This window comes from Atractosteus spatula, chromosome 1, assembly GCF_055471065.1.
Source record: "Atractosteus spatula isolate fAtrSpa1 chromosome 1, fAtrSpa1.hap1, whole genome shotgun sequence".
In the NCBI taxonomy this organism is placed as follows: Eukaryota; Metazoa; Chordata; class Actinopteri; order Semionotiformes; family Lepisosteidae; genus Atractosteus; species Atractosteus spatula.
In genome coordinates this window covers 13,171,758-13,315,936 of record NC_142706.1, presented here as the reverse complement: position 1 = coordinate 13,315,936, position 144,179 = coordinate 13,171,758, and the positions used below count along the sequence as shown (strand labels likewise).

Below are 144,179 nucleotides of genomic sequence, written 5' to 3'. Positions count from 1 at the left end.
GTGGAACAGCCACATAAAAACTTTAATTTTAAAATGTGTTCTGTTACGTTTACATTATTTCCATTGTTTAGAGAAGCTTATATCTGTACTTGTTATCTGTACCTGAGAACTGCTTTAACTTTTAATTTGGAAAGTAATTATATTTCTTACATTTTTGCAAACCAAAATGTGTAAACAGAGGACTAGACGTCTAAAAAACATTTAACACCACAACCAGATGGGGGATCTTGGAATGACTGACCTACTGATGGAATTCTGTGCAAGCAAGCTTACTGGCATGAAGCAAAAATTGATTTTGAAGTTTTATACTAGCTGTAGCCCATTCCTAACAAAAATGAAGTGAAATTAACTTTATACCTGTTTCTTAGAGCAGCATTTCCCTGAACTGACATGTTTACTTTACAATTCATATCCTTTAATAATACTGAATGAATAATGAATAGTTTTTGAATACATAAACACACCAAGACAAAAACATCCTTAAATATTAGTTCTTTGTTTATAGTTTTGGTTTTATTTATTACCAGTTTTTTACATCCAATATGGTTTGTTTTCTGAAACACATACTCATTCACATACCACTTCATACTTTTGTGATATTCATTACCATTTATTAATTTTATACATTAAGTGTTTCTTTTGAAATATACAGAGCGTAGCAAGATAGAAAAAAAAGCCTTAGTATTAATTTGGCACAATTAACAAGTTGTACAAGTTTGATTCACTCTTTCTTCACCACTTCTCATACATTTCGGTCTGAAAATACTTTCTTCCTAAAGCACAGTTTCAGAATACTTGTGCAAACGTGTTTTTAGAAAACTGTCGCTCTTTCTGTGTTATTGAAATCTGTTGTGGTTTCAATGCTGTTCGCTTGAGTTTATCTTTTCACTTTGGCTGAACTAGTTAATATCAAGCTGCAGGTTTCCCATGAGCAGGGCTGTGTTCATGATAAACCCTTACCAGTGCCTCATCTGTCACCTACCAGTACACAGTAAATGACCAAGTAAAAATAAAAAGGCAAATGGCACTGTAGAGCTTTCTTTAAAACAAAATCAGTGAAGGAGCTTATTGCGCTTGTCAATTTTCTTAATGTTGCCATTCCAAATTAAAAAATTTAAAAGATAACACCGGTTTCTTTAGCCACTGCAACGGTTTGACAGACAAGCTAAATGCCCTACTCTTATATGTTTTCTGAAACAAAATTGTCAATGTTATTATTTGTATTCCCACAAAGTTGATGTACTGTACAATAGCTGCCAATAGCGATGAAGATTGCCATTGTTATCAGTAGTATTTGTGCAGTGCACACCAAACGAATGAAAACGGTTATTTTTCATTCTAAATTTAAGCAATTTAGAGTGACAAATAACACCATGAGATTATTTTACATTATATACATTTTATTTTGGGGTAATTCCATGTACTGTATACCATTGATCATAATAGAACAAAACCATTCCTTTTATTCAACCCAGTGATTTCAAGTGACCACAATTCTGGGGCACATTGACTTTAAAGTTCAGAGTATACAGTATTTCATTGCATATCCCTTTGGCCTATTAATTGAATGAAGATTGCCACACATTAAGCTCACCAAACCTTGAGATGCTTTGCTGGAGCCACTAGTTTCTGCCTGTTCTTGACGTGTTTGCACTTCAATTTGTCTTCATCATGTAAAAAGCATTTCTCGATTAGATTTAGACCTGGAGACTGAGATTTGCCAGTCTAAATCTTTTTTTTTCTCTTGATGAGCTTGTTTGTTGCGTTGGCCATATTTTAGTCTCTGTCATTCTCATGCTGCATGGTGGATCACCATCCTCTAAGTATGGAGGCTTTATATTCTACATAAGCAGAGAGAATGTTTCTGTAAACTCCAGAATTCTTTCTTTCCATCATTAGCTGCACCACCAGTAAAGATAAGCGAGCCTGTTCGGCAGGAGGCCAGGTCCAGGTAAACGAATGATTTTAAAAGTGTTGAGCATTAATACTGGGGCAAATCACATTGATAAGAGATATACGGTCTAAACTGAAGAAGATTCTAATCACTCAGAGCATTAAATCAGAGGAGCTCTAGAAGCAAGGGATGATTGAAATCAGCAATTGCCTATGTATTCCACATCCTCCACATTGATTTCTGATACTTTAAGTAATGAATGATTTGACTAGTAAATGTGCACTTTCTGTAAATTATGAACTTGCTGTTCATTGACATGCTCAATAAGGGGTTCTACCATTGACAATATATTTAAGGTTCAGAGAGTTAAGGGCTAACACAGATCAGGCTTTTTCTGTGCATGAATATTTCCTGGAGGTATAAAACACATGATGCTGAAATATCTGATTTTATTATAAAAGTGATCATGTTTTTTGCTGCAAGTAACAAGATCTGATACTTTACATCTGGATGCAGTATGTTTTAAATGACTGTGTTTTAGGTGGCATGATAAATAGCTGTGTTTATGTCTTAAGAAGTTCATCCTTTTATATGCAATTTCTTAAAAATGATTTTTGTTTCTTGTAAAACACATTGTGGAAACCTCTTCCCATGAATGAAAGTTATAGAGACTTTGGACAGCAGTGACTGAGAAGAGAACTTTTAAATATTTCCCTTATTCATTACCTATGTATTCCATCCATCACTAAAAAAGACAATAAACTGACAAGTTCCCCTTTACAATGCCAGAATAAGATCACATATTGCTTTTTCATTCCTTTCTTCCCACTGTAACATACTGTATGATCCTTACACTATTTGTCAGAGAGCTGTTCTGACACAGATAAAACCATTAATTTAGTGCCAAAAATAATTATTTCTGGGCTACGTCTATTCCTAAATGACATTTTGTGACCATACCCACCACTCAGTGAAAACAGATTGAAACTTTACATTTTCCCTTTTGTATGGCTTCATGCTGTGTGCTCCATAAAAATCCCCTTTTGAAATACATACTATTTGGCACAACTTGTAAATATAAGTGAAAAAGTGCTTGAAAGCCCACACAAACATTTTAGATGCTTAGGTCAAACAATAGCTGTCAATCTTAAAATATCCACTTAGTCACTTAGTAAGTAACTACTTAGTTATCTTGAACTCATTTGTCCATGCAGTATGTCACAGGAAATGTACAAAACACAGTTCAGCGGTCTGGTTCATATGACCTTTTTAGCACACAACATACAGATTGCAAATTTATCCCACAATCACGTGGCAAGGAGCTGGTAATGCTGGCTGTTATGGAAACATCTGATGGCTGCAAGGCACAATGAATTATGTGTTAAGTCTTTCTTGTCATGTCTGGCTGAGACTTTGTCGCAATTACAGTGTCGTGTAAACAACAAAAAAATTCCATTATAATTTAACCAGTTTGCCAGAAAGAAAATTAAATCTTAATGCAATCACATTTCAAAACAAGAGCCTACAAGATCTAGTAGTATTATAACCTGAATTCCCATTGCTTTTTGGCACTAATGTACAGTGCATTGAATGTTAAGGACAGCCTTTAAGAAAATGCCAGACAATAACAGTAACACCTATTGCTGAAATCTGGAACTTTTTTCTTTACATTCATACAGTACTATACAGTACAAATGTATAGCAGCATATTAGCGGTTCTATAGTGTTATACTGACCTTTCCCACCTGCCTTTCACTAAAACTGAGATGTCTGTGTGTACGAAATGGAGTCACTTTTATCAATGGTGAAGCCGCCGTTAACATAGGACTTTTTCTCGCACTCTTCTTCATCCATTGTGGTTTCCAAGGCGAAGGGGTTAACCATATCCACGTCTGATGTCAGGTCCATCCTTTCCAGCTCCTTCTTGGAGAGTTTCTGAACTATGCCAGCCCCGAAGGCGTCCCCGAGCACATTGATCATAGTGCGGAAGCGATCTCTGGTCGAATGAAACAGAGCAAAAAGGATCACTGTCAATTTATTCTCTGTGTGCCAAATGCAGAATCTGCAACAGGCGATATTTTGAGGCAGCTCAAATACCTCACAAATGGCCCCAGGTTTTTTATTGTGGATCGATGCCTTTTGTTGTTTTAATTTTATCAAAGCAGCTGTCAATTTTACTTTAAATGTATTCCCTAAAAGTTGCGTAACCAAAAAAATGTTCCATTTAAATTTAGGATCTTGAAATAGTAAAAAAATGAATTATATTTTTGAAATGGTTTAGCCAATCAACACTCTTCAGTTTTATGGTCGCATAGTGGAGGAAAAAACAGTTTATTCCATTTCATTTGGTGTTTTGCTATTTATCGTGAGACTCATGCATATCTGGAACAGCTCAGTGACTTCAGTGAAAAATACTTAATCACTTCACAGCCTGCTGTTTGAAAGGGCTGGACAGACCACCCTGTCTAATCTCACTTCAGACCTCCATAAGCAGACCCCTATTCGACCTCTGAGGGGTTTGACACATATAATGCACTCCGACATCAAAGTACCAGAAACTGCTGGTCCTCTGTGAGTTTTATATCATACAAGGAACTGAGCTGCCCCTTAGTTTCTGCCCTAAATAACAAGACACATGTAAGAGGAGTGTTTTTTTCTCCGATTACATAACTAAAGTACACCTTTACAAGAACAACTCACACAGAGGCCCAGGCTGACAACATCAGGATCACTAGCACTGGTTACATTTTTTAATTCTCTCTGTATATTTCACCCTGTTATGGATGGACATTTTGCCAGGCTAAGTGTAAATTCAGAGCTCCAGTCATTCTTCTCAAAACAGTGTAATCCAGTACGTGTTGAGAGGCTTTCTTGTTTGAGGAGTTCTTGGGCTGCTTTTTCTTTTTCTCACAAGGGCATCATAAATTATTATGGTGCATAGATGTATCATAAAAATTGCAATGGCAGGAAAAAAAAAAAGAACTTACAGCAGCCAGTCTACAGCTATAATAAGTGTGACATCATTCGCCGGCAATCCCACTGCAGTCAGGACGATCACCATGGTAACCAGGCCTGCCTGCGGAACTCCAGCTGCCCCAATGCTGGCTGCTGTAGCAGTTATACTGTAACCAAAACAAAAATGAGAGGATCTCCATATGATAAAACATAGTGTATATTTCGAGGCAAATCATCTCACAGTTGAGAGAGCTAAAAAGTGGAGCGACTCTAGACTAATTATAGTATCCAGTAAAAAAAATCATTCCATTTATCAGAGATTATACAAATCCCAGAAACAACTCCAATGACCTAATTTCTGATGTGTAATTAACTCAGCTTATTCACCCTCACTAAGATCATATCATTTCCCTTAAAGAATCTATGGACCTCCTTCCACACGGTAATTGTTACTAACTCAACGCTGGAAAACACTCTCTGAAATATTTAACACTTTATTCCTAAAATAGTCTGAAGACAGCTGCTGTTGCATGCTGTTCCCTGTCTATTTAGACGTAGGTTTTGAAAGGCCATGCCTCTTAACAAGCTCAGATTGTGTATAACTGCATTTTGTAAACAGTTTGCAGCAATCCCTTCCATGTTTCATGTGAATTAAAACACTGAGCCAAGCTAAATCTCCATTGTGTCAGCAGATTGAGCTACGTCTTGGAATACCTTCAACAAATAAAAAAAAAACTTTCTGGCAAGTCGACAGGTTTCTTGAATGCACCCCTTAATCCAGAAAAGCTGCATCCCAATCATGCAGGGTTTATTCGTACACATCGTATTTAAGAGGGCCCCACAACTCCTGAGCTCCGTCTGGAGACGTTTGTGCAGAGGTTCTACACAAACCATTCCAGTGCCCAATACCAGCTGCTCAAAGACTTTGGTCCCTTACCTGATGGTAACAATCTGACCAACATCCAGTGCGTAATTGTTCAGCTGAGCAATGAATATGGCGGCCACAGCTTCGTAGAGAGCAGTCCCGTCCATGTTGATGGTGGCACCAACTGGCAACACAAATCGTGTGATCCTCTTGTCGATCCCATTGTTTTCTTCCGCGCATCGAAAGGTCACGGGCAGTGTTGCAGAGCTGGGGATGAAACATCACATACTGTAATTTGAGCCAGCCCAAAATTCGCATTTTCCAGCTTTGGAGAGTAGTATTCATTAAAAGTTAATTCTGAAGGGTTTAAGGAGACCATCCACCCAGTGTCAGAGAGGTGTAAATCCTCAAGGATTGAGTCAATCAAATCTCGTCAGCTCATATCTAGGGTGCAGGATGAAACCAGACCACCTTGGTGAGAAGCCATGTCCACATGGGCAGAAAATCAAACTCCACACAGATAGATAGCTGAGCCTAGAATTGAACCCAGAGTCCTGCAGCTGTGAGGCAGGTTTGAGGTTTGCAATTCATTACAATGAAAGCCTAAACATCTTAGTAGGGAAAAGTGACATTTAAAGGGATGGCAAGGTGCACAAAATAGCTAACTGTGCAGCTATCAATCTTCTAATCAATGTTTGTATAGAATGTTTTTTCTTGTTTGACTACATTTGCCGTGGACACTCTTTAATGAATCCTTTCAACTCATTCAGATAACAGCAGAGATGTTTTCCTCATCACTTGTGTGTATTATTTGATTCACAAACTGTTCTTTATTATTCAAGCAGAATTTCACCCAAACGAAGACCCAACTCAGAAGCTTCATAGATTTCTTAAGCTTGCACAAGGATGGAAAGTTAGTCAAGTTTATCATTTAATAACAGTTGGTTTATTCTTCATTTCAGTTATCACTACAGAGTTATGAATTTGAGTTATAAAGTTTTCCCGGCATTACCTGGAGGAGATCATAAGTGCAGTCACCAGAGCCTGGGCCATCCCCAGCGCGAATGTGAATGGGTTTTTCCTCACGATAATGAAATACAGCAGTGGGAGGCACACAATAGCATGAATGGCAAGTCTGAAGAGGACAAAACAGAAACGTCATCCATGTTATAGTCAATGAAACTCCTTAACTTCACAAAATCCACCCTGATAAGTCTGTATTGGAAACAGGTCTTCACTAGTTAGAGAAAGATTAAAAGTCAAGTTTTGTTAGAAAAGGCCTTTGTAAGCCCTAGGGCTTTAGTGGAAGCTGGTTGGAGGTTTACCAGTGGACTACAGTAACCTATTATAACTCAGCATAGTTGGATGTGGGATACGTTATTGAACACAACTGTTGGAGAGTACTGGGAAGAAACTAGTACCATGCAAGGAAATTGGACATGATTAAAAACCATCCAAAACTGAACTTCAGAGTGCTAGAATCCATATCTTCCATATCCATATCAAAATCCATATCTTCTTCAACTAAGACACTTGATACATTAAGAATGTTTAAATGCTTCCTGAGAACGTGGCCACACTGTATGACCTAAAAGTTAAAGAGAGCCCCATCATGGTTCTGAAGTGGCATGTTTCATCTGCTGTCCTGTCAACAGATGAAGATAACAAAAGAATCAATGCAGCAAGCTAACCCTACATCAGTGTTTGTGTGAAAGACATAATGAAAATGCATATCCTAAACTTTTGCCCAGGTAATTAATTTCTAACAAATGCAAGCCAGAAAAACAGTCCAAAATTTGGAGGTGGGGGTAATAAAAAGAACAAGTGAGGCAGATGAAAAGCATTCCAGGCAAACTTTTTTTGTGGGTGCTTTTTAGTAAAAGTAATGACCAGCCAGGCCTGTTGTGCTCTTTGAATTTGATTGGCTGCAGTTCACCAGATCACCTGAGAGCTTCACATGCAAGCGTACATCCTCTCCTGTAAAAAGCTATGATAATGTTTTTAAATTATTTTGTGTTTATTGGCTCTTCCTTTTTTTCCTACAGTATTTAATGCTTTTCAAAATACCCCAGAGTTTCTTTGGAAGTAATTGCACTTTTCCAAGGACCATTTGACCTCATATCACTTGAAAAAGCAATAAAAGCAGTGCACTCCCCAATTCAGAGCTGTTAGGAGACACAGTAAATAGCTGATTTCTTTACAGTTTAGCAGATCAGCGAGTTTGAGGGTCAATTTTGACGCACTCCTTAAGGCGAGGGCAAGCATATGCAGCCCCAGTTTTGATTAATGCTTTCAAGGGCAATATAGTGTTAAAGCAAAATACAGTATCTGTTGTGAATTTCACAAGCACCAAACCATCACCACCACCACCAGGAGGTTTGATCTGATGACAGTGTTAAAAAGGAAAGGCTACAAACGAGAGGAGTCCATTAGCTAATCTTGTTTTTTTGGTTGCTAGTAGATAATTGATCCAAATATTACATCCAGCCATTTTGTGAAGGAAGCCAGGATATCAGCTTCAACCATATGACTATGTAGCTTTATTAAGTCTCTCACCCTTTATTTTATTATATCTAGTGTTATATTGTGTTATTAAGTCTTTGGCTTCACCCTTCAATGTTTGCCCTGTCTCAGATAAGCTCATCAATGCCCACTGTGTTTGCCTGGTAATACATAGGCAGATGCAAAGTGTAGGTGCCACTGAAACTGAGATTCACTGTACAGTACAGTATTCATGGTACTCAACAGATCATGTCTTCAAGTATGTGGTAAGTAGCCTGGAACTCAAATGCCTTTAATATGCTTGATGTCATTCACTTAGCTCCCTTCGTAAACCACCGATTTGCTTAATCGTTCTGTGATTTATATTTTCAGTTTGCATGGACAAACGTTTTGGCATGCCTCAAACGGTGTTACAAAGTACAAGATCTTTACAATATTGTTAATGTGGCTTTTAAAAGAGACAGAACCATTCTATCAGTTAGGATTCATTTCCATTGCTAAATTCTACAACCAAATTGTAGTAAACTAGACAAGGATAGAGATAAAACAGGAAATGTGGCATTCTAATATCATAACAGCGTCTATGACAAATTTATTTTACACTGAACAAAAGCCAGCAACATCCTCCATAATAATCACAACTAGGTAAGTGCCTGAGACCAGGTAGAGATCTGTGAGTTGTGGTTACTGTTGGACAGCACAAATTGGAAAACCAAATTCAAAATGGTTCAAGAAGTGTAGGAGTTTATGTGAAAGACAGAGAATATGGTAAATAGTTCACTAAATATTGGAACACCAAGTTCAATTTGATCATCTACTAGTTTACATGGGTCTGAAATGCTTCTTTTGGTTTTCTCTAGAACTCTGAAGCAATTTTTACTGAATAAACTGTCAAAGTGGATTCAGGCACTTGTAAATTCTCACAAATATAAATATGTAACAACATAATAAGCAGTAACTCACCCACTCAGCACAGTCACCATGTAGAGTCCAAGCTTTCTGAAGATATCCCAGTCATCAACTTCAATGATCTTGGCAGCAATTAAGAACATTATTCCAATGGGCATATAACTACAAACACAAAATCAGTCAAAATAAAACCAAGTTAAAACGCTGTTCCTTGAAAATTAAAGCATTCTTAACACAAAGAGGCTGGTGTGAGGGGCTTTGCAAAATACTATGATTGCTGAAAGGTACAATTGGACAGTTGTACCCACCTCTGTTTTACACCTATTATTTGAGTCAATCATACTAACTGGCATTTAAGTGGGAAAAAAAAATCTGCACAGTTGCAAGTTTATGAATTTAGATTCAACAATATTTTGGGACTTTTGTTTGACACAAATGTCTGGAAGGAATATACAGTATACACATAAGGTTATTGGTGTGCACTCATAGTACTGGACATTTGGAATCTTGGATATCTGAGACAAGAAAGACCATACCACATCACGACCTGAACTATTTTCATGGTAGCTTCATTCAGTGCATCAAAAAACTCCACTAGGATACGTCCTCTCTCTCCCATCTGTCCGATGACAAGTCCAAATACCAGGCAGAAGACAATGAGACCCAGTACGTTAATCCCATCAGAGTACAGACCCACTATTGTGTAGTCCTTGGTTATGTTCTGAAAAGCAGGGAAATGGAAAACAAGAAGTTTGACAATGTTTTGGGGGAAGGAGGGGGGGGGGGGGATTTGTGGGAGATATTGTACACAAAAAAGAATTATTTCAATTTTTTCATTATCAATTTTTGATAAAAAATTCAATTTTTTTCCACTGTACATCCACTACTTGTGATCCAGATGAATCGGTATGCAATTAAAGGGAAACTGCAGTCCCAATTTCTCAAACCCCTTATTAAACCTCGGTGACGGAATACATTGACAACATAGAAAAAAAATTACAAATTTCAGATTAAGCACAAAATCATGAAATTTGTGAAAGTATTGTAAGTCGCCACATTGTCACAAACACATATTCGAGTTCCCATGAATTACGACGAGATGCGGTCCTTCCTACTCACTAGTCTCCGTAATGACTAATGAAATGTGTTGAACAGTACAAGCGAATAAATACAGGTTGTGGAGCAGGCATTTCACATGTTCCAACATGCATGCAAAATTAACGAGTAAGTAGTATTTGTCGGTAAAACTGTCTCAAAATCGAAAGCAATATGTCTATTGACTTAAAAGAGACGTATTCACAAGCCTGCTTCTTTACAATGTTATAGGGCTGCATCACGTCACCGGAGGCTCTGTTGCCTCATTCTGAATTGCAGAACACGGTGCTGTACACACCAGGAAATCTTGTCTATTTTGTGATGTAAATTGAAGGTTTTTACAAGTTACTGTGTTCGTTTTACTTTTATTGTAGTTTGAAATGCACTCATCAATTAAGAATCTTTCGAACCCTGAAATATGAAAATAGCATTGCAGTTCCCCTTTAAAAAACTGCTGTGCGTGAATTAAGCATATATACTGTACATATGAATGGTAAAAACAAAATTGTGTCCTCTCTTTGTTTTTCTAAATCTGCGCTCTTCCTGAAGAACACTTGGGTACTTTTGAAGTCTCCGGGCCGTGATGTTAAAAAGCCTTGAAAGATACTCACCTCTTGTAATGTGGTTGCCATGACAGTTGTTACAGGAGGAACAGCAGTGGTGTTTTGTTCAGGTTTATTTGAAGGCTTTAACTCAGAGCGTTTTGTTTTATACTGCAATAACAAAGCTCAGAGGTTAGATATCTGTAGCAAAGCATCACCGCCTGTTGCTTGAGATTTGGTGCACTGCAGTGCATGAATACTGTACAATGATAAGAAAGAAAGAAAACGAAAATATACTGTACATAATCTCCACGTTTCATGTTAGTTAGTACACTAAAAGGGCCTCATTCACCAAATGTTCCAAAAAAGGTAACACAAGACATGTGAACACTGTCCAGTAAGATGTATCTGAATGTCAAAAAAGGCATTTAAAAATGTATGTGAACTACTATAAGCCTTCTTATAACACCTGAGAGTAGTGCATTGTGTGGAAGTGAGGGGTTTCACATTTCAACCAGTTCATTAATTTTCTTTTATCACCAAACATAATCATGGCATTTCATTGCAAAAACAAGAAAAACAATTATTTATAACATTTATATATTATTATTATAATTGTATATTGATATGTACAAATAAGTGCAATACAGTGGAATACTCAACCACAAAGTCTTCTGGTTGCCTCATTTTATTTTTCTCTGTTTTAGGCAGGTGTACAATTTGACCCAGTTGCTACTTACTGTACTAACCAAGTGTTCAGAAAATTCCTTAATTTTCCCTTTTTCAAGTGCCTATAGCTCTAATCGGTTTAAAAAGCTGTATTGATTAAAATATAATTCTAGTCTCTTGACTTTTACCCTGTTCCATGTTGGAAGAGATATATTTAAAATGTAATTCTCAGAATTTTATGTCTATAAAATAATTTTCTGGCTATGGCCATACTTCAGCCCCTGGACTTTTGAATTTTCCCTGTTTCTTCATAAGAGCATTTTTCTCTCTTGGCAAGGAGTTAGACCAGGCTGCATGGAAACTTTTCATAAGAAGGATCATGAAGCACACAGGTTAAGGCACAGCTTATAATTAGTAAAGCCTACTATGTTCATTAGTGCCATCTTTCCTCATCCTGGGAGATCATTTAGCAAGTTCAGCCACAGATGTAAATGGGCATGACTCATTTTCTTTGTACAGTACATACACACACTATATTATACTTTCAGGTGTTTCTTGTCATGGTGTGTTTGTCAATGTTTTCTATCGTCTTTACCTTGGATGTTTTTTTTTTTAATCACATTAGAATGTTTTATGAATGAGGCCCGTAGTATGTACAGTAATTTAACCTTCAACGTATACTGGGTCAAAATAAACTGTCAGTGCCTTGTGTCTGAACTGGCATCCAACTACAATTTCGTTCATCCATTTTCTAGCCACTTTTTCCAATACATGGTTGTGGAGAGCAGGAGCCTATCCCAACAAGAAACAGGCACAAGGCAGGGTACACCCTGGGCAGGATACCAGTCCATCGCAGGGCACGTAAACACGGGTACATGCACACAATCACGCAAACCAGGGACAGATTTTCTCAGAAGCTAACTAATCTACCAGAATGTTTTTAAACTGTGGGAGGAAACCACAGCACCTGCAGGAAATCCATGTGAACACAGGAACAACATACAAACTTCATACAGACAGTACCCCGGGAATTGATCACAGGGCCCTAGTTCTACAAGGCAGCAACGCTAATTACTGCACCACTGTGCCGTCCACAATTTGGGTGATATAACTTAGAAACAAGAAAACCAATAGTTTAAAACATCTTACCTGTTGAAAACAGGCCTGGACTAGGTTTTCTGGAAACATATTCCTATTTAAAAAGTAACATAGCAAATGTAAAAATGTAGGACTATTAAACAGTATTTATTTACAATTTTATAGAAAATAGAACTTTTGATTAAAAAAAAACATTCATCCAAATGTAATTTTTCGCATATAAAACAGAAATATGAATAAAAACACATTTTTGCTTAATAGTCACCACTTGTATATCACTAAGAGAATGAATGATTTTGCTAATTGATTATACAATGAGAAGAATTAAAAGCACAATAAATGAGTATTGGAACCAAATATCTCTCAATATATATCTTAAAACACAACTTTCATTTAAAACTTCACAATGTTACTACTAGTAATGATAATAATGAAATTTTCCATTTAGATATCTAACGAGATCAACACAGTCTATAAGAAGATAAAAAATACTTTGGTTCCAGATGGAACAGTGCTTAATCTTTTCTAAGATTTTCCTAATTGCCATATGTCAGGCTGTAACCATCATAAAACAGTTCAACTTAAGTGTTTAACGCTGAGTGTTAAACAGTTTCTAAATATTGAGTAAATATTGCCTTTGCTTTTCAGAGAGAGAAGACACCTTCTATGGAAATACCTCCCAGTTTCCCAGTCTGGAACTACTGTAGAAAGCTATCTGACATTAGAATGTGTGCACATTATCCTCTTATGGGTAACTTTTAGCTGACCTCTTACATTGGACAGAGAGTTTCATCACATCCAGTTTTCCAGTTTTTCACAATCACTTCCTCAAAGCCACCTGGCAAAGTGTTTTAAATAACTTCTGCAGTTTGTTTTAAGGCTCTTTTATGCTACTAATGTTTTGAAATTATGTTTTTTTTCTGGGAATAAAGTATCAGCTGTAAAGGTACAGTACATCCATCCCACTAACATATGTGCTCAGATCTTCTATTTGATTAGTCTATTGCATAACAAAAACAAATCACAGTTCTGTTGATTGCTCTGTGATGAAGTGGAATGTGGGATGTGAATGATTATGAAATTCATTGATTCTTGTCTCTGAGCCTTTTGGCCCCACTTCAATTAGAGCAATGCTTGGCACGCTGTGATTCACAGACCCAGACAGTATCACCTAGGCAATGGCAAAGATAAAAAAATGGTTAATTTGTTAAAACTAAGAGGTTTCCAAAGCAGTTCACTGAAAAGGAAGAAAAAGAGGAGCTGGCCCCTGATTGTCAGGGGAAGAAAAACAGCCTTTTTTTTGCCTAACTTTAAAACACCCCCTAACCTTATATCACCAAACAGGTTTGTTCCACATCACGACCTGGTAACAGATGGTCAAGAATTAGATATTAAAGGCAACATCTCTCAGAGTACCCTGATCACAGACTGTGAAATCCTGAAAGCAGTCTTTACGCCTTAATCAGTGCCAGTAACACCAAAACAGGGATGCTGTGGCTGTTGGTGACTCAGTTCTTAGAAACACTGCAACTGAGTTACGTATCAAAGACCTTAAACCAAAGACAGTATGCTGTCTCTCTGGAGCCAAGGTGTCCGTGTAGAACAGACAAGAGTGGACAAACGTATTGCAAAGGCAGATGAAGAGGCAATTGTTTTTGTTCGGACTGGGAGAATAGACATCGGTATAAACAACAACCTTTCCATTTGAAACAAAAACAAAGACTTTGGAGACATGTTGAAGAATACGACAAAATCAGTGGTCTTTTCAGGGATCGCACCTGTCTCATGCAAATTCTAATAGTATTAACAACTACAGGCTTGATTATCATAATGCAGTCATGCTGGTGTACCCAAACCGTCTTAAGTTACAGGCTGTAGCATTACAGCTGCTTTGATTTTAACCCAATCTAAAAAATCACTATTATATATCACTTGCTTAAGCTTCATTCCACTGCTTTAATGATTAATTCAAAATAAAACTCAAAATATTACTGCTCACGTTTGAGGGCTCAAATGGCTTGACTACATCAGTGAACTATTAAGCTTCTATACACTCAAGTGTTGCTTGTGCTTTTCAAACTCTGGCCTTCTTCTTGCTGTGAAAAAATATAAGAGTTATAAAACTCTAAACTCAGAAAGACTATGGTTTCTGTTCTGTTTCTTCAAGGCTGTGGAATGATCTCTCAGTCAGTCAATACATTCAAAACTTGTCTTTACAGCTCACTTTTGTACATTATTATTTCACTCTGTTTAATTTTCTGGATTGATTTGTATATGCTAGTCTCTTGTATTTGGTTTTATTATACAACACTTTGACAATCATTATGTACCATGAAAGGTACTGTGTAATGTAAAGGATATTATTTTTGTTTTTATCAAGCTAAGAGGAATGTCCTACACTGATGGGCTGAAGGAATTGAATGTTTTTGGTTTTTAACAGAGAAGACTGCTCAGGGAAGTAATTCAAATCAATGCCTTAGTCCAACAGGTTGAGTTAGTCAATGCCTTTGAGAACTCTGACTTCTTCATAATCCACACTGAAGCAGGAAATAGAGAATGAGTATGAGGAAGTACTTTAAAAAATCAGAATTAAAACCAAATAGGGCCAAACTGGACCCTCTATTTTGTAAACGAGAGGCTCACACTCACATTAGAGTCTATTTTCCTAGAAGCCAATTAACTTACCAGTATGTTTTTGGGTTGTGGAAAAAGACCAGAGCACCTGGAGGAAACGCAAGCGATCACAGGAAGAAAATAAAGTACAAACTCCAAGCAGATAGCACCCCAGGTCCAGAATTGAACCCAAGGTCTCAACACTGCCACAGAGCAACCCAATTTTAGTTACACAGATTAAAATATGTCTTACAGCAGGCATAGTTGGCCTGCATTATCACTTCATGATTTTGTGCTCTGCACTTTTTCCATGTGTATTTTTTTCTTAAGACAAAAAACAGGGATGCAATTGCCAGTTTACCAGTCCTAAAAGAGAAGGTTCACTACCTTAGAAGATCCAGCATGGCATCCACTGTAGTCACCTCAGGAGTTGAGCCAGTCCTGTCAATGTCTTCAGCACTCTGAGATACACCAGGTTTGATAGTCATCACCAACACAATTCCTGAAAAAAATGAGGTGAATTAATCACTAAAATCACCTGACTGGTTCATTGTTCATAAGCCTCTTCACAAATGCTTCCTGATACAACTGGTTGCAATATGTATCTAGGAATTTGTTTCAGTAATTGCTTTTTCGTGTGCAGTGTAGGCTCACATACCAAGCAGTTTACATTTTAAGGTGTAAGTTTTTACATTTTAAGGTGTAAATACAACTTGACAATATTCTATCCCTAAGGAGAGTGAAAACTCTATAAGTAAAAATAACCATATGAATACTTTACGTACCTAGTATTAAATTTGGAAGGATGCCTAGATATATCTCTTCTTTTGGTAAAGCTGATATTAAACACTGTTAGAAATGGCTGTCTAGAATATATACTCTAGTCTACATAGTATTTAGTGCCCTCCAAAAGTATTGGGACAGCAAATTTAAAACATATTTTTGCATTTCAGTTAAGCAATTTATATTTTTGATAATGAAATTTATATGAAGTAAGCATGATTCTTTCATTAGAAATATTAAAATATAAATTAAATAGATTTATGAAGCAACATATACATGATCTGGGGGATTTTACATCCATACATTTGATTATATTAGAACAAAAACAACTTTGTGTTCTAAATAGTAACTTTAATGGAACGTAAATTAGGACACATTAACTTTAAGTAAATGTTAGAGCATGAAACCCAGTTGAGGCGATAACTGCGTGAAGTCTGCATCCCATTGAGCTCATCAACTCTGTGTAACATCTGAGATGCTTTGCCAAAAGTCTTCTCAGCCACTGTGAGTTCTTGTCTGTTCTTGGTGTGTTCTGTCTTTAATTTGTTCTTCAGAACGTAACATTCTTGCTCAATTGGTTTCAGACCTGGAAATTGTCTTCTTCTAGGTACATTTGGCCATACACTGTGTTTTGAGGCATTGCCATGCTGTGTGGACATGGAAATAAATCACTTACAGTATATGTGTTAACACAGCTTTTCTTCTACAAAGCCAGTCAAAAGCTTCTGTAAACTGTAATGTTTGCAGAGTTGCCTTGAAAAGTCTGCTTTTTCGGTAGCCTCAGCAAACTGTGGATTTCAATACCTTCTCCACACTTTGCTGTATAATGTATTTTGGTGTCCTCCAAAGGATTCTCTCATTATTTTTTGGAGGTCGCTGTATATTATTGCAAGAAGTAATGATTAGCTTTACCCATTCTGGAGCAGAATTGCCGAACAAAATTCTTCTGCTTTTTGAAAACACACATCATAACCCTGAAATTTGTTCCTTGTAAGACATAAAAATTAATAGGCAATAAATGAAATATTTGGGGGCCACAGAGTTCTACCAAAGCAAATAATTTAGAAACAGTCTGTATTTGCTAAATATCTTGCCTACTATTTTCACTGACTATCTTTAGAGAGAAAAAATAAAGGGAACACTTCTGTGATTTCAATTTTGATGAAGCACTCAGGAAAACAATGCTTGACATATTGAGTCTGCGATAGCTGCACAGGCAAGTTCCTCATGATTGCTCCATACAGTGATTTGTGAGTTTCCTCTTCTGATAGTGGTTGTTAATGAACATACTGTACAGTATATCTAACCAGCAGTGAACATCAAGATAACTTCCCTGAAATGGGAATAAAACATCATTCACTTCCAGGCAGTTTTTGTTATTAATATTTAAAGTGAATAACATGTTGCCACAGCCAGTAACCATGGTGTAAGTAGTGGGATTAATTCTCTGTCTATTTCAGTGACAGACCATTAAATATATATCAACTTTCAGCAAGCCAATGCATACTTTTGGTACCAAATCAAAACAACCAAACAAAAACCTTAATCCTTATCATAATTCTAACTATACTTTTCATAAACTAATCCTTAACTAGAAATGAGGCAGGCCATTCCAAATAACTGTTTAACTATAACTTTTTAACACACATCCATCTTTCTCCAGATCTATCTACACTGGTCCATGTGCTATAAAAGACCCTCCTAATCTGTTCCACTGGGATTATAAAGTAACTGGTGCTAATTATGCCTGCCTACAGCCTTAATCACAGTGGGCTATCCGTGACCAGTTTGGCTCAGTATTGTTTCCTGGACAAACCATAATGGCTACTTTCTACAACGCGCACGTCAGCTGCAAATACCGCTCAAGAATAGAGACTTCCACACAATCATACTTGTATGTCAATTAGTGCAGAATTCCAAGAGCTCCAGAACCCCAACTCAGAATGAGCTGCCATTGATGTGGTTCTTGGGAAGAAGGCTCTGGTTAGTTGATCACAGTGATGACAGCGACCACAATAAGGTAATTAAGGTAAGGCTGTGTTACAGTACTTACCTAGAATGACAGCAATAATTGTTGTTGAAAAATAGTATATGACAGCACGTAAACCAATCCTGCCAGAAACCTCTGAATCCAGAGCTGCCACTCCTGTAAAAATGGACATTGTGGCATACTGTAGTATGAATGTTCACAGAAAATGCCATTTAATTCCAAACGAACATATAATTTTTTTCCACTGATAAAACATTCCTCGAATCGTCCATCTCTTAACATCAGGCTTATCGTTTTTTACATTTGAAAGTTGTTTAAAATACCTATCTACTTTCTGAAAATTTGGGCTAGGGTCAGTGAGTAGAGGTTACAGTTAGGATCTTATACAGTGATTAATATTTATTACATAGTTTCATATTATTACACATACAGTATATTTTCAATTATACTGTTGATGCTTCTTGCCAACAACATTTTTTGTCTGTTTAGAAATGTGACCATTAGCCTTTTCTGCTTTAAAAGGAACGAACAATGAGGCATTGTTCGGGACATTTGATAAAGTGTTCCAAGGGCAGAAAGAACAAAGCACACAATGTGAAAGAAGAAACAGCGGACTGTTATATGGATACGAATCCACAATATTATGAAAAGGCTTCACTTTAACAATGACTCCTTTAAAGTAAAAGTAAAAAAGTATAGATATAATTCATAATTTATACTGTGCTTTGCCATTTTTTTCAACATTATTGACTAAGGCCTTAGACTGTATGCCTGTGTGCCGTTACTTTTAAGGCAAAATTAGGAATGATTGATTGTTTTCCTATAATAGTTTACAATAAAGCATGCTTATGTAACTGGGTAGGAGTTAAACCATTAAAACCAAAAATAGCCCATGTCCCCTCAGCTCATCTCCCCGGTATATCCAGTCTGCTGTGATTACAATACCTGTTATCATGCTGGAAATGATGAGTGGTAGGATGACTAATTTGAGCATTCGCATCAGGATCTCTCCCGGGAAGCCGAAGTAGATCTTGTTTAGGTGAGAGAGAGAAGCATATTCGCGTACCAAGACCCCCAGTCCAATACCTGCGAAAGGAATGACAAATACTGAGCAGTCCATTCAGAGAAACAGCTTATCTGAGGAGAACATGCAGTACCTCTCTCTCTCTGGAATTCTGTTTCTACTGTTTATTGCATAATATCTGCTTCATTAGTCATACTAATGATCTTTAATAATGGTGAAACAGAGTGAGATAGGCAAAGTGAAATTCAAATTGTCTGCTATAGCATGCAACCAAGGCAACCCACCCAAGAAACCACATTTCAGAGGTGGGTGAAATGGGTCACATTTTAGCTGTGTAGTGCTTTGGGATCCTTTCAGATATGAATCGCTACATAATTGTAATGAATTATTATTTTCTATTTTCATTACCCAAATACAAATTTTTCATTTTTGTGGCGAGTTCCTTCGCAAACCAATCAGTTTCTCTGCTGACATAATTGTAAACAAGGGAAGCACTTGAGTTAAACAAATCTTCATGGGCTTTATCTCAAAAAGAACACAGCAAGGTTTTAATAATGATAACGAAGTGTCATCAAGGAACCACGTTCTCAGCGGCAAGTTGGAAAATTGTGGTTTTGAATACTTAGAAAAGGAAATAGTATGATCTCTCTGGAAAATAAAAACAGAGGGGCCGAATTCATTTACAACTAGTAAAATAATCGTTCATCAAAAAAACCCACAACTGGGGTATCTTCTGGGTCACATCAAGTTAAAAATCTTAATGTACTTACATGAAGATCGTACAAAGACACTACATAACATCATTAAAGATCCAAGTGATACCCAACAGTATCTACAAAACAGACTTACTTTCCTACTATGAAAAGGCAAAGGATACAAAAGGCAAAGGACCCCAAGAACTGTTATCCAATTACTGTACTTGCCAGCCTGCTGCTAAGAAGATACTCACTGTCACAGTAACTAATGAGGGCAATCACTTACATATCAATAAAATACATCCTGACCAACAAAATGGATGCCAACAAAATGGATGAGCTTCTAGAGGCTGTAAAAGTCAGCTTTTAAAAAGTAAGATGATTGTAGCAATGACCAGCTCAAATCATCCCACATCCCACATACTGTACATGGGTACTGATAATCATGAACATCAACATAATTAACCCCACTTTGGTTTGTACAGACATCAATTGAAGAATGGAAGATAGAATACACTCATTCTCTCAAAGAGGTAGCATCAAAACAAGAAACATTGCCACCATACAACAGTATATTACAAGGTGCCCTTTTATCTCCCTTGTCTTTTCATTAGCATTATTATTAGTCAACATACTAAACAAGCAAGATCTCAAATTTGCAGTAAATAATGATCACTGAGTTAGCCACCTCCTTTATATGGATGATGTCAAGCTGTTCTGTTAAGATTAGTATCAGAAAGCTAAGGTTCTGCTTGCTGTAAAAACCTTCAGTGATAACATCAAAATGGACTTTGGCCCTGATAAGTGCACTTCTTTTAGAGATGACACATTTATCAAATGCTAAAGTATCCAGAAGGATGATGAAACAGTTATTATTAGTTTATAATACCTATAGAGGTATCTTGGTGTTGACAACAATGATGGTATTCAACATTCTAGGATGAAGCACCCTATAATGACCTTCATATCTAAAGAGTACACAGTCTGTCTTGCAGTCAAGTCTGAGCTGAACTCAAAGAACAAAATAGCAGCAAAAGACAGCTTAATCGGGTGAACAAAAAACACAAGAGACTGAAAAGTTTTGGTTCTTCTAACCTGTCAGTACAGGACATATCTTTAAGCTTGAATCACCTCGTTTCTCCTCTCTGGACTGATTTCAGAGCAACAAGGTCTTTTTATACAATAGAGACCTGTCACGATTATAGTTCCCCCTCCTTAAGGGTGCTCCAGCCCTTTCACTAGACTTTATTCTCTGCACCTGTTCCCTATTCCCAGCCCACCTTAAAAGCCAGGCGCTGACGCTCATCCGGGCTCTGCATCTGATTTCCATATCGTGCGAGTCCGGGACCAGGAGGCGCCTGGTCCCGTTAAGGTTTTAACCTCGGTTCCCGTTCCTGTTCCCCGTCCGCCGGTTCCGACCCGGCCTTCGTGGTTTTTAACTTGTTCTGATGGATCTCCTGGTTTTGGACTTACCCTTGCGTTTTGGATTATCCCTAAGGACTACTCTCTCGGATTGTTCGCCTCGGCCACACCTTCCCCGTGCACCAGCGCACCTTGGACACGCCCCCCTGTCTTCAGCCCCGTATTCCTGCATGTCGTTTCCCTAGTGTTCCCCCCACTCCGTCGGACTGTGTCGTCCGCATAGGGTCCGGAAAGAACTGTTCGTTACAAGACCAAACTGAACACAGCATTCTAAATTAATTGTTACTATTGCATTTGAGATGATTTAAACTACACAACTTCGTTCGACAATACAATCTGTTATACCTTACCATTTTATTTGCCTAACACATTCCATGGCAGCAATATTTTTCTTATATTATGGTAACTAAACCTTTACACAAAGAGAATTGGTAGAATTATACTGTCCAGTTTAAGAATATAGTATATCTAACACCCTTTGATGTTAATATAGTTTGAGTAACTACAAAAGGTTCACCAATCTCATGGTTCTAGTCAAGAGATCTGGTAAAAATACAGTAGGTGTTGACTAATGATTACATATTTGTACATTGCATTATTGTGGGTCCTAATGCTCCAGTATAGTGACAGGGACACTATACTATAAACAGGTGCCGTCCTTCGGATGAGACGTAAAACGGAGGTCTGACTCTCTGTGGTCATTAAAAATCCCAGGTTGTTTCTCGAAAAGGGTAGGGGTGTAACACTGGCGTCCTGGCCAAATTTTCCATTGGCCCTTACCAATCGTGGCCTCCTAATAATCTCCATCTATGAATTGGCTACATTACTCTGCTCTCCTCGTCACTGATAGCTGGTGTGTGGTGAGCGTTCTGGCGCACTATGGCTGCCATCGCATCATCCAGGTGGATGCTGCACATTGGTGGTGGTGGAGGGGAGTCCCAATTACCTGTAAAGTGCTTTGAGTGGAGTGTCCAGAAAAGTGCTATATAAGTGTAAGCAATTATTTTTATTATTATTACTACCTTAGACTCATCTTTAGAGGGAACCTTTCCCTCTGAGCATTTGATGTTTAGCACGCCTGACCATTAGCAATAACTGGGCACAGCACACAGACAGTCAAGAGAAAGAAATCAGGTGAAGGATTAGGAGAAGGTGTCAAATTCAAGCAGTCAGTACCATTGATTGGTAGAGATGCCTCTAACAATTCCCTTTTTACCATTCATTGTGTGATTCTATTAGTTAACTAATGAGTGAGTACTAGTTACTTATCTGCGTGATGACTAATACAGTATGTGGTTAGGGGCATAGAACTGGCACATACATGCTTTAGAGTTCTGTGTTGGGCGTAGGAGGGAAAATATGACAATTTGAGTTTCCTGCTTGAACAATCACTTTGCTTGTTAGAGGAAAACAAGCATAGAATTTTAGCTGTAAATGTCCAGAGCCAAGACGGGCCTTATAAACAGTGAGTGAAATTCAAGCACCAGACTGAATATACTGTATATCTCTGACTGTGAGCCAGCGTATTACTTGAACAGGGCTTTCTGTTCTAGTCAACAAACTGCAAGCTGCAGTTTCAGTCATCTGAAGCTAAAATAATTTTGAACCACGCAAGACAGCAAATAAAACATTGTAGCCAGGAAATAAGAAGAGCATTAAGTAATCTTGCAGGATTATGAACAGATTTAGCTTCTTTTAAGAGCAGACATTTGTTTTTCAACATCTATGGGCTGAGTGAAAAATAGGATTTATGGTAAATCACTTCTGTAACAACTAAGCAACTTAAAAGTGAATTCCCTGTGTGGACTGAACAGCCCTTACAATGTTAGAGGACAAGCCTGTGAGAATCCACATGGAATTTGGATTGGAATTTATTGTTTGGAATTTATTGTTTATGCTACTTATTAGCCAATATGTTTTTCATTTTGTTACACTATTGTACTGTATTACAGAGCTTTGTTTTTGCAAGAACTTGGTTGCTGTTGACTCATATCTTGGCTTGAAGTCTGCTCTACGCTACTGGGTGCAGATATTTTCTGTCACAGAAAAATAGTCTTCCATTCTGAAACAGCTGGGTTATGCAGAAGGTGACAAAATGAATTAATAGTTGGACAGACTTCACAGTAGAAGGATTTTCATCTTAAAAAAGCGCTGGTATACAAAAGATTGCTGTCATGATACTGAACAAGAAGCGGTTATACTGTATTGAAACGAAGACCGAAAGCTATGTCAGCTTGCCACTCTTCCCCCAGGACTGTGACCTCAAGGTTTTTACTGATAGTGATACCCCTGATTCTTGAGATCCCCAGTCATAGCCATTAATCATAAACAATGTCATATACTGTAGATCACCCTGAATCACCTGATTTTTAAAGATTAGGAACACATGCCAGTTATTGTTCAACTGAGGGAACTCTAGATCTTAAAAGGAACGGAATTTGGATTTCTTTATTGTTAATGAACAATTTTGATTAAATTGATGATTTAAAGGCTACCTCTAAAATTGGCCTGGGGATCTACAGTGTAGGACCGGGATTGGAGACCTCCGCTCTACTATTCTGTAAAGCTATCATTATTCTTGAAGTGACCAACAGCACAGGTTCTAAAACAATAAGGTGTTTAGTCCTTTTGTTGGTTTTTGCTCTACATCTTTATGAATGTTGTGGTGGTATACCGCAGGATTCTCTTTGGAATGCCTGGTGACCTGGAACAAAGAGGGCATTAAAAGAGGGCATACGATACATATTGTGGTGGATCAAATTTATAATACTATAAAAGTTATTAGTTTGCGATGGTTCTGTGATCTCTGTCACATCACATCGAACAGAACAAGAGCTGACTGTCCACTAGCAGAGTTATTGTACTGTATGTCCCATCTAAGCAATAAGAAGTCAGGAGAACGACTGAGGAGTACAGGTTTTCCTTTTCACTGCAATTTTTTTCAGTGACAAACTCCATATGTACAGTAGCAGGACAGCAGGAGTTATGTTGGCCCAACAGAGTTTTTACAAGAATTAACAAAACTGTTAACTTTCCCAGCACTTTAGATATGAACAGTGTGAACCGTACAACAATGAGAAACGTCTTTAAAACAAAACTTCTTTTAATATTGCTATGAGTCAGGGATATACTTGTTTGTAGCAATTTTGATAATGACAACACTTCAACACTCCGACACCATTTAGCGAACACAGGACAATGATTAACCTGGGCTAAAAGCCAGGGAGACCCAGAAGCTCAGTGCCATGGAAGGCACAGACAGTAAATATGGAGAACAAAGCAGGTTGGAAAACTCCGGGTCAGGTCAGGAATTGTGGGTGTGTCCTTGAAAAAAAATCAGCAATCACAAGTCCTCTAAGGAAGAAATGACAGCCTAAGAGATCCGATTATCAAAGGGGGTCCCTTCCAGTCTCCTCTTAACTCCAAAACTAAAGAAGCAAGAGTGCAGTAAATGAGCTCTACCTTTCTACAGACCAAAACTCCAGAAATATGAGCCTGCTCATTGGGGACTGAATCTTGCCATGTATTTTTGCATACTGAAATTTAACGAAAAAAAAAATATTTTATATTTCAGCAATTGTCTATTTCCTTTTATCACCTACCAGGCAGAGCCTGTATTTCCAGGTTGCTGTATCAGCTATAGGAAAATAGTTTGGCGAATTTAGAATTAGCTCTACAGAGCAGAGTGTCCCATCGAAGAGTGTCTACATTACCTCCCTAAACAAGAAAAGGTTGGTCCATGTTTGAGGGGATGACTGAGGACAGTTTGTACTGTCGAATGCCTTAACTCAGTAACCTGCTCTCTTTGTAAACACTATTCAAATAATAGTTGTATTTCATTATTTGTGTTACCCTTGTGTTTTAAGTTTTTCTTCTGTTAATCACACTAACATTAAACTGCTCACCGGAAGAAGGCTCCACAGCCAAAATGTCTTTTCTTTACCCCTCAGCATGCAATGAGCTTCACTGTTTCCTTTGCGACATTAAACTGTGCTGGAAACAAATGAACCATGTCACCACACTCTGAATCATTCCTGAGTTAAGGGGGTGTTTTTTATTAACTATAATTATTTGTTATTCATATACAGTATTTAAACTTGTGTTAGGATTATACATTTAACAGCCAATGGCAAAACATTTGGTGTCATCTAGGTACAGTATATATCATAATAGTTATTTTCCAGACTCACCACCATACAAATTTCAAACAATTTATTAATGTGGGAGCTGGAAAGCAGATCATCTCCTCTGACAGAAATAGCAGAAATTGTTGAGAAAAGCTGAGATCTTTCTATATATTTTGTATTTATAAGTACAAATATATTCCTACTGATCTTTTTTGGCTGATCTATTTTTATTAAAAGGAGAGATCCATCAGTGGAAGAAATAATAAATAATAAATAATCAGCCATACTTTTAATTTACTTTGAAATGTTTAATAAACACAGTATGGTTTCAGTGATGCCAGGCGAATCAACTGGTTTCAAACATGGTGCAGATTCTTATAGCCAATACAGCACAAGGGTCTTTAGTTCACATTCCCTAAAAGAGTACATTCACATGAAAAACTAAGAAAGGTAGAATAAGAATGAGTAAAAACATGAGGAAGACATTTATGCCATCTAAACTGTTCAAAGCTCAGCAGCTATTTGATCCAAAAATCTCAACCTGCCACTTCTTGAAAGAGGCCAGGATATTGGCTTCAACAACATGGCTGTGCAGCCTGTTCCACACTCCCACACCTCTTTGATTAAAGAAGTGCCTCCTGTCTTTAGTACTGAAGTGCACTCCCACATCTTTCTTTCTATTTGTGTCCTCCTATTTGTTTCCTTTTTTGCCAGTTTGTCATGGTTTTTTAGCAATCGATCACCCTGTAGTAACATGATTTATTTCAGTAGGCAATCTCACTGTAAAATGCACATTTCACGCAATAGCCTCAGTGCATGCCACTTACAGTGTGTCTAGCTCACAAATTGTCATCTGAAAGGAGCAATATACTTCCACATATCACCCACAGAAATCTATTAGTGCCGTATTACCCTTGCAATATTCATGATTGATTCTGTCCTGTAGGTAACAGTACTATCTATCATACTCCTACACTACGACTGGAAGGTTAACACCTTCTTGATGTCATTACTTGCTTTTGAAACATTAAGTAGGAAATCTATTAACAATTAACAAGGAATGTTGATTGAGGAAGAAGAACCAGCAATTGTGGTATTTTTCCTTCATTCCTGTAAAACTGGGAGATTTTATAATCATAGAAGGTACAAACAGAAACGAATCACCTTTCTAGACCAGCTATTATAATTCTTAAAAGAATATTTTGGAATAAAGACTAAATTAGAAAGATGAAAAGATGTGGTCATTTTTTGTAGCAAACATAAAGTGAAGAAGAAAGGGGTTCAGACATTTGAAAACATATCTAAAACACAATTTCCCAAAATAGATCTTTCATGTGCTGTAAGTAAAGTGTCTGTTCAGTAGTACAAACATGAAATGGAGTCTCCCAAATCAATGCAATCAATCAAATGCAAATCAATGGCTCTAGGGTATAAAAATGGGGCCGTACTGTACATAGTATTTCCCAGGGTTCATCACACGAACTCTTTCGTCTCCCAGCTCCGCTGTTAATGGAGCAACATCCTAGTTTGTCTGGGATGTCTTGCCTGGTCTCCAGGCACAATGGTTAAGGACAAAAGACTCTCCACAATCTTCTTTTGGCTAAATTGTTAAGCCACAGAAAATGTCATAAAACCAGCCATAATGTTAAAGCAACCCTGATTTTTATAGCACACCTTTAATTACAGAAAAATCTTCCTGATTTGTCAGGAGGTCAGGTTATATTGGTTGGTATAAATTATGTCCACATAAAGATAAAGAAAATCTTTAAAAGTACAACTAGCAAGAATAATTGTTAAACAATCACACAAGCACACAATTTGTTTTAACCTGTTTAATGGATTTAACAGGTAACTTACATTCTGTTGATTTTTTAGACTTTGTGTAATATTACATTCCAGTGATACTACTGTAATCTATGCAAAATTCACAACATACTGGATATACCTCATAATGTTTTTTAATTTACTAAGCTAGAGAAATAAATTTGAGGAATATTACAATAGTTCTGACTTTGTTTGATGTTTAGGTGTTAAACTTTGTTTGTATTAAATATCAAGTTGAAATTCTAAGCCCTTGAGCACCCCACTTCCCCCATACTTTAATCTTTCAAAATAAAAATCGAAATATGCAAACTCTCCACATTCGTGACTTGCCATAAATTACCTGTCCTAATAAAGCTGTTTGTCTCATAATAAATAATCCCTGCCATGCTGTATCTATTGCAGCCTCACTGCGAATATCAATAACCCGAATTTAAGGCAATTAATCAACAGATGAATTGTTACATTCTGTTGAATATGCATGAAGAAAATCTACAAAAAGTATAGAGAGGCAGATAGATATATGAGGATTAAAATAGGTGTTTTAAATGTAACCTCCAAATTATAGTCATTTTGTTACTCTTTTACTGTGTTAGACCTAGCAGAAGGATTTAGTCCCAAACGAGACAGTGTGACACAGTTCTTGCAATGGGTAAATGCCTGGCTTCCTGGTAGTCTGATCAGTTAACCAAAGCTGTGCATGTGTGCTGAGACTCACATGTATGATGGGATGCTGGGCTTCTGCCCTGACAGCTTCAGGAAGAACGGATGCTAATGGACTGCTGATCCGCACTCCGGTCAGCTCGATATAGTTCCTTATCTATATGGAACTATATCTATATCTTTATAAAGAGTAACAAGCATTATGCCTCTGCATCGTCGTCATGCTGGCGATCCCAGATCAGACAGGAGAGTGTTTGGGAAGATGTCATGGGCTGTTCTTAACAAAGCAGACTCCCTGCCTCACTGCAGTCCTGAATAGCGCCAGGCGCAGTGAAATGGAGTGAGGCAGATGAAGAGACTGCAAGAGAGAGACAGCTGGTAGGGATTTGTCTGACAATAGCCCTTTTTCATGCGCCGCATGCTGAAAACAAAAGGCTTACCTAGGATCACGGCAGCCACTGTGGTGATCAGAAGCCAGTTTTTCTTGAAAAAGCTCTTAAAATCACAGCCTCTCTTGGCTTTCTTCCCCATCCTCAACCCCAGTGGTCTTCCTTGCTCCCCACAGGAAGGAAAAAATAAAACAGAAAGCACGCACACAATGCGTTTGAAGAAGCAAGAGGTGGGACAGCTCTATTAGCTGCGCTTGTTCTGCTGATTCCAGGTCTTGTTGTGAGTCGCAGCGTTCAGACTGCCTCCGTGCTACACGGCCCTGGGAGACTGATTTGTAGTGAGAACGTGGGAGGGATCAAGTCTTCTCTCTCATTACCTGAACGGCACTAGAGTTAACCGCATGTGAGCAATACCTCACCCCTCACCATCCCTCTGCTTGCACTTTGTCCTGCTGGGAGGCTCGTACTGTTTGCCTTCCACTCATTTCTCAACCGCCTGTTACATCCTTAATCATAGAAAGAGAGAGAGAAAATTCTGCGCAACAAAAACAATACCGTTTATGTTCTACATGGTTTGAGTTCAATATCCACATTATAATCAGCATCATAACTGTGTAGATTACAACACATCATAAAGGGCATTTTATAGCATACAATGCTAGAAATTCTGAAAAATTGTATTTTACGAAAAGACTACAAGGTCACTTAAAATGGTTACAACTTGAAAACTAAAGTGCAATATAACTGAAATGTAAAATATAACAAGAGTAATATATTTTGTTACAGTATATGCTGTACAGAACCCAAGGTTGGACTGTTGAACGTCAGAAAACAACATGGTCAATCAGTGGTCACTAAGCTAACATAATTACAATTTAAACTTAACATATTTTGTGGATCCCAACACCTCTGCAGTACTGTATAACTCTGTATAACTGTGGAGTCATGGAGCCATCTCTGCCAGCTTTCTGTCAGATTTCTACTTCCCTTCCAATCAGCAAGAGCTTGTCCACCATTTGATTACTTTTGATGCTGTGTTATTGTTCTGATATGGTTCTGAAGAGCCATCTTTTCACCATCCTTCCCTTACATTACTTAAGGGCACTGCTGACTTGCCCTAAATTTCAAGTCAAGCTAAAAAAGACTATGTTACCACAGGATTTTGCAGGTAATGTCAACATGCATTATATAATAAATAAAGGTCACAATAAAGGTCCTGTCCGAGCTGCAATAGGTGGAATCAATTGATCGATAGTGTTCACTTAACTCTCTTAATCATTATCATCATCATTATTATTATTATTATCATCATTATTATTATTATTATTATTATTATTATTATTATTGCATATTTTCACATACTGTACATGCACAGAAAAACACATGCATAAACAATGTCATTAGTCAATCATATACAGTACTAGTTATACCAATTTGGATTATGACAGCGAGACTGACATCATTTAGCCAATCAGGACAGTTATTAACCAGAGTCAAACAATGGAAGCACAGTTCAGAAGCCAAGGAATACAAAGGCAGACCCATCTACCGAGTGGCTCCAGTAAGTCTGGAGAGTTGTACATGTTCAAAAGCCCCCAGATCAGGTCAGCAGGTGTTGGATTGTCCATAAAAAACTACCCACTTATCACATGTCCTTCATTAAAGCAGAATTTATGCCTCTCAGTCTCCCGTTACTTACAAAACTGACGAAGCCAGCAAGGTCCACTTTTCAACAGGTGAGATCTCCAGAAATTTGAGTCTAATTCTTGAGTACTGAAACCTAACAGGTATTTTCTGGCACTGAAGAGCAGCAATAAATTAAAGGAAAAAGGATTGTGTGTTCAAATTTAAGGAAATGTGTATTTCATAGAGCTCCTCTGGGAAGGCAGGCATATAAAGTAGTATAAAACTGGGATGCATCATCTGCTTTGGAGTCACAGTTCTCTCAGTTTAGCATTAGTTTTGAAAAGCTGTGGTGGATCTTTTGTCTTACCTCTCTAAACCAATTTGCTTTGTCTAAAACTACCCTCTCTTGTTTGAGGGGATGAAAGAGCGTAGTTTCAGACCGTAAAAAATCTGGACTTGTAGTCTTTTTGACAAATTTGTAGATAATGGTTTGCTTGTCTTGTATCATGTGTTTAGTTTGTAATTATTGTAAAGAAATTGTTGTTGTTTATTGCTCAGTCACTAAACTGGGAAAGAAATAAATGAACCGCATGGCAGTGCTCTGAAACATTCCTCAGCGATGTGTACGGAGTCTTTTATTCATTTTAATTATTTGTTACATTACTAAAACTGGAGTCAGGGTGTCTTTTTTATTACCCACCCCTATTTCTAACATCTCTCTATTTCGGCTTGAGATATTTCCAAGGCAGTATTTCCCAGAGACCGGTGGATTGAGGAGTAAGGGTACATGAGTCAAGTGGGAGTGGAGATTAGCGGCAGGAGTGGTGAATGTTGGGTAAGACCTGAGGGGAGAGGAATGATGTGCGTCTGGGGGGCAGGTGGTGAGTCTGCCAAGGAGAAGGGAGACGTGACTTTAAGAGGAGTGATTCCTGACGCACGACTACAAGATAAGGGATGTGTGGGGATGTACAGTAGTTAAATGAACACTGAAGTAATGTGCCTATGATAGATTCAATGGTGCAGATCCCCCAGATGCTAAACAAGGTCACAGAGGTCAGCAATGTGATGAAGCTGCTCATACTGTCAGTTTACAGAGGGCCAGTATGCACATCAGCAAAAAGTGTGAAGATTAGTTTATACAGTTAAGTGAAACTGTGGCTAGAAAACAGCTGGGACTGTTGTACACAACATGACTATCATTAGAAATACAAAAAAAAACAATGAATGCACACATGGGAATCTTTTGTCTTTCAGTCTTCACGTTTTCATACTACTACTGCTTTCATAACATTTCACAGGCCTTTTCTGTGTCTTAATCACTCCTTTAATGGTTTAATAACTAACAACGAATTTAGATTCACTTTCTGTTCACTGTATTTCTAATGTTTTAAATTTAAACATTCATTCTTTATCTTGCCTTTTTTCTGTTTGTAGACAGTCTTCTTAAAGCAAATTCCAGGGATGCCCTACATGTAGTATTATCTTTGCGTCATGTCTTGGGTGGGCATTAAATTAAATAACTTCACACAAGCTCTCATGGAATTCATAGAATCTTTTTTTTTATTAACAGTTGTTTTCTAAGATTCCCAAGTAATCTGTATGTGTGTACAGTAATTGTTGCTTGAGCAAGAACTTGCTGGGTTGAAACGTGTTGCCTTTTTTTCCCATGTAACATACTCTGTGATACCGTATGTGGCTGAATGAGTACTGTATTTTCTGAATGAGTTCTTTGTCTGCTTTTCTTTTGGGATTTCAGAGTCACCTCTTGCTTTTTCCAACCAAGAGGTGATCCCGAAAGAAGTGTCCCCTTTTGTATGCCCTTTCTGTCACAATTACAAATTTAATAGGAATATTACTTCTGAAGTCCTTTGGAATTTTGTGTTGTAAAATGTATTTAGTCCGAACAATATAAAATCACATGGGATTGGATGCAGTGTTCTAAGTGTGCTTCTCGTCTTACCTTTGTATCCGAGACTCAGTGTTAGAAATAAAGGACTATAGGCCTATATAGGTGGCAGAGTCACAAAGGAGGTCTAATAGACTACTTCATGACAACTTTTTTTGTTGACCCTATTCTTTCACACATATTTGCATGTTTAAAGTATGCAGGTGTAGCCTGCTAAGGTCACCATATCAACATATTTAAATAGCTTTTAAAAAAGAGCCGTACAGCAATGGTATGAGGAGTGAATCCAGAGCACGCACTGTTTTTTCCAAGCATTGCTCAATTTTTTTATAAATACATTAGAATGTGTGGAATTTTTAAAGCCCTGTTGTTGGAAACCTACAGGAAAATCTTGGCCAATTTTTGGAATGTCAAGATTGTACAGTAAGACATGCCCATGGGTTTCCCAAAGTTATTAAATACTTAAGTAAAAGTGAAATCCCTGGTTTAATATCTAAATGTAATCCTTGATTTAACTTAATTATTTAAGTAAATGAGAAATCTGTTGTTAAATATTTAAATGTAATCTCCAGTTTAGCCATCAAATGTCAATTAAGAACAAATTGTCATAGAAATAATGACATGGCAAGTAACCATTTATCTAGCACTGTATTTAGTGGAGCAATTTAATTCAGGTACCTTGCTGGGGATACTACATCAGTGTACTGCCTAAGAATTTGTACCCATGGCCTTCCAGTCAGGAATCCAGAACCCTAACCACATCTCGATGCCACTGACACTAGCAGTAAAATCCCTGATTTCTCATTGTTCCTGTAACATGAATAATGTTTATCCCTTCCATTATGATCTTCATTTGATCAAAACTTGGATTTTGAATTGATACAAACTATTCCCATTGGAACTGTTAATCCATTTTGACTCTGTTTCCACAAGGATTTAATAGAGTATGTAAATGCTTGACACCTGATTGCACAGGAGTCATTATTGTATCATTTCGCATCAGTACAGTTTGATGCACATCAAAAGATCTATTTGAAGGCTGAGGAGGCTATATTGACGGTATGCCTTTGTGCGGGTGTTCTGTAACAGACAATGAGTACACAATGAGCAAACAGACTATACACCAATGTAGGGAACTGTACATCCACTGTACATGTATTTTAATATATTTTCAGTCCCTATAGTCTTTAAGGGATATTAATTAAACACTTTCAACAGAAGAAAACTTAGGAATTAGCTAAAAGCAACAACACACCTACGACAACAATGTGCGCATCTTTGTTGTTTTAATAAATGTCACTCTTATATAAAATGATATATAAATTTTGGGGTGGAAAAATCCAATGTGAAGGCCTTCCTCCAGAAATCAGTCAAGTTCCTGGCTTTACACTGCCACCCTCTGGCTACAGTTGTTCATTTCAAATCCACAAATCTGGACAGGGCGTTTTCTTTTACTATTGCTGAATCTCAATTCTGACACTTGTCAGATTTGATACTGTAGTATGCCTTTTCTCTCTTTACGTGGCTCATTAGATTTTGTTTCTCAGAACAAATAAGTAATATTTTCAGAAATGTGGTGTGGTGAAGTGGCTCTGTGGCTAAGGATCTGCGCCTGTGGCTGGAAGGTTGCCGGTTTGTAACCCCCGGCCGGCAGAGGAATCCTACTCCACTGGGTCCCTGATCAAGGCCCTTAACCCCAACTGCTCCAGGGGTGCCGTATAAAAATGGCTGATCCTGCGCTCTGACCCCACGCTTCTCTCCCTGTCTGTGTGTCTCATGGAGAGCAAGTTGGGGTATGTGAAAAGACAAATTCCTAATACAAGAAATTGTATATGGCCAATAAAGTGCTCTTATCTCTCTTAATAGCTTTTGCTTATTATACTTAGCTTAACTGAATGTTACTTAAGTCCCAGCTATAAAATATGAGACTAAATTTCTGAAAAGAACATTTCAGATACATTCCCATGAAGAAGACATCAGGTTATCCGTAACATAAGGTTATCAAAATAGAAAGGGCACACTAGGTCAATCCATGAGGAAAAACCATGAGTGATTGTGACTGTCACTGGTTCAAGCAAGTCGTGGATATGCAAATCCAAGACATACTCTTCCTTAAAAATGACTTCTCACCCTCTCAAAACTCTACAATAGTATGTGCGAGTGTTCGATTATGGAACTTCCATCTTCCATCCATTTTCTAATCTTTTTGTGCAACATAGGGTCACTGGGGAGCTGGAGCCTATCCCAGAAATAAAAGGGCAAGGATACTCCAGGTGGATCATCCAGGTGGATGCTGCACATTGGTGGTGGTGGAGGGGAGTCCCCATTACCTGTAAAGCGCTTTGAGTGGAGTGTCCAGGAAAGCGCCATATAAGTGTAAGCAATTATTATTATTATTATTATTATTATTATTATTATTATTATGATTATTATTATTATTATTATTATTACTCCGTGGCTGGGACGCCACTCCACTGCAGAGCACATACACCCACAGACTCTCATACTGTGGCTAGTTTTCTCAAAATCCAATTAATCCCCCAGTATGTCTATGAGGAAAGAGGAAACCAGAGCACCCAGTGGAAACCAGAGCATGTACTGGGAGAGCTTAGAAATTCCATACAAACAGCACTCCCGGAATTGAGCATGGGTGCATTGCTCACCACTGCACTGTTACCCATGAAATATGGCGTTTTGTAAGTAAATTCTATTTCCTGAGCAATATATTTACAAATTCATTATTTTCTACTTAGTGTTCAGTAGATGTATGAAAGCTGGTTTTTTCTTTCTTTGGTTCAGCTCTGTGGTGATGAAGCACTAACCCGCTTGTTATTGACCTAGAGTCAATTTCGAAAGTGTTCCAGTCCGTCACCATTTTAAAAACCTACCCCAGATAAAGTCAATCACCTATTTCCCTTTTCCTTTGCAGATGAGGCTTTTAACATTTGGCACAGAAGTAGGACATGCAGTCTTAATGGCCTGTACAGTATATGGAAGGTCTTTTTCTTTATTTGAACAGTTCTGCCAAAAAAGTAATTTAATCAAATGTAATTTATCCCAAAACACATTTTTTTCCTTACAATGTCCGTAACTTTGCACAAAATAAGACCTCTGCTTTCTACCATGTCGGGATGTTGTTTCATCTTTTTTCTCTCTATGCCAAATTCCCTTACATATTCGCAGAACTCTGAAAACTGTAATTGCAGTCAAATTGTGAAATTATCATGCAGGACAAGCCAAATTTTTAATACAAAATTTTCCATTTTTCTTTATGGAGTGGAGCACTATTGTAGTAAAATTAAAGTCCATTTCACTATTAAACATTTGATCACGGTATACAGTAACTGCTGCTTTAATAACTCTGAAGTTGTAAAATCTTCTGAAGTAAATTACAGTGAAGTAATGAAGTCAGAATCCCATCACACTTTTATTATCTACTGTATACATTGATGGAAAATTAATATATGCTGTGTACAGCTAAATTGGAAGAAAATGTATGTAGGCAGAAATGTGGGTAATCTAATTACAGTAGGTTGGTTTCCTGGGGTACAATTAACAACTTATTAAACACAATTGATTAAGTGATATACTATATGAGTTTATGCTACTGTACTGTACTGTATGTCAAATCTAGAGAGTCCTGAGGGAATCAACATAAATCTCTGAATGACACAGGCTACATGGAGACCCAAAATGCCACTGTTTTGCTCCTCAGTCAATATTATAGTGCATCTCATGAGCCTGACCTTGTTGAACCGACATTTGGCTGAAGCCGGGCTCAGCTGTTCAGGGAAAGCCGTACAGAAACCTATGCCCTCAGGTAGCGGACGTGGGGCGACCTGATGCTAGGCGGGTTTCAGGACATCCGAACGTCAATGCTGAGCGAAGGCAGACTGAAAGACCCGGAAATATACTGTATAGCTCCAGAGAGAGAGAGAAACACCGGAAGGACAGCAGAGAACCGGAAACGATAGACAGGACAGAGAAGGAGTGCCCTCTGGCTACAGAGGGCGTGACAAATAGTAGTGCAGATCATGACACCTACATGTGAAACTTGTGAAATAGTTCACATGGAACGATATATGATTGGAATCAGAAGACAATACAGAAAACTAAATAAAAGGAGAATCAGTGAATAAGCAAAGAAAGCTTGTTAAAAGAGTGAGAAAAGATAAAAGAACATCAGGCTGGACAAACTGAGAGAGTTACTGTATGTAGTCAACAAGAGACTGAAGAATTTCAATGTATTGGAAACAGACAATGTCATTGTGCTTTTGGATAGTTTGCCACTTTGTGCAAGGATGGGTATCACACTGGCTTGGTACCTTCTGGGCTGAATGTTATCTGTAACAGATAAATCTGATTTTTGCTTGAAACCAAAGCCCTTACTGTTAATATTCCTGATGGTCAGAAAATTGCAGCAATGAAATTTCCTATCTAAAAGATATATGATGAGAATGTATCTTCTTGTTTAGCAAGTGCTGCACAACACAGAAAAAAAATATTAGAAAACCTATTAATATTCAGTGAGATGTAGACAGAATATACATAATACACAGAGAAGTGGACAAAGGAAAAAGGAATGTTTTTGTGATCAATTTTATTTTGGGGAAAAGAAACAGTACAAAAATAATTTTTAAACAATCCATTTTTTCCCAGAAAAAAACTCCCTCCCTCACTGTATTTCAAATCTTTACAGAGACAAAGGAACTTAATTTGATTGGCCTTGATTTCCTTCTCATTAGTTTTTGAACTGTTACAACAATTTCTGTGTCCTTCAAATTCTTTTCAATGTACGCCTTTGACCTACAGTACAAGAAAGGGAATAAATTAAAGTTATGAAACTGCTGAGGATAAGAAAAGGCCTACAATAATAAATTGTGTTTCTAAAAGCCTCAAAAAGCAGTCGTGCCTTGATTGCCAACAGCTTCCTGTCAGAATCCTGGCTCAGAAGCAAGAAAGATGGCATTTCTCTCTTCAGCTCACTTTCATCTTTAAACCCAGTTCTGTGAACACCTACTGCCAGCCTCAATTACATTGTGTAATTTAGATCCAACTTACAGTAGTTTCTTAAGCGAAAAATTCAAAGGTAAATTAAAGCATTAAAATAAGAATTCCGGCTAGTTATGCATTTTTTTTTCTAAATCCAATATTCCAGGTCTAATAATCATAATTAATTTATAGAGTTAATTCATAGTTACTCTCCGATGTAACACAAGTTACAAGTAATAGGCCGAAACGTTGTGTTCTCTTTCTTCTTTTTTTCAGCATGGAATAAACCTATTACTTGTTCCTTTGCAGCCTACGCATGCTGACGCAGCTACCCACCTGAAACACAAGTTAGTTGTGTTGTGTAAAGTTATAGAACACAAATGATTCTTCAGGCAATGTTCGCAAGTTAAGCAGAAGTCCTATCCTGGTATACACTCAGTACGGGCTCAAAAAAGTGAGTTCTTCTGACATTTTTCTGTACAGTAAGTGGGAAATCCTGAGACAGAAGAAGCTACTTATGACTTCGGTGTCTTCAAGACAATGTGATGAATCAATTAAAAAGGCAAGCAAAACATAGACAATATAATAAGAAGAATAAAATTTAAATCTAGGGATGTTATGTTGAAATCGCATTATGCACTAGTAAGGTCTCATTTAGACTACTGTGTTCAATTTTGATCACTACTTTTAAGAAAAGGCATTCCTGCATTGAATAGCTACCATACAGTATATTTGAGGATAAATAGAAATGTCCCACACTGGTCTAAGGAACTGAATCTAGTTTTAGACACAGAAAACTAAGAGGGGACCTGATTCAAGTATTCAAAATTCTCAAAGGCAATGACAAAGTGGACACATCAGATATCTTAAGAATGCAGAGTGGAAAACAAACATGTGATAACAAGTGAGCACTATATGTAAGTGCATTTTAAACTGGACACAGCTTTACCCAAAAGGTTGTAAGAGCAGAAGCCATATCTTTGAAGCCGATAAAATGATTGGATAAGATCCTGGGATCAATTAGTTACTAACAACCAAACAGGTTAGATGAGATGAACAGCCTCCTCATATTTACAGCCATTCTGCCCTTATGTACTGAAACACCTAAATTGTCGAGCTTGAGTCAGACACAGTTGCATATTAAAACCTTCCAAAATACTTCCCAGGGATAGCATTCATGTTAACAACTTGGGTTAAAAGAACACATGGTAAACAATTTAGTAATACCTTCATTCTTATATGATCGAATACAGAATTAGACATTTAATGGCAATAACGTTGTCCTAATTGTGCTCTCTGCTTTCCCTAAACCCGAGAGGTCTCTGAGTGCAAGAGGGAGTCATCTTTATCAGCAGAGAAGCCCTCATTAATGCAATACTTTTTCTCACACTCATTTGCATCTGTCATCGGTTCCGTGTCTAAAGGGCTGACAGTTTCCCTGTCAGAAGTAAGGTCATTGCTTTCCAGCTCCTTCACAGAGAGTTCATGAACTATGCCGGCTCCGAAGGCATCCCCCAGCACATTGATCATTGTCCGGAAGCGATCTCTGTTTGTAACAGACAGACAGCATGTGAGAGCAGCACAAAAGAGAACGTTCAGCTGTCAGATAGCTCTTTTCTACTGTATGTCCCACATCCACAACTTCAAACACTCTAGAGAAACTTTACAGATATTTCAGATTCCTCCATTATGGGAAATATGTAAATATGACTAGTGTATGTATACAGTATATACTGTAATAGCACCTTTGACTTTTATTATAGTAACTATCCCTAGTTACCCCACATGAAAAGTGTTAGTGATCTTCAATAGTTACACAACTAGAGTTGCCCAAAGGTGGTTTATTAACCTGCTATTATTAAGTAGGTTCTGCTTTAAATTTGCTTTTTATCTGGTCAGATGACATGCAGTCATTATTCTGGGAAAGTTTGAATCACTGTCTTCTTTGCTTTGGACAGTGACAGTTATTTTCATTATTACCTACAGGGCATGAAAAAGTTTGAATGTTGTGTAACAAGAAGAATAACAAGTACTATATACAGAAAACTAAATGTTGAAAATTCATTATATAAACCTACATTTTTTTTTTGCTTTATTCATTACACCATTCTATTCTGATATCTGAGAAAAATGTTCCAGGGCACATTTTTATCCACAATACACACAATATGGTTCTGCATCATACTCAGATCTGTATCCACTATATTTAAGATAAAAAAGCACGTAATAGAAAATAATACAAATGTTTTCTTGATGTTCTAAACTAGATGTTTTTACACCTGTTCTAGCTTACTCAAACTTTTGGGATGTTTTTCCACTGAATGTTATTGTTGCAGTGTAACATGTCACTAAGTTAGCACTTACTGTAGAAGGATGTCATTAACATTGCTTTCTTCCTGAATTTGAATTGTAAACATGCCTCGTTGTAAACTAAATCCATCTGCAGTAATGTTCCAATGTTTGAAACAATGCAATGTGCATTTACCTTTGACCAATGTCCAACATCTATATCTCCTGGGCATTGACAAGATTTGGTCATTTTTACTGTAAGCAACTGCATCTTCTGTACATAAAAGACAATACATGTGGCCAAAATTGTATTAAAAATGAATTTAAAAAATGAAAAAAGAACTTACACCAGCCAGTCTATGGTATAAATAATCATAACATCTTCAGCTGGCAAGCCCACAGCAGAAAGGACGATCAAAATGGTAACAGGGCCTGCAGAAGGAATTCCTGCAGCGCCAATGCTGGCTAATGTTGATGTTATACTAAACATAAACACAAGTAAGAGATTCTCCATCAACTTGATGACAGAAACAGACTGTGAGGAATCAGCTTACAACAAGAAAGGCTAAAAAAATAAAGCTAACATTTATTACATCAATCATAAATGTCTCCAATGATCATCAGAAGTTCAGATAAAACTGTTCCTGGAAACCACCTGATATCTATGATATTATGTAACATTCATATCTATGAGTTGGGTAACTCAGGAAACATTTTATTTTCAGCGTCATGTCAGGTTTTGCCAGTAAATGTAGAATGTGGACATACAGTACAGTACTCCTCACATGATTAATGGTTAATCTTTTGTTCCTTGTTTCAATTCATGACTCCTTTTCCCAGCTACATTCCAATTATTCTGACACAAGAGGAGTCCTGGTAATACTTCAGTATCCCAACAGGCCAAACCTGTTAAGGTTCTTGATCAGATTCAAGCCATTGTCCATGCATTGGTGTTCTGAGGTTTTGAATCTGGGCTATGTCATTAGCTGGCTGTGAATGGAATCCTCAAAGCAATTAAGCCCCTGTGAGTTTGCCTGGCACCTGTGAGCTCGCACTGCTCTCAGGGAGAGTTCAGTTCTAACTCCACTGGAGGCATTACGGTATTCACAATGTGAAAAGGCTGCACAGTGCACATTTTGGATGACGTATGCTGGTAGTCCGTCTTGTGTTGGTAAGAGGATTGCAGTGATACGTTTGCAAGCTTAAAAAAGGCATTCCAAACCCCCTGAACAACAGTGTCTACATTGCCAAAGACTTAACATATTACAAACATAATACATACTGTACAGCAGCCATATCACCCTGCAACTCACAACTGGCAACCCACTGAAGCTAAGCAGGTGTGAGTCTGGTCAGTACCTGGATGGGAGACCTCCTGGGAAAAACTAAGGTTGCTGCTGGAAGAGGTGTAAGTGGGGCCAGCAGGGGGCGCTCACCCTGCAGCCTGTGTGGGTCCTAATGCCCCAGTATAGTGACGGGGACACTATACTGTAAACAGGCGCCATCCTTCGGATGAGACGTAAAACCGAGGTCCTGACTATCTGTGGTCATTAAAAATCCCAGGGCATTTCTTGAAAAGAGTAGGGGCGTAACCCCGGCGTCCTGGCCAAATTTCCCATTGGCCTTTACCAATAATGGCCTCCTAATAATCCCCATCTATGAATTGGCTTCATTACTCTGCTCTCCTCCCCACTGATAGCTGATGTGTGGTGAGCGTTCTGGCGCACTATGGCTGCCGTCGCATCATCCAGGTGGATGCTGCACATTGGTGGTGGTGGAGGGGAGTCCCCATTACCTGTAAAGTGCTTTGAGTGGAGTGTCCAGAAAAGCGCTATATAAGTGTAAGCAATTATTATTATTGCCAAAACCCATTTTGTGTAGAAAGTAAGCAGCCTATACAGTACTGAAGAATCTGAAGTCGATATATAATAACTGAAAATGTCATTGACTCACCTGATAGTTATGATTTTACCAACATCCAGTGTGTAGTCATTCATTTGTGCAACAAATATAGCGGCCACAGCTTCGTAGAGAGCACTCCCATCCATGTTGACAGTGGCTCCTATTGGCAGCATAAACTGTGTGATTCTCTTGTCGATTTTGTTGTTTTCTTCTGCACACCGAATAGTCACAGGCAAAGTTGCAGAGCTGGAGATGAAACATCATGCCCCGTGAAAATGAAGAACATTTCTTTGAAAAAATGGGGAACAGTTTCTTTGAAACACAGGCTTAAGGCCATATCAAGGTTAGTATTTTTTATTTTATTGAATTTATAGTGTATAAATTGTCATATGACAATGACAATTAAAGGTTAAAACATTTCAGAGTTAATGTAGTTGAAAAAGGCCAAAGGAAAATACAAGCTAAGTTAAAGGAGAATTTGGGGCAACGTTGTTAGCCATATGGCAAGTATAGCATGTGAGACAGCTTGATAATTGTTAGGAACTATAGCTCTCAAGTTAAAGTGTCACAGACAAAACTGAGGTGAAAATTGTAGGTAGACAAGGTGACAGCATTTAAGCAGCTGTAGAGAAAAAGATTATCTTTTTCTCATCAGCAAAATGGTGCAAGAATTTCACTAGATGAGTGTGGAAAAGAAAATTAAACCTGTTAAACATACACTTTAAATATGGTCTTTAAACCTGTGATGCGTGGCAGCAGACGGCTGTACCCACCAACTGTAAAACTGTTAATGCAGCACCTTTTTGTAGACCAATACGTCTTACTTCTATTGAATGCAAAATTATGTACACAACAATTAGAACTAAACTAGAGGACCATCTGTGTGGCAGTAAGACTCTTGGGGATTGTCAGCATGGATTTAAAAAGGGAGATCTTGTCTGTTACATTTCTAATTAACTTGTAAGAGTTTTTTGGACCAAGAAACCAGAAGAATAAGAGATATACAGAACAAAGAATATGATATTTTACAGTTACACTTTCAGAAACGTTTTTTTTAATAAAGTTCATAATAAAAAAGATTAATTCTCCAAATGCAGGCAGCAGGCATTCAAGATAATTGATGCATTTCAATTTGCTTTGTTAACATATAGGAAATGGTTTACAGTAAAAAAGTTTATAGATAAGGGGCAAGTGCTCAAACTCGGGGTGATGTAAAGAGTGCAGTATCACAAGAATCTGCTTTAGAACCATTGTTGTCTGTGATGCATATCAATGCTCTAGATAATGGCATAGTTAGAAAAGACTTTCAAATCAAGTTTACAGATGATACAAAATATTAGGATTAACAAAAACTATAGAAGCTGCAATGGGTACAGAAATATTTATACAGTATTAAGGACTGGTCAGATTTTCACAGAACACATTTAATGTAAACAGGTGTAGTGTTTCTTGCAGTGAAAACAAAACACATATTTAAGAAACACTAAACTTTCAAAAAGCTACCTGTGAAATATAATTAGGTTTATGTTGACAATTTTTTTATCTTCTAGAAACAGAATAGAACAATAAAATGGCAAATTAATGTTAGGATATACTGTACTCAAAGTGTGCAATTTAAACCAAGGGATGTGAAACAAAAATTGTCAAATTTACTAGTAAGAACTCATGGTGTGCAGGTTCAGGTCATCATGATACAAGAAAGGCAGACTTAAAGGAATGTTTTAGTTTGATAGACAAAAATAAAAAAAAAATAATTTTGAAGAGAGGAGACCTTGCCAAAGTCAACACAGTAGTTTCAGAATTAATCATACAATACTAACCAAAGGCACAAATATAAACTGAAGGAAAGGGCATTTAAAATAGAGAGCTTTCCACAAAGGATTATAAGTTTATAACAAGCTACTGTATGTGGTCATGTTCATGAAGTCCATATCATTACTTTCGTTCAAGAAACAGCTGACTAAGACCTTCAGATCAATTATCATCCAAAGACCAATTGAGCTTGATTTTACAATATTTTCTTGAGCTGCAATATAATCCAATATAAGCTCTTTCCTGATTTAGTTTACTTTCCTAAGGCATCTGAACAACCACTTGTCTGGACTAATGAGTGCTCCATTAACTTGGAAAAGGTGTCATAGACAAATGTACCGTAACATAGACATGAATTAAAGTTTAACAGACAATTATTGAAATAAATAAATTAAAGTTTAACAGACAGTTACTACAATGAATAAATTAGTTATTTTGACTATTTACTTCTTACCTCTAGGACTGACTTAAGGTAGAAAGTTTTTTTGTTATAAATGATTGCGGTGGTGTAGTGCAGTCAGTAACTCTCCAGACTCATAACTCCTGGATCATGCATGAGGTACTTTACCCAAGTTGAACCAATCCAGACCCTGGTCTTATGAGATGTGGCTTGATATGATTTACCTACCTGGAGGAGATCATTAGCGCAGTCACCAGAGCCTGGGCCATCCCCAGCATGAATGTGAATGGGTTTTTCCTCACGATAATGAAATACAACAGTGGGAGGCACACAATACCGTGAATAGCAAATCTGGAGATGACAAAGAGGAAATGTTGAGCATAGCTGCATTTGCTCTCATTCAATGAATGAAATTCACTTAACAGTAAACTAATCATTTCAGGAGTTTACTTCAGCCACTATTTAAAATTACTTCATGGTTTCTTTTAAGAAACGGGGAATAGGCAATCTTTGTAGTTAAATACACTTGATGGTGTCAGGAAAACCAAGACGAATGAAAAAAATAAGGTTCCATGAAGGACAGCAATTGTCATGGAAAAGTGACAAATACCGAATAGACACATACAGTACAGAACCATTTCATTATGGTATTTGACAGACAGATACTGTATACTGAGCATCCAAAGAATCATATTACAATAAATTGTTGTGTACAGCCAAGCCATCAAGGGGAAGATCAAGCATGAACATCTGTATCCTGAATCAAATCATTCATCGCACATGTACAGCTTGTTTCCAGTGGTGACCAAACACACTACTACCTGGTTACTTTTAACTATAGGCACCCTGCTGATCAATCTTGTTGATGACATATCAGCTTATCAGCATAATCAATTGACCTTTTTCATATCCATTCAATAAAATATCAGTGCAAATCAAATATGACTGCATTTAGCAAACAGCAGAGAAGAGCTATGCTTTGATAGGGCAATTATAATTCACATTTATTTCACTAACATTCATTAAGCATAAACTGCAAATTAAGAGTTCTATATTTGGTCAAAGTGAACCAAGATCCTGTTTTGAAAACCTAAGCTGTATTTAGCATCATCTTATGATCTGTTACTTTCAACAGCCCTGTCACAAGATAAGAGCTTCTGCAGCTGTCACAGAATCTAAGATGATACAGCTCTAATATTCCTCAAGGTAACAGCACATACACTGTATGAAGGTTTCTTCTGCTTCTCCAAATGCCCAGCAAATATCTCGCAATGCCAGTTTTGTCAGACCCAGCTAGAAAGGGGTGGTGTGGTGGCTCTGTGGCTAAGGATTTGCACCTGTGGCTGGAAGGTTACTGGATTGTATCCTGTGGCCGGCAGAAGAATCCTACTCCGTTGGGCACCTGAATGAGAACCTTAACCCCAACTGCTCCAGGGGCACCATATAAAAATGTCTGACCCTTCGTTCTGACCCCAAGCTTCTCTCCCTGTCTGTGTATCTCATAGAGAGCAAGTTGGGGTGTGTGAAGAGACAATACAAATTCCTAATTCCTAATACAAGAAATTGTATATGGCCAATAAAGTGATCTTAAATCCAATTTCAGTTTTCATACAACACAAGTTAAGGATTTTGTGTTCACAATTGAGCCCATTATTAGCCCTTTGTATTTAGATCAGACCTCATTGTGTAGCTCTGTTTAACATATTTGGAAATTACATTGCAATCAAGTGTAAAATCAAGTAACATTACAGATGTACTAATTGTATTTTTTTTATTCTATCAGAACAGCTATACTGTCCAGTAACGTGTTGTCTGAATAGTAGCATGACAGAAATGCTCAAATCTGACGCAATAAAGGGCACAGCAACCACCCACGCTAAGCACTGGTATGTCAAAACAATTATTTAAAATTACAGTGTTGTATTACTGTGTTTGTGTGGGGAGTGTGGATTTCAATACTGTATAATAATGTGATCTGCAATGCTTCCACGCTGCAGTTTTGATTTTTCCCCAGTGTGCCAACTCATCCAGCCTCTAAGCAACTATATATCACTTAAACACAGGAGCTGAATTGTGTGATGTCAGATTCAGTTACAGAACATCCCCCGACCGCATAGACAGTTCTAAATCTCAGCTGTTTGATCTGTGCATCATTCTGCAAAAATCTGATTTAATAAAACACATTCTCTCCAGGAACACCATGAAAACCGTGAACATCCAGTTACTGCAACATGCCTGTGTCATCATCTGTGGTCTTGGAAGACACTTAAACCTGGACTTTGCAGAAACTGCTCGTGATCCATTCTAATTAATGTACCAGAAACCCATTGCATGAAGGGACAACCATTGTTTTAGATAGATAGCCAGACAGACAGACAGACAGACAGACAGACAGACAGACAGATAGATAGATAGATAGATAGATAGATAGATAGATAGATAGATAGATAGATAGATAGATAGATAGATAGATAGATAGATAGATAGATAGATAGATTCCTACATCAGTAGACCTTTCAACATTTAGATTTACTGCAGAAACAACAGTAGCTCACCCACAAAGCACAGTCACCATGTAGAGCCCAAGCTTTCGGAAAATATCCCAGTCATCAACTTCAATGATCTTGCCAGCAATTAAGAACATGATTCCAAAAGGCATGTAGCTGCAAATACAGGAACAAAAGCAATTACGGATTTTAATGGAATAGAATATAAAATTCATAAAGGAAAAGTATTTTATGTAAAGCTCACCCAGGACTCAGTATTGAAAGTAAAGCTCCAGAGGAATCTATTAGGTTTGTTTACTTTTCTTTAGATGACAAAAATGACAATTTCAAAATCTCATACCACATAATGATTTTAACTATTTTCATAGTTGCTTCATTTATTGCTTCGAAAAGTTCCCGCAGAATTCGTCCTCTCTCTCCCATTTGACCAATGATACTCCCAAAGACCAGGCAGAAGACAATGAGACCCAACACATTAATTCCATTGGAGTACTGTCCCACTATTGTGTAGTCCTTGGTCACGTTCTGAAAAGTCAAAAAATCAAAAACAAGGCACCACGGACTTATTATTGTCTTCTTTATTACATTTGGCATTTTGCTTAGGGTAAACATTGATTTATGTTTCACTTTGGTCATTAATTTTCAGCTAAATGAAGGAATTAAAAACCACAAATCCAGCAGCCTTTCTACATGGAGACACATCAGTAAGAAGCGTTTTTCATGAGATTTTGACAAACCACAAGACATTTGTATTATTATGCTGTGTTAGGTTCCCTTAATGTGAACGTGAATGAATAGGTAGAAGAATGACAGGACATCAAGTGAATATAGCTCATTTTCCAATGATGGTGGAGTAAGCAAGTCACATCCATAACGTGCAGCATCTGTTTTTCTAACACTGCTCTGTGTTTGAAGGACACTTGGGTGCTCTAGATGTCTCCAGAGGCCTTGAAAGACTTTACCTCTCGCACAGTAGTTGTCATGACAGCGGTCACTGGAGAAACAGGGGTGGTGTTTTGCTCAGGTTTATCTGGAGGCTTTTCAAGTTCTTTGCGGTTTGTCTTGTACTGAAATAACAAAGCTAAAAATTTAGATATCAGGAGCTCAGCATCTGTCACCAAGCACAGTGTTTGACGTTTTCCTTTGCTTGACTTGAATTTCACAGTGGTTAAATTTGGTAAAGCTGTTATATTAAAATAAATGGTCTTGCAGCCCACAAGAAAGAAAGAGGTGGAAAGGTTACTGTATATACACAAGTTTATAAAATACTGTGACATCAGTTTGTGCAGATATTTTTGGTTTATGTGTAACATTTTAAACCAAAAGCTGTTTCAAGAGTTTCGGGAATTTTTTAAGGAAGTTTTGATATTTATTGTTAAATTACAGCAAAAACAGCAAATGAGGCATTAGAAAGTGCCTTACCTGTTGAAAACAAGTCTGAATAAGATTTTCTGGAAACATATTCCTGTGGATAAGAGCAGATTGTACAGTTTTGTCTTAATAACATGAAATTATTTGGAAATTTCATGCATTATTTATTCTGCATTCATTAAGGAGACAATAAGCTGCAACAAAAGGATTCTTACCTGAGAAGGTCCAATATTGCATCCAATGTAGTGATCTCATGAACAGATTTGTTGTCATTGTCCTCTGACTTTTGAGAAACTCCAGGCTTAATTGTCATTACCAGCACAATTCCTGTAAAGTATGTGAAACTGTCAAAACATATCTCACTTTGAAATACCTACTGTAATGCTGTTTATTCTGAGCTTGCAAGACTCTAAGACATTTCACAGGTACTTCATTATGTAAGTTGTTATTGCATATATCTGTCGACATTTCCAATATTTGCTTGGCAATATTGAAATGATGGAAAACCCAACAACTTTGCTTGAAATTAAATACCAATTAAAATACAGTATGCAAAATACAGTACAGTGCTTATATCTATACCAGTATTGTAACTAATTATTTATTGTGTAAATGCAGTAATAATATTAAATGCAATATACTGTACAGTATGTTTAGCAATATACCCCTTAGTGATACATTTTAATAATTTATTTTTTTTCTTGTGGCAAGTTGGTACAGCAGTTAGCATAGCTGACTTGCTGGGGCCCTGAGTTCAATTCTGGATCTGGGGTGCTATCTGTGTGGAGTTTGTATGTTATCCCTCTGATAGCCTAGGCATTTACCTCTGGTTGCTCTGGTTTCCTCTACAGTCCTAAAACATACTGGTAGGTTAATTGGCTTCTGGGAAAATTGGCCCTGTATGAGTTTGTGCCTGTGTTTGTGTCTGTGTCTGGACTGCAATGGACAGGCGTCCTGTCCAGTGTGTACCCTGCCTTTTGTCCATTGCTTGCCAAGATAGGCTTCGGCTCTCCTGTGAATTGGGAGAAGCAATTGGAAAATGGATGGATGGAAAAATTGATATTCTTTCTTAATAGCTTTTTTGTTAATTTCGTAAATTAACAATTCTAATTAAATTAATGTATTACATTGAAATAAACATTTACATACTTTACATTACTTTAAGATATAATATTTCCAAGTTTCTTACAGTTTTATGAAGATATGTAGGCCTGTAACTAGAAAACTGTAAATTCAAAACCAAAGCAAGTGAATATTCACTAAATTCAATGCATAACTTTGTTAAAGTAATTTATCTTAAACTTTTCATTACACTGAAAAGACTGAAGACTGAAAAGACTGAAGGAGTCTCTTCAGTTTAGTAAAATATTATATTTTGGTGTTATTTCAATACGGCATAGCTTAGACTCTATAAATATGTTTGAATCCCCTTTTAATTGCATGTATATAAATAATCAAACGTTTTGGTATCTGTATATTTGTTGCAATATTAAATGAACTACTGTAGTTGTCTAATTCTGAAATCAGCTAAATAATTTAGTAGCCATTTTAGAAAATCACAAGTGTGCTAAGGACCTAATACTGAGTTAGTATTCATGTAACATAGACAAATCTGGTGACATCCTGACTATTATTCTTCCCAAGATCCAGACAAATGGGAGCATCAGGATAACATGGGGACTCTACAGGAACCTGAGGCCAGAGAAAAACCTGGATGCTAGGCAAGAGTGGAGGGAAATAAGGTAAAAATCCTACCCAGGATGACAGCGAGAATTGTTGTAGATAAGTAATACGTGATAGCACGTAAACCAATTTTGGTGGAAAGCCCTACATCCAGAGATGCCACACCTGCAAAAATAACAAAGGTGTTGTCAATATCCAGAGAAAAGGCCGATGGCTTACACAATTGCTCTTTAATTAACAGCACTAAAATTATACAAGAGTCTGAAAATGACATATGCAGATAACTTATTCCATCTGCGTTCATTTTGCACATACTGTAGATTTTTCACTTCATTGTGGACAAGAGACTTTATTAACTTGTGAACTAGGCAGTCTTATTTATATATAAAAATGCATTTGTGTTTCAAATGCAAAGCAGAAAAAAAATATCCATATTTTCACATAATTTTTCCACACAAAGACCTGGTCTATAAAACAAGTTTTCGAAGTTCTGTTCATTCAAAGAATTATTCCATACACTTTCCATGTACGCCAGTTTTAATGCAATAATTTGGGTATGTAATAACTTTAATGCAATCATATGTGCATGCAATAACTTTCTTTCTCTGTCTCCCCAGAATGGGGGGATTTTGAAAAGCAAGAGTGGATCACTAAGTAAAGGCACCAGGTCATAGTACCAAACACAGGTTGTGCTCTGCAATTTGGACATTTATTTGAGGTGGGTCATGTCAGCAGGAGACTTTGGACTTGCAAGACAACTAATAGGGACAAGACTGAGAATCATCACCCAGGCCCATGTCAGTTTTGAGCCACACTTCTGGAGCACCTGCTGGCTTGTCGTGATGGAACAAGTAAAGGTTTATTCCATGCTGAAAAAAGAAGAAAAGAAACACTGCGTTCGGGTGTCACCCGAAGAAGGCTCCACAGCTGATACGTTATGTTTACTTGTTCCTTTGCAGCCTACGCATGCTGAAGCAGCTACCTGCTTGAACTCTTCAGCCGGCTTGTAGTGGTGTCAATGAGTGACGACCCACTCATTGTAAGTGGCCACATAGACTGTAGTGGAGCTACTGTATGCAGCTCTGATGAGTGGTTTGGTCATAGGATTCCTGCCATTTCTCATTGTTTCCTCACCCTTACCTGTGCGATAGTCTTGTTCTCTTCTTGTGCTCAGAGAGACGCACGATTTTTTTTAAAGCCTTTTGGTGATAAAGTTGGAGATGACAGCAAGCAGATGTTGTTTCCAATTTCAGTTTATTTTTATATTCAGTTGCTTTTTTAATTTCAGTCGAGAGACTTCATTATAAAATATAACTTTTTCATGCTTTAACATAAATTATATTTGTAATTTTTTTGTGTTTTCTTTCCTTGTACACCTACCCTTGCATGGCTTTGTGTCAAATTCTTCATCCTCCCTCACAATCAGTTCTGGCTGGTCATCCTACATTCCTTCTTTTGTGCCAGAAAACACATCATCTTATAATAATTATTTTTTGTGCTACTTTGTTGTTTTCAGCAGGTGTTCCAATGGCTTATACACACATTTTCACACTGTTTTGCAGCATTCGATGTATTTTATTTTTCATTTAATAGATTTTCTGATGCTTTCATTTAAATACTGTTCATACCTCTCTGATCTTCTGCTCTTTACTCAGTCGTAAATTTCAATCAGTTATTTTTTCAAGGTCTTACAGGTCCAAAAACCGGTTGCTTACAATTCTCTTTGAAAGAATTAGCATAGTTCTCTTAGGTAATCAGGATTAAGTGATTTGGACTCCATACAAGTTACTCAATCATGAATTTTTCGATTTTGAATGAAATAGTTCTGCTGTCTTAGGTGATATTGCAGTTATTTAGTACTAAAATATTTTGTTTCATTTAACTCTAATATATATTTGCAAAATCACCAGAAATGGTGATATTTAACATATACTAGATATCTAAACTGTTATATATAAAAATGCAATGGTTTTAAATGACCCAAAGCATTTTCCAGATAAGATCCACTTCATCCACCACTAAAGAGCAGCATCCAGTACAGTATATGAGTAACAGCTGATTGGCACAGCTGCTCATTTTATTTTGACATTGCACTACGATTTAGCTGAACAACAGCCGGCTAGAGTGTGGAGCTGCATCAGCAGGACGCTCGAAAGAAGCAGTAGAGCTTCTATATTTTATACACCGGTAAAGAAGCTCTACAGTCAAGCCATTATGGTATTTATAATGAAAGTGTGGGGGGATGACAATAACCAAGATCAATCAGCCGCAGCTGTCTGTAAACAGTAATCACTCCTTATGTCATTTCCTCACCTACAATTATAAATATTACACTTAATCCCCTCACTCCCTTACATATGTCTTTTGCATTCTGCTTCTACCCTATCTCCATCTTTACACCTACTGTACTGTACTCTTTAGTCACTCCTCACTCTGCTTGGGACCTACAGTAGCCTCCTCCCCCTGTGGTCAGGAGTTTAGCCCTCTGCCAGGCAGTTTAGGTTAAATTTTATTGTGACTAAAACACTCCGTAAACCTTTCAGTACATGGTTATTGTCATTTCTAGTGAAGCATTAATTCTTTTCACTCTTCAGCATAGAATTAACCCCTACTTGTCTCAAAGTCTAAACTGAACAGACAGCAGTGACACAGGAGCTGCCAGGTGCCCTCTTCCTTTGCCTGGAAGGCTAATCAGAGGCATGTTTATGGGTGCTGTGATATTTATACCTGATATGATGCTGGAAGCAATGAGCGGTAAGATGATTAATTTGAGCATTCGCATCAAGATCTCTCCAGGGAACCCAAAGTAGTAAATATCCAGGTGAGAGAAAGAAGCATATTCTCGCACCAAGACACCCAATCCAATACCTGCAAAAGGAACAAGAGTAAATCCTAAGACACCTGCCCAAATGATCATCTTATCTGGACAAGAACAGAATATCCCTCTCCTTGAGAGTCTATCATTCTATCAATGAAATGTATTTTATTTTTTTATTCTAGCATACTGAACTTGTAGCATACTTTGTCTTTGTAGTGTAGTTGTTTGGTCTGTCAGACATACAGTAACATTACAACAGTCAGCCATGTGTGACAGTGCCATTTTTTAACCGTCAAACATCCCTGTTCAAATGACAAAACCATGAGTGAGATTAAAATTAACGTGTTTTGTGAAATAGTAAATAGCAGCAGTACTCTGTATTTCAGTTAAATGCTTTGAAATTCCTTCACATCTCCAACAAGAGAATAGAGTCTTCCCTAAAATGTTATCACTCTAGGAAGTGTCTCTTTATCACAAAGGAGGACAAGAGCAGATCTAAGATCTCCTGTGTTCTCAGGTGCTCTGCAAAAGGTTTGGAACTCAACATCAGTCCTCTTCACTGTCAAACTCTAGTTCTAATTTATTTACACAACCAGTTCAGCTAGGGTTCTCTTTGACACTTTTACAAACAAATTGCTGGTCTTAACTGTTGGACAGTTTCTGTGAAAGCAAAAGTACATGTCTGATGGTGTATATAATACATCACATTCGTGGTACAAAATTAAGAAAGCCTTGTTCTGCAGGTCAGTATATCTGACTTTATTTTAACATGTAACCCAAGAGCAGCCTACCTTGTGCAGAAAAACTGAATATTAAATGAAGCAAGCACCAACTCTCTACAATTGTTTTGCTCACATATTTTACTGTGCAGATTCCTGACATTTAAACACAGGATCCGAATCTCAGCATTTAGAATATGCTTCACCATGTTATTTAGTTTGGGAAATGTTTTAAAATCTTATTGTTTACTTTTCATAACAGGGAAAAATGTTCAGGTCTAAACCATCAGATAGGCCAAGAGATATTGTATTTTTTCTTGGCTAAAAAAAACAGGTTGGACAAAAAGACTTACCCAACATCACTGCAGTCACTGTGCTGATCAGAAGCCAGTTTTTCTTGAGAAACATCTTGAAATTGTATCCTTTTCTCCCCATCTTCTATACTTGGTAGGAAAAAGAATGAAGCAGGCAATAAGGTGAGATGGTTCTGTGAGCTGCTACTTTTCTAAACTCGCTGTGAGTCGCAGTGCTCTTGAGTGCCGGAGGGACTGAGTCATTCATTTTATTACCTGGATGGGAGTGGAGTTAACCGCACATAAGCACTACCTTGTACTTCGCCATCCCTCTGCTTGCTCTTTGTCCCTCAAGGGACCTTGTTATTGTTTATCTCTCAGTCTTTTTTTTTACTTAAAACAGTGAACTTTCTGAAAAAATGAAACATCAAATGTCCCCCGTTGATCTGTAGAAATTAGCACCGAGGCACATTGTAAAGTTAAAATTTGAAATCTTAAAGCTAAATATTTTTGGAATTGTAGATTCTGATCAAATTAGTAGACATTAAGGTCAGGTTTCAGTTGATATCATTAGGGTGCTAAAGCAAGCACTGTAGAAGAATTTAGATCAAATTCAAGACTGGACAATCACCTAGCAGATTATGTTTAATGTAGACAAATGCAAAGTATTACATGCTGGTACCTGTACATAGGGTAGCAAGCACCAAAACTGTAAATATAAAACTGGAAGCACTGAGTTTGAAGACCCAGCTTACGAAAAATAGTGTTTATGTTGACATTAACTACACCTTCTGGGTAATGTGAGGAAGCAATAAAAAGGAAAACAGTGTAAAAAATATATAGTTAAAGCATAACATTTAAATTAAAAAATGATACGTTAAAATTGTACTACAGACTTGTAAGAACTCATTAAGAATATTGGGTACAATTTTGGTAACTGCTTAACATAAAAGATACTGCAGCTGTTTTATTAGTCCAGCAAAGAACAATTATGTACAGGACATTGTTGAGCTTAAAGTAACTTTATTGTCTGACAGGCTAAAAGAGATTAACCTTTTTAGCCTTAATTGGGAAGATTTTTGTTGGGACCTAATTCAAGTGTTCAAAATTCTTTCAGCCCAATAAGAGTCTTCAAAATTAACAGTGAAAGACAAACTCAGAGGAAAACTAAGGGAAGTGAAACTGAGAAAATGAGGCACATCTTTGTGCCGAGCTGAGGGAGTCTAGAACAAACTGATGATAAGAAGATATTGTCCCACGCAGAAGTAGAAAAAGTGTTACAGTACATTAATAATCAGCTACAGTAAATAATCTTGAAATTTCACACAACTTTTGATTAAAGCCAACTGATGCGTGTCAAATAACCTAGCATTTAACAGGCTTGGAACTTTTAAAGATGCTTGCAAATTACAATTAGTAGCAGAATCATTATTTTTGGTGCTGCATTTATCCAATTTAATTACAGTTTGTAATTAGACACAGGCTGTTGTAGCTGTGTCACTGCATATGTGCATCAATATTCTTTAAAATAAAAATGGCACATTAAAGATCAATTCATACACTAATTGATGTTCTAACAACAAACTAAATTAGTTTGAAAGGGTTTAACACGTGGGTGGAGAGGGTTTGTGAGGCTCAAATTGACAGGCTCTCAGGGAGAGACAGGTCTATGGAGATTTGAAGGGAAAGACAGGCTTGTGAAAGGGAGAGGAAGCTGTGAGTGAAACTGCTCGTGGCACTCTGGAGAAATAAAGGCTGAAGTAGTGGGCCACTATCTACTGTAGGTTGCTAAGTAACGGCACTTGGAATGCTTTGGGCAGAAGCAGAGTTCATGGAGGACTTGGGGTGGCCTTACAGAAGGAACCTGTTGTTTTGGGCAGTTTATTCTAGTTTCACTCTCAAGTCCCCTTTATTGAATTTCTTTTACATGCACCTCCAACTCTTTGTATGTTGCAAAACAGAATAATGTCTACGTATCAAAGCTCTGCCAGTCCTAAAGAAATAACTTTGCTCACACTCCTGCAAGCGTGTCCCCATAAAGCCCTGTAATTCTTTGTTTTGCAGAGCACTCTCTTTACATATAATACAGTGAGAGGATGGTCTCCTGGCGCTGAATTAAAGCTGTTCAGCTCCACTCTGCCGTCAGCTGATGCTCCAGGAGTGACAAGGTAGAGCTTTTGAGCATTTTGAACATGAGCGACCAAGTGGAGATAGATTGAAAGTACAGTACTAACAAAATAATAATAATAATAATAATAATAAAAAAACTTTATTTATAAAACACCTTTAAAAGCATCTTTTCAAAGTACTTTACGGGTAAAAATAAAAAAATAAAAATAAAACAACAAAAACTGTAAAACTGTAAAAAAAATTAGCGGAAAGAAACAGAAGGGTTTAGGATGCAGTAGAAGATGCAGAGGGGCAGATACAGATGTGAAATGCCAGCCCCAGTGCCTAGCCACTACTGACCGGGCTGTGTTGGCTGTAGAAGCAGTGGAGGACATTGAGGTTCTAGAAAGTGATTTTTAAAACCGTGCATTCCCTTTTGAAGTAACTAAGAAGCAAAGTAATCTAGTCTATCTCAGACACGAGAGGAGCAAAATGGGAAGCATGCCTGCTAGGTCGGGGGGTGTTGAGGATCTGAGTACCTGTTTTATCCTGGACACAGGAGAACCGCATGAGTGTGTGGCAAGGTTAGACACGTTGGCCTCCTCAGCCCCTTGCCAGTGAGAGATCCGAAGCTGGAGCTGGAGGTAGACGGGTCAAGTTATTATGTGAAAGGAGAGCAACAGACAGGGTTACTCAAGGTGATGAGATGAAGAGCTCTCAGTGGGGTTGGAGCACAGGTGGCAGAGTTCATGGCCCTCAAAGAGCCCTAGAGGAGGCTCCTGGGAAGCGAGTCAGCATTTAAGCTGATAGGAGATATGCTTTTGGTGTTGTGCATGATTATTGCCCAATTTGCGAGAGAAGGGCCTCCCCACCTCACATGGGAGTGAGATTAAACACTCCAAAAGTATCCAGCAGCTCATCAAAAGCACCCTTGCTGCCAGAGGAAGGAGCGACAATCAAGGTAAAACTCAACCAGAATATGAATAATAATAAACTTTATTTTATATAGCACCTTTAAAGGTGGCTTCTCAAAGCACTTTACAGAATGACTGCGCTTGACAGTTTAGTCCTGGGTGGTATAAAAAGGACGTGCACAGTGATGGCAGTGTTGAGTGTCTTATTGAAATACCACCATTGTGTTTTCTGATTTTTCTACCTGAAATATAACTAAAATAATGTCTCCTTGGTTATACTTTTGTTTTTTCATTGTGGGTTTAGTGCATCCAGACTCCAGGCACTGCCCGGAAAAGTCAAGTACAGTATCTGTCACATCTACCTCAAATGTAGAGTTGAGGCTTATGTGGTTTATGGTGATTTGGATTATTTATCTTGCACTATAAATGAAAAAGCACCTGTACCCTGTACAAAAATCACAGTACACCACCCTACAAGATTCCTGTTTCAAACCCAGTTTACCAAAACAAAGAGTATTCAATACGTTGAAAAGTCCAAATCAAAACTGTCATTTATGCCTCAAAGTCAAGACATTTGTATTTGTATTTGAGTAATTATATGCATACATTTACATTTGATAAAAAAAATACTTTATGTGGAACTCTGTAATTTCACGTTTTCAAGTGACCAAGTGGCAGAGCACTCAAACTCCATGCAGATAGTACCCCAAGAACTGAACCCAGAGCCTCAAGACTGCAAGGAAGCAAATAGCTGCATTCATCTGAAACTGAATTAATCTACTCTGAAACGTACTTGCATGTATGAAGGTATATGGCAGATTAAGGGGTCCACTGTTCTCCACGAACAACTAAATGATCAAAGTTGTTGAGGACATAGAAAATAGTGAAGAAAATGTTTCTGAAGAAACGTATCTTGCTATCCTTTAGTTGCATTAGTACAGTTGTATTTATCAGTCCATTTCAGGAAACTCAGAGTACTGTACAATTTTACACAAGCGCACAATAGTACACACAGCAGAAGTTTAAACAAAAAATCAGAAATCTGATTTTGTGAAACCTAGAGTAAAATTAAATTATGCTGTACATTAAATACTTAAGTGAAAAGGTAGGTCCTGAAGCAAGTTTTAATATTTTAAGTTTAAGGCTGGCAGTCTGAAAGCTTTGAGCAGTCGACAGACATGATCCTGCACATGAGAAGACTGATCGCCACCTTCTCCCCCACAAACCTCAATGCTAATTTGTTAACGACTCACTGTAATGTAATGTCTACTGATCTGTATTCAGGTGTGAAGCAAGCAGAAACAAAAATCTTCAACTTGATTATTTTCATGTAAAGCATCTTGTTTATGAGTTATATAACACTTGGTTTTATCCTTTACAAAACATGGTGTAACTGATGTCAGTTTAATAAGTAAATTGGTGTGTAATATGGCGGATAATATATGGTTCTCACTCAAGGACAAAAATGACATGATTGTCTAGACAGTGCCTTTTACAATACTGAACTTTCTGGAATAAGTAAGCTATTTTTTTCTGTAATACATTGTGGTATGTTTAAACATAAACATTAAGTGTTATAGCTCTAATTCTACTCTATAAATGTATTATCTTTAAGTTCTATAGCTCATCCATTACATTTTCTTTGTAACTCTTTCAGACATTACACAAAAACATACTGTACTGTATAAATGAAATATACATATATCAGGATGTTCCACAACATATTTGTCCATAAGCGTTTTATTTAGTCCCTGTTTATAATGATACTACATATTGACTTATAAAACACAGATTTCTTTGTAGCCTAACCTGTAGATGTGAAATGTGCTACATCATCTGGAAATATGTACAGTATGTGTAATGGAAGTTTCTGTACTTCTAAATGCATTGTTGAATCTTTCTGGCCTTAGAACATGGTAAAATCTAAACAAATTATAACATAGCTTTTATTTTCCCAATGTGACATTTTACTTGTACTTATTTTAGTTAATAGTACCTTAACTTATGATGATGCACCATAGATTTGTATGTAGAACCACACATGTTGCTTGTTTATGTAAAGGATGAATTAGAGATTATAATTAGAGATTTTCATATTTCACACTCAAACTGGAAAAAACCTATTAGACATGTCTACAGTTTAAAATGAAGTGTCTGGAATAGCTAACAATTACTTTCTTATTCATTTTGTTAGAGCCTTTGAAGCATAAAATAGAGAAAAAAAACAGTGGTGTAAGAACCATTAGTAAACTGTGGTCAAAGCGTGCCAGAGGATATGAGAGAATTTAAGAGAAAGAGTGGAATAAAACAGATATAAATCATAAGTGAATACTAAAATACGAAAAATACACAAAAAAGCACTTTATAAAATTATTTCAGAATGATCCAGTTAAATTTAAAGAGAATAATGAATTATAAGCACAGGTAAAATTATACTAGAAAGGCAAAGAAAAAGAGAAGAATATTACATTATAGACTAAAATAAAAGATTTGTTTAATATTACAATAGCAAACAGTAGAAATGAAGTGACCTGTCTCAAGATAAAACTGTAAAAATTGTAATATGTTGAAAAAAGAAACAGTGAGTATATAAAAATTAGTATACCAGATAGGTGTTCACCAAAGCAACAATATCAACAATATTGCTTACACTGAGCAAAGAAATTGTTATATTGAATAGTATTAGCATGGAATTGGAAGATGTCCATCAGATTTTACAAGCACTTAAGATAAATCTCCAGAGACCTGATGGTATTCTTCCTACTGTGTTTAAGAAAACACGATTTATAAACAGGAGTGTGCACCTACTGTAGATAGACAAAAATAAACCAAGTGATTATAACCCATTAAGTCTTACTGTACTTCTATTAGAAATAGGATTATGGAACAGATAAACTGAACTAAACTAGAGGATCATCTATAGAGTTATAGGACAGGAGTTTCCAATCCTGGTTCAAGAAGCAAGTTTAAATACTTATGTGAAGTCTTAATTGAAATGACATCTTACTTGATTGGAATATTTGCAAGTTTATTATTTCAATTCAAAAAATTTGGAATCTTACTTTTTAAATGCATTAGTTAAAAGACAAGCTCCAATATGTTAAAAAGGTCAAACAGTTCAAATTATCCTATTAAAGAGTAAATCGAGGGTTCAATTGATTAACTGATAAGTGGTTTAAACTAAAACCAACAGGTGTGTGGACCTCTGGGTCCAAAATTGTGAACGCATGTTTTAGGAGATCTTTAACTAACCTGGTAAAAGTCCTTTTAAACAGACAAAAGCATTAATGGATACAAAATAAATCTGCAATGTCATGTGTTTAAATACCAACAGTGTAGTGGACTTACATTACAAGACATACAGATATCATGATATTAATACCTTCTTTCTGTTACAGCTATTTAGATCAGACAAGTATTCTGATTGCCAATATTTTAAAAAATGATTACTGTTTACTTCTAATTAAACTAGTGTAAAGAATCTGTAAGGATTTACTTTCAATGTTTTGCTTCAGGGTACTCAGTTACAGTTTTAACAGCAATACAAATAGCAGAAAAGAAAAAATCCACATCCTTTTTGTACTGCTGAATTACTATATATACACTATTAAGAATTCATAATGCTGCCAAACAATGTTTCTAGAACATCCAAGATTTAATTAAAAGTTAACAATGGTAGAAGGGCAGAAAAGCCATTAACACACATGAAAATGAAATGCAAAGAGGTAACTGAGCATGAATTAAAGGCATGAATCATTAACAAGACATGAATCTTAAACAATGCAATGTCAGACAGGTGGAAGAAATATACCTGTCACATTTCTGATATGCAATACAAAGGACTTCAAAGGGTCAGATGTACAGTATATCAAGAGTTTTTCTGAGTATATACAAGATTCCCATGTATAAAGTATAGTATCTTCAGTTCGTATTGAGATATCTAATTACATGCCATTGCTATTTGGCAATTTACTGTACATGGAAAGTGTCCAGGGGCTCTTAAAAATAAAAATAGCTACAGAAATTAGTGCACCAACTATTCCAGCTCAAGAATATGCTAAAGATATTGAATTTAATTGAAAATAATAAAACAAAAATTCCAGTTGCATCTAAGGTAAGACATGATATTTTTCCCTCTTGTTGAACCAAAAAAACAGGTGGAGAAATGGAAGTAGATGTCAAATTTGAACACAGCACAATTATTTGCTAGAAGTGCCTTTAACAATTCCTATTGGTTGTGTTTGTTTGTATATAAGTTAAATAATGAGTTTAGGTCTTGAAATATCAGACGACAACTTCAATTTATTGCCATTTTTATGCCTGACAAATTTTCAAACCTTTGGATTGAGCTTCAGTTGTAATGTTAAACCTTTCCACATATTAATTTAAACTTTATTAATGATAACTAATATATATTATATATACTGTATTAAATAATTTATATAATATTAGGATATCCTTACTTTTCATACTTGCAGTCATGCGGCACTGCTCAATATAGAACAGATTCATTATAGTTTTCTATAAATACAGTATTACAATCCATTTACTTCTTTTCTGTATCTATAGGGACAAACATTTATCAACAGAAACAATATGAAAGCAAGTTTTTGACCAAAGTCCAATCATTTGTTATCTGCTTTGATTACAAATCGCTAAGAAGAAGAATTTCTTGCAGATTTGGAACCAATGCAGCTTCAAAAGAAAACATGCTTTGCTTTAAAAAAACATAAAAAGCTTCAGAGCTTTTATGAGGATGTTGACTTGCAAAGTCCATAAAACAAGTACTGTACATTGTGGTTCAATAATTAATCCACAAGTACACTCATAAACAAAACTTCAATTCAGCATCTGGAGGGATACAAAGGGCCTTGCCTAGGTCTGATGAACTGAGGTCTACACGATGTGTATTATTATCACAGTTTCATCATATTGCAATACTTAGATTTTCATCTAAGTATTGTTTTTCAAACTACTTTTTGATGTACTGTAGCTGGGTTAAGGGTTCTTGACATAGAGGTACACTACTTTATTTGCAGCTTATAAAGTCCAGAAGTTTCTGACCTCCTCTCCTTGAGGTCTGTCAGCTGGAATGTACTGTAACCAACTGGATATAAGCAGAAGGCAATAATAAACATTCATCGTTGGAGTGTTCAATACATGATCATCCCCACTGTGTCTGCTCATCATAATGTGGTCATCTACTAAGAGAACAAAAATTCCTCACCAGCAAGTTGGGGAAAAGACTGTATATACAGTAGTTCTGAATGCCAGAGCTGCTGGGAGTAATAAACTTTAACTATGGTAATTTTGAAACCAAGAACTGAATGCAGACAAAAATCTAGCCAAGCAAGGAGATCTGTTACGTGTATCAATGAGCACTTGAGCACTGGTGACTTACAGTCCAGCTGGAACCCAACCCATCCAGGAACAGGATTGAGACCCACAGTGCTAGGGGAAATAGATGGGATTTGAGCCTTGTGGAACACATACAGTATCATGTCCTGCTGAGACCCCTCAAAGGCCACCATGATATTCAGATGCTAATATTTTGTCCCATGATTTTGTTATACAGTATGGCTTATTAACTCTTTTCTTTGTTTATCATGTGTTTATCTTAGTCCAACCATGGTGTGATGTCTCTTTTTTTCACCTTTTTGATTACAGACAGCAGCTAATAAGTCTAAAAAAAGAGCAAGCGCACATAAGGCTCAGTAAATGTACCTATGAAGAAGCAATCGGCAGATAACTAGACCCTGTGCAGTACTGCAGGAATGAAACTCCAGCCAGTCCCAGAAGGTAATGGAGTCAGTTCTAGGGCACATGAGGAAAAACTTAAAGTGACCTGGAAAGTGAAAGTTTGTCTTCCTTCAAATTACCAGTCTTTCCTTACAGAATTGGACATACTCTCTCTCTCCCCATCTGGAAAATAAGCGGCATAATTCAACCATGGATGGCTTGTTGATAACTAACTGATCCCAGAACTTCACAGCTTCACTGCAACCCTAATTGTAACCTAAAACTTTTCCTAACACTGTCCCTGTTCCATCAATAATTAATAATTATTAATTATTAGGATAGGCCAGACTGTTCTATCCTAAAATAGAAAGTACACAGAACATAGAGGTTAGGAGCCCCACTCAGCCCTTCCGGACAGTACCACAAGATCTTTAATGACCAAGAAGCCAATGCCTCAGTTTAATGTCTCGTCTAAAGGACGTCATCTCCTGCAACAGAGTGTACTCGGTCACCATACTGGGGAACTGGATTCAGTGCTACCCTAACCTTACAGTAACTGTAACCCTAGCCCTTCACTCTCACACCATCTTTCTTCCGACTTCTCACATTAACCCTACCCTAAATTTAATTAATATAGATTTGTTTTATAATGAACAAATAATTTCAAAGACTGACATTTCACCACTAGGTGGTGTGCAGTATCTGTGACTATCTTCACACAGCATATTTTGAAACAATTTTTTTTTAGTTTAATTGATTTTCATTTGTTCTCCCATGGGGACGTATAATTGTTTATGTATAATTCTGTTTGCCAGCACACACACACAGTTAATGAGTCATACCCAGTGTAAGGCTTCGCCAGACCCAGTTGTAGAGACAGCAATGCTTGCTCAAGCAGCTCTCCACAGAGCCAATCACCACTAATGCAACGTCACTTCAGCTTATTTGATAGCATGGAACTACCAAATCCACATGGCCAGGCTGTCCTCTTCCAACTCGGGCAGATCAAAGCCAAACCCTAAATTACCATTCTTTTATAGATTACCTTTTGGGTTTTATCTGTAACTCCTGGGCTATTTCAAACATAATCAAACATCAGCCTCCTGTAAGAGATTTCATGCACTAGTTTACTAATATATAGAACAAGGTCAGATTTTTACTATGAAACTCTAGGAGACAGTGAAATTTCTAATACTTTGTGGCTGCATTAGCATTGGAAATAATAATAGAACCAAAGAAAAGGGTAAATGTACAGGTATACTGTTCACAGTGTATGTGATTACACATAGAGCAGTACTTAGTTGCAGTAAAAATGAAATGTTACCTAATACAGTATTATACTGACAAGCTTTAAAATTCAAGCCATCAGACTTTGCCACACAGCCTCAAGGTTTAGTGTAGGCAGTGTTACCGTTACAGAATTTTAATTATGTGGTGAACACTATGGTTCCTGGAGAATAAATCTCAACAAGAACATTAAAAGCTACACTGCAGCTAATGACGTCTTCTCCTGTTGAGGGATTAGAGAGGGATGTGTGAGAAACAGGTACTGTTAGCATTAGAAGAAAGGAGATGTGAAATTCTTGTAGTAGAAGGTTATCTGGTCCGAGACCTTGAGAAAAGTCACTATTGCACATTCAGGAGTTTACGTTTCTTCAGGAATAATAAGATACAGATCAACATAACGTTGCTGCTTCCTCCTTTTTGTTTGATGCTTCAATAATCAAGTTCCAGGGGTTATTCCAGAGGTTCCAGATTAGCTGTTGGAAGTACAGGCCTTCTTCCTCTTCATTATACACCGGGAGCCGGTTCTGACTCCCGAATGTGTTGTTTAAGACCCTATGCAGACGGTATAATCCGGAAGTGACTGGAGTAGGACATCAGGGAAAACACGGCAGGAACAGGACAGGATAAATGACAGGGGGGCATGACGGCTGTGATTCGGTGCTCTGGGGCCGTGGCGCAGGCAAACAAGTCCAACTCAGTCCACAAAGGGAAAACAGGGGAGCAGTCCATAATCCAAAAGCGGGAGGTACATCCAAGACAAGGACGATTAAAATCCCCAGGAAGGGGGAACTCGTTCAGGAACACAGAGGTCAAAAGGAAAACGAGACCAGGCGCTCCGAGCCCCGGACCCAGATGGTCAGGACACCGTGGTGAAGCCAATGCCATCGGGTCACTCCCGAACCCGCTGGTAGGCGGGCTTCCAGGCGTCCGTCTTCCAGATGCTGAGCCAAGAGCTACGGACACTCCATACTTAAACAGTACTCAGCAAACAGGGAGCAGGTGCATGTCATAACGAAACTAAAATACAAAAGGGTCGGAGTGCACTCTAGAGGAGGGATGACGATCGTGACTGTTTTTTGTGGTGGTGTCGTGTTTAGGGTTGGTATGTGCTCCTTTGAGGGTGTAGCTAAACCATATGTAGAACAGAAAGTACAGTGGTACTGCAAGATGTCTGCTCAAAGTGATGGACCATAAACCAGTGCAAACCCCCTTTTACTCAGAAATAACGTGATCTCTTGGTGTAAATCCCTCACAGAATAATAAAATTCAGGTCTTCTTTGCCAAGGGCTTACTATGATTTACAGCCGTGGGAACCCCTTTCCGGCTTATTCATTACCATGTGCTAAATTACATTTTCTGTGTAAGAAAATACCATTCCAGGAGGCAAGCTTGTATATTTTTCCACAGAAATCTATTAATGAATTAAACTAAATCACACAAACTAAATATTTCACCAATTTAAATGTTATTTTCATGAAAGATGGACGTTTATGTACAGTATGGTATGATTCACAATAAAAGGATGTCAAAATCTCTGATGATTCCAAACTCAAGACAGATTTGGTTACAAATTAAGACATGTAGAAATTTCCACTCTAGGTGGATTGGCTTTAGTAGGTGCTTCACAGGCCTTGGTTAGTAATACTCCTAGACTCCTAATTTAGTCACACTAAATTAACAATATATAGTCCAGGATTAGTGATAGTCTGTTGATAGTCTGATAGTCTTGTAAACTGCCTTGAAGGAACGGTAGAACATAAAAAGGTTACAAACAAGGGACCATTTGGTTCATCTTGTTTGTAACAACCAGCTTGTTTGGTTAATAGTAGTCAATTGATCTATGGACATTACCCATTTCTTGAAAGAAGCCAGGGTATGAGTTTTGGCTTGTTAAAGTTCATTCAGGGGGCTCTGTATTGGCACAATACATCCAAAGCGATTTGTACCACGTACTTATTCCCCAGAATGATTCTGGTGACCTGCACTCTCAATAACTGAACTTTCCAATACTTAGACTCCTCTGTATCCTCACTCAACAATTCATCTCAACCAAAACACCTGTATATTGCTCCTACACACTGCATTTTAATACCTAATACAGTATGTGTTAAAAAGTTAACCTCTTGGTTTATTTATTACACTCAATCAGAAACTTCTAATTTGAGTCAAATCACACACTGCAGTGTATTACGTTTTAACTAGCTGTAACTAGCCACTCTTCAGCTACCTTGTCCAAAGGTTTATCTTAATGTTTCTTTTTGATTCCCTCGAAAACTAATGTGAATCCCTTTCCATTCCATGAATTGTACCATGAAGAATTCCTTTCCTATACGGTCTCTAGATATACTGTATGGATCATGTTCTGTAACTGTCATTTGTGTTATTATAAAGTATGTTGAAGTATGTACTGCACAGTATGTTTTGAAACAATAAAATCCATATAGAAACTCTCCCACACTGGTACAGTGAACCAAATCCATTTAGGACCATAATGATACAATGCTTTGTCGTTTAACAAATAATAGCACATGCTGAAGGTCATGTCATGTCAGGTCATGCTGAAGATAAAACTCTGTGTACTAGTTTAATTGCAATTAACATAGTAAAGGTCATTCTTAGTCTCTATATTGATTTTTTTTCATAAGGTCCAATCAACAAACAGTGAGTCACTCCAATTGAGCTCAACAATTTATTAGTAATTTAAATATGACTAATTGCATATAAATGTCCAGGGCACATTTGCAACTAAGCTCCTACAAGGTTTTTAAATAATATATTATATAAGTCAAATAATCCAATCCAATCTAAAGCATGCATATATATATACTGATGGAAAAAAGAAATGCAACACCTCCTCCTCCACACTCTGGCCCTCCTGTCTGTGTGGAACAGGCTGAAGAGGGATTCATCCGTGAATAGGACATGATGCCAATGCTGACAAGTCCATCGCAGCCTCTGTCTGGCCCAAACCAGTCGGGTGTGACGTCTGGGAGGTGTGAGCAGAGGGCCTCTGACAGGTGGCCTTGCTCTAAGGCCAGCAACATGGACCCTCACTGTCCTGTCACTGATGCGGGTATTGTGTCTGCCAGGAGTCTCAGCAGCAGTACGGGTGGCAGATCTGAAACGACCTCTCAGATAGACCAGTCTGATGTGTCGGTCCTGGTCTGGTGTGGTCACTTGATGGCGACCGGATCTTGAACGATCATCTGTCCTGCCAGTCTGCTGAAACCTTCTCTGCAGTCGGGACGCAGTGGAATGGCTTACTCCATAGTGTCTGGCAATGCTGGCACATGACATGCCTGCCTGCAGCATGCCAATGGCCCTCTCTCTTGCTTCTGGTGACATTCGAGGCATTATGGAATGCACAGAAAAGTGACTAAGTGAGGCCTTTTTCTTGCAGTGACCTAAGCTTTGAATTAAGGCCTTTTTAAAGGTGACCTGATCAGGTCATTGTTCCTGGACCTGGACCTCGTTGGGTAAAAGGGCACCTAACAAGCTTTCAGGTGATTGGCAAGTTGCAATGCCTCACTGCACAAGCTGTATTGCTGGTCAGAGGGCTTAAAACAAATTGACAACTTTTTGTGAAAGTACATAAGCTATAACTATAGTATTCTCATTCCAGAAAATGTTGCGTTTCTATTTCCATCAGTATACATACTGTATACTGTATTTCCATATATGGGATTGCTGTTAATGCAGGATGCTGTGGAATTATAGCAGTTTTGTAAAAAATATATATTTTTGTAATTATACCACTGATAGAATGTGCAACATTAGAAAGCATATGTTTTTTTCAGCTACAGAATGTAGCAACAAAACATAAAACCAAAAACATAAACAGAGCAGAGCATCTTCTTTCAAAGTACGATCACAGTTGATTCTTTGTCGCAGAAATTCAGCTTCTTAATTAAAGACTGAACTGTCTGAGAAAGAAATCTGTGATAAACCTGCACTGACAGATACTGTATGTTTCAGAAAACACAGGAGAGTTGTTCACCATATTTTCTCTGTATAATTCAGCATTTGAGTTTATTACTTTATTACTTAGTTTGTTACATTAAGCATTCTCTAGCAAAATTTAATTAAATGAGAGACACAATGAAAGCTGAATATACTTTATGTGCCACATGCTCCTAGTGTAATCTACTGTACAGTATATAAAGTAAAGTACTCCCAGAATTCATAGAAAATGCATATGATCTAAAATATGAAATTTCAACAAAGAATTTTAACTCACCCCTTTAATGGGTTAAAATAGGTTCATCTTTAAAAGTTAATTATGGGTGCAACTGATGACTGATGAGGAAGATAAAAACCAACAAATGGAATTTGGTTGAAGGTGGAGATGGTTCTCATGAGCAACAGCTGTGTGTGAGTTCTTTGACGTGTCTTGTGAAAGAAGTTTGATGATTATTTTAATTGTGTGCACTTCTTCTGAAAAGACTTTGTGGACTACTTTTAATTAATACGGCTGACGATGTTGCAGGCTCAGAGATAAAGAAGAGGGCAATCAGCAGATTAGGAGGTGTACTTTCAGTGTTAGCTCTGCCTCTGCAACCAAGAAAAAAAAGAGGAAAGCACATTTCATGATGACAGATTAACAATGAGAAGTCAGATACACTGTACTAGAAGGTGGTAAATCATTCACAGAACCCACAACTGGGATGAAATCACAACAGAAGCTCTGTTTTCATATTTTCTACTGCTATTGAAAAGTAGATTAGTTTGCTTGCAGAATTTTCAAAGAAATGTGGGTTTCTACCCTCAAAACATGTACAGTATCAAAACCAAAAAGGAATGTCACTGGGTGACATGCTGTGATTATAGCAACTCTATTAAGAATAGATAGACAGTTGACATACTGTAAATCTGAAATGTTGAAGAAGAGCCTACAAATGCCTTAAAAGAGATTATCATAGGTTTCTGTTCTCTCTAAATCTCACAGTAAGGCAGATTTATTTTCCCACATGTGTATTGAATTGATATCGACAGTACAAAAATCAGCATAGAATTTGCATTTTTTATAATGCAAAATGAACAGATTTGGTTTCTTTTCATTCCCATGAGCTCTCGATTCAAGTTATAGTTGTAACCATATATAATGAGTGTGAGTCAATCCTGCAAACCATAAAAAATATTAGTTTTGAATTTCTGGAAGTGGAAAAAAATGTATATCATTAAGGACAAAATAAGTTATATTTCCATTTTCCTTGGTGTTTTTCAATCATTCGGAGCTGTACAGTACAGTACGTGACCAAATACTAACTGTGGAAAAAACTACAGTATATGTAGCAGTACAGTTGACAACAATTATGTTTGATTGCTCTTAATGTCATGTTGACTGAAGTAAGTTTTCTAAAGAAACTGAACTTTTGCACAACTGTGGTGAAAAGAGCTTTTTTGGTGAAAACAGAACTGTTGGTGAACAGGTATGCATGTGAAAGGTTTTCATGCTTCTTTTATCCACCAGAGGGATTCTGCAACTTCTCAGTGCTGACAACTGTACAGTAGCACTCGAGTTAAGAAATGTAGAGTTTCCACATTTTACACATTACTGCAACTTTCCTGCATTGCAAATGTGAACACAAGAGTGCTCCAGTTACTGTTTTTCTGTCCTTTATATCAGGAATATAGCGAATCTAAAAAATCAGATGTCCTAAATTTCATACAACTAATGACACTGCCAGGATTTCTTTGTTAACTACAAACATACAAACCATTCAGTACCACCGATAGCACTCCTGAGAGTTACCGATCGCTCTCAACTACAGCAAAAGTTCACTTGGTCTGAGTAAAAGCTACACGTGGCTGTTGAAAGTATCCTTTCATCATTTTGTTATGTGACATCTACAATAAAACATTTTTGTGGCTATACTTTTTGATTTTCAGGGAATGTAACTTCCTACAGATCTATCCTGTGAAACGTGTTATCTGTAATTTGTTGTTTCCTTTCAAGTTTAATGACGTCACTACCCCATGGAGCAGTGCCATGTTAATGCCCTTCCACTGAATATACAAAATTGATATTGGTCCATTGGTATTGGTTCCAGGCTATCATCAGAAGAACCTTTCCTTTCTTATGAGAGAAGGGGAGTTTGGAGTGATTTATTACCATCAGTTGCTCTCTTGACAGCATGCTTTTGGCTTTGCTGAGATTTATACACTAATCTTGTAGTGGTAAAAAGGATGACTCTCGGGACAACAGGTAAAGCTTTTCTGACCTTGGTTCTGTGACTAATGATTTTATGTCCAAGAACACTTGTTCCTGCTACAGTATATGGCTTCTTACAACAATTTTTTATTTTTTCTCAAACAAATCATTCATTTGTATTACTTAGTCCAATTTAACTCTCTGACTGTTCAACCTCCCTAAACCTTTCAAACACGCAAGATTATTTTGGATTTGGATTCCTAGCTCCCAACAATGGCAGAAGCATTTTACAATGAGCTGACTTGTTGACCTTTTCTTGAGTTGGTATAACCTCTTGTTCTCAACCTCATTTTTTTCTCTGCTTTTCACCTTTGGCTGCAGTAGGTCTATACTTACTTGGGATTATGTTGTAATGTTCTCCTCTTCGGTGTGGATATAGTCCTCTTCAGTGACCGACTGTCTTTGCATTTAATCAACCACTGATGCCGAGTACCAGCTATCAAATATAATGCTAACAATTTACAGTACATATGGCACCGATTGTACGAGCAGAGTACTGACCATCAAGATACCAACCATTAGATGCCCCCATTGTGGTGAGAGAGCTACTTTTCCCTTTAATTGACTCACAATGCAAACGAGGCACTGTTATTGGGAAGCCCCAATAATTCTGGGACATTCTTTGGTAAGCAAGAATGAAGGAACTCTTTGTCAAATCCTTGATCTCGGGTGGCTCAACAGATATCTAAAGTTATTTGGCTCTGTATTTGAGAGGCTTGTCTTATCTCATGTGCTAGTGTGAAAAGAGTCCTGTCGCTGGCTCCGTTGACTCTTTCCAAGTGAATGGCTGTGGCCCCGGCCCTTATTCAGGAGCGCTGGGAATATAAATGCTTAACTACCTTGAAGACGGACAAGTTCTCAGTTGAACCAAATTGGAGGTGAACACAACAGGTTATCTTAATGTTAGATCATGCAACAGCACTGGGACAGACAGATTTGGTGGATATTTGCGTGATGGGACTGTGTCTAAAACATCATGGTGGAACTCCTGTCCACAGGATGGCTGAATGGAGACGGTGCTTCCGTCTGGATGCAATAGAAATGATTTGGAGTCTTTATACAAGAGTGACTGTGGCCTTGTTTGACACGATATGTTTGTTCTTCTGTCACCTTGGTTCTTTCTACAGAAGTTCTGTAGGGCTGGGTACCCTGATGCACAAATAGCCTTTTTTTAGCCCGGTTCTGGTGTCTCCGGCGTAAGGCAACAGGGCACCAACCGCGTGAGCTAAAGGAGACCTCTCTCAGCCCAGGCAGCTGAGGTTCCTGTTACGCGCAGGGAGGGCGCTGACGTCACCGCACTAGCTTCGCTACACTGCTCTCACATTGCCACCTTACACACAAAGAAGAGTGTGTCCAAGTGTTGGGCACTGCTAACTGAAGTGATGTTGGTCTAAAACACCACTCAAACAAGCAGCCGGTGCCACATCTTGAACCATCTATGATGGGATTTCTGCTGAGGGCCTCTGCATGGAAGCTTTCCCCTCCTAGCATGTCCACTTCCTACAGGCTGAGTGGGATGGAGGCAGTGCAGCCATCAGTAGAGTTTAGGGCTTTGCATTCTGCCTCCAAGTCTATTCATGACCCATCACCACCATGAACTTTGATTTTTGCCCTTGAGGGAACACCTGAATTTCCTTTCAGGGAGCCAATTCTATCAGGGTACCGAGAGCAGCCCTGTGATTTTTCTGCTGCAAAACGTCAAGATGTTACAGTCTGGAGTCTTGTTGTACATCATTTGAACAGGACTTGGTTAGACAACAGAATAATGAGATGTTGGAGTGGGGAGCTATACCAGTGTGAGAAGGTTGCAAAGGAAAACGTTATGGTTATACCTTTGCTGACGAATAGAAAGGAGAGAAACAACATTTTGGCTGTTGGGCCTTCTGTACAACATGTTGAGCCCTATACCAAATGTTCTAGTCAGTCCCGGAAGGAGACTAGTTCACATACACTCATCAATCTGAATGGTCCACACATCTAAAATGGCCTTCTGCTGAGGCTGCTGAGCACACCTGAAGAAGGCTCAGCAGCCCAAATGTTGTTGTTCTCTTTAATACTGTATTTGTCAGCATGGAATTGAAGTTTACTTGATCCTTTTTCAAACTTATAAGATGCTGGAGGACCAGGCAAGATTCCAACAACAGCTATGAATACCAGACATTATACCTCCAGATTTTTTTTTTTAGAAAGGAAAGCTTGAAGTATCAAGTTCACTGCTAAAAATCACGAATAATATATCAAGAACTTTGGATTTGAAAGACGATGCATGCCATGGAAGGTCAAACATGTTACATTAATCAGATCTATGATTTGTTGTAATTGTTCTTTTTGAACTATCATAAGAGTGCAACAAGTGTACACAGCTACATCCTTAAGATTGCCAGGTACAGTATAATATGTGAACTTTGATATGCAATAACATAATAAAACATTACATGCTATAATTCTAACCTCAATTCATAATAAAGTCAAATATTGATTTCATTGTATTTGGCTAGTCCTCCTTTCTTTTCTGTTTATGATATCTTTTGCAATTATTTCTCTTTTCTACGGGGCATATTGTTAAGTAACAAAGGGGGTGAGACAGACAACAGTTAATTGCTGAAGAATGAATGTAGGAGAAGAAAGAAAAGTGGCTGAAGCCATTGAAGTTGTAGCTACTGAACCTGGTGGGGAGACTGTAGAATGGTTTAATGAGCTGCAAGGACATTTCTGGAGCCTGACTGAAATGCAGATGCCAAGATCTTATAACATTTGCGACTTAAAAAGGGGATGTCTGACACCTGTCTAATTCAAGGGTAAATGTCCAACAGGGGAAAGGAGGAATGTGTGAGAATCTGACAGAAAGTGACAATATTTGATCAAATACAGTAGTTTGGGGATTATAGTGTGTTTCAAAATCTGGAGTGTCTACCATTGGTTTAAAAAAGCAGCAATTATTCTGATGGACTGTTCACCAACAACCTCTGGTATGTCGGGGGCTTTTGCACAGGGCGTTTGCTGTTTCCCAATTCCCCAGGATAGATCCTGCTGAAAGTCTTCTTCGAAATGTTTGGAAAAGGTGAGAGGTATTCCCATTTGCCCGAAGGAGACAATGTAGCCATTACCAGCTGTCAAAGGAAAACATTTTTTTTCGATAATGAAAATCACGTTTTACAACCGCAAATGTTAGTCTTGCATAAATCAAGAAAGGCAGGAATACCACTGCAACAATTTCTCCTTCATATACTTGTGATACCGTATATTTTGGCAATGCTGTCATTTAAGTGAATCCTACAAAATATGAAAGATGGTTAGCACTGCTGAAAAATGTCCGTTTGCTTCATTTTCTACTTCCTTTTTGAGAACGGTAAGAGATTAAATCTGGAACTTTCAAAAATAGGTCTCTTGTAAAAAAAAAACACTACGAACTCTACTCCACGAAAAGCAACATAACAAGGACATATTTCTTCTGGAACAAAAATAAAAGTTTGGAAAAAATAAATGTTGGCACATGGTATTCAGCAGCTGTCCCAGTTTATCAAACAGGGTGACCTAAAAGCATTGTGCTGTGAATTCAGATAATGGTGCTGTATTCCCAGATGACTACAGGTAAGCCAGACATGGTGCATTCTTGCGTAATTAGAATTTATTGGCGAGGGCCCGTGAACTAAATGAAGCAATATCGTTTTTGTTTGATCCGCATTTAGATCCACTCTCTGCGAATCATAAGCACAAAAAAATGGGTCCAGCCTGTGCAGAACCTTAGATCGCATTTGTAACGAAAACGAAAAAAATAGGTGCGTGAACAGAAATCAATGAAAATGATGCTGTAAGACCAGATATGACACTAGTAGTGACATGTGAAGTGTCAGTGAAGTTCAACTACTACCTGCAAGGCAGACTTCAAAGACCTCAGCGGTGCAAAGCACTCATAACCCCAAGCCGCGAAGCAGGGCGTGGCGCAGGCGGATGACGCCGCCTTTGTCCAATCAACAGCGGAGCAACTCCCTGCCGTGCAGCCAAGTGGCCAATCAAGAGCAACGCGAGGGGCGGGCTCTCACCCTGTGTTGGAGTCGGTGCTCTCTAAACTGCAACCCGGCTAGAGTAGAAGGAAGTAAATAATTAGATGGGAGGATTGATGTCATTTCAGTGTTTACGAAGATCAGTTTCCCCTGGCAGAATTGCATAACCCGAGTCCATTAACTTTGCGGGGTCCCCGTGTCTTGTGCGTGTAAAGCAGCAGCGATTTCCGCTGGTGTGCGGGACTGTGAAGTGCACTGCTTTGCTTACTGGGGACGCCGCGGTGCGGGTTTAAGGTGGGCCTTGCCCGGATGTCTATGTGACTAAAAATCCCGGCACGGTCATCTCCAGATTAAAAAAAAAATAATAAAACATTTTTTTTACTCAGTCGTCCAAGTCTTCGGCATCATCCGCATCCTAATAGTGTCTGGGACTATCGTGCATTTCACCAGCCGATATGGGTAAGTCCTAAACAAATGATATGTGCTATGCGAAGTTCTAATATAGATCAAGTTCATATTGGTGGGGCATCGCTGAAATACTGTTGGTAGTTCGTCAAGCAGCCAGTCTTAATCTTTTTGAATGTATCGGGCTTCTCTTGCAAGAGATTTACTGCAGCGGGTTGGTGGGGTGACCGTATCTTTTAGCAATTTAACGTTATTCTCTCATATGGCACATCTTGTTATCTAATCATGGTCTTTTCTCTGCCCAACACGAATAAATGCGCACTCACACTGATGGGGCTGGTTTTACATACAGAGTGGACTATATAGGTGAACTGGTCTAGGACAGAGGCTGATTAAAAGGTCTGGGGGCTAGACCATAATATTCATATTCTACATTTGAAACGTTTTGGGGTGATTTATCAATTTCTGTTGCATTGAGATTAATAATGATTTGACTTTTCTATAATTTTATTTTTTGTGTGTTTACTAAACCGTGCAAAGGTGACAATTACGTGTTATACGTGTAGGTTGGTACATACTCCTAATAGCAAACGTTTTGCTTTGAGCCAATCTGGAGTTGGCGTGTCCGGTAATTTGCTATATCAATGTGCAGGCTCCTATGGCAAAGGAACTGCATTTTAATATTTAATATTATTGCGTTACGCAATCCACGTGTGATTATTTTGCACGCGTTTGCCTATGAAAAGGGTTCCTGGCGCGTGCAACTGATTAATGACGGCACTTGACAGAAAACACTTTGTTTATTGTAACAATCTGCATGTGTTTAACAATGTAAGGGCCGATCAACGCCTAATTTGGATACTGCTTTATCATCAAACATCTGTAAAGAGAAGGCAAGGGTTTTTATGACATTATTTCAGGGAAAGGAGAGTTTAGTTATGGTCGTGTTTGACCTGATTCAAATTTATAGTTGCTTTATATTATGGTATGAAGTCTCCTGCTTGGATCAGAAGTATTTAAAACTAGTGTACAGTATGTGGTTTTGAGTGCAGATACATTAAATGAAATGTGACTTGTAAAAGGCATTTTATGCCTTGTTAGAGCACTGCATAATTTTTTTTTCTTAAAAGGATATAATAAAATACTACTGTGTGTCATGTTGTGTGGTTGTGATTGGTTCTGGAAGAAGACAAATCCTTCTGAAAATAAACATTAAACGACTATTAGTGTGATGCCAAGATGTTGAGACACTGTTGCAGTAAACCGGGTCAGATACAAAACCTGATAATGCTTGTGGGCATTTTCTGAAAGTGAAAAAGAAGGTCTGGTTCACCAAACTCCTGCTGATAAAGGAGACTTTGAAGTTGTTATATTTTTGGTTTATTTTTCACAGTCATGGTGCAATGTGTTGATCCTCATTCAAACGTGAAATATTTCTTCCGGATAAATCACCAAAGGGGCCCTTTGGGTACCGAGGTTTCAAATTAATGTTTTTTTTTTCCTCCAAGAGTGTTCATCCTGGTAAAGGACCTTATTTCAAACCACTAGAGCAGGAAGTAACAAAGAAATTCACCCCAGTTGGAGGCAATATTTTGTGTTCATTGTATTTGTCCCTGTTCAGAAAGGACATACTAAACGAGGTACTCAAGATATGACCAATCTTGAGTTTTCTTCGGGTCTGTACAAAAATGCACTGATCTCTTTGTCAGCTTAGTGAAGCACATGGTGGAGCTACATTGAGTGGCTTTGTGGAATAGCTTGCACATAGACAAAATATGAAGCTGTCGTCTGGTTCGGATACAAAAACTGAAAGCACTGGCTCTCAAGTTCTCCTTTCATTATTGAATACTGCATCCAAAAGAAATGGGAATCCATTGCTCCTGCTTCTGGGGACATAATAATAGTCTGTGTTTTTGTGTGCCACCTTTACTGAATAATTTTGTCCTTAGATACTCGGTGCCTTGCGTTGCATTTGAGACTCTCACATTGTCACTCTTCTGGGACCTCATGTAAGTGCTGTGAGTTCTGTTCATTGCGCTCCACCCAGAGTCTTCAAAAGACGTTTGAGAACTTGGAAGAATGGAGAACCTGGCCTGTGAGTTTGGTTCTCCAGGGCACAGAGCCTCCATACACCCGTGGAGGTGTCGAGACCATGTGTGCTATATTGCGCCCTCCACACATCCCCATGCCACCCCCCTGCAACTGAGAGAGATTGTCTTGACTCAAAGATTTTCATTATTCCTGACATCTCTGTACATGATTCATCCAGTACTGCTGTAAGGTGGTTCCGTGATACTATTGCATAATTGATATAGATTGTCTAGGTATAGAACTGCAAGTATCTTAGTAAATTTTCCTTGAAGTTATCATCTAGTTGAGAATTCCTGCGATGCATCCTGGAGAATTGTGAAATGTGAAGGTTTGCTTCAGAAACCTTATCTTTCCCCATGTCCGTGTCAGGTCGATCTTCATTTTCATGGGATGTCCATAAAATCCATTTCTGTTTCCATACATTTTGTCTAACCCCTTCATGCAATTCAGATTCATGGGGGAAGAGGAGCCTATCGAAGGGGCTCAAGGCGGGGTACTCCCTGGGTAGGTCTAGGTTTAGAGTTGGGGTAAACCCACAGACAAGCACGCACTCACACCAGGGCCAGTTTTCACTGAAGCCAGTTAACCTGCCAGCATGTCTTTGTACTTTGGAAGGAAACCCACTTGAACATGGGGTTCTCCACACAATGACACCCGGAGTCCAGAATTGAACCCAGGCCCCCAGTCCTGCGAGGCAGCAATGAGAACCTCTGTGCCACTAGGCCTCCCTTTTACGGGATGTTCTAGTAAATTCTTTAAAAATCTCAGGTGGAAAATGTGACCGTGTTCCTCCTGATGGCAGAGAGACAGTAATATGAAAGGAAGGACAACTGATAACATTTTATTTCTGTCCCCCACCAAACCAGCAGTGAAAACATTTTGTCTTGTGAGTAATGGAGAATTATACGTGAAACTTGATTTGCAGTGTAGTTTGTCTGTGGTGATTAAGTAGGAAAAAGCTCATGGTGGACACGGAGGCAGATCACAGGACCTTTTGTTCTGTCTTGACTCTTTGGTATGTACCCAGAAGGTTCAGTTTGACTCAAAAACCTTTTTTGTGGCTTCAGTGTTTATTTTCAAAAGTTCACATGATCATAGTTTTAACTATGCAGTTATGTACAGCCTTGAGAGCTTCTGAAGCTGTTAAGGGAGCTTTCTGGACTGGAGGTATTGTGCTTATCTGTCTCATTTGAAAGCTGAAGTCATAGTTCAGGAGTGGTCCTCTTTTGATCTATTGCGTTCAAAGCTGAAAACAAACAAATGTATGTTTTTGTTCTGTTGCCGACCTGACATGACTAGACTGCTCATGTTCTCCAGGCACAATTAGTCATGATTTACATGAGTCAAAGGTTAAAAATTAAAGACCAGCGCCTTTAATACAAACTATGCAAAATGAGGGAAACAGAGGATCATGAAGTTCATAATCCCAGATGTATTATAGTAATAATAATAATAATAATAATCAGAATTACAATAATATTGCTATGACAAATAACTTCTCTACAAAAACACTCATGGGTGGACAGATGTTTTCATGCGTGGTTTACCGTTGTTAATTTGTTTATGCGGCAGGGCGGTAATTATTGTCATAAGATTAGTTGACACAGATTTTTATTTGGTTTTCCCTTAGAAGTGATGGGGGCGGGTGCTAATTACTTTGATAGTGGGTCAGACTATTTTAGATTTAACAAAGTGACCTACTGCAAAGGGACAAAGTAATGTGATGGAGGCAGATATATCTGATATTCCTAAATATAAAATGTGGTCCGTTGCCAAGAAGTGAAATATAGGGCTGGAGCACAAAAAAAGTATAGGTATGGGAGACAGAGTGAAATATTATTGAAAGCAGGAAGACTAACCATTAGAGAGGTCATTTAAAACCCTAGAGCGGTTTACAAGGACTGCTTAATAATGTGTAAGGATACGGAGTATAAGTTTTGCAGGAGTATAGCAGAATGGTATTTGTCTGTTTTTGAACTAAGGTACAAGCCTTTTAGAAACTGCACAAAGCTAAGCACATTTAGTGTGTATGCGGATGTGCTTTCTGCTTATTGCCACGAAAGCACCCTGTGGTCTGATGAGTCCCACAGCAAACTGCTTCCGAAGCATCAGCTAAAATGCCTAAAAAAGACCAAAAAGGAGGGGCTTGCGAGTTCAGAGCATCTGTCCTGAAGCAGGATGGCATGTCAGTCTGTGGTTGGGCCTAATTTAAATGGGCAGTGACTGGAAACCTCAGCGTGATTAAAGGAAAGCTAAATGCAGCAAATTACTATGGGATATCGCTGAAGGAAAGGATGCGTAATGGCTACAGACTCATCGGGAGGCGCTTCGCGGTTGAGCATGGTGACGGTGTGCCGAGTGCAGCCGGGTCAGGTCAATCCGAAGAAGAGAAAAGGGACTGTGGCTCAAGGTTGGTAGTGACCTGACCTGAACCCAGCTGCAATGTAATGGCTGCGCCCACCTGTCTGAGGGTACTTGGATGTGCTGGAATAGCCGAACAGAAGAGTATTCCGTGGCATGGACGACAACACTTTATCCAGATCTGCAAATGCAGAAAACTTTTACTAAACGCAACACCACTAAGTGTTGATTGTGTGAATGCTTCTCTTCTTGGATAAGTGGTTGAAAGTTTTTGCTCTTGTAGGAATAATATTTTGCATTTTAATATGATTTTTTTTTGTACCTGAACCCTGCGTGCTTTATGCCCCAAGGGTGCGAATCTGTACTGTATCTCTCCACTTTGATCTCAATCAGCAGGAATCACCGTGTGCTCGGTCCTGTGCAACCTCTTTGTTTTTCCCAGCTCTTTGTTTTGCTGAGCTGCTGCCCTAGGTGTCCCACTGGAGTCTGTCTCGCGCTTTGTGCATGGGGTCATAAATACCAGCCGCACAGGTGGGGGGTGTCTTGAAAGGCGAACTGAAGGAAACTCGGATTAAAGAAACGCCAGCGGAGTGCAGGAAATGAAAGCCGTGCAGCTAATTAGGGGAAGAACAGGGCTGCCGAAATTTATTTTCCTCCCTAGAAGAAGAGAATTATTTTTTAAAAAGTCTAGGTCAGTGCCCCTTAATTGTATTTGCTGCCGCACAGAAAGCCAGACACAGGAGACTTGTTTTGTTTTTTTTTTCATTTTATGTTTTCTGCAGAAGTTGCTCATTATCTGTGTATAGCTGTGACCCTTGCAGTGCTCTCAGCACCACGTTTTGCCAGAAAAGAATTCCACTCAATTGAAGCCTTTGACAGCCAGGACTGAAATAACCGGATTTTGTTCCTTCTGCGAGAGATCTAACCTCCCGTTGGTGAGGGGACGTGTGAGTGACATTCCACTGTGAATGTCAGGCCTAAAAGTGGTTTCATCTGAACACATGGCCTCACCACAGGAGCAGCTGCATGTGGTCACTGTGATGTAGGAGTATGTCACAGCTTGGAAAAGTATGCTTAGTCCAGCAGTGAAGAGGTCTGCAGAAGCATTAGACCTGATGATATTAACCTCTGCAGTGCAGTTTTGTTAAAAAAAAAAATCTTGCTATATAAATTAGATTTCAGCCCCTTTTGCGCAGTGGGTGTTTTTGTTTTGTGTAGATTATGAATTGTAATTTGCATTTATGGAAATGCTTCATTATATCTCATGTACTGCCATTTGATCACACCACTGCCTATTGCCTCTTGTTTTCTTTTGCCGTTTGAATCGCACACTTTTTTGAACCTGAAACTCTCTTGATTGCAGATACTGTCCCTGTTCTTTCTAACTCGTTGAATAACAGCAGAGACCAAGTGGTGGTCAGTGTCGGAAATTTGTGCCCTAGATAATGCAGAATTCTGCACTGTTCAGCAGTAGCCCTGTGATTTTTTTTTCTTGATGTGTTTGTAGGTTATAATATAGACCTATTTTGTATATCTTGTTCTCTAGGTTATAATATATCTTCAGGTGGGTAGCTGCGTCAGCATGCGTAGGCTGCAAAAGAACAAGTAATAGGTTTATTCCATGCTGAAAAAAAGAAGAGAGAAAAAACACAAAGTTTCGGCCGTGGAGCCTTCTTCACTTCTTCACCTGATGAAGAGAACAAGATATATTATAGGAACAAGTAATAGGTTTATTCCATGCTGAAAAAAAGAAGGCTGAAGAAGGCTCCACGGCCGAAACGTGTTTTTTCTCTCTTCTTTTTTTTAGCATGGAATAAACCTATTACTTGTTCCTATAATATATCTTGTTCTCTTCATCATTGTCTTTCTTGCACTTCTTTCTAGTACATATGGTAATAATGTATTGCTTCGTTTTGTGAGGAAGCTTCAATTGCAACGTGCACAGCGAACTTAGAATCCTCTGAAGTGGTTTCCAGCACTGTACTGTATATGAGTGTTCACTCTTGTATACAGATTGTATTGAAAATATTCTTTAGTAAAACGATCAGCTGGGTTCTACAGCAGATCTGGTTCTTTTAGTGATGCAAATTAGAGTAGAAAAATACAGGGTGTCTGGCTGATCACAGTGCAATATAGTGGGTGTTGCACATCACAAAATCTTTTGGATTGGAACAGTTGCAACAAGGCTGAAGTGTCGATGCAATATTAGAAAATATGGATACAAAAGAGAACATATTCTTCAAATTATATATGAATAATGGCTTATTTGCAAAATTTGCAAGTCTTACCAGATACGGTATTATATTGATATGCTGCCAATGTTATTGGTTGTCAGGCAACCCATCAGAATGTGCCACACTCTGTGTGCCTCAAAGCCTACATGAGTGTGGGCAGTATTACCATTGTAGGGCTTTTAATATGTGGTGAACACAATGGCTCCTGGGAAGGAAATCTCAAGAAGAGCACAGAAATTTAAGTTTTAGCTAATGAAGTGTAACAGAGCAGCTGTCGCTTTGAGCGATTCATTCTTGTGGGTTTAGGTGTCTGGAAACCATTAAGGTTATGCTATTAAGGGATTTAAGGAGAAAATTGGAGCAGGCATTTTGCACACTGGTTTTGTGCAGCTGTTTGCACATAGGTGCAAGAGAGAATTGTACAGCAGCTGATACTGGTTAGGTTTCTCCAATATCGTGGTTCAGTCAATCCCCTGGCTACGAACAGTCTCTTTAAGGTTAGAATGATCTCTTGGGAGAAAGACTTTGCTGATATCTCCCCTAGTGCTCAGTAAAGGTCTGTGGGTGTTACTGAAGGCTGGGAGTCCAGTCCTTGAGGGGACGTGACTTTACTCTTTAGCATGGAGAAACCTTGGGTTGTACAGTCTCCTGGGGAAGAAAGGTCATGGGTCATCCAGAACGCCACACTTGAAGTTCACTTCACAGGGAAACCACAAGTGGCAGGCTGTGACAAGAGAAAGGTTGCCATGGCGCTTGTTCCAGTGATGAACTGTCTACCATGTGAAGGCTTTTCCTGTTGATGGATTGGAGCCCAAGTTCACGTTTTACCCAGTCCTGTCTGTAAGGAGGTTTGTAAAACTTGTGCTGTTCATAATAGTCCAGATTCCCCAAAGGTGTTGGGCCATTCCCCAGTGTATATTCCCTATGTGATAGATGACAGTCCAGTTAGAGGTCTGAAGAATAATCTTTCTGCGAGTACAGGTTTTCTTCTAAAACGGCAAGATGCAGTGTAGCACAAAATGGTTGCAGTGGCTGTGTGGCTGCTTGGAAGACTCGGCCTTATCTTTTTTTTCTTTTTAAGTCCCATCCTTCACTAAGGTCCATGAAGTTTAGATTGACCATAAAATAAAACGTGCAGAGCTCTGCCTTACTTTGCTTATCAGCAGTTTAGCTAAATGATGAAGTGTAGGGCCTAGATTTGGCAATGTCAGGGGACATTCCTGGGCAAAACTAAAATCAGGCCTTATCCTGCAAGGCTGGAACAGCTGCACAGGGAAGAAGAGGGTTGTGTGATGCCGAAAAGATAAGTTACTAAATCTGCGAGGAGTGACAGTCAGTGCCAGTCATAACTGTCAAAACTGCTGCTCCTTAATTTTTCACATCAGGCCAGAGAGGCTTCTTTGTGCTTCCTTGGAATGGCAGCTGTTTCAGAAAGCCAGCACTGGGAAAACAAACCTGAGCAGCTGTCAGGGCGGGGGTCGGGGATGGAGGCCTGCGCAGCGCAGTGACAGGTGAGTTACGGTGGCCTAAATCGATGAAGTGGACACGATAGGAGTTTCACTTTCACTTTGTGGGCATGTGTTGCTTGTGAACAGAGGACTGGCACTTGGTTTAATTTGTTCGATGGTCTGAAAGTTTTGTTCTAGAGAACCATTTTTTTGTCACAGAAGTCGAAAAGTGGCAAGTGTCATTTGTAGCAGGCAGGTTGTAATCAAAAGCGTACAAATTAGTTTACAGACTGTAGAAGGATTAGACAGGAACAGGTGCAGTTAGAACTTTTTCTCTTTTGTTCATTGTTGTTTCAGTGGAAATAAAGTGAATTTGCTTGAAGAACATGCTTTTGTTTTATCATGATTACTGCACTGTGGATGGGACATGGAACCTTTATTTAGTCTATATTACTGACCTTCCTGTGCTCAGAACTATTTAAATAACATTGTTCCTCGATATCTAATGATTTGTAATAAATGTCATTTATTTCAAGACTTATTTGAAGTTACAGTATTTAGAACAGGTTCACTACAGATGCTGTCTCTAGGAGGGCCTTTTTGAAAGTCTCAGCCTGCAGATTTTGTTTGTTCTGAGGAAAAGCAGGTGTTGTTGACTGTCCTCCTTGAATGTAAGCACATTCAGTTCTCTCTCACCTCAGAGCTTTAGATTCCAGCCATGACTTGCGCTATTGCCTTGAGATTCCTAGGATTTGTCTACAGCTCACTGAATATTTCAAGACCTTTTATTTATTATGGAGTGGGCTTAGTCTGGCTTTAGCTGAGGATTGCTTTGTATATATTTTTTTGTATAAAAGACACACTTCGCATGTTGTGTTGGATATGACTGGTGAATTCACAGTCTGTACCGAAGAGACTTTTGTTTTTGCTTTCTGTCCTTGAGGGATCTTCCCCAGATTGCACTTCTAATCCAGAAGGAAGGTTTATATTCTAGCTTTGCATCTATAGTTCTGTAGTTGCAAGAATGAGGGTTATGTCTGGAGTAAAGAATAGAGCAGACCTAAGATGAAGAACTTGGGTGTTTGTATGTTTTACCCTTCATTTCTTGAAGTTTAGCTACATTTTGTCTTGTCTTATGTAAACCTTTTTACTGCACTACATAATTATTGATAGTCTCATGGGTTGATAATCTTGTAAATCTTCATTAATTTGTAGATAAGAGATTTAAGGAAATTAATAATACTGTCTATATTTCTTCCTGTAGTTATAGTGGTCTAACCGTGCAGGAGCACAGTTAGTAATAGCACCCATCTGACTTTGTTTTAAGCTTGCGGATATTTCTGGTAATGAATCTAAAAGGACAGAGGAAGTTAATTTATAGAAAAAGGGCATCCAGTATCAATGTCTCTCTGGATTTCATATTTGCTGAACCTTTCATGAGAGTAATTCTGGAAGGTGAATATAGAGCAACATTACTGCTCTCAAACTTCTTTATACCCCTTGCTGTATCTTTCTAAAGAAAGATCTGCTTTTTTGGTGAAGTCCTAGAATTTAGTTTTTTGATTGAAGTTCTCAGAGGACTTAATGTCGGGAGTCTTTCAGTTTGGAAGCAAGTTGTTTCTTCAGCAGCTGAGAGAAACATCAGATTGTCAGTGGAACTCGACGATGTGCCTGGTTGTACCAGGCATAATACCTTACATAAAATATAAGTTAATTTTAAAGACTCATCGTAAGGAAGACAGTTGATGAATTTAACAATTGCAGACAACTTCGTTAAACATTTTTCTGGACTTCTCAAAAATCAAAAAGCATAGTACTGGTAGGCTATGTTATACAGTTAGTCACCCCCACTGTATGATGTTTTGCACTGACGTTGTTGATGAATTGATGAGGAACTCGACAGAAAAATTGTCATTGTTTTTCAAGGCACCCAAATTGTCAATGAAGGTGGGTTTTTTTTCAGGAAATGAAAAAAACATTGTGAAAATCAAAATCTTATATTTTTCTTCTTGTAGTGCTTTTCTTATGAGGGAAACTTTCTGCAAATATATTGTTTTGCGGTAAGTGACTTTCTGGTCCCTAACCCCTACATATATCAGGGACCTCCTGTAGAAAAGCAACTAGAAAACGCTCTGTGCTTGCACACGGTATGTGACCTGTACAGTGGCTACATTTTATCTGCTCCCTGCTGGAAGAGTCTAGCTCTTCTATAGATCTCTATTTCCAGAAACTGCATGTTTCTGAAAAAAAAAAAGTTTAGGTTGGAGAAAACAAATGTGGGTTAATGAATGTTTTTCTCACAGTGGCTCTGTGGAGGTGGGGTGAAGGCTGTGTGAAGAGATATCACTGCCACTGCTGCAGGCTGCTAAAAACAGGAGGAGGAAGGCTACCCTGACTACCGTGCCTACTGCACTGTTACAGATCCCCACTGAGTTGTTTCCCTCTCATATCTGGCGAAATTGCCACACTGATTGGATGTCACTTGGTACAGAAAGCCACATGACAGTAAAGATGTGCCGTTGTGTTATGTCACCATGACTGCCATTGTGGTCAGCTTTCTGGTTTGTCAGTTTGAACCATGATTAAGTCGCATGTTTATAGTGAGAGGGATATTCTTGTACATCATATAACAAATAAATGTAACATCCAGGAGGATGCTGCACATTGGTGGTGGTGGAGGGGAGTCCCCATTACCTGTAAAGCGCTTTGAGTGGAGTGTCCAGAAGTGTAAGCAATTATTAATTATAATTATTATTATCTTAGATTGCCTTGCAGCGCAGGTGCCCCGGGTTGAATTTCTGAGTTATCCAGGTGGTTTGTATTTTCTCCCTGTGTTCGCGTGCCTTTCCTCCCACAGTTCAAAGACATACTGTACTGGTGAGTTTATTGGCTTATGGGAGAACGGCCCAGATGTGAGACTGTGTTTGTGTCTGTGCGTCTGCCCTATAATGGACTGGCATCCCGTACAGGGTGTATCCTGCTGTTGCTTGCCAGGATAGGCTCTTGCTCCCCGATAGGATATGGATGAGTCGATAATATAATAAATATCTCAAATTCCCTTTAAGATTTTAGGTTAGGATAAAATGTGACCTTTAACCATGTCGTTTAGTCTTTGCTTGTTGCATCTGATGCATCTGTAACAATAAAAAAGTGCATATTCTTGCAGAAAGTGGAATAACAGGAATATTTATCTATTTAAAACCCTCTGAAGAACACCAAGGCTGGTCAAGAGTGCACACTTTCGTTTTAAGTCCTAAGTTCTCAGCATCTAATAGTGATGATAACACTGTGATTAGGGTTAATATTCTTATTTTTTCATCGTTGACTCGATTCATGATATGAGTGATACTGCAAAACGGAACCAGGTTTCTAAAGAGCAAAGAGTTTAAAGCCCACTTGATGTGCACTCAGGAGAGCTTGCAGTGGTAAGTGGTATACAGCAATCGATCCTTGGCATATGTCCCTCTGGACGTCTCTGCTGCTTTTGAAATGGATGCACCCATCTTTGCTTCACTTAGGGCCGACGGTGTACTGAAAAGCACTAGATCAGATTCTTGCTTGCACCTCACTAAAACAGTGTGAGAGCTATCTCTTTCCTGTTTAGCGATACTCTACACAAGCATTCAACCTCTACCGCCAATGTGCAGCACCCATGTGGATGATGTGACCGCAGACATAGTGCACCAGTACTCTCACCGTACCCCAGCTATCAGTGGGAAGGAGAACTGAGTGATGAAGCCAGATGGGGATTATTAGGAGACCATGATTGGTAAAGGCCAGGGGGAAATTTGGCCTGCACACCAGGATAACACTTACTCTTTGCAGGAAACACCCTGAGATTTTTAATGACCACAGTGAGTCAGTTTTATTTCTCATCCGAAGGACAGAATCTTTAGTACAGTGTCCCCATCAATATAATGTATACAGACCTCAGGGTGAGCACTCGCCTACTGGTCCCACTAACACCTCTTCCAGCAGCAGCCTTAGCTTTCCCAGGAGGTCTCCCATCCAGGTACTGACCAGACTCACACCTGCTTAGTTCCAGTGGGCTGCCAGTTGTGAGTTGCAGGGTGATGTACAGTAGCTCCTGGCTATCCGTGTAATGCTCAACTGAAAATGAGCATTATCAATTGATATTGTGGAAATTCTGAAGCAGTTCCCTTGAGGAACTCCCCCCTCCTACTGCTTTTGAACTTTGGAAGAGACTGAGATAGGAACCTTTTCAGGCACAGTTCGGTTCCACTGTGTTTGAGTACTGAGTTTAATTTCTCACTTCTCAGATGGCTGTCAGCAGAAAGGAGTTATTCCGTAAAAAGCACCATAGCGAGTGAAAGATTGATAACTCTGTCCAGAGAAAACGTCTAGCAAGGAGAGAAGCTGAGTCAGGATAGCTGGAATCGGGGAAATAGCCTGGTTTTTGATGAGAGCACCAGTTGTTCTGCAAAAAATAGCAAATTTTCAAGTACCAAGATTTTTAACTTAATAACTTACAAAATGTTACATATTTAACTTTGAAGTCTAATCAACCAATAACAGGTTATATAGCACATGACTTGTACAAATTCTACTTTACATGAAACTGCTGTAACGTTTTAAAAAATCAGTCTTATAATTTTACGGTTATGTAAATGATAATTAAAGGCAACGTAGTGCTTCCATAAATACCCCCTCCCTAAAATAACTTGAGCTGTTTAATTCATGAACATTTTTATTTTCTACAATCTATTTAATCAATTAAAGATTTTGTTTTTTGCAAAGTATTCATTATATTGCACAATACCGTAAACTGTGTATTCAATAGCATAGGAAGCTACTATGATCCGTCAATAAGTATGAAGCTTAAATAGTAAGGGTACATACCTGTTAAGACTGAAATCTGCTTTTAGTGAAATATATCTTAAGGAACAGCTTCCAGAACCAAACTCCATTCTTGAAAGAAGCCATGTATCATGGTCTGTCATGAAATATCAATGAGCCATAATTATCCTAAATTATTTATTCAGTATCTAAAATTTACACTGTCCATTTTTCTTAAAAGTTTCTCTGATGCTCGGTATAATTTCACAAAGTATTTAGTTTTCTCAGCCTACGTTAAAAAAAGAAGACTTCGGGGATGATATTTTGATGGAGCAGTTAGTGTGACAGATAATTAAAACTGCCGCAGTAACTTACAACTGTGGCCAAGGCCTGAGAAATTAGTTATTTGGGCCTGTATTGTCAGTGTTTCAGGTTTTCGGGGATATGAACCTTTATTCCTGAGGAATCACAATATTATAGCAACATAAATGATTACTGGATTGTGTGCTCAAGGTCGGAAGATGTAGTAGAAGCTCTCGTCTTTTGTTCCATGTTTGTGCATCTCACTTAATGCCCTGACAGGGGTGATTCATTGGCATTTGAGACATACAAGTACTACACTTGAAGTCTCTGAGGATGAGAGCACTGTTTTTGTAACTGCAGGGGTTGTTTTACTAGACTGCCGGAGTCTTCTAAAATTCATATGTGCATTAGTCATAGGGATTAGTGCAGTCTGCAGACTGAAGCTTTTCTGGGAGAAACCAATACAGCACTTCTTACGTGGTCTAGGAAAACTAGCCCTCTTGGTATCACTGTTGGCGTCACATTGTGACAGACAGAGGGTCATCGTTTTTGGTTTCAAACAAAGTTTTGCACGGCCTGTCATGGTGAATATTAGCAAAGAGTGAGTAGTGTACTACTACATTCTGTACTACTTCTGTACTACGTAGTGTTCTACGTTCTGGCACAGCTGCTCTGCTGTTTAAGGGCTGATCTTGAGGGGGAAAAAAAGGAGTGGTGTATTTGAAATGGGCTGAGGAAGGATTCATTCCAAGCTGTCTTATTAACAGCCCACTTCTTCTTCACTTCCATTATGGCTTATCAGCATTGTTTTTTCTGTCCCCACCACCTCATTTCTATAAAAAGAAGGCTTTGGCCTCTTTGCATTGTCATTTAAAGGGAATTGCGGCATTTTACTTTCTGTGTTTTGCACATATTGGAATGTTATGTGTTAAGATTCACTTCCAAAAAGCTATTGAGCCACATACGCTGCTGGTAGTTTTTCTTGTTATACTATATTTTAATGCTACACCGTGTCATTATTCCCTGTGCTCACTGCGTCTCACTGCTGGAAAGGGCTTTTCTTATCATTTCGGTTTAAACCCACAGTATGTGTGTTGGGGTTAAAAAAAAACCTCGGCTTATGTGGGGAAAGTACAGAGCTTTGATATAAAATCTGTTGGCTGCTGTAAGTAAAATGTGGCAGGTTGTTTATGAGCAGACCTTTTCAAGAGCACTCTTCGTGAGGAGAAAAGCCATTAAGCCTACCATTTAGTTTCAGCTGAAATTAGTGAGGATGGAAGATCCGTTACATTTTTACAACCAGCTCTTCCAAGTGAGGTGTATTGTAAGATACAACATGTTATAAAGTGGAGATGAAGCAAAGTAAGCTGTTTTTTTAACGCAATGGATATTTCCCCAGGGTTCTATCAAGAAAACCTGCCTGCTATTAACAATTGTTCCAGTCTCTGTTCCCCTTATCTGTGAGCGAGGCATATTTCTGAACTGGAACAAAAGCATCATACCTCAGGTACATCAAAGGCAACAGCATTAGCTTAATGCTGCTTGCCTGTAATTAAGGTCCTCAGATTTGCCTGTCAGGTTTTGATTTTGCATTATCAGTGCGGGCCAGCACAGTATTCCTGAATTCAATAACTGTTCTTCACGGAGAGGTTACCTCTTTTGCAGCTGTTGGCTGCATCCAACTGCAATATTCTATTCTGCTTCCTTTCTTTTCAGTCGGATTGCATTATTGCCAAGGGGCCTCAATATACAAAAAGCTCAGGAATCCAGCAACTTTCCCGTGCAAAGAGAAAGGTCATCGTTATGTCATCATGGAAGTCGTCAAAGCACAAGTATCAAAGGCTGATATTAATTTGCTTTGCTGTTTTTTTGTAGTTGCACTCAGAGGATTGTTGTTTTTATCTGCAATCACAAATTATTTTTCTATGGTCTCCCCCCCCCCCATAAATATGAAATCGCCAGCAGTCAACACAATTATCCAGTGTAATTATCCCATTGACACAGATGGGATGATCACCATGGCTCTGTGTTGCCTTCCGTGCTGTGACCCACACTGCAACACCGTCCTAGTTGTTCTTGAGTCAAGACGTCACGTGGCTTTTTACTGAAGACTCTCCAAGATTAAGACCCTACATATCGAAAGGAGGACCCCGACTAGCTTTGTTGGTAGAGCACGAGACTCATAGCCTCAGGGTAGTGGGTTCGTGTACCACGTAGGGTACCAGGTCCTCCATGTTGGAGGTTGGGCACAAGGCTAACAACCCTGTCCCGTAAAAAAAACTAACGTTACGTTAACAGCAACAGGATGCTGGGAGGCATAACGGGCAAACATCCATCCATCCATCCATCCATCCATCCATATCGAAAGGAGTCTCCACCGCTTGGGGAATCCTAGTGAAATTCCCCAGACTCCAAACCAGCTACAGCAAGGGTATTTAGTGAGGTCCCAGGATTTGATAAGTGTAGTTCCATGCAGTTGGGTTGGTAAGGAGTCAACACACCCTGCATATCAAAAAGACCACCTTTGTGCATTTGCTGTGTTGGAGCAACATCTTGGGTGGCTTTGCTGGGTTGACCAAAGTCCTCTTTTTGAATCAAGGTTTTGGGGGAATCAGCAAGATGGGTGCAGACATACAGGAGAAACGATTGTGGCACCCAGCAGACCAGTCGTGGTCTGGAATTTCACTGCACCAGTCCTGGGACACGTGTTGTGCTTCCTTCCTATTTGACGACATTTCAGCATGACCAACACGTGATCTCATGCAGTTTCCATATAACACCGGCTTTCTTGTGAGATAAGAGGGTGGCAGGTATGCTGTGGAAGGCCTACTCTCCAGACCTGAGTCCTTTTTAATATTTTTGGAATAAGCTACGATGACACGTGGCATCTAGAGCTCAGAGACTCTGTAAATTGGCTCATGTTTGTCGAGCCACTACGCGTGGAATAGTACAGATCCCCTCAAGAGAACATTTGGAATGTAGGGCAAAAATCAATTTTAGATGTACAGCTTACATGGCTTCCAGATGTGACAACATGCTCTCCTAGTCTGTAACTTTTTTCAGTAGATACCATGTTGCTGACAAACGTTAATTAGCATAATTAATTTACCTATTTCATATCTGTTTAATGGAATATCATTTCACCCGCTACGAAAAAGTTGCTTACATTAGTGTTACTTAACTTAAAGCCTGTGCTAATCCTTAGTTTGTGGTCAACCAAAATTAAATGGTTGTTGCTGTATGTTTTCCATGACACTAATTTGTTTTCCATATACACCATGAGCTTTCAACACATAATTAAACGGCTTTTAATGTGCATAATTGTTAGAAGACAGTAATAATAGTTTTAGACCAATATTTATAACACACACTATATTGAGAGTGCAGTTAGTTTCTAGTGCGTTAAGTGCTAGTTCTTGAAATAGAATATTTTTTACCAGAGGTTTTAAATTTCTTCAGAGGTTTACGCAACTTTGTTGTTGGTTGCTAATAATGCTCCACAAATTCTTTTTTTTTTTCCCAAATAACCCAAAGAGTCAGCACTAAGCTCAATTGCCATTAATGTCCAAGGAACCCTGGCTGCACCTGATACTGCAGGCATGTCCTGAATTGACTTGGTTGCTGCTTCTCAGAGTTTTGCATACCTGAATCAAGTCCCCACGTTGTCATCTGTATTCCAAGCAAAAAACATCAAATTCTTTCCTCTGTCCATGTAATGTGGCACTTCTCCTTCATATGGCCTCTAACAGCAATTTGTCTCTTGTAACATGGTGACTAAAACTGAACACAGTAGTCAAAGTGAGTGTAACTAATCCATTGTTTTTATTTAGCGTTTGTTCCTTTGATTTTAAGCCAATATTAAGGATACTGAACAGTTTCACACTGTAATTCCATAAATGTATAATTATTGCCAGTCACACTAATGTAAAATGTGAATTTGCTTGTTTCTACCAAGAAAACACAAGCAGTGGCACTTTTTAGTTTTGTTTATTGTCCATGAAACACTCAACAAACGCAGACCCCAGTAAAAAATATTGCATTGCAGTATCGGGTAACACCCTTCCGAGCATCAGTAACAGCCTGATCATTGTTATTGCCTGGACATCACCATCACCTGCTGTTCGCCGGCCTACAGCTTCTAAACAGAGGCGAAGCATTCAGCTCTTCTGCAAATACAGCAAGGTGTGGTCAGTCTGGCGTTCAGCCGGCTGATTCCTGGTGCTAAGTCAGGTTCAATTTCAGAGACAAGGCAGGCCAGTCCATGTCAGGATCCCCGACTTCCCGCAGACACACTGCCATTCGCTCACTGAAAGTTAGTCTGTGGCCTTGATTCAGGAGCACAATTATTGAGCTCACGTTTTCCAGGTAGTGCTGGCCTGTAATATTTGCTTCTGAACACAATACTTTCTGGAGGATTTCTGAGAAATGAAATTCTGAGATTCCCAAATAATTAATACTGTAAGTTATACATTTAAGAAAAGGGTTTTAAGCTTTCTTTCAAATTTCAGAAATCAGTGGTCAGTTGACATTAGTTTTAATGCTTGTGAGTCATGGCATTCACCACACAAAGTATTTTGAACATTTGTTGCCAATTAAATGTGTTTTGTGGCTCATTTCAGGAAGAACTTCCAGCCTGCTGTTTGTGGTGTTAGGTGATTATTTTGTAGGTAGTAAGAGCAGGAATGTAGCTATAGTAGTTCAACCCCCTGGGTAACCTGCATTGCATTGTAAGAAAAACCATATGAAATTAGTACCGTACTGTGAATTTTGTTATGCTGTTCTATACTGTCTTTTTTTGTTATGGGTTCCTTGACGCAGTTGCTAAAGGCTCCAGTGAACAAGCCAGGCGTGTTTGTCAGTGCTTCAACGTTCATTACAGGGTTCTGCAGGTTATTGGTCAAACAGGGAGGCCATATGTACCACAGTGAGGACCTCTGTGGATTTCTATCCATCCATCCCGAACCCTGGTATCCATGGTGACAACTGACCACTTGCGAGCAGCTGCACGACCTGTGTCTGAAACTGCAGTGGTCATGCTCTAAGGCGTTCTAAGCTTCCTTATTTATTGACCTTCTTGTTACTTCAGTGGCTTTGGGGTTGGAGCTGCCTTCCTATAGTCCCGAGTTAATGTAAAAATGGTTTCCTCCCTCGTGAAACTCTTAACACCGATATCAAGTGTGTCAATTTAATTCACAGAGTGAAAAATCTTGCACTACAAAAGGGATAACTTTATTAATCTTCCTTACATTTCTCAACTTGGCAATACATGCCTGTTGCCATGGTGCTGCCTGTTTGTTTGTAGTTGCCGAAGAAAAGTGCACCGAGGAGCTGCCTCGCTGAAGGTTAACTAGCCGTTTGGCTTTTGCCGTTTTTGGCTTTTGTGACTGACAGATTTGTCAACCTTTAAGCACTTGCCACGCGTGCTGGAGTCGCTGCTTCTTTACCTTTTTAGCGTCAGGGCTTTGAAGTTGCTGCAACATCAACGGCGGCTCTGACATCTCTCTGTTTTATGTCATCCAAGCAGATAACTTCTGTGAAGCCCTGAGGAAGCTGAAGCTAACAGAAGCTGACAGCACAGTGGACAGTTTGGAGGGATGCCTGGACTGCCTGCTTAAAGCATTGGCTCATAATAGTAAGTCTGACTTGTCAACCGTATGAGGACAGATCGGCAGCACTGCAGAGTCTGCGCTGAGGTCATTCCTCTTGGTAGGTGAGGTGTTTGCCTGCTGCTGTGGGAGTGCAGTGCTTTGGTGTTTATGTACCTCTCATTCTCTCCTTTGCACAGATTTCCTGCTTTTTTAATGTCCAGATTTCTGATTTTTCCGATTCGCCGATGATAACATGACAATGTTGGTCAAAAAATGTACAAAAAAATGTTGACAATATATTGAATAGTCCTTCCTTGAGTTATTTAGAATTTTTTTTTTGCCAGTAATTTTCTCTGTATGGGGTTTCAGAATTGTTGAAGAACATAGTTTGTTTCCACATATAAAAGTTCATGTGGGTTATTTTTAGAATAATTAAAAAGCCCCTCAGAGTCTCTGATCATGCGAGAATATAATTTCACAGGAGAATGAAAAACCTATTATTTCAAATGTTCCTCCTTGTCTAGCTCTGGGTTTCATGTCATGGCTGTTATGGTATAATTTGTTCCGTGTGTTACATTTTCATGATGTATTTTCATCCCTGATTTTTTTGTTTTGTTTTGTTTTGTTTTTCATGAAACTATTTCCTAATGCAATTGCTTCGGGAACCTACAGACTTTGGGAGAAAGAACATTTCTTCTCCAGATAGCAGTCTAGTTTAAATCCAATTTAAAATCCCCAAGAGCTGTTATACTCCATAAAAAACCATTCTACTAAAGAGCAGCATGTCTTCCATGTTTTCGTAATGCTGTGCAGCTGCAACTGTTTAAAATATCAAACGACTCTTCCAGTGATTACATTTTATATTGGGATTAAAATCTCTGAGGTACACCTGGAAACATCTAGTGGTGATCTTGAAATCGTCTACCTACAGATCCCTATAGCTGACGTTTTGCAAGAAACCCACTCACACTTCATTCAATAATTAGTTTTATCTCTACTGTATCTACCTGCGATTCAATCTGCGTTTGATTTCTCCCCATAACAGAAGGCAGATGTCAATTGCTTTAAATTTGATTACACCTAAGTGATCCTCTCCGCCCCAGCCATCATTATTTCATTAGAAAACACTAATGGTAAATGTTTCCTAGGTACAACATAGACACTGCAATGTCTATGTTAGTTGAAGTGCAGCCAAAACATATTAGGACTGCAACAGCTGTTAGAGTAGTTGACAGGTAACAGTCAATTAGGGGAAAAAGCTTATGATGTGGCTTAGTGTTTTACTAATGGAGATTTAGCCTGTTATCCTGTTGCATTGATCTCATGCCCCCTTGTCTCCTGGTTGCATGTTCAGTTTGTTACAGTTACAGTTTAGCACCAACTAGTGTGATGTGAGCTGACAGACGTCATTCTCTTATTCCTCTGCTGATACAGTATATACTGTAGAGTGCCGAGTCTAAAGCCTCTCCTCTTTCCCCCCTCAAGCAAAAGTCTGTAAAAGCTCTCTAGGGTACCCATATGAGCCAGGATCCCGATGGACTTTTTTCAGTGGCAAATCCATACTCCTGTCCATGATCAGAGATGCCACCAGATCAGCAGCTTATTCCCATGTTAAGCACTGACACATGAGATCTAGTGGTCCAACATCCTTTGAATGAAAGGACGCCCAGTATCACATTTTTGGCCACGGTGACCCTAGTTTTTTCAGGTTTCTGGGTTTCCAGATTGTGTCTGCAGTCGTTGTGGTTTTATTTTAAGTTTTAAGTCCACCATAATTTTTTTTTGGGGGGGTGTATGATACTAATTGGCAGACCGTTAGCTTAAACATGCTTCCTTTTAGTCCTGCCTTCGTTAGATCATATCCTGTCCCCATCACAGCCAGAGCCCTTTGTCACTCTCGCCTTCCTGGCTGCTGTGTCTCCGGAGAGGGATTTCTTCTTTGAGCTTTAGATGAAATAAGTAAGTTCACTTCGCTCGTTCCTGACCTGTTCAAGGTCAGAGTGACAAAGCCCCCCCCCCCCGTCAAGCTCGATTGCATGTCACGCACTTCTGTTATTTAATTTATGACATGCCCACTCTTGGGGCTGCTGTGCGTGGCCTCACTGTGTACTTAGAGGCCTTGGATAAATAAGAGCATTGTGGGGGTTGTGTGCCTGGTGCCTCCCACTCATTCTCTCTCCACATTACTCTGCCTCCCAGGGAAGGCAGCACATATCCATTCCTATATTTCACTGCCGGGTGACAGGTAGCTGTGAGTCACAGCATCATAATGAGCAGTTTCCGCATGCTGAATGAGGTGTAATTCATAGGGAGGTTGTAATTGCCCGAGTGAAGCAAGAAGGGGATTTCAGATTTCAGGGAAAAGGCGATCACACAGATGCGAAGAGTCTGATGGGGGGGGAAATAACCTTGAGTAATTATTACAAGGAAGGAATTTGACATGATTATTGATCTTTTGGGGTCCTGTTGAAGAGTAGTTTTCAAAAGTTAGTTTACAGGTCAGTTTGTTCCTGCAGTATATGGGTGTTTGATTTATGTAACGCTGACTTCAACAACAATTTGAACCGGGACCAGAGTCTCTCTCAACCAACCTCTTAACATTAAAATTGTGAAACTGTGTGTATTCTCTTACTAATTCAACCAACAGGCCAATGTGAAAGTGCTGTACAAGATTGTTTAACATTAAGGTTGATTTTCATTGTTTTCTTTCAGATTCATGAAAATTATCTATCTTGTTCCTTCACACCATGAAGGATCACACCATCATCACCATCACCCTAAATCACTACAGATATTTTCCTCATAGTCTTACGTCTGTCTTCTTTGTGATGTTGTTGCTCAGCCTGTTTTTCTTATTACTGTATATCAAGCCACCTTGATTTTTCTCTGTACCACCCAGAACATATCAGAGTACTCGGGCATTTTGAAACTTATTGATGAGACACCAAAGCCTTTGTAAAATATGTACTTCAACCTCTCATTTTCTTTTATTGAGCTTTGAGACTTTTATGAAGCCATGACAGAAAATGAACCATTTTTATGTGTGTATAGTTTATTGAATCCCAGGGATAAGTTGGTGGTTATAGAGAATTCTGCTCTATAATAAGAGCAGATTTAAAACATTTAAAACATGCTGTTCTTAGTTTGAATCAAAGTTCACAACAGCCTGTTTGTTCTCTCACGAAATGTAGGTGTGATCCTAATGGGAGGAATTCACTGTCTTGTAAAAGAGCTCCATCTGCTCGGCTACTAGACAGGTTTGGCAGTTGGCACACACTTCCAAGGACAGTATCCTTGGCACCGCTTGTTTATAGGAAATGTGTTTAGGGAATGCTTTCAGTAAAGCTACAGGGAGAAAAAAAAAGATTACACTTTTGGGAATGATGGGTTTTGGTACAGAGTAATCAAGTACCTCTGCTCTATTGTTCTTTAGAGATGCTGAATAAGGATTGTAAATGAGAAGAAGCCATTTGGCCCAAATTCCTTAATGTTTAAAATTTTTTTTTGGTAGTCTTTTAGAGAGTCTCAAAAAGGGTTGGAGATTAATGTTGATATCTGCCCAAAATGTGCGGTGATAGTTGCATTTAATGGCCGAATAACCAAAATGTATAATATACTCAGAAGACAAAAAATTGTGACATTGATGAGTGTAAGTTTAATTACTTAAACTTGAAAATCCAGTCATGTATCTTTACTGAGTCTTATTAAAAAAACTAGACATTGTACAACTTCTGTAATGACTTAACCTTTTCATTCATTTAGTGCTTAAATAGGTATAGTACTAGAAAATAGGATGAAATTTGCAAAACCCACTTGCCAGGAGTTGTCTGATACAGTATGTAATTACCAAAACAAGACTGCTGCTTGTTACGATTTTCACAGAACACAAGCAACGTGGATCACGCAGACACTTTAGAGATGCTTACCTACTGTTGTTCACCATCACCACTTGATTACAGCACCTTGATATATAACACACCTCATAATTATGAACAAGGAACCTGAGATCCCAGCTACAGTACATCCATCCATTTTCTGACCACTTTATCCATTTCAGGGTCACAGGAAAGCTAGAGCCTGTCTCAGCAAGGCGCAAGGCAGGATACACCCTGGAAAGGACGCTAGTCTTATCACAGGGCACACACTGAAACTCACACACACAGAATCAATTTGCCCAGAAGTGTTTTAACCTATGTCTTTAAACTATGGGAAGAAACCAGAGCAGCTGGGGGAAACCCATGTGAACACAATACAAACTTCACGCAGATAGCACCCCAGGTCATGAATTGAGCCCAACACTGCGAAGCAGCAAGCAATGCTAACCATCGTGCTGCCCATCCCAACTATAGTGTTGTAAAAATAAACCTACAAGACAAATGGTAACTACACAGATGGTAATCGCCTCAAAATGTCCGAATTGAACATGGAGTGTTGGAGCATCACCCGCCGTGGGAAAGGTGTGCTTTTGATGTGCAACATTAAGGTTACAGATCCCTTTCCACAATTCTGTGCTTAAAATCTTTAAATCCCTCCTGTGTATATAGCCAACATATTCTCAGTTCCTTATTTCTTTGTTGAGCCCAAACTAAACTGTTGGGTTGACTGTTATTTGCCAATACGTGTTCAACTTCTATAATGGTGAGGGTCTCCATATCAGTACTATAGGAACATTGAATTACTGGACCCAGAATTTTCTCCCTTTCAGAATCTCTCTGGTGGTATAGTGTGGCGAAGGTGAAATCTTAAGTTGCTCCTTTTCAACGTTAATACTACATTTTGGAATTGTGTCTCAGATTCTGTCCGAGTTAATAGCAATGAAGCTGGAAGTGAAGCGCAAAAGGCATCAGGCATCTTACTTCACACAGGACTGCTGTTGTTTCTGTGACTGCAACAGCGCATGAACAAAGCTGGTCTCAAACAGCTTCTCCAACGTCTGGCGTGGGAGTGAGGAGAAAAGAGCAATTTACATTGAAAAGCAAATTCCTGTGCTCTTTCTTCCCCCCATGTCGGCTTTTCTGTCACTTCATTTGAGGTGGGAAGTGCAGAGCCAAGCCATCATGTAATACCAGCAGACAAGTTTGGTTTGCTATGGCAGCTCAGAGAGCTTTCATGTGATGCACATCTTCTTTTCTTGTACTTGGTGAGGCACTTTTTTGGTTATTTGCATATATGCATAAACATATGGTTTAAAATAGAAAGTGTTACCCCTTTGGCAACTGATTTAAGCAGGGCTACTTGGCCACCAGCCACAAACCCTTCACAGGTTCTCCAGCATAACAGCAAAACCAGAGTATTTGGGTAACATATGACAATGAAACTTGCACATTTTCAGGATGTGTGTAAAAAGAAGCCACATTGTTTTGTAAATTGACTTTTAGTGCAATTTAGTAACAAAATCTTTGTCTAATCATCCTTTCTCAAATCCAGCCAAGTCCACAGGGGAACATATTTTGCTCCAATAGCCCCTGGGAATGAAAACCTCTTCAGCCTTGCAGATCTGAGAAACAGTCATGCACATCTCTACTTCACCTGTACTCCTTCATGTTTGAATAAAAAAGTATTTTGTGCAGGGATCTTTATTTTACCGAAATTGGTATCCAGGGAGTCAGTATTGTACATTGGAACAGCAATAGGTAATCTCGCAAAACACCTAACAGCATATGCAGTAGGTTATAAATGGGGGGGAAAAGGGGAAATTGAGAATAATTGATATCTTTTCCAGTTCCAGGATAGGTTTGAGGTCACGGAAATTGTTTGGTAGCTTATTAAAGTGGATTATTAATTCCAGATTGAAGAAAAGCAAAGTGAAGTTTCTTATTTTATTTAAAGTAAGAGGAGAGATTTAAATATAATCATTTAGGCATATTTTTCATTCTCTTCTCTTCGTTCTGGCATAAAGAATTCTCCATGTCTGTTTTCCTATAGCTGTGCCACAGAAATTCATAAAATAGTGCTGTCATAATCTAAAATGTGATGCATATTTACCAACACCAGAGAAAGACGGTTTCCTAAAATAATTGACTTTATTTTTGCCCAGGCTGGCTTGTTTTTATTTGGTGAATGTTTTGTGCATTATTCTCAAAAGAAATTGCAGGAAAAACCAAAACTCATAATTAAGGAAAATTATTCATTCTGTTGTATTCATTTCGGAAATCAAGTAAACTGTAGAATGGGAATCGGAGACCTTTCTCTGTAGAGAAACAAGCCTAGTCAATTTTACTCCTCCCTATTTTTGGATCCCCTCTCAACAGACTGTAGGTAGTAGTTAAAATGGGAAAACCCCTTTGCCTCAAAACAAAATTCTCCCATACCAACTTTCAGTGGTAGTTGTTTAAATAGATATGCTCATCAGTTTCTGTCAGTGTGTTGTGCAGTAACTGACATTACTGCCATTTTTCCAGTTCATTCTCTTGGCTTTAGTAGAGTAGCAAAGAAAGCTACATTATAATCACAGGACCAGTCAGCCTTCTCAAATCCCCAAAAATGGCAAATACTATAACAATCTAAGTCAAAACAATGGACATGATGGTACCCCGTAAACTGCAACAGAGATACAGTATAGAATTGTAATTGTGACCAGATTTGATAAAATACTGCTAAAATCAGCTGACAAGGATGCTAATTGTTGGTAATGTAATAAGAACTTAAGAAAGGGTCACAAACAATGAGGCTATTGTGCCCATCCAGCACATTTGGTTGCTATTAGCAAATTGATACGATGATCTTATTCATCTGCTTCTTGAGAGAAGCCAGGGTATTGGCCACTATGTGGCTGGGTAGCTTCTTGCACATTCTGACAGAACCGAATGCCTCCTGATCTCCGTTTTAAAGACACTCCCTCATCGTTTTCACCTGGGTCTTCTGGTTTTCATTTCACTGATGATTTTGTTAGCTTCAGCTGCGTGGTTGGGGTAGCTTTAGAAAGTCTTGATGAATTGGTGTTTCAGCTTCTGCAGCGTGTGCTGATCTTTTTTTCTGGTTTCATCTGCTAACTTGACAAGCTTACTAACTATAGCAAAATCTACAGTAGTAGGTCAGTGAAATAAATGAAGACGTGTTGTGGTCCTAATAACAAATCTTCATCATGTCACCCAATTTGAGCATTCAGGTCTAACCTGTACTTTATCAATCCATTAATCAGTTCTCATCCCAAAAATATGAACGACCTTGAATGCCTACTGCAAGGATTAATCTTTATGGGGCAATTTATCAAAAGCTCTGAAAATATAATTAGATTGTGTCATAAGTTCTATTTATATCCAGAATCATTGTTTGTTCAAAGACCTCTAACAAGATGATTAAACAAGGTCTGCCTTTTCTAAATCCATGTTGACTAGAATTTTCTGGTCATACAGATGACACTCTCTTGTATTTATATAATTATGATTATTTCTTTAAAGGTGTACGTGTAATTATGTGTAATAGAAATAGGACTTAGTTGGTTGAGTTAAGTCAGACTTTTCATGGCTGGGCACATTACATTAGTAATTCTCAGTAAATAACTCTCACCCCTGTCTTGAGTGACTCTTGGAAGATTTTTCTTAATGATTTATAGATATCATCTCTTGTTTCCTTTCCAATTGGTAATATTGGGAGAACAATTTGCAGGAAACTGTCAAGCCCTGGACAATTATCTTAATAGCTCAGTGTACCTCTCCTGAGTAACACTCCTGTCTCTTCTGTGTTAACACTACTTAAAATAGTTCTTTCACTGCTTACCCTAAGACATATTGTCAGTTTCTTTCTTGCTAAACACCTGTGTAAAATATTTAATATGTTATCTGTTTTCCTTACAACAGAATGTTTCCCATTTCCCATGAAATATCAAACAAACTATTTTTTTAGTTTGAGTAGACTTGAACACCTGAAGAAGACTTCACAGCCAAAATGTTGTGTTTCTTGTTTTTGGAATAAACCTTTATCTCTTCCTTTGAAACTTTTATTTTAGACTTCTTTGCAATATTCTTCTCCATCTCCTGGAATTTCTAACGTTATTTTTTTTACCTGTGCTTGCAATGTATTGTACACCATTCCTACTTTGCTGAACGTTGTCTTTTAGATTCTGCCTGTTCAAATTAACAGTATGCTTCAGATCATAATGCATTATGATTGCAGTTGCTTATTGATTCCTTACTGTCCCTTTTCCTCACTGTCTTAACTGTTTGAAAAGACTTGAACAAAACAGGAATACGAAACCTTCTTTTTGGTGCTCAGACACAAAGGGTAAGAAGCAGTCTTTCTGATGGTTCCACTGATGGTATTTCCCAGTCTGTGTGAGGAAATGTAAAATACCTTCAGCTCTTAAACTCTTCAGTTCCCATAAATGCCATCATACTTGCATGAGAGAGATGAAGGAGATGTATGCACGCCTCTCAACGTGTACTTGTCTGGCCATCTCATTCGTTACCTGGGAAAATTAAGCAATTAAGCATCAATTCTGTAAATAATGCATTGGAATGATCAAAGTCCTGTAATGAACTAAGAAAACCCAAGATTATCTGTGACTGTCCTAGTTTAGCCAGTTGTGCTGTGCTGCTTCCATATCAGGGTCAGGTAATGGGATAGCATGGACTGCAACCAGTTATACTATTGGCCACAACTTCCTTATGGCTGGACACCTTTATTGCTTAAAACTATTTGGGAAGCTGTATTTAGAATTTTCTAAACAGTTTTTTTATATAATTCAATAGGTTTTGCGTAATTTTTGAATGTTTAATTCAAATTGGAACTGCTTCGTATCTCCCCGTCGAGGAGCATTGGACTGAACTTATGAGCGCTGCAGTATGTCCGTTTCTGTTAATTGTTCTTTCCTTCTGTGTTTTGCAGATGTAGAAGCTAGTGAAAAAATCCACGAAAGTGGGATTCTCAAGATGTTCCCGGGTCTGTTGTCTCCACAGTCTTCCAATACACCAAAAGTAGCTAACGTCATTGCTGAAGTTGCCAAAAATGGTGAGGTTTTCCACGAGAACTTTCTCTGCTGGAACATCTTCAATTTTGCTCCCGCCACTTGTCAGTAAATATTTTTTATTCCATTTATTGTTTCATTTTTTTCTTTGAACATTATGTTGGCTTTCATTGTTTATAATTGTGTTGCATAGTCTATTGCTACTCATCCTACTCCCTTCATTTGTTAATTTATCATTCAGTGGTGAAACCCTGCAATGCCCTCTAGTAACTTAATCAACAGCCAGAGATTAAGATCTGATATTGCTTAATGTTAAGAAGGCGGCCCATGTTGCCTCTGTCTTCTGAACATTAACATGTATGCAAGCAGAGTTACGGGCATCATGGGAAGTATACGCAGTGGCATACTTCGGTGCTAACTTTGAAACACATGGCCAGAGGTAGCACATGTTGTCACTGGGATGGGCAGTTGTTTGTCTGTGCCAGCATGCAGCACCCAAATGTATCCTGTAATTTGGCATCATTCTGACTTATCTTTGACTGTGGGTCTGTTTTCAGCCAATTTATATATCGCTTCTCACCAGATGGTACTAGGCTGTTAGACAGAAGGCAGTAATAATGCATTTGTGACATCCGGCTTGTTTGCTTTTAGTCTTTTGGAAAGAGGGCTCAATCTGTCATGTACACAGTCTTAGTCTTTATCTTTTGGTAAACACTGGGATACCTATTTTTATTTTTATCATGAATAAAGGACCTGCGTTAATAAAGAGTTAGTATCGTACCTTCAAACCAGACCATGTGTAATTATGTTGTTTGGAACATTAAATATTCCAGCTCCGTCTTCTTTGTCTTTGTCAGTTCATGACTCAAAGCTGAACTCAAACTTCATCAAAATGAAACTGTGGCTGTGATTGTCTCCTTCCTCTGCATTTTAGTAGTGGTCTCAACAAAGAGAACCACCCATCTTTTGTGTTAGACTGCAGTGATATAATATTTGATATTTGATATCAAATGATATTTGATGAAAATAGCTATCATTGATAGAAGATCTTTGATGAGAATTGAGAATTACTACCATGCTTTGATTTTTTAATACTGCATATTAAATATTGCAGAATTGCAGAGACTTTAAATTCTCTGCATGTTCGGCATTTTTCATAGAGTCTTAATTGTATATTGTGAATATTGCAAATGAAATCAAACTAAAAGTATCGGTAGATGACAAAGTGATTAAAGATTTAACTGGGTTTTGGAAGCGAAGATAGTAGATTTTGCTAAATCAGCCTTAAGATGGGGGAGGCCAGGGTTGTAAATCGTGCACTTGAAGTAAATTTGAAATGCCTGCAGTTTTACATTGAGGCAGGGAAATTGATTTACACTGGGTTTTTCACATCAGCAGTGAAAGCTTAAATGAATTGGGGGTGCCTGATGAGCTGAAAAATCCTTTATTGACTGGACTATTCCCTGTGCAAAGGTAGCAGCAAGAGCTCTCTGGAACAGACACTAACTAGGCAGCAATACAGTTGTATACAACTGGCTTAAGGAAAGCTACTGCCTGTCCAGTTATGCATTGTACTATATAGCAAAGAAACTATAATTTCAGTTCTTAATCTGCAATCTGAAACATTTGTCAAATGTGCTGAATTTAACATGCATTTCTTCCATCTCAGTTGCTTGTGGTTAATATCACACCTTGTTGAACAGTACACTGCAGAGCTGTGTCCTTGGTATTGTTTTCCATACCAAAAAGTGTTTTGTGTTCAAGAAGACATGATTTTTCTAAAAAAAAAAAAGGTTTGCAAGTAACATGCAATGAATTGATGGAAAAAAATAATTCCAATTAATGATAATTGATAATTCTTAATAGCCTGCAAAAGACATCTGCAACTTGATTGCTATCTGCTTGCTGTTGGAACTTGGCAAAGGAGCAGAAATGAGGCATTTATCTTTTTAGTTGTATCTTGGCCTAAAGTTCATGGCTTAGACCAATTTGAATGCATGTGTTGCAAGCCATAAGAACCTTTATTTTGAATACAGTCACAGTAATACCAGATATACCATACCAATATTTGATATACATTTGATATGCGAATATCAAAGCACTTTAGAGTAACGCAATACAGAGAGTATACACTACTTAAAACACATCCACGTGATAGATCAAAAAATAAAAATCCTTACAAAAAGTGGGGTTTTTTTGCATTATTTAGACAAGGGTAAAATCCACAAAGTGAGGATGTCCCAGATTATTTTTTTTCCCCAGTTGCTCCTCCCTAAGCACAGGCTGTATTAATCAGGGCTGAGTGAAAATGATTGTCCTTCTTAAGGCACTGCTCATTTATTGCCGGACATAATTCCGTTCTTTCCCTTCTCACAGCGCTAGCCAATGGACATTTTCTATTTGGCAAAACGCTGCTGGATCTTGCGGAAAATTACAGTTCTTTGTTTGTGGACTGCTCCTTCATTACCTGTAACACTGCAAGTTCTCTAAGTGACACATTCACCATGAAAAGGCTTTTAAGTGTAAATAAAGGAACAGAACATGATGATCAAGATATGTTCCCTAAACAGTAAACATGCCGTTTGCTCTAGTCAGCATTATTTTACCATAACAATAAAATGCTCCTCTTTATGCCCCATTTTGAAATCCCATGCTATACATCTTAAGGGAAGTAGGGTTTGTATAAAATTGTCATACATCAATATGCAGTGGGCAGGAGACTCCAGATTGTTGAGAAGTACTACAGAAAATAGATGGGGAAAAAAAATACATCTGACGGTGCTTTTTTTGCAGACAGACTGAAGTATTACATAAGCAGATGATTGTCAGTGGTCCAGAGTTCAAGGCCTCTGGAGTCCGAAAAGCTCATTGCTCCCAACATTTGATCACAAAGAAAAATGATAACATGCTGAAAGAGCTTTTGCTACCAAAGTCACAGCCCTGGTGCTGGAATTAAATTTGCAATGAAAACGCACATGAGAAATGGGGTTCTTAGACAAGAAAAAGCAGCAATTCATTTTGTGGGTGACAAGAAAGTCTAAAAAGGCTCTGTGAGCTTCTCACAGCTCATTTGAGATTATAATGTCATTTGTGTAGCAGGAACATCTGCTTTGCAGGGCAGGCGAATACTGTACTGTTGCCTTTTCTTTCTAAACAGTCACCTCAAGCTTCACATTCAAAATGTTCCGTATTGTTTTATTGATATGGGAGATCCTTGTCTAAACCGAAAAACGACAACATTGTATTCTGCAGACATTGCCTCGGTCTCTAATTTTTTTTTTCCCCCGCTGGCAGCCCTCTTTGTGGGCATTTGTCCGCCGGCGCGCCGTGGCATCGTGTGGGCAGCCGGCGAAGGAAAGCCCATTGGCCAAGGAGGTTGACCCTGTGAATTGCGGGTGAGTGGAGGGCTGGCCATGACGAAGTCCTGTGTTGTTTACAGAGTTCATGCGGAGCCCCTGCGTGGAAGCCGGATTGATTCCTCCCCTGGTTCAGCTGCTACACTGTAAAGACCAGGAGGTGCTCCTGCAAACAGGTCGAGCCCTGGGAAACATCTGCTATGACAGCCGTGAGTAACCCCGAGCCCCCCTCCGCCTCCCTATTGCTCTGCTCACACTCCCGGCAGGTTTTCCCACTCTGAATGGACGAGTGCTGCTGCCACGAGCCACCTGTATGTCGAGAATGTCATTTTTTGTATTACTGTGATTGAATCGCTATAAACAAGTCACTGTGCTGCAGATGAATGGTGTGGAATGGTTTCAGGCAATGGCACTGCCGTTTGTTAAGGGAGCATTAAATTTTGTAGCTTGCGCTCCTGAACAGTATTTAATTGTGTGTGCATTGGCCTGCGTATAGATCAGTCCCTCATTAATCATGTTAGAAATGCTTGTGCATAACTGTCCTTATTTAAATACATTTTGCACATCTTGGATATTTTATTTTTTTAATCCCATGCAGTCAGTTCCAAATTATTTGCTTTCTGTGTCAAGAATGGTCATAATAATTTAAAAACCATGCTGCAGCATGCCAGTAAAAATAGTGTAGAACAAGTTATTAAAAGACATTTATATTGCAAGCACTTGATATTGTTAATGAGCAAAATAATGCACCAAGTCGTACGGTTTACCTCTACAAATTAAGCCTATAGAAAAGGAAAGTTTTCTTTTTTAGTAATTAACCGTAGTTATCTTGTGGAAATAAGAGACTGAGTTAAGGCTAATTTCAAAGAAAATTCTGTGACAAAAATTACACAGCTGAAATGTTTTGTTTCTAGAAGCAGCGCAAGTAAGCTGCCTTTAAAAGGAGAATAGCAATTTGCTTTGGAAGGTCTACATACAGTAGAACCTTAGACCAATGAGCAAGGATCTCACAGAATTAGATAGCACATTCTGAACAATTGGCGTTGAAGCGAAGTCAATGGTGAAGCCTGACTAAGCAGGAGCTCAAAAGACACAGGCCAAGGTAAACGCCCCTTCTCGAGACCGGAGTAAAGCTAACTGCGTGGAGACTTTACAAAAATGTGTGTGTGTGTGGTCATCTAGAAATGTTGTCGTATGTTCTGTACACTAAGAAAAGTTCCACAGGAAGATAACTGTACTGTAAAATGTTTCTTGGAAAAGTAATTGTGTGGAAGCAATAATTTTGCTAATTATAGAGGATTCACTTTTGACATAGAAAACAAACTACATTTTGACGGAGAATAATGGAGAGTGGCATACACTCTGAGCAGCCGTTTTGGAAACCTGGTGGCTTTTTTTTTTCAAATGGTTCAAATGGTCTGAGAAATCAAAAGTTCATTACCAATGCATTCTTTTTAATTAAACCACAGTTTATATGGAAACAAAATGGGAGGCCAAGTGTAAAAAAAAACAGCTAGCACATTTAAAGGAAACCAGTGTTCCAGAGCAATAGGAATTACTGCTTGCTTGCTGATTGTTCAGCATGACCTGCATTTCCAATTTCACAACTAGGCCAGCAATAGAATTCCTGAAGAAGTAAAGGGTCAACGCACTGGACTGGTCATATACAGTCTGGGTACAGTCTGACTGGAGGGTCACTGGTGGATCTGAAGGAAGTCTAGTCTAGCAAGAGGAATCTGACTTGAAGCTACTTGGGTGAAACAGTGGCGACAATTCACTTAAAGCTGCAACAACATTTCTATTTAATTTTTAAAGTCCGATGACAACAGATACCAAACCTTACATACAATAGAAACCTTAATTGTTTCAATGTTCCTTCATACGAGACAGGCCAGAAAACAAATCCAGGATGCTTTTGATGTAATGTGATTTGATGTTACTCAGTACAGTGAAAGGTAACCTGGCTGTGTGAAACGTGAGAGTGCGATGACCGAGCTTGACTGTGAATACCTAGAGGGGAGACACCAGCTGGAAGACAGCTCTCAGCTGTCCTGGCCCCACTGCAGTGAGCGTGTCTGAATTCTGGAATGTTCACCCGTCAGCATTCTCGGTAGGTGCATGCAGATGATGATGGTGGCTGTGCAGATTACAGCTCTTATTTTTTTTGTCTCATTGACTTTTCTTGACTTACTAAGTATGTCTGAATGAGTAATCACCGCTTTAAAACCAACTGTACTCATCACATATGTCTCGAACCCTACAAGTGTAGCAGAGCAAAAAATGCTAAGATTCCCTTGTGGGATCTGACTAAGAAGGTCATGGCTCAGAAGAAAACTGATGTCTCATTATCATGGACTCCTCCAGCTGCCTTTGGAGTTCGTACTGTTCAACAGGCTTCTGCAAATCGATAAGGTAAACTCATTCAAGGACTGGTGTCAGGAGAGTTAGTGGGTGAGGTCAAGTGGTCCTGTGAAAAATTAATCATGAGAGACAGTAGTACTGAAGTGTTGTTTTGATTTTACTGGAACTATTAGATATTGGAGAAATAAGTTGCAAGATTGTTTTTATTGCTGCAAGGACAAACTAAAAGGCAATATTGACAAAAATTCAAAGTACTGTATGCAATATACCATTTTATTAACAACAAAACTTGCATAGCATACCAACCAGAGTTATATTTGTGAATCAGTCAGCTTTGATAAATGACCGAACATTCACTCAGGGATTACAAAGATATTAAAATATATTGACTATAACACTTGTTATTGCCAACCCTGATAATTTAAATTGGTCTCCTATAATTAAGCAACATTAATATTTACAAAGACAGGCAAATGTTAAGTCACTGTTGCAAATTAAAATGTATCTACCCTGTGTTGGAATAATACAGTAGGTTAGTTCTTGAGATTTCCTTTTTTCACAGTATGTTTATGAAGGGTTATCTCACAAAAATAATGAAAGGAAAAGGACAATGCACTTCACAGTGATGAAAAACAGACCATCCCTCCCCTCCACAGTATAAACTGCAGTCAGTACATCAGAGAGCATTGGGAGTTTCCATTAAGGTACAATAAGTAAAGAAGTATTGAGCTTATACTCATCTAATAACTCTCTGGTCAGGTTGTTTTATGGAGAGTTTGAAGGTTCCGACTGGAGACGGAGCTAAGCTGGTTTGTTGCAGTCCTGCCCAATCTTCTTCCTCTGTCTCAGTGCCAATGACAGTACCATCAACAAAAGAGGCAGGGAATGATTCCACTTGCAATGTCTCGTGTAGCTTTCCAACAGTCTGTGCGAGGTTCGGTCACAAGGGACAAAGGCGGGGAGAAATTTCGGTTCACTAGCCCTCATTGTTACCGCGGTGCTGCCGAAAATGACGTTATTCAAGCTTGTCAACAAAAGTTCACCAGTACTTCTATTGTTGATCGGGCTGTAATTACAGTCGGCTCGTGGGTCCCGATTTCTCTTTTTGCAGAGGAGGTTGTGAGCTGAACCCTGTTAATGTATGGACTCGCTCTCAGCCCAGTGTCTTGAACTTAAGTTCACTTTCCACAAACTGGGATAAATGTGGCCAGTGTCACATGGTCGAGTAGCTTGTCAGGTTGCCAGGCTGGATTAAGAGAGATCATCTGAGAATGAATTGTGCAGACTTTTTTAATTATCGTAAACACGTTTTTTTCCCCCACCAAGAATTTTCAGTTCTTCCCCATCCCAAAGATACCTCACTGGATGATTTGATAGGTTACCTCCAGATGGGTCTGTCTCGAAATAGGAGACTAAGCTGTGCTGATTTTTATATTTGCTGATATACAGTAACTGTAAGAGTCACAGATGCCACCAATTTATTTATGATGATATTATTTAGGATCTCCTGGTTTGTTTAAGAGTCTGGACCTCCAGCTTGTGCGGATGACCCTTCTCTGATTCATTCCTAAAACTTAAATCAGCAGTTTTACTCTGCCAGGGTTATTGTACATTTAAGACCACAGAAAGAGATTTCTACACATCTTTCCTAACACTTAATTCTGAGTGTAATAATCCTTCCTGTTACAATATTTATCCATTTATCTGTCTCAAACCTGTCTGTTGACTTTTGGGACACTTTTGTGCCTTATGAATGATCTCTTTTCTTAGAGCCACATTCCTATCAAGGCCGCTTGGGAAAAAATTCTCTATTGCAATAAGAAAATGATTTTATAAACTCTTTTGACTAAAAGAAAAGCATTTTCTCAGTGCTATTATGGGTCAGACCGTTCATCTCTCTCGTAATGATGCGAGAAGTAAAGAAAAACATGTTTGTGTATCTTTACAAACCCAATCAAGACACCTACACAAACATCCTCCCACTCTGTTTAAACTAACAGGGGTACTGCTTCTGAGAGGAATTCACTTTTGTGCTTTTAAATTTGACCCTCACCTTCAGCTCTACACTTCTACTGTTCACCCATCTTTTTTTAAAATAAGACAATTCATAGATGTTTCTGTGTTGTCCTTCACAGACCACAGGATACAGTCATATCAGGGCTCTGCACTGCTTCTGTGGATTAACAGATCTGGTGGTTCAAGGACACTTTCCCCTTTCTTTACAGAATAGGTTTTAGCTAGGCAAGTCAGTCACAATAGGCGAGTTTAGGACCTCCGACAGCCCAAAGCAAATGCATTTTAAAGCATATTGTTCTATTTTGTTGTTTTTTTTTTAACTGTAGCCTCTTTCATTAGATAAGTGTCTTAATTAAACAGGTTGTATACACTGGTCACACATGGCTACAGAAGTAGACAAGTCAGTTCCCAGCATCTGCAGCATATATACATACATGGGAGAAGCTTTTCAAATTCTTCTCCATTGTACAATTTCTTGGGGGGACGAGTTTCAAGCATCCAGATTCAACTATTATTATCCTTGAAAATAAAGCTGCATGTTTTTCATGACCTTAGATTAGAGTTACTTAACCACTTGGTTTAGATCTGTATAATCTTCGAGTTTGGTTTGGACATTGATGCTTTGACACTGGTCCTTTGAAAGCAATTTTTTTTTATCAATGCTTTCAAATCAAGCCATATAGCCTTATGGACTTCTTCCTTCTGACCTAATTTCCCAAATATGTGGCTTTGGTTATGTGCTATACGAAAAGAATTGACTTGGTGACTTGTTCACCATTTACTTCACTTGGAACCGGATTTTACAGGCTTACAGCTGAAAAGCCACCATTCTGGGCTCGTGTCTGCAGCTGAGAAAGGAATTGGAGTCATGGACATTTTCCAACATGTAAGCCTCAGGGAGCCTGTGAAGTGTACCAGCTAAAAAAAAAAACAGGTGGATCTGCACACAGTGGATTACAAATGATGGTCTCTCACCTTTTCCCCGAGACGCTGACTGCATGCACTTTATGGCGAGATAATATAAGTTATTTCACGGCTGCCTTAAAGTATGGAGAAATATTTTAAATGTCATAGCACTTAGTTCCTCCTCCAGGATCGAACGTTAAAACTTCAGAAATAGAAACTGTGAGCCGTTTCACGGCGTCATCCCCTTGTTTCACTGGCTGGCGGGGAAGATAATGATTTCCTTCCCTGCCACTTTGTCATGAGAAGAGGCAAGGTAAACAGCTTGTCTCACTGATACATTCCGTTGTGCCTCCCCTCCGGTTCTGCCTTTCCTCCCGCTTCTTTAATTGCTAATGAGACGTCGCACTGGCGCTACAGTTTATACAGTGGATCTTTAGGCTTTGCAGGAGCTCTGGCCGTTTTTGAGAAATCGGCTTTCAAAACCAGTGGGCATATAATTCACTGTCCCATCATCCCTGTGTTGCGGGTGACGTGGAGAGCAGCGCGTGGTAACAAACCACTGCTGCCTTTCAACTTCCACATTCCCAAATTGGGTTCCAACGTCGGGTATCGGCCTGTATGGAGTTCATATGTTCTCCCGTTTTGGGGTGGCTTTGCGCGGGATGCCTCAGTTTTTTACCCCACCCCAGTGTTCGGCTGGCCTCTCTGGGGTTGGTTTCGGTGGCTTATCAGTACTGCAAGGGAGATAGAGCCACGATCAGCACATTGGGCTGAATGGCTTCTTCTTATTGGTAGCCTCAATGATGTTAAATTGTTCTTGTGGTGTATTGACATGATAGCGTATGATTACTTCTTGCAGGTTCGCAGTAATGAAGCTACAATTTAAAAAAAAAAGACGATGACTTTTTAAAATATTTTCTTGACTAACGTTGACCACAAATACTTTCTCTTTCACATACGAACACAGCTTTTGCAACTACATGCCAGTAGGCCCAGCAGATCTACCTGAGAGAAGCCAAGGCACAGAAAACAAAAGAGAAACTGTTTCATGGCATCTGTATTACCCCGGTAAACTGCTAAAGTGACACAGTGAATTTAATGTTCATGTACTATTATTGCTGTCTGCTAAGCCTCATACTATAACATATACAGTATTCTACTGTATAGATATAGAGTATAATATAGATTGAAGTGTCTCAATTGACCTGCAGTTTTATTCTTAGTATAATTTTCATATCTGAAACTCAAACAACTATACTGTCCCTGTGGGCAGGTTTAGGCAAAGCTATCAGCTAAAAATAGTTCCTTAGTTAATTGGGACTTCATGCTAGCATAAACTCTTTTTACACATAGTACATATGTGTAAACTCTTTTTACACATAGACATCTACTCTCAGACCAATATTGCATTCAGCCATCTATCGCTACTTCTGTGAACTTCATTATCACTAAATATATGTGGGGATGATGATATTGTAACTAGTCAAATGCTCTCCTGATGCAAGCTTGGTGCACCAGTCAGTATATTCATCCTACTGGTGTTAAATCTTAAGACATTGTGTTGATTTTACTGTTTTTTTTAACATCGTAAAATTTCACACAACCCAGCTTCAGCTTCAATTTTATGCCAACCATTTCAGTCCATAATTTGTTCTTTTTTAAAAAAGAGTGCAGAAATATTTTACGACAAATGGTGTTGACATGAAAGTCACCACTGTCTAAATGATATACCTGACATTATTTAGTATTTAAAAGGCTAAGACCTCACTTAATGCTACTGAGATTATTATTGTTGTCACAGAACCCCCAAATATTAAAGTAATAACTTTTTATTAATTAAAGGGAAGGCTGAACATTTTTCTCTTCTTAATTTTTATTTTCATGTATTTGTGTCTTCATGTGGTATTAACTTACTTGATCCTTTGTACCAGAAAGTCAGAATGATGTCACTAAAACAGATATTTGTACAAATCAAAGAAGTTTTAAAATTAATAATACTATAAGTACAGTACTGCAGTATTTTTAAATTAGAATAGAATTTAAAGCCCATTAGAATTTGTTTATCCCATTCTATATCAAATGTCTTAGCATTAGCTAGGAAGAGTTCAGGGTATGTAGTGTGATGCAATCTGACGTGCCAGTGTCCTGTGATTTCAGTCCTTGTTTTGTATCGTGTGTGTATGTGTTCTGTCTGATTCCTTGCAGCTCTTTCCATATAGAACCTGTGCCACGGTAACAAAGTTTTCCAGCAAAAAGTAGGTTTTGAAACAGCTTCTTGAGCTCAAGGGACAAGAAGGGAGATTTGAAAGAATATCAAGTGCTGCAATAAATGGGTTTTTTAAGTAAGGAGTTGATGTATGGAAGCAAACCAAATAGAATTTCCTCTTGTAGATTCCATTGTCCCCTTGTTTCACTCTCTCACATAATTTAAGAAAAATTTCCCCACTGATTTGTCCTGCAGGGACTCGAATAGATAAGCTCATGATCTGAAATAGTTTAAAGCAGATCAAATTCACTGATACTTTCAGGGAAATGCAGCTGCCTTCAAATGCCTACATCTTGTGCTCCTTTAGAAGGTTTTTCAGTATGGCTCTTGACTAAATTGCCCTTGTTTCTGTCCAGCACATCAGGAGCTTTAAATACACAATCAACACAGTTGCACAAGGAAATACAAAGAAGATGACATGGCAGGAAAAATTACAAATAAGTATTGGTCTCCCTGCTTCTAAACTCCTCCATGTGGCGACAGGACCTTTTTTAGCTTTACTTAGGACTTCAATGTCCAATGATTAGGTTATAATTGGAGAGATGTTTTGTAATCCTGTGAATATACCTTTGCTGTTATTACATTGTTCTGTTTGTGTATCGTTAATTTGTGCAGTTAATGTTGTCTTATTATTTTTCATTGATGTTATGATTTGTTTCTGTTCTTATGGTTTGCTGGTGTTTTTCTTTTTACTTTAACTCTTTGTTTTCCAGAGGAGGGCAGGAGAGCAGTTGACGAGGCGGGTGGAGCACAGATAGTTGCTGGCCACATTAGGTCACTGTCCCACAGTACAGACCCTGCCAGTGAGAAGCTCTTGACTGTCTTTTGTGGCATGCTGATGAACTATAGCAATGATAATGGTAATAAACCACACGGGGAAAACTACCATCCGTTCCACTTTGAAAGATGAGAAATAAGCACATCAAGGCTGCTGTTGCTAACTTTCCTTGGGAGTCATTGCCAGGACCTCTGCTATGTTCCTGGGTAGGTCTGAGTGTATTAAAGTATCCAACCTCAGCCGTAAAACTGACAGTACAGTTAAAATTTAAATGTACTGTACAGTATCTAGGTGCATAGCAGTGGTTACTGAGATTACAATCACACTATAAGTGATATGATCATTATCAATACAGTTCTAGTTTTCTAATGATCATAATTAAGAAAGTCCATTTAATGCATAAGTGTAGAAAAATAAATTGGGTGGTTGGTGGTTCACAGTCTGTCCTTGTTTATTTTCGAAGCCCAGCTCCCCCTGGAAACTGCGCTTAGATGTATCACAGCAGTTGTAAACTGTCTCTTAAGGCTGCTTTGCAGAGTCATCAGACTTTGTGCACAGTGGTTGGTGCTTGAAGGCTATATTTGATTATTGGGGTGGTGCTGTCAGAGAGATTGCATAAAAGAGGGTAATCTGACAACCCGTAAGAGATTGGTGAAGAAAAGCACTACAACTTTACCCCACACACTGTTTTATTTTTGTTTCTGTTTGATTTTCAGCAATCTAAAATTGCCTGTAGGTGATTCATTCACAGAGTGACACGTATTGTCGAATGTCTGTTCAGAAAGAGTATGCACATTTCAAAGTTCCTTCAAAACAATATCCTTTCTTTACATTTCAGAGTAGATAGCCCTCTACTGTACAGTAAGATATTTTTCCAGTTAAATTAAACTAATTTAAACTAAATGGTCAAAAAAATGTTGCAGTGATGTTGTGTTTATTGCTAACCTGGCAGTTCATGATAAAAAATTGATTTGATTGAATATCTTCAATCCTGGGCTGCCTTTAAGACCGTGTAGTGGGCAGATGTTGAATAGGGAAGAACAGTGTTTTGATTTGTTTTTGCTCTGTCTCCAGGTGCTCTGTCCTTAGGCCCAATAAAGCCTGTGCTTGAGCTACAGTAGTATTTGCTTTATGCTCTTTCTTAAAGCGATAAATGAAGTTTTCTCTGCAGTCCCTTTTCTGCCTTCATGTGCTTTGACACACAGTTCTGTAGCGGTCAGCCTGCTGGCTTTAGATGAGGAGGAAGCCAACAAAGTTTCCATAGTTGGAATTTCCAAGGTCAATGATATCCTTTTAACTAAAGTGCCCATGGTTTAAAGTCTAGAACATACCAAAGGTCATACACAAGAGAAAGCCATTGAGCCTGTTAGGTAGTTAATTGATTCAGGCATCTCATCCAACAGTTTCTTGAAGGAAGCCAGGGTATTGGCTTCAACAATAAGGATGGGTAGCTGTTCCAGACTCCCAGAATCCTTTGTGTCTCCTGTTCTCAGTTTAAAGATGTTCTTTCACATGGAATTACACAGTGTCAAATAATGAGTGTGGTTTCCGCTTCCTGGAAGTGATTAGGTATAAATGAAAAGAATAATAATAATTGGAATTAAAGGAAAAAGGATTCATAAAACTTTCCATCTAAGTAAGCTAAATGGACAATCATCTGAAGATTGATGTTATAAAAGAATTAACATTTTTTGAGCAATTACTCTTCTCTGTATCACATTCTATTTTATTAAAGTTGATCAATTTGTATCTCTAATATATGACCTAAAAATAATATTCTATATTAATACGAGATGTTTAAAGTTCTCACCATGATTTGTGTTTTAAGACTGCGTGAAATAAAATAATTGTACATTTACTAGAGACTGGCTGTTCTTACATATATTCAAGGAAGCCTCGCATTGAATTTTACTGAAACTCATGCTTTGTGATTGTGTTACTCTTGACACTTACATGGAAGAAAAATCAAAAACTAAAATGTGTTGATTGCATAAGAATATACCCTTTTTATGATGGCAAACAGAAATTACTTTGTTGTACAGTAGAATGGCCTCTCAGTGTGCAATAATAGTGGTTCATATTACTTCAGAATAAATACATCTGTCTGTATAAAGCCATCCAGTCAGGTAGGGAGTTTTTTTTTTAAGCAAAACGTTAATCGTGACCACCAAGAAGTTGTCAAAACAACTCAGGAATAAAGATTCAGAAAGGTACAGATCAGGAGAATGGTGGGCACTAATTTCAGGCACTGAATATTTGAGCATGGTGAAGTTTTTCATGAAGAAGTGGAAGATGGATCATACCACCTAGACTTCTGGGCTAAAAACTGGGCACACAGGGAAGGAGGAATCTTGTCAATTATGTCACTGTAAGACCAGCAGCGACTTGTTTCCAAGAAAAAAGCTACAGAGCACAGTGGCTGAGATGCAAGAAAATGTCAATCCAAGAATCAGTACAATCCAAGTCACTGCACAACTGAGTCACTCCACAAAGCTGGACGAATGGAAACCCATCTCAAATCCTGCTTTGAGTTTGCAACTAAACATCTAAGCGAGACTGCAAAGATGTGGCAAAAGGTTTCATGTTCAGAATAGACAAAATGATAACCTTTTAGTATAAATGCAAAGTGTTGCATTTGGTGCAAACCGAACACCGTGGATCCAGTCAATACCATCCCCGCTGTCCAACATGATTGAGCCCGTATTATGTTATGAGGCTGCTTCTCATCAGCAGGCACTGAGACACTTCAGAAGACTGAGGGGAAACAGATGGAACAAAGCACAGGCAAATCTCGAGGAATATCTGCTTCAGTCTGCTAAATACCTAAACCTGGGGCAAAAGTTCACAAAGCACAAGGCAGAAGCTACATTGGCCAGAAGAAAGTGAATGTCCACGAGGGGTCCAGTCAAATTCAGACTCGAACCTGATCGAAAATCTGCAACGAGACTTTGAAAGTTGCCGTCGCAAATCATTATGGATCATTGTGACAGTTTGTTGGAGCAATTCTGTGTTTTAGAAAAGAACAAGATTCCATTTTCCGTTTCCCGTAAAGCAATATGAGCCCGTTTTCCCCCCTACATTCATCTTTACAAAGATGTCTTCAGTTATTTTTTCTAGAATGGTGGGGAGCTAGCACAGACCATTTCCTACCCCCTAGAAATAAAACAAAAAGATTGTGGGTGGTAATGGTAAAAGAGGGAAGAGTGGGAGTAAAAAATAAAAGGCAGAAATGGAGATGACTTGTTTGAATGAATGGCTATGGAGACATAAAAAACTGTTTAAAATGGAATATATTTTTTTTAGGACGGGCCTCATGCATTCTTACATCTGGAGAAGGAAAGAAATCATTACTCCTAGTACACAATCAGATCTAACTGAGTTTAAAAATCAGCAGCTTCTGGAATGGTAATTATTCCTTGTAATTGAAATTCTGCAGGAGGCAGTGGTCTATTTTAGTGTCCCACTGTTCATAAATTCTCACTATGCCAAACTTAACGTTCATTAGTTTTCGCTAATAGCTACATTTTCTGTGTGACCTACCATGTGGCTGTTGCAGATACAGTATGTGCTTCCCAGAAAGCTTTCTAAATTGTTTAAAATGTCCTGCCCTGTCAAGAAACTGGAATGTACTGTATTTTGAGAATTGGAAAGAAGAAGTATTTTAATTGGAAAGAAGCTGCAAAATGAGGTACAGCTGACCTCAATGAGTGATTAGCACACAGATGGGGTGAAATTCCATGTGAGCAGAGGTGTCTGATGTGATAGGCTCTGAAATTAATCCCTCCTCTGGGCTAATTAAAAGGTTTGGAAGACCAGTTAGGGGGGGAAAAAAGGTTTCTTCCAAGCAGGAAACACAATAGCCCTCTCTAGAAACAGAGGGCACTGGTTTGCTGGTAGGCAGTACAGTAGTTCGTTTGCCAGGATCGATGGAGTTGACGTGCACTGGTGAGGGACAGGTTGGCCAGCTGAACCAGGCCTCACTGGAGACGTTGGTACCCAGAGGACTAGGGCATCTTCTCCCCTTAGCTGTGAGAGAAAATTCATCCTCCCTGGACTTTACCGCCAGCAGATAGGTGGGCCATCTCTGACTGTAAGATAAGAGAGGCAACAAAGCTGTTGCTTTGTCAATGAGACGAGTGTTGGTTACAGAGAGGCCTGTTTGGCTCAAGGCCACAGCACTGGGCCTGAGGTTTAAACCAAGATGGTGGTTATCTTGCAAAGTTTTCTCTCATTACCTCACATAGGGTTTATGGTTCTTCAAAGGTGTTTAATGATATATACTTCATTTTTAACACGTCAAATAATAAGTTACACACATAAAATAGTCAGATGAAACACCCGAGTAATTTCCCTTCCCTGGCAACTCCTCACCTTATTCACTCACCTGCTGTGTGTTATGGTGCATTCATGTTGGACATCCCCTGGGTCAAACCTGTTTTCCATCTCTTTAAGAACAGTGCCACTCTGTTGAGAAACAGCTGATGAATTTAACAATGAAGTCTGACTGTAGTCAAAGGGAAAAAAATACTCCAGTTCCAGTTAATTATTCTTCAGTTTGTTTTTGTTTTGAACTTTTTTTTCGTTACATTTGAAAGTTAATTATTTAAATTTTCACAAGTGTCGATTGTTAGACAAAAAGCTATCAAACTATGGATAGTTGATGATTGCCAGTCCAGGGATAGAGAGTTCTGTAGATATGAATAAAAATCCAAAGCAGCACAAATCGGATAAGTATCTGTCTTATTCGGAAACGCAGAATAAGTAGGAGGGAGCAACGCACATGTTAAACAGCAATTCATGATGCTGTTCAACGTTACAGAGACTGTTCTATTTAGTAATTGATCCTAACTGCCACAAACTGCCAACAAGAGTAACCTACTTTTCTTTTTACTTTAATGTTCAATTAAAGTCACATTGTTAGCCGTGAACACCCACAGTGTTGAGGCTTTTGAAAAAGTTTAATTAAGGTGCACAGATTTCTGTCCATAGTTATGCTTACACCTTAAAATGCAGTCTTCAGATGTATTCACGTCTGCAGTCTCTTAATATGTGGATATTAGTGTAGGGTCAAAGTAAAATGTTTGAGAATGCAATTTGTTTTCAGTCTTAACAGTTGGGGAAAAATAGATCTCTACACATCACTCTTAAAATTAGAAAGAAAAACATCATGAAAAAAAACAGGTTGCTCCCATATATTATACTCTGTATTTTTGAGCGCTTACAGTGTAGAAAGGAGACACTTTGTTATTAAAAGTTTGTCTGCAATGCCTTTGGTGGAAAATACTGAGTGTACTGTTGGTCTGGAGACAGCATTAATTACAAGTCTACCGTGTAGATTCTTAATGGCCCAGCAGGAGTCCTGCAGATCTGTGTGCTGCCTCACTTTCTTTCAGTGAAAGAAAAGTCCTGCTACTTTCCAGCTGCTCTGCCTTCTGAAACTTTGATCTAATTCTTCATCTGTAGCACTGCTCTCTTTCTCCTGTGCCTTTTAAAATGTCTTAATTTGGTAGTGGGGAAATGCTCTGCACATTTCCTCCGGTGCTTTGCATGAGGAGGCGACAATTAACAAGTAGCAATTAAGAGGAGATTAATATAGGTCTGGAAAAAGAGAGAACTTTTCTGATAGAGGTGAAACTGCTGTATATATTTATATATTTAAAGAAAATGGTACTTGCTGTGATATTCTTTTTGTTGTAATTAAATGGAGCAAGTTGCAGATTTGCTATCATTAGAAACCAGACAAGTTTGTTTCCTTACTTATTTTCTTAAGTTATAGTATGGTGCTACTTCCATGTAATCAACCTTTCTGTTGATATTTTTTTTAAAGCCTCATCATCAACATTTTGTGTAAATACCATTTTCTAACATTTTTCCAACTAATACTGGGAGGGTGTGCATTTTTCACAGATTGATTAAATTTCTCTTTAAGCGTTTTGTTCTTTTCTGTTGTTTTTTTGGTGGTATGGTTATCTGTTCTTAAAAATTCACACCTAATCCCTATTCTACGAAAATGCCGTAATACCTTCAACAACTTATTATAATAAAGCCACTGTAAAAATATGAAGCAGCAAGGTTACTGTATGTGAATTAATCAACCAGTACATTTTCTTCCCTTGACACATGTTCTCCTCCTCTTATAGGTGGAACATTTCTTATTGGAATCATTAATTGTGGTTTTAGACTGTGAAAAGATTTTAACTTGTTTTGTAATGACTGTTGTTTTACATGTTTTTTAATGACACTGTTTAAAGGGGAACTGCAATGCTGTTTTCATATTTTGACTGAAATCAGCATTTATAAGCGCATTTTAAACCACATTAAAAGAAAAATGTACACAGTAAATGTTAAACTTCCAATTTACATCACAAAATAGATGAAATTTCCAGGTAAGCGCAGTGCCATTTTCTGTGATTCAGAACGAGGCAGCAAAACTCAGGTGACATGTGAGGCCCTATGACATTGTAAACAAGCAGGCTTATGGATACATCGCTTTTGATCCAATAAAAATATTGCTCTCGACTTCGAGACGGTTTTGCTGACAAATACTATTCTCTTGTTAACTCTGCTTGCAGATCACGTTGGAACATTTCTGTGGTGAAATGTCTGTTGCACAATCACAAAATTATTCATTTGTACATCACATTGCATTAGTCATTAGGGAGACTAGTGAGCAGGAAGGGCCACATCATGTCGCAATTCGTGGGAACTCAAAAGCAAGTTTGCGACAACACAGAGACTTACTTAATTCAAAATTGATATTTTTTCTATAGAATCAATCAATTTATTTTGTTACTGAGATATAATAACCAGTCTAAAAAATTGGGACTGCAGTTCCTCTTTAAAACAGAGCACTGGAAAAAAGATTTTAGACTCCTTTGAAATCATTCTGTTTCTTAAACTGATGTTGACTCTCACAAGCTTATTTTCATTCTTAAAGGCTTTTCAGAAATGATTGTGCACAATATAAGGAAACAAGTTTGTGTTATAATATAACGATTTCTTCATTCGTCAACTTATTGACAACAGATTTCTTAACAAAGTTGAGCTGGGAGCAGGAAATTATGTCTCTTCTAGCCTCTTCCTACTGTGTAAACCCCAGATAAAGTCTACAGGCAATGAAAAAAAGAGCTTCAGAATAGCGATGGAGCTTCTTGCTGTCGAAAACAATAATATGCAGATAGGGAAGGTTCATAATTTCCCTTGCTGGAAAGCGCGGGGGTTAAGCAGGCACATAAATGAAAACCAGCCAGCTGGAGCCTTAAGCTGTGTCTTGATCCACTGTGAGATCAGTACAGCCCGTGTTTTGTTTTTTTGCTCTCCTGCTCTTTCAGGAGTGAAGAAGCATTGATAGGTAGCTCTGCACAGCCAATCTACTGTGCGCAACAGCTGTGTTGTCAATCACAAGCAGACATAACCATGCAGACTGCGTGTAAAGAGACAGGGATGTCACTGATGTTTTCTGTGCCGTGAGAATAAGGTACGCTGATAAAGGGACTGTGTTTGTCCACATGCCTTGTCTGAACTGGTGTAAAGCAAGGATTCCCCTTTATAGAGCTCTAACATGGCCGTTACACACTGGTTAGTAAACTCATTACTTAGCTGTATATTTTCTTTGGCCATTTCATAAGCATGGGCTTTGCATCTTTTTAACCTAAATCTGTTTTTTTGTTCTTGCTTGGTGCTGTTTTATTAGCTAACTATTTTCCAGCAGTCCTCATCTCTGTATGTGTCTTTCTGAATTCAGGGCTCTGTAGGTTGTTTTACAGTGCATCGGGTACTTGATTGTGAAGATTTCTTATTTTTTTTAATCACGTATCTTATCAGCGAGGCAAAGGTGTTTCTTCTTAAACAGCGTACCTTTACCTTGGTTCTGGCTTTTACTTTGGGTATGTTTTTCCTTTCTGAGCCACGTGCCTGTAGTGTCTCATAGGTGTTTCCAGCACGCTGCACTGGCCTTGTGAAAAATGTCTTGGGGGACTGTCCACACATGCTTATGTGGCAAATACTTTCTGCTGATTAACTCTGGGCTTTCGGCCCTCCTCCTGTTAATTTAAGTGTAACCACAAATCATTGATGTGTTTCCAAAATCTTGTAACAAAAGATTTGTTTTTCACCCACAGAATGCCTGTCCCGTGATTTGGAAACAGTTCCTCCTTATAATTGAGCAGACCTTACTTGTAATGCTCTTACCAACAGCATTGTTTTAGGTTTCTATAGATATGTAATATTTGGATTTTCTCATTTGCATTCATAATTTAAATTTGAAAGATTTTGGAAACTCACAAGTGATATACAAGAGTGTGGAGATTATGACAGAATCTGTTGTCTGAAAAAAAACCACTTAATGTGTGAGTATTTTTGACATTATAGAGCTGGACTTTTATTGTATTTGTTTTGTATGTATGCCTACAACTCCCTGGCAGAAGTTTTTAAAAGCTCTTAATGGCATGACACGTCGCCCTACACAAACTGGGTTTTGATCCATGTCCTTCCTCTTCCTCCAGATACTTTGCAAGCACAGCTGATCAACATGGGTGTGATCCCCACACTAGTGAAGCTTCTTGGCATCCACTCCCAGAATGCATCACTCACAGAGATGTGTCTGATTGCGTTTGGGAACCTGGCAGAACTTGGTAAGCTTGTCTGCATCTCCTCTTGCTCCATATGACCGTGTTAAACGAAAATTCCTCCCATCTCAAAGGAGAGCTGAGCTGAACTATACCATTCATTGAAAATCTTTTATTTCAGAGGCTTCTGGAGACTGCACTCACCCCTTACAACTATGCGCCACTGCCCTGCCTGAATAGACAAAGAAATTGTGTCTACCTAAATTCTTCGTACGCTGTCTTATCATGTCTGTGGTTTGGCCAGCCAGTCACCAGCATTCCCAGAAAAATATTCCTCCCTGTGCTAAAATATCAACTTGGAATGCCTCTTTCAATGTTAAGAACAATACCACATCACAATTCTAGTTTGAAAGTTCACTACTGAAGTAAACCTTAATTTAGCAAGATACTGTACATCTGGGTTTGCACATAAGATCTCTCCCCCAGAAAAGTGATTGTTCCAGCATTGCCCTGGCAATCACAGAAGGTAAATATCCAATTTAACTCTTTACATTCATCCCTAAGTTGGCTAATACAAAGAAAGTCCTCACAGCTCTACAGCTGTGACACACTGACCGTCTGTGTTAGAAACCTTGTGTTTATGGTGTGTAAAAAAAATGTCAGTTAATGGTGAATGTTGAATAAATCTGTTGAGATCATTTGCCTTCACATGAACTCTGAATGCTTAGCTCAAATGCAGTTATGTTGGAATGGCCAGCAGGTGTTAACATTTACTCTATGTGTATTTTTTGTCAGGCTAGAAATTTGAAAAATAATAATGCAAACATACTGATTCCAATAAACAAAATGTAAAACAAAGTAATGTGCCTTAATAAAAAACACTGTTGTTTTTATCAGGTGGATTTATATAGTGCCTTTCATGTCAAATCCTCCCAAGGTGCTTTACAGAAAATCTAAAACATTTGTGGGATTTTGCGATTGTGCAAAGAAGAACAGTCAAAAACTTTAGTGTCCAGATGTGCAGAACTGGTAGAGACTTGTGGCTGTAAAGACAAAATACTCAAGGGGGGTGAATACTTAAGAAATAAGTAATTTACGGTTTTGTATTTCTAATTAATTTAGGAGGAACATTGACATTATTTTATATCGATCAATGGCAAAAAAAAAAACCCAATTACATTACGATTCCATAGTCTAACACAATAAAATGTGACGAAGTCCAAGAGGGGATAATACTTTTCATAACAACTGTAAGTAAAATACAGTATGAATAACATCAGAATTATTGTCACCGGGTCTAACAGAAAGCTGTGTTTTATTTACATAGCTGTGAACGTTTGTGCCATATTTGCTAACATTCTCACCTACTGGTAGCTTTTATAGAGAAGATAAGTAAGAGCCCAGAAGTGATTCCAGTGGAATGCCACATGTATTGTTGGTCAAACCTGATGCCCACAATATTGTCTATTACATATGCTTTAAACCAGTTCAGAACAATTTCCAAAATACCAACTCATTCTCTAAGATTAATTACAATTAAATGATTTGGGGTGTCAAAGCAGTGCCTAAATTTAAAATAACCAAAGCTAAAGATTAACTAACTTTAATCTGAAGGTCATTTATGCCTTTGACTAATGCGGTCTCAGTTCTATGATAGGAATGTCATCAAAACATTTATCTGTTTAAATACTGCCTTTTTAACTGAATTGGAAGATTTGAATATATCTGATGTTACTTAGTACTGAACCAAATTAGATTTTTTTTTTTTAGTAAGAGTTTAACAAGGACAGTTTTATGTAAAAGTAGATGGAAATATCCCTGCAGACAGAAGGCTATTAGAACTGTAACAAGGACATCATTGCACAATCTAATGACTACATCCTTCAAACATTTAGCTGGTATTGATCTAGAAGATAAAAGGTAGTAATATTTAATTGTTTTAATTTCATTTCATGCTTAATTCTTGCATGCTAGTCAAAGGGAACGAATTCATTTCTGAATCATGTGATGCAATTAATTGTACATTATAATTAGAATAATTTCCTAATAACGTTTATTTTCAAAATATGGAAATTTAAGTGCTTAATATATGAGGCCTTTGTGTTAGCTTCAAAATTGAGTGAGGCATTAATATAAAGTGCAGTATCAAGTGTTGAGCGTTCTAGATTTTCTCTTATTTTCTACAATAAACTTAGTAAAAAAGCGCATCATGCTGATCTTTAAGCTGAATAGTACTTCTGTAAGAGTTGCCCCTCAATATCATAATTTACACCTGATTTTATAGTTCTCCAATTACATTCTGCTTTTGGACAATTTCATTTTATTCAACAGATGGCACTGTTGAATAAACCATAACACAGTATTTGTGAGGAGACCATTTTAATTTTTCCTGGTGCCACACTACAGTATCAACACCGTTTTCTAAATGGCAGACATATTTGTCGACTAACTTATCGTTTGTTATCGAGCTAACAAAACCAAAAAGAAACAGACTAATTTAGGAACCCCATGAAGGGCAGGAGCGTTAAAAACTCAACTTTTGAAAGTCTGTATGAAATCCTCAGGTAGCTGTAAATAAAAAGCAACAATGATGAGAGAGCAAGATCTGGAGTATAAAATATATACAAATTTTCGGTTCGCAAGAGGACACTAAATCTATGTCCACAGTTATGTGTAGGTACTGTAACATGCTGTATAAAATCAAAGATGTCTAACAGCTAAAAAAATCTACAGCCTCCAAACCAGTTTCACTGTCAATATGCGAGTTAAAATTTCCAATTAAAAGAACGAACTGATAGTAAGGCTAAAAACACCATTATTATACAGTAATTCCTTCATCGAGACTACACAACACGATACAATAACATGCATATACTGCAGCAAAAAAATAGCACAGTCATTTTTAATGAGCAGCATCTACACAAAGTCCTTGTCAGTCTTCTCTCATCTTCTTATCTGGAGTTTTGCTGTACATTATCAGATGAAACTATATCTCGTTAAGCATCATTGCAAATAATTGCATGACAGTCATATCATTTGCACAATTGGTTTTAAAGAATTATGCACGTTAGGTCATGTAGGGATTATGGATGAGTTCCGACCTCATTCAACTAAAGTGGTAACAGAGTTCTATCAGTGGGAGATAATTCCAAAAATGTACAGGAAGTCGTCTGTAGTATTAAAGGCAAATATTGCAAAGAAGAAGAAATCCTCAATACATGGGAATCTATATTGATGGATAGAGGACTAGACAGACCAGCTACATAGTCTGTGGTTGGGTAGTGCTTTACTTATTCTGGAAATGATAGGTTGTTTCTCCTGTCTTTAATCGCCTTGTCGTTACACTGCAGAATCGAGCAAAGAACAGTTTGCCTCTACAAATATCGCTGAGGAGCTGGTGAAGCTCTTCAAGAAGCAGGTGGAGCATGAGAAGAAAGAGATGATCTTTGAGGTCTTGGCTCCTTTGGCAGAGAATGGTGAGTACTTAATTATTATAGCTTCCTGAGGCTCATTTGCAGTCACGTCTCTCTTCACAGTCTCTTATATCAGCCAAAACTGACAGTTCTCAGTTCCTTGATCGTTTCACACAGGATGGATTTAACAGTTCAGATCTCTATCTGTGGTTGGCCTGCACCCATGACACAGGATAAGACAGTCTGTTCTGCCTTAATTGCATCTGTCAGTTGGATCTATGGTAAATATTTAGTACCATTGAGTGTTCTGTAAGATGGTTTAGAGTGCTATTATCAAGAAAAAAAACTGTGATATAAAGAGCTTAAAGGAATGTACCCTGCCGCTTCCTTGTTGTCTTTCTTCTGCAGCCCATTTAGCTTCCCGTTACAATCCCTGTAGCAGGGGAAGTTCCTCTTCCGATGAATTCCAGTTTGGCTGGTCTCGTTCTTTGCCTTCTTTCTTACAAACACCTCCAATTTACATCACAAACAAAATTTCCAGGTGTGTGCAGCGCCTTATTCTGCGATTCAGAACGAGGCAACACCGGTGAGGTGAAGTTGCCCTATTATATTGTAAACAAGCAGGCCTGTGAGTACTGTACATCTCTTTTAATCCAGTAGTAACATGGCTCTCGATCTTGAGACGATTTTGCCAAAAAATACAACTTGTTAACTCTGCATGCAGATCACATTGGAACATTCCTGTAGTGAAATATCTGCTGCAGAACCTGCACTTAATTTATTCATATATCGTATTACATTAGTCATTGTGGTGACTTGTGAGCAGGAAGGTCCGCTTTGTGTCGCAATTCATAAAAGCTCTCGCCCATGGCAAGATTTGCAACAACATGGCCACTATACAGTGCTTTCACAAAATTCACGATTTTGTGCTTAATTCAGAATTTGTCAAATTTTGTGATGCCGTCAGTTTATTTTGTTACCGAGGTTTAATAACTGGTCTGAGAAATTGGGACTGCAGTTCCACTTCAAAAAGAAAAAGTCTTTACCGGGCTTCATCCACCCAAATATGTTGTAACCTTTTAAAATAAACACCTCCCGTGGATCTGGGCCTGAGATCATTCACAGTTCCCCCAATTTCCTTATGCAAATATGGGGAATATATCTGGTGGTTCAACCCCAATTCTACAGTTCTGGTTCATCCACTGTGCTCTAAGGCTGTTAGGTTGTGCCCAGGAAGTTGTGGCAGTTGAGTGGGATTTTAAATACCTGAGGTTCATATAATGAAAGTGCTGACTCCTTGCAATAGGATCAATTCTCTAAGTTAATTGGCAAACAGTTTGATGTCTAAGGGAAGGGGATTTTTGCAGTGAGTGACTGATCATGTTTAATCCATTTGGAATTGCTTATCGCACAGGATACATCATGACTTAAAGTGCATTTCTTATTACGTCTGTATGAAAACATGTATTACCTAATAAGTAATTACATTAAAAATACGCATGCTCATTGCAAAGTGGTAGCATTTTTTCATTTGTAATTTCTTCTGCGTTTCTGTAGGTAATTTGTATAACTCTCCAGCTGTTACAGAGCAAAAAGATCAAATAAATGGATGTAACAGTCGTTTTCTTGAACAGTCCCACAGAGAATCAGATCTGAGGCAATTAATTCCACACTGAAATACAGAAAGAAGAAACTCAACATTTCGGCTCTTGAGCTTTCTTCAGGCTCTTCTGATTTGTCATTGGAATTGTTATTCACAGTGTCGTCTCTCATCAGTGTCATCCTTGCCCAGCTGCTCAGTTTGGAGGAGCAGTCTGGTCGTGGCAGTGTCTAAGTGGTATAATACACCTTCCATTCCTGGATAATACTGTAGATTGTGCTTACAGGGACATTCAGAGAATGCAGTAGTTTTTGTACCATTCTCATGATCACTATCATGACTTTTCCTTTTTCTTTCATGTTACCTACAGTAACTCAGTAAACAGCAAAGAAAGTTTGGAGGCTGTGATTCTGCCAAAGGGGATGTTACTAAGTACTGACTTTTGCACATAGCACATTTACTGTTTTTTTTTTCAATCTGTTAAATTCAGCAAATAAATAGTAACTGTGCATTAAAATTTGCAGAAATATGTCAGTTTGTTTGCTGCAGAGGTTATGTTAACTTGTGTTTTCACTTAGAAAATCAACAAAACATGTAATTTGGCCAAACTTTTGCAACTGTATATAACAATTGCTATTTGCTATTTGAAACTGTTAGGACTGCAAGCTTGAAAGCAACATAATATGAAAACTATGCAAGCATCTGAATACTTTGGCAAGGCACAGTGTATGTGCATATCACAGGCAAATAATCCTAAATGTGTAGCATTTATGGTAAATCTTACTTAACCTTCAGGAAACTGTAAGGAATTTGTTTTGTCAGGCAGTGTTGGGTGATTTCTGTTGGCCCTGTGTTGTGTAATTTTCAGGGTAAAAGAGAAAAAGTCCTATTAATGGAGGTATAATATATTGTTACAGTTTTGGGTGACTGAGAAGTGTCTTTTAGATTTTAGATAACTTTTGTGACACAGGGAAGAGTAAACGCTTCTAACTTCAAAGCAGAGAGGGTGTTTGCTGAGGTCTGGGGGTCCCTTGAGCAGAAACATTAGAACATTTTATTTTAGTATGCCTAGGCAATTTGTGGATTAATGATTGCAAAGGAGCAGGGTAGAATGAGGCAGTATAAGTTCACCTTAAGAGAAAAAAAGGAGGGGAAGAAGGAGAGGAGAGAAGGAGAAGCAGGTAGAAGAGAGAGGAGTCCGGAGGAGTTGGGACTTGAAGCTTGCGCCAGACAAGAGCTCCTGCGTCATGATCATCCAAACAGAACCTGACTGGAGCTAAGTACTTGAACCCTGTTAGAGAGAGCAGGCTTTTCTGTTTATCAGGGAACTTGGGTTTCCTGGGTAAAAGATACCTCAGTTACAAACGTCTTTCCTGATTAGGGTGTATTTTATGGATAGAAATCTAGGCTCCCATTTAATTTTTGGCATCCAGGGTGCAGAGACAAAGATTTAACTGCAGGCAGCTATCTCTTGTGTGGCCTCTGTAGGCATATTAAGAGTTTAGTGCTTGGTAGCAGTCTGGCGTTTTCTGGGTAACCAGAATGTTAGGCCTCTGAAATGCCTTATCTGTAAATACTGTATAAAATGTAACTTTGTGTATTGTATGTTTTGTGTAGTTTATTTGTTTTAACCAAATGTGCCTGGATTATTACTCCTCTCAACAAAGCTGTGCCAGAGTAAAGTATTCACGTGCCTCTAATTATACCAGCCGCTCGGGTATATGGTTAGAAATCATGTACACGTTGGAGGTTATGAATAATTATTTCACTTATTGACTAAGCCGCTCGGTCAATTCCTGTAACCCCGCATTTGTAACAATACACTATGTTGTGGCTTTGTGTAACACAAAAGGTAATAATTTCCTATATCCCATTAATTTCATTTTGTGTCTTCAGAGAGAATGTCTTTAATACACATTCGGATTTGCTTATTTTCTGAAAGAACATTTGGATGACATAACAGCAGAAGGCTTTGAAAATTGCTTATACACTATCTTACAAAGGAGGTTTTTTATAATTAATTCATTTTTGTACCATACCTTACTTTCCTCCTTAAAGCAAACCGTATCTTTAAAACATGTCTGTGTGTTCATCAAACCATCTTCAAAAATATTTAAAAAATGATGGTTCTTTTTAAATTAAAAGGTTGTTTTTTGTTGTTGTTGTTGTTGTTGTTATTGTTATGTTTTCAATAAGAGGTTTGGATTGTAGCCTGCCATAGTTGTAAAGGTCTCATTTACCTTGATCATTGACGACCAGATTGTTTTGGATCTGTAAACAATGTTTTTTTTTAAGCAGAGGAGTGTTTACTCTGAGAAAATAATGCTCTGGAAATAAAAAGGGAGGATTATTATTGTTATTCTGGTCACAGGCAGCCTTTCTTGTACAGTTAGTCTCCAAGACAACGTCCTACTTTAGCGGCTACAGAAAGGCTGATTGCTCCCTCACGTGGTCAGGACTGTTAGGAGAGCAACTCCAGTTTTCCTAAACGCACAGCATCCTCTTCCTACATAACGCTCGGCAGGGCTCACCCAAGGTTGTGATTTATCAGAGCTGAAAATGAATAGAGGTGTATGGTTTTGGAAAGAAATCCCAGTTTTAGGAATCAGATTATTAATCCCTTCGGGTGTGGAGGGGAATATACTGTAGGAAAGCTGGTCCAGGGATTGTGAATCTTACCATCCTGGACAGCAAGAACTTGCATTTTCTGCTGCTTTTAATTCTTTTAATTTTTTGGCCTTTCTTCAAAGCCCAGGCTTCCCACTGATTATGGGAGTCGAAGATTTAGTGAGAAGGTATTGAGCTGATATAATGTATACACCCGGTGTTTCAGTGTGCTGGTGAGGTTCAATAAAGATAAAACATGTAAGAATGTGCACATACCTTTGAGGACAGGACCTTTCAGCCCCTTTTCTGCTGAGGCACAAATTAAAAAATTACTGAAATCGGCAGAAGTGAGTTAGAATTTAAAATATATGACAGTCATTGTATGGATCTTTTTTTAGCATCGTGATAGATTAAATACCACCCCCCCCCCCCCCCTTCAGCTTTAAATCTTTTTCTGCTACGGGTCTTAAGGCACCATCACTATTGCAGTTGTGTAATCCATGCCAACGACAAGTCCCACGTTAACAGATAAAACCTTCCTATGGTATCTAAAAGTCTGAGTGCTAGCATCCCAAGGTATTTTGTGACCAGTGTTTAAAAACGTTTTGTATTTTGCATGAAGAAAAATAAGTCTGGCAGTTGCTAAGCATGTCAGCTCCTTAAAGCTTTATGAAATGAAGGCTCAGTTGTTCAGTTTGTGATTTCCTGGAGAGCAGTAGAGTGGGTCGTGGCTGGGGTGATTATAACTTGCAACAGAAGAAAAGCTTTGTGCGTTTATGTTAATTAAAGAGCAGTGCAAAGGAACAAAAGAGACTTGGATGAAACAGGAAATGGAATTTTTTACATGGCTAGGTCCTCCTGTATTTAAAAAAACAAAAGGTCTAAAAATTAAAATAGGCAGGATTGCGCTCAATAATTTAAGTAACCTGACCAGCAGCTAATAAGCCTTCCATTTTTAATTTGTGGTAAACCAAATCTGAACTATCAAACACAATTCTGTGCAGTTCTACACAAAATTGTATTCTATAGTAAATAAAAATTGAAACTGTTCCCTAGTTCCAAGGCAGCTTCATGCATCAGATAGTTTGAGCTGCAGTTCAAAAAGAAATAAAATGGATTTTGAAGAAGGGTTGATGTATTATAGATCAGTAGCTTTTCTAGACTGTTTATTTACTCTCTCCAGTGGAATACTTAAAGCTTTTTCATAATTTGCCAGTAATGACATCGCAGCAGAATAGCAAAGCCTATTCTGTTCCATCTCTCTGTCTTCTTCTTCTGTTTCTGTTTGCTTGTCTTTCTCCTTGTCATGTATCTGACCCGACCTGTACCTTTGTCCTGTATCTGATCTATACCTGACCTGTCCAGTACCTCTGTCCTGTGCCCCGTTCCTGACCTGTACCTCTGACCTCTTATATCCCTTTGACCTCTACCTCTGTCCTGTGTGTGATAAGCAGCTCTGTCCTGTCCCTCTGTCCTTTCTGACCTGTCCTGTGCCTAACCTTAACCTCTGACCTGTACCTCTGTCCTGTCCTGTCTTTCTGACCTGTCCTGTGCCTAACCTTAACCTCTGACCTGTCCTGTACCTCTGTCCTATCTTTCTGACCTGTCCTGTGCCTAACCTTAACCTCTGATCTGTCCCGGGTTCGTCTCCACAGACGTGATCAAGCTGCAGCTGGTGGAGGCGGGACTGGTAGAGTGCCTCTTGGACATTGTGGCTCAGACAGTGGACGGAGAGAAAGAGGACGACATTGCTGAACTGAAGACCGCTTCTGACCTCATGGTCTTGCTGCTGTTAGGGGGTATGGAGAATGTGTTTTTTTCCCTTTATTTTAACGTAGATGAGCTACTGTATGTGAAGGTGAATCAGACATACACAATTCCCCCACCTGAGAACATAGAAATGGCAGTCCTTGAATAAAATGTATAGAAAAACAATTTGCTGAGGGCATATAGTCCCTATAGTTCATGTTTTTCATGTTCTTTTTCTGTATATTATCAATATTTTAAGATCTGAAATTAATAAGTCTGCAGTGATAGTAATCTAGAGAAATCTGCAACAAGGCTGATCTGCTGGGAAAGAAATGTCTGGCTGCAGCTTCTTTCTTGGGAGGCTTGGGGTTGCAGTTTATTTTGGAAGATGCAGCAGAGTTCGTCTAATTAGCTGTGACCAATTAAGACGACGGCCCTGGAATGACGGAGTCTGATCCCGTGAGTGGGAGTGTTATAGCGGCTCCTAAGGATTTCCTTGGCTGTGCCCCGGAGAAGCTTCATTTTGAGTGTGCGTCGCATGTTTCAGATGAATCCATGCAGAAGCTTTTTGAGGAAGGCAAGGGGAGCGTCTTCCAAAGGGTCCTGTCCTGGGTCCCGTCACACAACCACCAGTTGCAGCTGGCTGGAGCCCTGGCCATCGCCAATTTTGCCCGGAATGGTAAGAACCCTCATTGTTTTCTTTTCGCTCAGAATGGTGAAATATCTCCCTTGTTCCAGTGAGGTGTTTATTAAGAGGAGGATTGAACCTGTTCATAAGTTCCCAATAGCTGGCAAATTCACAGCATGTTAATGCTGGACGTGTGCAACATTTATAATAAATGCTCATAGCAACATTTCCAGAGCTGCTCTGTAAATCCTTCAGTAATATACATTGTGAGGATATAAAGGCATCACACAAAGCTTATTCTTGTGTTATGCCTGTTTTGTTTGGATTTTGATGTATTACCAGTTATTTGTTAAAATGGAGGTGTGTTCTACAAGGCAACATAGTTCACCAGTCAATTGAAAATAGTTTATTACACTCAAGTTCATTTCATGAACTTACAGTGGTCACGAGTTGGTTATTAAGAAGCAGGGCATCTGTGAAGCTTGTTGCTGCAGTAGCCATCTGGAGTAGACAGAGACCACACATTCCAAATGTGCCTGGTGCTTTGAGGGTAAGGTCAGGTATTTTTAGGTGAAAGACAGCTCTGCTGTGATGCTGAATTGCTGCCCCTCTCTGTGATGTTTTTACAAAGTTAAAAAAGCGACAGTCTGCGGAAGATTAAGAGGCTTAATTGAAATGTGCTGGGAGAATGGTGAGAATATATTTTTGTAGAATCCATCCTCCACCTCAAATCACTATACTGGAATTGGATAGATGGGTATTGGAATAGGTTGTGAAGAACATGACAAGAACAAAATACTTGTTTCTGAGTGAGTGATGTCTGCAATAGGAGAGGGAGGTTTATATACCAGTATCGTTTCTTGGTGGCCTTGAGATCTTTTACGATTGCATAGAAATAGCCATCTTGAGATTTGTTACAGAGTTCTGTGTCTGTCCATTCTCTTAAAGTGTCACTATACACTCTAAAAGGTTACTGTTGTGAATTTACCATATTATTCCTCCGCTTTGACCTACTTCAATGTTACTAAATATTTCAGAAAACTTCTAATACCTTTTTCAAAGTGGAGAATATGTACCAAAATGTGTAAAACCAAAAGCCAAGCTATGTTGAAATATGACTTTCAATTATACACATCAATTTATTGTAAATCATTTTTTTTCTTGTAATGTTTTCACAGAACACGATTTTGGAAATGTAATTAAATCTGCTGAGCTAACACTGATAAACAAGTCGGTGTGTTCTGTTCAAACCTTTTTTTAAACTTCAACACAAAGTTGTCTCATTTGAAACGGCTGAGTTTTCTAGAGAATGTTATGGAGTTAATGTGTAAAAGGAAAGTCATTGTTCGTCGTAAGTCATGGGCGTTTTTTTCTTTTTCTGTCCTCAGTCCATATTCTATAGACATTCCTCCTTTGCAGTTTGTGTATTAATATTTTAAAATGTATCTCTTCTCATCAAAACTGTGATGTTACAAAGAAGGTTTGTTAGTGCTCTGGCATTTGCGGTTTAATGCTACAGAATGTGGTCAACTCATAAAGTAGCCAGTTTGTCTGGAGAATTTTGTATTATATTAAATGTATTGCACAGAAATTCAGCTCTGTGCCAGAGCCTTCATAACATGTTTGCCACAATTGATTCTGTAAGCAAGTAAAAAGAACAAATTGTAATGGGGGGGAATATTATAGAGGACTATCGGCCATAAAAACAGGTGTTTCTGGAGTAAGGAAAACCTCCCTTGTGATAGTGGGCCAGTTTGATCCCTCTGTCTCTAGGAACAGAGAAAGCCACAGGCCTACTGCAGACCTCTTCATCCTGAATGAGCTCAGGCAGTCAATTTTCCGAGAGATTGCCTCCATTGATGCTGCGGCTTTGTGTCGTGTCAAGATGCGCTGGCTATCGATGAGTGGATAATTGCTTGATACAAAATGGAGGTCACCCAGAACAGTTTTTCTCATTTAAATCTCGCCGTGGGGCTGATGTTTTCAATTTCAACTCATTGATGTTAAGAAAAAAAATCTTCCTTTCGGCGTGCCCTCAGCCTCCCAGTTGAAAATGCAAGCATGGTAAAATAAATACCGCCTTCTCTTGAAGTGCCATGCCAAGCAAATTGATCAAAATTTCATCAGCTGTCACTGAGCTCTGTCCTTCCTTCTCCCGAGCATGCATCACTGAACACAAGAATGATCAATTTGTAATTTTGCACAGGAGTGGAGGAGGACAAGAACATGCACAATTAAATGCAAAAAAGTTTGGCATCAGTGAAACGAATAGCTGCCTCAGTGTTGTCATGATGTGGTGTCTCCTCATATTCAGATGGTAATTGCATTCACATGGTGGACACGGGCATCGTGCAGAAGCTACTAGACCTTCTGGAGAGGCACGCAGAGGATGGAAATGTGACCGTTCAGCACGCTGCTCTCAGTGCCCTGAGGAATCTGGCCATTCCTGGTGAGCAGTATCGCACTGTGCACTCTTCATTTACAGCCCTGGCTCAGGATCTGAACAGCACATATCAGATTACCCACAGCTGTCAGTGCACAGCCAAGGCTGTTTTGGGGGCAAAAAAGTTAAAAGGTCTCGTTTATCTCTCTGTTTTCACAAAATGTGCCCAAATGTTGAAAAACATTAGGGTGATTCCATCTGTACTAAAAGTGTAATTGCAATGTATGAAGCAACATGCTGTCTGAACAAATGATGTGTAAAACTGAAAATACATCAGTCGTGCAGTTGAACTTTTCTTTTTTCTTTTCCCCAGTGGTAAACAAGTCAAAAATGCTCTCTGCTGGAGTGTCAGATGTAGTTTTAAAGTTCCTCAAGTCAGAGATGCCTCCTGTCCAGTTTAAGTTGCTTGGGACACTGCGGATGCTTATAGACACACAAGGTAAGTTCAGTTCCCACCTGGCTGTTACAGGCTATCCGGTATAGGGTCGTGAGGGAACAGGAGCCTATCCCAGCAAGCAGCAAAAGCAAGGCAGCCTAGACCCTGACCTGTACATCGCCGGGCACACACAGACACACATATTCACACCGGGGACAGTTTTCCCAGAAGCAGTTAACCTTCCAGTATGTCTCTGGACTGTGGGAAGAAACCCACATGATCAAGAGGAAAACACAAGATACTCCACACAGATAGTACCTCAGGAATTGAACCCAGGTTAACCACTAAGCCACCCTGACATGTTCATGTGGTGTTGATTAATATTTAGAAAAACCCCCATGTTCTCCTTCGATTGAAAGTGGTATTAGACCGAAGGGGAAATGCAGGTATTGAGTAACAGGTACCAGCGGGTAGAATTAGTTTTGTGATTTGAGTGATGGGACCTCCAGGTGATACCCCTGCTGTAATCTAAACACCCTGACCCCATCCTCTCTCATGTGTGTCGACATCTGGAAACACCATTCCTTTGCTTAACTGATTGGACTGATGCACAATGCTAATGCAGTGACTTACAAAGCGCAGAGATTATAGTGTTCTTTCAAAGCTGTGTGGATCCTAATGCCCCAGTACAATGACAGGGACACTACATTGTTAAAACGCGCCATCCTTCAGTTGAGACGTAAAACCGAGGTCCCGATTCTATGTGGTCATTAAAAATCCCAGGGTGTTTCTCGAAAAGAGTAGGGGTGTTACACGGCGTCCTGGCCAAATTTCCCCCGGCCTTTACCAATCATGTCCTCCTAATAATCCCCATCTCTGAACTGACTTCATCACTCTGTTCTCCTCTGCACTGATAGCTGAGGTGTGGTGAGCGTACTGGTGCATCATCCAGGTGGTGCTACACATTTGTGGTGGTGGAGGAGAGTCATTACTGGTAAAGCGCTTTGAGTGGAGTGTCCAGAAAAGTGCTATATAAGTGTAAGAAATAATAATAATAATTATTATTATTATTATTATTATTATTATTATTATTACTACAGAAGCTTTGCTGGTCTGATTGTGTTTGAGGGGGTTTATGTTGATCGGGCATGCCTGGCACTTAAAAGTTTTGGCTCTGGTTGCTTCATGAGCTGGGGAGGAGTAAGTCAGAGCTACGGTACCTAGTTTAAGAGAGCAGCCTGGGTGATGGGTGGCGCCTGCCATGTTATCAAGGCATTTTCAGATCCACCAGGGAACAGCTGCACTCCGTCTGCTGCCTGGAAAACAACACTTCTCCCTGCCAAGCAGCATCAGTGCCTTGAACGCCTAATTAGCAGTCAGAAATGTGTGTGTTGGGTTACTCTTAACCTGTACAGAATTAAGAGAATTCAGCAGGAAACATGCCACAGTCGATCGTGTTGAAAGCGTGCTTAACCTGACTTATTTTTTAAAACTTTAACACTGCTCATAATCACAATTCAGTTCAACTGCTGCTCAATTATACTTCAGAAATAAAGCTAAAACTGTCATAGAAGGCCTTTAAAATATAGAATATGAGCAGGTAAAATCCTGAACTACAGCTACTGTACTGAGGTTTGACTACAAAGGTTGAGAGAATTATCAAGCCTTTATATCCCCTAGAGAGTAGCAGGGCAGCCTCCTTGAGATACAGCTGGTGCTGCAGGCAGAGTACAAATACATTCATCTTAGAAGCAGGACCTCAGCCTCAGCCAATATTGTCATTTCACAGACTCTCTGATCCTCACAGATGTCACTCTCGCTGTTGGCCTGTATCGCGTTCTCGGCTCCACTCTTCTGTTCCTCCTCTGTGCCAGTCAAAGGTCTTCCGCAGGATGCGTTCTAAAAATAACATTTCCCACCAGTTACCTGCCGTGTTTCTGTGATACAGTCCTCTTTATCTCTTTCTAATCCCGTTTCCTCTTTGTCGGGAGAGGTGGATTTTATAGCACGAGCACGGTACAGCAGAGTGAGCACCCGAGGAGTGAGGTAATGGTTCCCCGAGGGAACACGAGCGTGTTGCTGTTATTGGCATGGTGTTCCCAGAGCCAGCGAGGCGCCATCACCTCCTTCGCGTCACCTCGTTTCCTCTCGGGCGGCAGGCCAAATGTGGGCAGTGTCTCACTCCCACAGGGGCTCACAAGCGCTCGGCGCGATATTCACCAGCACCAGGAGACGGAACTCCCTCAAAGCAGCTTTGGCTCAAGATCTCAGTACGTATCAATGCTGTGATCAGACATTGTGCTGCCTGTCAGCTGGGTTTTCAATGATTGTTGTGGCCACTTCTGCTTCCCCATGTACAGGAAAGGTGTTTGTCTTTGCTGAAGATTTTCGTGATTTCGTATCGAACCCCCAGGGGTGCTGCGTCTCCGAGATGTTGGTTACTGTCACTTTCCATCTTTTTTCAGTGCCTCAGCCTGTCTTTTTTGTAGCCCTGCCTTTTGAAGAGCACTTACTGTACATGTCCTGACATGTTCATTTTGGTTTGAGGTGGGCCGACTGAGGAGGACAGTTACAGAAATCTGTTTTTTAGGTTTTGATGCTGCTGAAAAGGTAACTGCATTGCCAACCCATTTCAAGTTTCATACGGGATCGCTTGAGAAACATTAAGTCGAAAATACAGTGATAGATACGTGGTTTTGTGACACTGCATCTTTAAGGGCCTTAACAGTACTTAAAGGAGATGGAAATCTTATAGGAGTCTTGTTATCAGATAGATTAAAATAGTTTGCTAGACAATGTATTTTAGAATTCATTGACCCCATTCAGCCTTTTAAGTCTCAATAAGCACCGGCAATTTCCTTTTTAACCTCCCAAAGTTCCTTTCTGTGTTGTCTGTAATATGACAAGGTGCATAGAAAAAATCGTGTTAATGTATTAAAAAAAATCAGTAGAAAATTCATTTTTTTTCTAAATAAATATATTCAAAACTGTCTCCTGGAGACATATTAAGGAAACCTCTCGCTTTGAGCAACAGGTACTCCTTTAAAAGAGTGGAGTCCTTTCAGCTCCATGCTGAGAGCTAATATAGGTCATGGCAGTGTGAAGGTGGAACTCCTAAGTCAGCAGACCCCGTGGTAAAAACTCCACCATGCCTAACCTTTATGATGTAAATTCTCAGTTGTATCTTCATCAAGCAGTGAGGCTTCAGTACAGCTGTCATTGTGCTGCTGACCCCCTAACGCCGGGCTGAAACTCTTCTTGCACCAAAGTTGAACACGTGGCCGAGTCTGCTCTGCTTGCAACTCGCGTGGGTTGTTTCAAATAGCAGCTCGGGGAAGCTGGTGACAGTGGGGCTTGATGGCATCAAAGCAAAGCATCAAATATCATGCCACAACGGCCTGATACCCCCCCAGAAACATAATCAAAGGATGCTTCCCTCTCCTGGCAAAGAAATAGAGGAGCTGGTATTATTGAGCTTCATAGACGGCACTGGAATAGACTACAAGCTTCACAAGCCAAATGCATTCATGTAAGTAGAAGTATCGTTTCAGTTTGCATCAGTAAGGAGCAGGAAACTACATGACTGAGTTTTCCAGTTGCAACCTTAAAGCTGGTTGCTTGTATTTGCTTCCAAACAAAGGTTTTGAAAAAAGCTGCTCTCGAACTGTTTTTAATACATCTGTGTTTTTGTAATAGAACTGATTCGGTCGTCCATCAACATAATTTTAATATGCATGACTGCGGAAACAGAAGTAAAAATGCATTTTTTGAGCTTTATATTGCTTGTTTGGTTTTGGATATGTCCTCTGTGCATGTGCAATGGATTGATCCTTCTCGTTCTGTAATGCGGACAAGTGCTATCAGTCAGTCCGTGAAATTTTGTTTTATTACTCACATGGCCAGGCTAACATATTGCTTCAATCCCTAACCACTAATTTAAAGTTTTTTTTTTACAAAACACCAAAATGTTCAAAAGTATTGAAGAAGGAAGGGGGCAGGGCTTTGGTCACAATTTCCCAGAATCTTCATCCATTTGCCTGATCAGAGGAATTGTGAAGCACCTTGGAAAATTTAAAATTTTTGGCAGTACTATCCCACACCAAACTGTTTTTGTGACATAAGGAAAGGGTATTTCTCTTCTTTGTTCACATAAAAGTTGGAAAGCAGGCTCAGCTCCGAAAGTCATTTCTTAATATTAATGATATGAAAGAAAAAAGAAAAGGCAGCCATCTCCAATGTGTTCCGGCCCAAGAGACTATTTTATTGGTGAGTTTAGTAAATGTTGTTTTAAATGCCTTGAGCATTCCCCCTTAACCATAAACTTTTTTAATGACACAGGGCTTATTCTAGGCTTATCTCTGAATACATTTTCTGTGATGTCTCAGCATCTATAAATAATGTATGGTATCTCAATAGAAACTGGGCTAGTCTGCATAATAAAAACAGCACAGTCAGGAAGGCCGGAAATTTTCAGAGCTGTGCGGATTTGTACGAGGAAGAAACAAAAATGGAATAAGAGGCTAAATCATTCGAAAAGCTCAATTACACATCAGAAGTGCATTCCAGGAGCATTCCTGCCCAAGTGTTGAATCACAGAGTGAGTCACCCACATTACAGCCAACCTTTAAAGACTCTTTCACGGCTTTAATGCTGCACACAAAATACTAATTAATAAATGTTATCCTTTTTTGATTGCTTTTTCTGAATATAAGAGATTTTGAAAAGTTAACAGCATATTTTTAAAAAAATGATCCATTTATGATATTCTTATAATAGTGTTTTGTGAACATTTTTATCATAAACCTGGCCACAAACGGTATACTGTACAAGAGATTGACAGTTTTTAAACAAATACATATAGTTTAAAAAGTGACTGCTCAAGTTGTATCAGCAACAGTGAGAAAAGTTTAGTTTTTAAACTACATAATGTGAGAGTATTACATTTCACATTATAGAAGCCATTGACATGGGTGGTTTATTTAAGACAGGTGTGTTGAAATATACAGTCCTTGCACCAGCTCCAAACACTCAACGAGCCATATGCAAGTTGTGTTCAGGGCCATCGCACAGGATTCCACTTGTATCTTGTACTCACACACATATTGGGTGCCCGTGTTGATGTTACACTATTAAGTCTCAAAACATAGCACTTCCTGTGGTTCTCAATCCAATCGCAGAGCCCTGATTGATGACATCACAGATCTAGTTTGAAAAAGATCAGCGACTGAACCACCAATAATCACCATTTTATTGATAATGTATATAGTGTTCTTTCAGGATTTCAAAAGGATATTTTAAGGGTCTTGTAAATTAGATATTAGATATTAGAGAAGAAGAGAAAAATAAAAAATATGGTTCAAGAGTAGTGGATAAATTCATGTTTCTTTTTAGAATGGAATGGAAAGTCCATATGTCCATAGTAGTGGAAGTGAAATTAGTGCTTCAATTTCTTCACAGATAAAAACCTACAACTAGAGGCCTAGAAACAAGTAAAAGTTTATTCCATGCTGAAAAGAGAAGAAAAGAACCACATAAATTTGGCTGTGGTTTCTTTTTCGGGTGGTACTCATTGTCTCATTTTAAGAGTACTGAATTCTCAAAGTGCACTCTTGTGTGTTCTGTGATAATTAGCCAGTTAACTTAGTACAGTAATTAGCAAGATATAATGTGTAAAAACTGTAAGCTCTTGAACAATGGCACAGTACAACAAAGTTCAAAGCATTGCAAATGTCTTTCCCTTTCCGATCCTTTCTTGCTTTTAGGCTTTATTACAATTGTGATTTTTAAATAATTCCAGATAATAATGCTAAACGGCATTCCATATTCAGAGACTAATGAGTATGTTTTGCTAAACTGGCATCCAGAGAAGAATAATGACTGCTTATTGCAAAAGAAAGTACTCTGTGTCCTTGTAACATAATCATCAAAAAGCACAAAACACTACAAATACAGTAAGTAATTCTTTGTAATAGTGGTGCCTTGTCTTTCGATAACTCAGTAGTGTTAATATTTCAGTATTTCAAAATAAGAAATCTGACCTGCCACTGCAAATGAGTTTGATACCCCCTGAGTTAAGAGCTTTAGTGATTGTTTAGTTATTCGCTACTTTTGGCCTTTTATTTTTCCTGGCAAAGTGTGTCCATGAGCTTTCTGGAAAAATTAAATGTTTAGACTTTCAGCTTCCACAGATGGCATATTGGGGATGTTGTAGTTTGTACAGAGACCATTGTTGAAAAATGTGTAAATGTTGGGTTTGTTGTGTTTTTTTAGAGTACTCTAGGTCTTCCTTAAGAGCTTTACTGATATTTGTTTTGAACCTTCAGGTGGGACCGTTAACTGAGCCTGTAAATTGTACTGTAAGTCTTCTCTTACAATCCAGAAGTCCGCAGCATGAGGAATCTAAGGTCAACACAGAGGGGATATGTGTTTAATGTCTCTCACTAACAGGTCGCTATGAAGAAGCTGGATTCGTTCTTTAAGTTTGTATTCAAACTTGAAAGCTCAGGGTCATCAGAGACTTCCACAGCGTCAAGAAATCTCCAACTACCCCTTTCAGGACTTCTGTATATTCTCTCTTGCATGAATGAATCTTTCGTTTCCACATTCCCAAGACGCAAATAAGCGACAATTTCCCAAACTCTTCATAGAAGCCTGATACGCACCAGGACTGTAACTGAATTTGTGTCAGCCTAGCCTGAAGCTTGGTCTTTTCTCTTGTGTCTTAGCGGAAGCTGCAGACCAGTTGGGGAACAACGTGAAGTTAGTAGAACGGTTGGTGGAGTGGTGCGAAGCCAAAGACCATGCTGGAGTGATGGGAGAATCCAACAGGCTTCTCTCGGCGCTGATCAGGCACAGTAAATCAAAGGTCAGTCTGACAGCACCGAAGTTCAGCACACTGTTTCTCAGCTTTATCCGAGACCTCCAAATCTGAGTTTTCTACCCAGAAACAACTACGATTTGTCTGGGCTAAATTTCTTTTTGCTGACAGAAAAGATTAATTTTGGTGGAAAGCTGAAATGCTGTGTAAGGTAATACGCTTTTGGTTTTCAATCAGCCAGAGCTATATAAGCAAAGTCAAAGATGACTAAATATGGAATGGCACAGCAGTTAAACCTAAAGATGTTCTCACTCTGAATTTTGTTATTGAAAGGCAAGATGCTGACTGTCCTTCACGTTATGCATTTTGCTTTCCGCTTCTGTCTGCTCCAGGATGTTGTCAGGACAGTGATCCAGTGTGGCGGCGTGAGGCACTTGGTAACCATGGCGACGAGCGAGCACATGATCATGCAGAATGAAGCCCTGGTTGCCCTTGGACTGATGGCTGCCTTGGACTTGGGTAATGTAACGTGCCCCGGCTCTGATGTAACCAGCAAGTCCCAGTCCTCGTTTCAGTGTACAGTGTATTCCATAGCACGAGCAGGGAGATACTGCATGAAACTGTATTCTTTCTTTCGCTGGAGTCGGCCCGGTGATTAGGAGGCCAAGGCCTGCTGGCACTCTGTTTTTATTGGAATGCCGGTTACGGCTTTTTAAACACTATTACATATAATTTTGCAAACTGAAAAGGGACGATGGGAGCTTGTGTCCGTGGTGCCTCGTCGGCTGCCTGTGAGAGGACAGCATTGTCAGGGAGAGGAGCGGATTGTTCCTTCAGTCGGTGCACTTTTCCTGTAAGCTTTTGTAGGGTTTGCAGGATAGTTGTTTGGCAACTGGCAATTCTAAACTGGGAGGGTATCAGAATACGAAAAAATAATTAGGCGATTTCAGTCTGTAAACCATTCATTTTATGTTCATTTTCTCTGTGTTGTTTTGTTTCTTTCTTGTTAAGATATGTTAACATATCTGAACCCTCACCTTCCTTCACCTTGAGGTGGTTTTTTACCTTAGCCTCTCGCACTGCAGTGGAAGGCAGCGTCTTATTCGATCTAGTTTTTGGCTTTTTTTCCCCATCGTTGAAACTCAATTCTGTTTTCTATTTTATGTTTGATCCAATTTAGAATCACCAGTTAACCGGTTCAGTTCACTGCTACAATCCCCAACTCCCCACCCAGCCCCCACCACTGCATCGCCACACCCACCTGTCGGTGCCATTAGTCCTTTCTCACTCTGCGAGGTCCTCGGTAACCGTGCGGGATACTCAGTACTGAGTGTCAGAGCGACACGCCTCACACCGTTGTCAATGCCAGCCCCCGAACATCCAGCAGGTCCCAGGCGTCACAAGCTGAAGAAGCTCTAGTCTTGCCTTGGCTACACAGTTGTGTCAATTATGTATCACCGCCTGGGGAATATTCCGGTCGCAGTCCGTTGACTCGAGCTGGTAGCGCCTGCACTGCTATAACTCTTTACTCGCATTCAAAACAAGGCCCTTCACGCACCTTGGTTCACCGCGGCATCTGTGTCCTTGCACTTTTTGGGGGGGAAATACTGGCTCCATATGGGAAACACAAAACGGAATTACAGACATGGGAGTGTTTTTTGAAGTCGAATTCTTCTTTTGGGGCCTGACAAAAGTAAAATAACTGAATCTGTAAAGCTCACCCCGAGCCCTGTCACTCAGTTTAATTGTAAGATAAGCTCCTGTTAGCAGCTCGTAGTAGATAAAATATCTTAAAACGTAGTGGATCTCACACTGTGCTCTTAACAAAGTGTCTTTTTGCTGATTTCTGTGTTTCGGAAGGTATGGCAGAGAAGGACTTTGAGAGTGCTGATCTGGTGCAGGTGTTGCACAAGCTGCTGTCGGATGAGAAGAGCGCCCCAGAGATCAAATACAACTCCATGATCCTCATCTGTGCTCTCATGGGCTCTGGTAAGTCTGGCTTGTTCATTGTTGATCTCAAGAACTCTGGCCCCTCTAGTATGTGAAAACCAGCGTGTACCAATCTTTATTTCAGTGTAGTCTGGAATTAAATTTGTAATCAAAGGGGTTTCTCTTACAGCGCACCATTTTGCGATACTGATGGAGGTAATACCTGGTTGTGGTAATGTGAAGCGCTTAACTAATTTTAGGGCTTAACGACCGAACCATGCCTTTCCAATAGTTTGTGACCCTGTCCTGTAGAGAAAGCAAAGCGATTAGAATTCAGTTACCTTTGAAAATCATCTTTCATGTGTTTATTTCCTGGATTGCATGGTATTATAACAAGTGACTGTTTTTTTTAACTCCTCCTTCCCCACAGAACCTCTCCACAAGGCAGTGCAGGGCTTGACGTTTCTGGACGTTGTGTCAAAGCTGCGATCCCACGAGAACAAAACAGTGGCCCACCAAGCGTCGCTGACAGAGCAGAGGTTAACAGTACAGAGCTGAAGGACTCTTCCTCCTCTCCCCCCGTCCTCACGCCCCTCGGTCCCACGTTATGTCACAGGGTTTCCCTCTCTGTCCACCGTCAGCTGTTCCTGCTAACACCCCTAGCCCCCCGCCCTTTATACTACTCGTGCATGCATTTACAAGTCTGCGCAGTTAATTCAGAACGATGACACTATAGGTCACCTTCTTAAATAGAAAACAGACACACACACACACAAAAAACACTTTTTAAGACCATAGCTGTGACATGAATCTGCCAAAAGGGAAAAAAAAAACACTTCTCATTCATGAATTGTCTGACCATGTCCCTTGTTGCTTGGATACCACGTAGTTTTAAGATGTGCATGTTCTAGTACAGTTGATGGTGTAACAGTGTTCAGCCATTACACTCTCCTCTCCTCTCCAGGCCCCTCTTCTCCTCCTCTGACCCACACACAAATGTAGCGCTTGTGACGGCGGGGGTAGGCCGGAAGGTGGGGTTCCTCCCTCTCTGGCCCTCCGTCTGCAGAACCTCTCCTTACTTCCTTTCTGCTCTTTCCCACCATCGCACTGGAAGACTTGCTCAGTGTGGTCACTGCTCTCCTTTTACTGGTCTTGCTCATTTTGCAATGTCAAAAACAACATCATGGCTCCTAAGGTAATACAATAAAGGCTCCAGATGATCCAATAAACGTGTGAGGGCTTGTGTTTTGTGAGAGTGTCGGTCCCGTGTCTTCCAGGCATCGTAACGAGCCGAGAGACTGCGAGCCACGCCAATGGATCTGTTGTTGTCAGTCCCAATAGAGGGGGTATGGTTCAGCTGGTGGCAGCTGGCAAAGCTAGACATACTGTATCAGCAGTAAGTCTGCTTTATATGAACAGTCTATCACTGCCTGAAGATCAGGTACTAGTGTAGGATAAGTAATGATCTCTTGCACATTCAGTCAACTGTAAAATTGAGCAGGGGTGTTTAATATAGGTCACTACACTATCAATCTTGTTGCACACACCATGGTAAATGCCTTAGAAGTGGCCTTACCACATTCTCATTGCAATTGAA

At 38.8% G+C, this 144,179-nt stretch overlaps 3 protein-coding genes across 11 annotated transcripts; 1 reads left to right on the top strand and 2 right to left on the bottom strand.

Annotated features, from left to right (window-relative positions):
* Positions 1-494: 494 nt before the first annotated feature.
* LOC148840647 (excitatory amino acid transporter 3-like) lies at positions 495-28,399 on the bottom strand. 3 transcript variants are annotated; one of them, XM_088918331.1, is made up of 13 exons: positions 28,108-28,399; positions 18,861-19,001; positions 17,979-18,071; positions 15,530-15,644; positions 12,581-12,623; positions 10,832-10,933; positions 9,662-9,846; positions 9,180-9,287; positions 6,727-6,849; positions 5,787-5,981; positions 4,882-5,016; positions 3,631-3,890; positions 495-3,251 (listed from the first exon to the last, which is right to left on the bottom strand). In XM_088918331.1, exons 1-12 carry the CDS (start codon positions 28,196-28,198, stop codon positions 3,650-3,652), a joined length of 1,572 nt encoding a protein of 523 aa, XP_088774457.1. In that variant the 5' UTR covers positions 28,199-28,399; the 3' UTR covers positions 495-3,251; positions 3,631-3,649. The 3 variants fall into 3 exon arrangements, with proteins under 3 accessions (XP_088774457.1, XP_088774447.1, XP_088774466.1); XM_088918321.1 differs by having other exon boundaries at positions 495-3,890; XM_088918340.1 differs by lacking the exon at positions 17,979-18,071 and having other exon boundaries at positions 495-3,890.
* A 7,854-nt stretch (positions 28,400-36,253) lies between these two features.
* On the bottom strand, positions 36,254-52,565 carry LOC148840646 (excitatory amino acid transporter 3-like). 2 transcript variants are annotated; one of them, XM_088908800.1, is made up of 12 exons: positions 52,435-52,565; positions 51,272-51,412; positions 48,617-48,709; positions 47,077-47,188; positions 46,913-46,955; positions 46,453-46,557; positions 45,831-46,015; positions 45,539-45,646; positions 43,212-43,334; positions 40,823-41,017; positions 39,217-39,351; positions 36,254-38,126 (listed from the first exon to the last, which is right to left on the bottom strand). In XM_088908800.1, the coding sequence occupies exons 1-12, from the start codon at positions 52,514-52,516 to the stop codon at positions 37,886-37,888; spliced, it is 1,563 nt and encodes a 520-aa protein (XP_088764926.1). In that variant the 5' UTR covers positions 52,517-52,565; the 3' UTR covers positions 36,254-37,885. The 2 variants fall into 2 exon arrangements, with proteins under 2 accessions (XP_088764926.1, XP_088764935.1); XM_088908809.1 differs by lacking the exon at positions 39,217-39,351.
* A 20,089-nt stretch (positions 52,566-72,654) lies between these two features.
* rap1gds1 (RAP1, GTP-GDP dissociation stimulator 1) lies at positions 72,655-143,811 on the top strand. Of its 6 annotated transcripts, XM_088924610.1 has the most exons (16): positions 72,847-72,932; positions 73,025-73,097; positions 91,802-91,909; positions 100,692-100,814; positions 104,210-104,335; positions 112,389-112,535; positions 120,958-121,086; positions 124,371-124,496; positions 130,296-130,439; positions 130,937-131,068; positions 133,332-133,466; positions 133,774-133,899; positions 140,562-140,701; positions 141,046-141,172; positions 142,514-142,642; positions 143,013-143,811. In XM_088924610.1, the coding sequence occupies exons 2-16, from the start codon at positions 73,094-73,096 to the stop codon at positions 143,138-143,140; spliced, it is 1,824 nt and encodes a 607-aa protein (XP_088780736.1). In that variant the 5' UTR covers positions 72,847-72,932; positions 73,025-73,093; the 3' UTR covers positions 143,141-143,811. The 6 variants fall into 6 exon arrangements, with proteins under 6 accessions (XP_088780755.1, XP_088780727.1, XP_088780718.1 ...); XM_088924601.1 differs by having other exon boundaries at positions 72,676-73,097; XM_088924592.1 differs by having other exon boundaries at positions 72,676-73,097; positions 91,799-91,909.
* The last annotated feature ends 368 nt before the right edge of the window (positions 143,812-144,179 follow it).

Coding starts and splice junctions, on each gene's coding strand:
- LOC148840647 (XM_088918321.1), bottom strand. CDS start 28,198: ATGGGGAAGAAAGCCAAGAGAGGCTGTGATTTTAAGAGCTTTTTCAAG. Junction 5,982..6,726: donor GCACTTATGATCTCCTCCAG/GTAATGCCGGGA, acceptor TTTCATCCCCAG/CTCTGCAACACTGCCCGTGA. Junction 5,017..5,786: donor GGTCAGATTGTTACCATCAG/GTAAGGGACCAA, acceptor TTTTGGTTACAG/TATAACTGCTACAGCAGCCA.
- LOC148840646 (XM_088908800.1), bottom strand. CDS start 52,516: ATGGGGAGAAAAGGATACAATTTCAAGATGTTTCTCAAGAAAAACTGG. Junction 41,018..43,211: donor GCGCTAATGATCTCCTCCAG/GTAGGTAAATCA, acceptor TTTCATCTCCAG/CTCTGCAACTTTGCCTGTGA. Junction 39,352..40,822: donor GGTAAAATCATAACTATCAG/GTGAGTCAATGA, acceptor GTTTATGTTTAG/TATAACATCAACATTAGCCA.
- rap1gds1 (XM_088924592.1), top strand. Junction 130,440..130,936: donor GGTCTTGCTGCTGTTAGGGG/GTATGGAGAATG, acceptor CGCATGTTTCAG/ATGAATCCATGCAGAAGCTT. Junction 131,069..133,331: donor CGCCAATTTTGCCCGGAATG/GTAAGAACCCTC, acceptor CCTCATATTCAG/ATGGTAATTGCATTCACATG.